At 52.7% G+C, this 140,974-nt stretch overlaps 4 protein-coding genes across 8 annotated transcripts; 1 reads left to right on the top strand and 3 right to left on the bottom strand.

The window, feature by feature from the left end:
• Positions 1–9,574: 9,574 nt before the first annotated feature.
• Positions 9,575–13,168, top strand: mych (myelocytomatosis oncogene homolog). Of its 2 annotated transcripts, XM_088937101.1 has the most exons (3): positions 9,575–9,847; positions 10,715–11,306; positions 11,503–13,168. In XM_088937101.1, exons 2-3 carry the CDS (start codon positions 10,745–10,747, stop codon positions 12,024–12,026), a joined length of 1,086 nt encoding a protein of 361 aa, XP_088793227.1. In that variant the 5' UTR covers positions 9,575–9,847; positions 10,715–10,744; the 3' UTR covers positions 12,027–13,168. The 2 variants fall into 2 exon arrangements, with proteins under 2 accessions (XP_088793227.1, XP_088793226.1); XM_088937100.1 differs by lacking the exon at positions 9,575–9,847 and having other exon boundaries at positions 10,534–11,306.
• Positions 13,169–60,282: 47,114 nt separating this feature from the next.
• On the bottom strand, positions 60,283–107,530 carry mtss1 (MTSS I-BAR domain containing 1). Of its 3 annotated transcripts, XM_088937783.1 has the most exons (15): positions 106,569–107,530; positions 96,373–96,434; positions 95,303–95,376; positions 80,412–80,496; positions 78,610–78,701; positions 78,034–78,108; positions 66,617–66,774; positions 65,990–66,097; positions 65,563–65,660; positions 64,823–64,940; positions 63,935–64,069; positions 63,438–63,575; positions 62,812–62,965; positions 62,178–62,204; positions 60,457–61,472 (listed from the first exon to the last, which is right to left on the bottom strand). In XM_088937783.1, the coding sequence occupies exons 1-15, from the start codon at positions 106,638–106,640 to the stop codon at positions 60,676–60,678; spliced, it is 2,193 nt and encodes a 730-aa protein (XP_088793909.1). In that variant the 5' UTR covers positions 106,641–107,530; the 3' UTR covers positions 60,457–60,675. The 3 variants fall into 3 exon arrangements, with proteins under 3 accessions (XP_088793907.1, XP_088793909.1, XP_088793908.1); XM_088937781.1 differs by lacking the exon at positions 63,935–64,069 and having other exon boundaries at positions 60,283–61,472; XM_088937782.1 differs by lacking the exons at positions 62,178–62,204; positions 63,935–64,069.
• Positions 107,531–110,619: 3,089 nt separating this feature from the next.
• Positions 110,620–119,365, bottom strand: osgn1 (oxidative stress induced growth inhibitor 1). Its single transcript, XM_088937348.1, has 6 exons — positions 119,224–119,365; positions 117,112–117,185; positions 116,301–116,437; positions 115,670–115,861; positions 113,220–113,311; positions 110,620–112,859 (listed from the first exon to the last, which is right to left on the bottom strand). Exons 1-6 carry the CDS (start codon positions 119,229–119,231, stop codon positions 111,818–111,820), a joined length of 1,545 nt encoding a protein of 514 aa, XP_088793474.1. The 5' UTR covers positions 119,232–119,365; the 3' UTR covers positions 110,620–111,817.
• Positions 119,366–126,786: 7,421 nt separating this feature from the next.
• On the bottom strand, positions 126,787–136,452 carry pigu (phosphatidylinositol glycan anchor biosynthesis, class U). 2 transcript variants are annotated; one of them, XM_088937695.1, is made up of 12 exons: positions 136,313–136,452; positions 135,552–135,616; positions 135,125–135,184; positions 134,767–134,829; positions 134,254–134,363; positions 133,840–133,940; positions 133,442–133,539; positions 132,797–132,951; positions 132,375–132,518; positions 131,916–132,040; positions 131,549–131,691; positions 126,787–129,695 (listed from the first exon to the last, which is right to left on the bottom strand). In XM_088937695.1, exons 1-12 carry the CDS (start codon positions 136,440–136,442, stop codon positions 129,582–129,584), a joined length of 1,308 nt encoding a protein of 435 aa, XP_088793821.1. In that variant the 5' UTR covers positions 136,443–136,452; the 3' UTR covers positions 126,787–129,581. The 2 variants fall into 2 exon arrangements, with proteins under 2 accessions (XP_088793821.1, XP_088793822.1); XM_088937696.1 differs by having other exon boundaries at positions 135,391–135,616; positions 136,313–136,449.
• Between the last annotated feature and the right edge of the window lie 4,522 nt (positions 136,453–140,974).

The following is a 140,974-nucleotide window of genomic DNA, read 5'->3' as shown; positions in this document are numbered from 1 at the left end:
CCTGCCCTATATGGACAGGCCTCACCGCGCACGGGGCCCGAGCGGCTGGAAATAACTCTCGCCCGGGCGCGAGGGTCTGGGGGACGCTGCTCTCAGCGCTCCGCTCCGAGTTCCTAGAAACAGTGCTGGCGGACTTCGGGGAACACATGTGCTCCATGTGACTCTGTCTTCCTGCCTCCCTCCTGCCTGGAGCCCCGGACAGCCTCGGCGTGAGGCTCTCTGTGCCTGCCTGCACCGGACTTTTCCAGGCAGATTCTCCCCAACACCACCAGGCTCGGGATGGTCGGGATTTGTCCGTGCGTGAAGCTTCCTTCCCACCTGTCATGCATGCCGACCCATCGCTGCCAGACAGGCTGGCTTAGCACAGGTCCCTCCACCTGCCAGCTGGATACGGCGTCTCGGGCGTCTGCAGGTTCGCAGGGCTGGGAGTCGTTACAGTATTGCTGGAGCGTCGGATGCGACTGGTGCCGCCTGCACATGCTGCTCTGGAAAAGAGAACACGTCTTCCGAGAGTCTGGAGGTTTCCTCCTCAGGCCAGGGCCAGCAGAGGGGGGGGGGGCGGTTTACAATAGCTCCCAGTCAGCTGGAGGAAGGGGCTCCACATTCACCCTGTGCACAGAAACAGATGTTGCTCACAGGGTGAGGAGGCACTGTGCAGCAGCCTGAGGCCCCATCACAGAAGGGTCTGTTTCTCATTTCGGCTCTGAGCTCACACTGTTCCACACCGACACTCTTTGACAGGGAGGCTGTGAAGGGGTAATTAATTGCCCTCTCAATGCACTGTCAGCCCTGCCCCTGCTGCCCCCTCCTCCTTGCAGACAGCCTGCACCCTCCCAGTAGCTCAGCACAGCACCAGCCTCAGGAGGACAGCTGTGTCTCCAGCCTCCCCTCACTGCAGTTACTACTGCTGCTCCCCTGCGTGCTGGGCGTCTCCTGGTGTCTCTGACTGCCTTGGAGTTTTACTGTACACTGTATTTTAATCTCGTTTACTGTCCCTTCAAATGCACGTGCTTTTCTGTGTGTGCAGTGCATTCCAGCGATTTACTATAACAAATCCTTCAAAGCTTCTGCGTTTCCCATAGGAGTCTAGGGAAGGGAATCACAAGTGCAAACAAGGGTTCAGAAAAAGCCCTGGCAGAACTGTGACTGTGTTGTGCTGCTGTAACAAGGGCAGGGGGGAGCTGAGCAAGCAGGACCTTCCCAGCAGGTGCAGCTAGTTTGAAGGCTCCCCAGTTAACCTCCTCTTGTTTTACGAGGTGCCACGCCTGAAAATCTCTCAGCGCTGACAGCAGCAGGGCGCAATTATCCTGTCAGCAGCCCATCCAGCCCTCTGCAATTAAAGTGCAGCATCGCCTGTGTCCACACACTCGCGCTGTACAGCATGATGAGGCAGCACTCTCGCTAATGAGACTCATTAAAGAAACTCTCTCCCCTCTTCCTCCACACGGCACCGGGCCTCTCTGGAACAGCATCAGAAGGCAGCAGAGCCGCTGCTTCTCTTAAAACGGGGGATCTCTCATGTATCTGTGGGAGTTTGTTTTGAAAGACCTCCCAGGTCCCAGACTCCATCGCGCCCACGAGCGAACAGCATGAATGGACAGCAAGAACGGGGAAGTGAAAGTCTCCACTCAGACCTGCCCAGCTCTTCACTCACCACTTCCGAAAAACCAAGCACTTTCCAGCGAGGCGCTCTGTGCCGGGGCTGCGTGGCCAGCGCTGAAGATGGGCGTCACTGAGTTGTGTCTGCCTGGAGGCAAGGGATGATGCCTGCAGTTGTCCAGTTAGCTGGGTGGCACTGGGGCAGAGCCAGAAGAGCTGGAAAGTGCCCTGCAGTGCCAGTACCTTCATGCTGCAAATCTCTGTATGTGCAGCGCGAGTGACTCTTCATCACACGAAGAAGAGGCTGCATCCTGAGCTTCAAACCACCCAGAAAGGAGCCTGAACTGTACAAACTGTTGCAGCAGCAGTGTGTGGTGGGGCACAGTTCACTTCTAGCTAGTGTGTCTAGTTAGTGTGTCTTTTTGCAACAAGGAACCTAAAGCTACTTTATCAGCTCAGCTGCTCTTCTGAGAGCAAGTGGAAAGTGCTGAAGCTGCTTTCTTTGCTCTTCCAGATAATTCTAAACTTTTTTTTTAAAAATGACACAACCTGAAGACAGTTTGGCTATCTGTGACAATAGCTCTTCATGTCTGAGTGATAAACAGAAGCGGTTACCATGACCTCTGACCCCCTGGCAGCAGTGACATCAGTTAAGAGCCAGTGGCCCCCGGGGGCGTTAAGATTCTGTGAGACGTGTTTTTGGCACGGGACTGCTGCTTCCCCAGAATGACTTAGGAGTCAGCTGAAACCTCAGTTTTACCAGAAGACACTCATTAGGAAAATATAATGGGGTTCTGCCAATCAAGCATGCCTGCATCTTTTCTGTTCTGAGGAGTTGGTGGGATTTTTCTACAGCGCTATAAAACACATGAACACAGGCCAGAGCCCAACTGCAGCTCAGAGTTGCACAACCCTAAAGGATCGAGTGTCAGTTACAGGATCCCCTGCGCTGAGGCTGGGGGGGTTCAGGGTCACGGTGGGACAGAGAGGTGTGGGGAGGGGGCACTCCGTGTGACTTTACTCGGGAATCAAACTGAGAGCTTCACACCTCTTTCCAGGGAAAACCACCTCTCTGCTGCTTCGCAGAACCCTTCCCAATCGAGGAAGAACTGGAACGGCCCAGGCCCACGCAGACTCTGGAAGCAGAGATAAGCCCACCGGTCTAGTAATCTCCACAACAAAAGCCGGGATCAGACACGGGCATCTGTGCCGAGAGCCGGGCCGCTATCAGGAGGGCCCTGGCCCGGGGGGCGCGTGCAGCACAGCCGCGGCGAGGGGAACAGAGCGTGCTCCTGCTCCGGGCGCCGCGGCCACGGATCCTGCCCCTTCCTCTTTCGCTCCGGAACGTTATCACAGGGCCGTTGGGTCGCCTGGGCTGTGCAGACCCCTCCCAGGGGTAATCGCTCCGCAGACCCCCATGACGAAGCACAACGCTCCTTCTGCTCAGGAAGCCTGCAGGCTGGCCCAGTGGGCCGCGTTCCTGGAAGCTGCTGTGCCGTCACCCAGCGCAGACCGCAGAGAGCGGCGGTTAGCGGTGCCAGCCCCCCGGGTCTCGCTGAGCCTCTTACATCACAGCCTCTCCTTCCCCACCTTTCTCCTCGGCAGGACGTGACGGCCTCTTTTTTAGAACAATTAGAAAAAAAAAAACTGGATTTCTGGATTTATTGCTTTCAATTTCATTTTTTTACTCGAAATCAGTCCCCGAGCGGGTCCCTGAGCTGTCTGAGCCCATCCAGCCAGTTCTGTTAACACCGCTCACGGGCAGCTCAGTAATGAACTGCACGCACTGGGAGAAGTGTCCTTGTTAAAGTGCGCCGTATTTTTCAAATACAATTGTATTCGCAGGACACTTAAAGTATATAAGTAATAGGTTTATTCCATGCTGAAAAAAAGAAGAAAGAGAACACAACGTTTCGGCCGTGGAGCCTTCTTCAGGTGTGGATGCCTTCCTCCAAATCTTTTTCTAGATCTCTTCGTCATACCTTCTCTTCCTCCCTGGGCCACTTGCCCGCTTCTCTCACTAAACCAGCATTCCGTCTCTTCACAGCGATCTGTTCCAAGACCAGGCTTTCTAACCACCTTCTATTCCTTTACAGATGTCGTCGACATAATATCATCCCTAAAGGATTTCGCCTTAAATTTAATACCTTTTCTTTTGACTCTGATACCACCCAGAGTAACACTCAGACACCTGAAGAACGCTCCACGGCCGAAACGTTGTGTTCTCTTTCTTCTTTTTTTCAGCATGGAATAAACCTATTACTTGTTCCTTTGCAGCCTATGCATGCTGACGCAGCTGCCCACCTGAACTACTTAAAATATATAGCACATATGTATGATAAGAGTATCTCAGCACCCCCTGAAAAGCCTTTTCCTTTGATATTCCCCTCCTAAGCTGGATACGAGCTCCCTGACGTCATGCCTCAGCCAGGAGTCGTCCGGCTGTCCTTTGCCTTACAGTGAAGCTGAGTGTCTCCAGCCCCGACTGAATCCTCTCATCCAGCCCTTACAGCCGGCCGTTATCACCCAGGGCGCCAGCCCCCGCCCTGAACACCCACACTCTCCGCCAGGAGAGCGTTTGGCACATGGAGTCGAGTTTTGTCCAGCTGCCCTGGGCCACCTGTGCTCCTTGTGTAGCTGTAGTTGTGTAACTGGTGTAGCTGTATTTCCAACAGTGGAATCCGGGGCCTTTCTTTCTCCTGCCAAAGCAAATCAAACATTCCCATCAAGCGCTTTATTTTGTGTCCATGTAAAAGAAAAAGTTCTAGCGAAAATCCTAAAACTCTCCCCTGCTCTGCTGGGCAGGGGGCTGCTCTTCAGCAGGGGATGAAAGAATGAATTCATGCCAACACTCCCCACTAGGAGTTTGAGGGCTCGTGCCAGGGACGTGACCTCCAGCTGGTACTGCACCCCAGTTGTTCCAGTCCACCCAGTTGTAAAAACGGGCACTGGCATTCCTGAGGGGTAACTCTCCCCCTCAAGGCGGGCCACGTGCTCTCAGTTCACGTCCCGCTGCAGACGCCCAGAGAGGCTCATCCTGATGGGCCTGGAGGCTTCAGTCTGAACTTCAGGGCTTGTCTTTTGCACTTGGAGGCACAAAGATGTCAATTCTGGCTGCTTCTCCCACCGAGCCCAGCTGTGGGAGAGCTCACGCGCCACATTCAAACTGGCTGCAAAGACCCACAGATGCGCAGGCATGAAGGAATGCAAGCCCACTGCCCAACGTGCGCAGTTCCCTGGACAGGAGAAGGCAGTCAGAGGTCTGTGCTCTCAGCGTGGAAAGGAAGCTACAGATTATTACAGAGCACTGCAGCAAAATGGTGCCTAAAAATAGAGGATTAACACACTTGGCTGGAGAAGAACACCAGTAAGTGTTCCGAGTGCCTTGTGTTTATACCCAGAGTGCCCTCTCCAGCAGCACGTGTCGGGCCCAGCTTCCTCCCAGCCCTCTCCTCAGATTCTTGCATTTTAATTCAACGCCGCGCCGGTCACTGCCACTTCCTGTGCCGGTCTGCAGCGTTCCTGCTCAGGGCATCCAGTCCGTTAGGCAGCAAGGTACCAGCAGAAAGTCCAGGAGCCCACTGGTACCTGCAGTGCTTGTGCTGGCTCAGGCACCACAAGCACCACAAGCACCAAAGGGTGATCAAATTCTCGACTGACTTACACAACATTGTGAACTGTTTAGTAGGCTTTACTACAAGTAGTTCAGGTGGCCCTGTCTCTCTCACACCTAAAGAAGGCTCCACGGCCGAAACGTTGTGTTCTCTTTCTTTTTTTTTCAGCATGGAATAAACCTATTACCTGTTTACTACAAGTAATTGTGATTGTCTGTTACACAAAGCAGTGCAATGAGTCAATGAGTCACTGAAGTGGCCGTCGTGCGGTTCAGGCCTCTCCCTCCAGCGCGGTGGCGTGGAGTGGTCCCAGGGGGTCGCAGTGACCACAGCGCAGCTCTCCCTCCACCTGCACGAGGGGCAGACACTTTCCCAGCGCTGGTACTGTACTGCTGTCTGACACGAGAGATCAGAAGGACGTGCACGAGGGCTCTGTGACATTTGTCGTTTTAAACTTACCGCAGTTCTAAATGTAACTTATTTCGCGACTGTAGTGCAGGAGGGAGGGGGCGGGGACCGCCTGCAGGAGCTAGTAATTCTCAAACTGGGAATCTTGCCGAAGAGGAAGTACAAGAGGAAGAACAGGACTTTCACACACAGCAAGCATATGAATATTGATTCAGAATCTCGAGCTTCCTTATTTGCGGTTCAGTAAGCTTTGGTAAAAAAAAAAAATGTTGTGTTACATCAGTTCAGATCTGCTTCCCCGCAGTCTTAAGATTCCCAAAGATCAACGAGCAGGAAGTCCCTCTCCTTTCCTAAACTCTGGCGCAGCCGAGGTCTTTGTGCAGCTTTCCGACACGCGGAGCCCGGCGCAGCTGAGACAGCTCCCGCAGCCCAGCTGCCTGCCTGCCTGCTCACCTCCACAAAGGCCCATTCAGGAGCTGCGCGCAGGCGGCTGCAGGCAGGCGCGCCCCCGCAGCCCATATATGGAAGCCATTTCCGCGCGGGTGTCCTGTAATGCTACCCGCCCCCCGCGCAGGCATTCCTTTCTATAGACAAAAGGCTTTTACAGCCTTCTGTGCATTTCGCTCCTGGCTGTTTATACCGTGTGCCTCTCGCCACTCTAAGTGGACTTATAAAGCTCTTCCAGTTTAAGACCTCTACCCTGCTTAGTTTTGCTAGCACTGTACGTATATGCACAGAATGTACTGTAGTACATTGCATTTTCTTATTGTAAGAGACATTCACAATGCATTATATTTACTGTGCTGTTGGGGTAATATGTTACTTAACTTTGTTAAGTTATTTAAAGTTTTTGCTGCTTGCCGAGGTTCTAGAATGGTCTCTCTCATACATGCTTCACATGGTACATCCAGTCCCGTCAGGGAAACACGCCTGTCCTGCAGAAATGCAGCCGTGCCTTAAGAACAGGGAAGTGTCAAGTTCATAGCCTAGTATCGGGTTGTGTTATTTCGCGCCCGGCCTGTTGCAACCCGAGCTCTCAATTATTACCTCACTGGTGCGGTTTTATTCTCGTCCAGCGCCTGATCACAGCGCGCTGTGGTAATATGGGGGACCCGGCGCAGGAGAGAGAGGGGTGGCCGAGACGCGTTTCCTGTGGGGCCGCGCTGGTGTGGAACCGAGCTGCGGTCCTGGGCTCTCTCTGCTCGCTGCAGATAAGCTCGTGGCGCGAAACTCGGGCGGAAGTTGGGAAACCTTTGCATGACCTTTGGAGTTTCGCTAAACTTTATGAATGAGACGGGACCATTAACTCACCTCCTGCAAGCCCCAAGCGCCGTGTGTCATTATAAACGCAGCTGGTGGACGGTAGTACAGTAATACTAACATGATATTTCCTTCCTTTCGGATCCAAAACAGTTTGTGCATTCTTATAGCCGTGGGCCGTGCCCTAACTTTGTAAGATTTGCACTTTGATTTAAAAAAAGAGAATAAAAAATCATGTTCCAAAGTTGCAATTAATACCGGTTTTTTTTTTTGCATTGTTCTTCAGCGGTGTTTCTTGGGCAAAAGTCTTCATGCGGCTGACAACGAGGTGGGTGGGGGAGAAGAAATTGGGAATTTGTGGGAATGAAAACGCAGCTCCCTTACAGTAATGGAGCTGGGTCACGGAACAGCGTCCCGACACGGTCACTATCAAAGCCTTTCGCAGCTGTTCCCTTCACGACACAGGTAAGCGCGCAGCAAGCGAGCTCATCGAGTCGGGGAGCTCAGAGACTGGCAGGGCCTGGAAAACAGAGTCCAAACTGAAAACAAAAATGCAGAAAAAAAACCACGCCCTTTGCTTCCCACGCAGTCCAGACAGTTCCCACGGAAGAAAGAACATTTTGTAACTTTGTGAGCCGTTCTGGAGGATACAGGTAGGGAGATAAGGCACGTTGGCAGCGGCTGCGCTGCAGGTCGGGTCAGGTTGAGGCAGGCGGGTGTCGAAAGCTGCCCCCCCCCCTCTCCGGCGTGCTGTGGGATCGCAGCCGCTCTTCCATGAAGCGCAGGGTCTCCTGAGCGGCAGGCTGGGCTCCCCCACCTGCGCGCAGGGCTCACGGCGCTCGGGAAATACCACAGGGGCCAATTTAGAAGCTCTGACAACTCCGGCGCGGAAAACGATTGAGAAGCAAAACCCTATCGCTGGGCCGTCAGCTCATTCATTCATTCATTCATTCATTCGTTCATTCAGGGATTCAGCGAAATTCTCCAGAACCCAGCTGCCGCGAGATCCACCCAAAACAAGTCACCTCACCCCCCCCCCCACCTCCACCCACATCGGTTTACAGTTTCAGCAGCTGCTTCAGATCGCTGTGGTCCTCAAGTCATCCTACACCCCCGGGTCCTACCCTGGCAGCCTGAGGTAGCTGCACCCCTCCAGCCTCGAACGGAGAGTGTGAGGGGACACAGCAGACTTCTTCACGGTGAACAGCGAGACCGTGAGGGCTGCAGTGGAAACGGGTGGAAAGTGCATTCAAACCGAGAAGGGGGGTGGGGGTGGGAGAGACTTCCTTTACACAAAGAGTGGCAGGAGTGTGGAACAAGCTGCCCGCCCATGGTGCCGCAGTATTAGCACAAGGGGCGATCTGGTGTGGTCGTGCTTTGAGATTCACCAGAACAGACCTGTATGATAATCACACACGTGAGCTCAGGGGTTCCCAGACAGCTCTTGGGGACCCCCACCTGCCTGCTGTCATTCCAGCTCAGCTGCCAGTTGCGTAATATAGCCCTTAATTGACCTGCTAATAACATTTAATCGTCCTCTCTGATTGTTATCACAGCTCCTGGGCAGGTTGGGGCTGGCCTGCTGTTGCATAAGAAACTGAAGATCTCCCCCCGACTGGCAGAGGGGTCCTATCAAGAGGTCGGCTAGCTCGAGGGAGTAAAGCGCTGGGCTGGAAGCAACACCAGCAGGGTTGGGGATCCCCCAAAGCAGGGCTGGGAACCCCGGGGTACCGCCTGTCCCCACGAGGTCTGAGCCCCCCCAGTTCCACACTCCTCTCGGTGCATTCACCCCCCTGCAGGGACAGCAGACCAGGGCTCGGGGTCGTTAAAAAGAACAAAACGGAGCCGATCGGAGAAAAGCACTCGCCGGGAGAGAGACCTTTAGACCCCGAGTGGGGTGGCAACAGTGTATCAGTCCCGTGTTCACGTGTCCTGGGAGTTCAGCTCCCCGGGTCACGCGTTCGCGGCGTGACCGTGGAGTGCTCGGTCACGTGAATTGTGCGGGATACCCGTCTTTGAGAGCAGTACTTTCTTTGAGCAAAGCGATTCCCCCACCCCCCACCCATCAGCACACAAAGCGCCCCGGATTCTTTGAATAGCAGGGCAGAACTGAGCTCTTGGCGAGTGTTGTGTGTTTACAGGTACGCGGGACCGGTAAGTTCAGAAAACCACCCCTGGCAGGTAGCCATTAAAAATAAGATGGTCGGAACAAGCACGCCACTGTGCTCGTATATGTGAATGATTTGAGTGAGCAACAGTAATGTCCTAAAATATCAGTATTTGCATTTGCGCTTCACACTAGGACGTTTCTAACAGTTCTAACAGCGCTGACAGTTCCTCACGAACGACAGCATGCACTGCGAAATCGCGCCGCTGCTTGAACCGCGGAGCTTGAAGAACAGCCATTTTATGCTGCCAGTCGTGTGCGTCTCGGTCCGGGACGCCCGCCTGCGCAGATCCCCGCCGGCCTGCGCAGCGCGGCTCGCGGGGCGCAGCTTCCCCGAACGCGCCTCGCAGTTCGCCGGAATGCCACAGCAGGCTCGCGCAGCGGACTCCTCCGCGGACCTAGGCGCGCGGTCCCGCCGGCCCCGCGCCCGGGCCGCCCCGCCGCCCGGCTCGCGGGCGGGCCGCCCCGGCACGAGCAGCCGCCCGGGTTAATTTGGGGGTGCGGCGCACGCGGCCGGGCGCCCGCTTCTGCCCCCCCCAGTTTTGGCGGGTTTTGCGGCGAGGAGGAAGACGGGGTGTGCCGCGGTCTATATAGCGGAGAGGAGACGCTGTCAGCGCTGCCCTTGCTGCGAGTGGGGCTCTGGCGTCGTGCTCCGCGCTGCGCGCACGGCTAGACTCAGCTGCACGGACGCGCTTGGGACCGCTTGCCTTCCTGCCGCTCTTTGGGTTTTTGGTCCGTTTCTGACATCCTGTCTGGGTCTCCCCGGCGCTGCCCCCCCTCCTCCTCCCTCTTTGAGAAGGTAAGGCGTGCTCGGGGGTGTCCACCGCCGGTCAGCGGCGCGCGTGCTTTGTCTCGGCTCGTGGGGTGGTGGGGGGGTCGCGATCCGGCGTGGGTGCAGCGTGCGCGGCGCGTTCCCCTCCCCCCGCCCTCGCCTCTGCACGCCTGAACTTTCTTCCAGCCGGCTGGACACGGCCACGCAGGGGTGGGGTGACAACCCGGTGCTCTTCCTCCGCGGGGCTCCCGAGGGCCGGTGACTCGGGCGTGAGTGTCCGCGGTGACTCACGCTGGCCGGACCGGGGCTGTTCGTCACCGTCCCGGCGTGCGACCGCAGCTGGCGCAGCGGGGCCGGTTCTGCGCTGCGGTCCAGAGCGGTTCTGTTCTCTTCTCTTCTTTTCTCTGCTGTCCAGACTCCCCGGATTCCTGGCCGCGAGCACGGTTCGTGGGCAGCGGTGCCGGGGGGTCCGAGTTACGTGAACGCGGCCCCTCGGGGAAACTCGCGTGCGGTTGTCGCCAGTGGGGGGGGGGGGTGGATGGGTTGGGGTGTTTTGGGGTGAAACTTGAAACGTTCCGAACCGACCCTGGAACTTTCCAGCTGTTCGGATGATATCATAGAGGATGAATTAGCATAGCCCCGCCCCCGCTACTACAGCCCCGCCCGCTGCTCTCCCGGGGGGCGGGGCCGCGATGTAAACATGTATAAAACCGGCTTCTCGGGCCGGTGCGAGTGCAGCCAGGGCGCTCGGCGACCGGGGACGGGGGAGCGTTTTAACAATACAGTGTGTGTGTGTGTGTGTGCTGCTGGACCAACAACTACAACACAAACAAAACCCGGCTGCTAGTCGTGTCTCACTAAAACAAAAACACTACTTTTTGCGTTGTTTGCCAGTTCCGGACGCGACGCGGTGACTGCTGCACCATGCCTCAAAGCTGCTTATCCCCGTGTCGGGATTGGGACTGCAGCTCGGAACCGCTGCTGTTCGACGAGGAGTTCTGCCGGGTGCTGCTCAAGGACTTCCAGATGTTCCCCACGCCGCCCCAGTCGCCCCCGATCAAGCCCGGGTTCGAGGAGCCGCTGTCCACGCTGGATCGGCTGGAGCTGATGTCGGAGCTGCTGATGGAGGACCCGGACTTGATCCAGCACAGCCTCGGCTGGCCCGGCGAGCTCTCGCCGCCCCGCGGGGCCGCCCCGCCGGCCGGCGGCAAGGACCAGCGGCCGGCCGTGTCGGAGGACTGCCTGTGGCGCAGCGCGTCGGAGAAGTGCGCCGAGGAGAAGCTGTCCTCCAGCCCGCTGCTCTCGGATATCGACACCCGCATCTTCGAGGAGATCGCCGCGACCACGCTGGACTGCCACGGGGCGGCGCTGGCGGGCCCGCTGCAGGACAGCCTGGAGCGCAGCGCCTGCTCCTCCGAGGACGGCTCGCTGTCCGCCGGCTCCGAGGCCTCCTCCTCCTCCTCTTCCTCCTCCTCCAGCGACTCCGGTGAGTGTCGTGAGCGTGGGATAGGGCAGCTGGCTGTACTGTACCGGGCGAATCGCGGTCAGGTCTGGGCGCTCGTCTCCAGAGGGTGGGGGGCAGTGTGAGGGGGGGTGTGTCGGGACCGTCTCCCTGGCGGGGGGGGAGGGGCTCCTGCTCGCTGTCCGGGGGGGTCTAACCCGCCTCTCTGTCCGCCCTGCAGAGGAGGAGATCGACGTGGTGACGGTGAGGAGGCGGCGGGCGTGGAGCGCGGGGCGGCGGGCGCGGCACGCGGAGGGCCGGCGGGCCGCCAAGCGCCGCCACCTGGACATCCAGCAGCAGCACAACTACGCGGCGCCCTGCCCCTCCTCCCGGCGCCCCGAGCCCAAGCGGGCCCGGGCCGAGCCCGCGCGGCCGCCCAGCGCCGCGGGCCGGCCCCGGCACCCCGCCGCCGGCCCCGCCAGCGACCCCGAGGAGGAGGAGCGGAGGCGGACGCACAACGTGATGGAGCGGCAGCGGCGCAGCGAGCTGAAGAGCTGCTTCCTGCGGCTGCGCGACCACGTGCCCGAGCTGTCGCGCAACGACAAGGCCTCCAAGGTGCTCATCCTGAAGAAGGCCCGGGAGCACATCCGCGGCCTGGAGGCCCAGGGCCGGGCGCTGGAGGCGGCCCGGGACGCGGCCCGGCTGCGGCAGGAGCAGCTCCAGCACAGCCTGGAGCGCCTGAGGCGCAGGAAGGCCGCCCCCTGAGGGGCGCGCGCGTGCGGAGCGCCGGGGGCCGGACGGGGGACCCTCCCTGTCCTGCTCCCCGCGGGCTCTGCCAGGGACGCGCGTGTGTCGACCGGACGGTCCTGGGACGTCCTGCCCCCGGCGCGGGCCTCGCGCGGGCCGGATGACTCTTCCGTGGAGACGCGGCTCGGCGCGTGGCCTTTCAGGATGGAGCGTTTCAGACCGTTGCTGAAGGTGGCCCTGTTCTTGGAGAGGAGGAGAAGCCGCTGTGACTCCCAGCTCTCCTCCCTCAGACCCTTTGTACATATTGTCTTCTGTACTCGATGGCGTGCCAGTTGCGTGAGAGGTGTGGCTTCTCGACTGTTCTGGAAGTTGCAGGGCTCCACACTCCCGGTTTAAGAAATATAACCTGACTGCTTCCACACTGTTCACAAGTTCTGTGAAACTTTGTACAGCATGTTTTGTATTAAGGTTATACTTTGTTTCTGCTAGTTTGGGCTGGAACCCAGTTTATATTCTAATTAAGGGTTTTTCCCCCCCATCTCTGCCAGTCATTGCACAGTTCTTTTATAAATTTTATTTTGTAAATTATCTTAACTTCACAACGAGGTCTCGTGTTCTTTGTGCATTTGCAGTTAAAGGTTTTTTTTTTTTAACGATGCAATTTCCAAGTCCAAGGATGACTGTTCTTTTCCTGTCAGAATTTAAAGGTGGAGCCCCTCTGTGGGCAGTGTTTTGTAATGAGCTGTTTTCTTTAATTACTGTTAACCTCCTTCCTCCAGTACAGAGCCTCAGTGCTTGCACAGCAGACACTCTGTGAGACCATGGATGGGAGAGGTCTGTAGTTCTGGAGTGGGGCTTGTCGGTCTGCTCGAGATGGTACAGTAGTTTAAGTTTCTGTTAGTCTACCTCAGTTTTGATAAGGAAATTGCCATCATCTTGTTGCCCTATCTGGGCTGTTTTGTTTGTCAACCTGCATTTTGTAAACAATTTAAAATATATAGAATTATTTTCTTATTAAATCAGTTTCCAGACCATTTGTGGCTCATATTCAATAACTTCATATATATTGTATTAAATTATTTTCTCCTAGTTTGTTTTTTCTAATATAAAGTTATTTAGTAGTGGCACTTTGTTATGGAAATTTCTAATAAAAGTGAGCAGGGATTAAAAACTGGTTTTGCACAATTTCTTTCTGATGGGTAATTGACCAGTTTGAAATTGGTCTGTAGGTATGAACCCCCCTCCCTCAATGCACACACACACACACACACACACACACACACTGCTCAGCTGTTGCTGCAGTCCTTAATTAACGAGAGCTCCCAGATGTGATGTTCAGCCATCATGTATCTGTGTGATTCCTTTAGCTTGTGCAGAAGCAAGTGGGATGAAGGAGCAGCAGTCCAGACCACGATCAACACTTCTCTTCCAGAACGAGCAGCACTCTGTCCCCAGTACAGCCTGAGGCACAGCTATCACCTTGACCTTCCTAAAGGCGGGTGATTTTCAAGAGCACCAGATTGCTGTGGTGTAGAATGCATGAGCTCTTGCTGAGCTAACGGGCGGGAGGCTGGTTCGGTGACGTTCTAATTTGGAATTTTATGAAGTTTGCGCCAGGGGCCCCCATGCTCTTCATGGACAGATTGTTGGCCTGTAGCAGGAATAAAATAGTTTGTAACGCAACAGGTGGCGCAGTGGTCAGTGTCACTGGGTTCAGTGCTGGACCTGGGGGCACTGTCTGTGTGGAGTTTGCGTGTTGTAGGTTGTGCCAGTGTTTTTGCGTGGGTTTCCTCCCACGCTCCAAAGACATGCAGTAGGTTAACTGGCATCTAGGAAAGCTGGCTCTGGTTTGGGAATGTACATGTCTGTACATTTGGTGCCCTGCAACGGACTGGTGTCCTGACCAGGGCATAGCCTGCCTTGGGCCCGTTGCTTCAGCTCCTCCGCAACCCTGGATTGGAAGAAACTGAAAGAACTGTTAGGAGATGGACGGTAACGTTACTGAAGGTAGGGGCCTGTCACCTTCACCCCAGTGATGGGCGGGTAACCAGGGGGTGAGAATCATGGCACTTTGAAAGCTGGTGCATGACTGGTTCCAATCCGGGATGTGTGGGGGTCATTCTGAAATGAGACATTAGAAGAACTGTTGACCGTTATGAACAAATTCCTGAGAACTTGTCGGTTTGTTTTTAAAGTTATGCTCTATTACCTCCATTGTTCAACCTGCTCCCTACCCCCTTCTGTGGCTACGGGAATGATGTTAAACTGAGGTACTGATCTCTTAGTCATTCAAGATTATGCTTACAGGACTAGGGCTGTTAAACCCTGTGTCCTCGCTCTGGGCTGTATAGCCTGGCCTCCCTGAGGTTGCCCCTTCAAGCAGCTGGTGCAGAACTTTCTCACTCCTCCCTCGGCTGGGCTGTGCAGGGGCTGCGCCTCGGGCCTCCTCTGGGATGAAAAGCGCTGGACAAGCCCAAGGAATTCATCTAGTGCTCATTTCAAAGTGTGTCTGCAGCAGAGGGTTGCTTGGCGAACATGCCTTCTGTTTCTAATGTGTGTCCCCTTCTCTGAACTCCGTCTTGAGCGTCCTAACAGATCCTCAAGATAATTCCTCAGAGGGAGGAAATGTTAAACCCATTTTTTACTTTACGGTGGTCCAAGGTGCATTTCGAGCGTTGGCGGTAGCGGCCCCTCAAAGCCGGGGCGTGGATATTGCACAAGCTCCAGAGATAACCTGCTGATAAACGGGGCCGGGCAGAGGGGAGGTCAAGGAGAGTGGGCGGGGAAGCGGCTGGGGCTCGTACCCGTGTGCCAGCTTGTTTGGTGTCCATGTGAGCCCACGTCGGTCTCTCTTCAAGCACCTGCAGCCCCTCTCAGGTGGGTGCGTGTGTGCACTGCTTATCAGCTCTCTTCCACGTACTGGATTGCAGTGCCTGATCAAAGAAGCACAGGCTGTCAGGTCCTTGATTTCCCAGCCTGCATTGGCGTAGTGGCATGAGACAGCCTGTGATAGGTCAAGATACACTTTTAAAAAAAAACTTGAACGGTATTGTGTAGCTTGTCTGGAGTTTCCCATGTATTACAGTTAAGTACAGTATTTCAGCCTGCAATTGATACATCGTTTCTAAGAGCTGGCTGGCATGTTATTGCATGCAGCACCACCAATTGCACAGAAGATATTTCTACCTTTTCAGGTTGAATATCAAGCTTAATGAGGATCTCTTTGTTTCCTTTCTGTATTGTTCAATTGCCCATACAAGGTGGGCATACACTAAATTCTTCTGTAGGAGTTGTTTTAAAGGCAACCATTTCAAAAGGTGTCAAGCGCTTCTGTGCTGTAGGCTGTTAAAAGACTGTTGCTTTGTTGTTAATTGCTCGTTACTCAAGACGTTAGGCATTCCTCTCGCTTGACATCTCAATGGGAACGTTAGCCGCCTGCAGGAATGGTCTTGAAAGGAATGCAGAGAGAAAACAGCGCATGCAAAACACAGCCAGCGTACTCTCTGTGCATCCCTGAACATTTGCATGGATTTGACTACAGACAATTCAACTACACCCCGAGGGGGCAGGACGGCATTACTCACTTTACTTGTGGGTCACAATCTGTGACCTCCGTGTCAGTAAGAGGCTCCTCAACATGAAGTGTTTGAGTCTGCCAAATATTTGACTTTCCGAGAGCCATGTTTGCAAGTGCAATACAGAGCTAAAAAGTGGCTTTTCTAAAGCTCTGCTTCAGCTCTCCAGAGAAAGACGGATAGTTCCATGTCAACAATTAAGGCCAGGTAACTGGGAATGCAGGTCACAGATGCTGGTGTCTAACTGATTTAAACATGTCTGCATTCAAAAACAGACAGAAAATAATCTGGGAAATCCGTGTAACTGGCATTGCATCTGTTCTCTCACTCTCGAAACTTCAGCAGAGAGTTCAACTGCTGGTGTGCGCCCGCAGGAGCAGTTTCACAAACAACATTTGTGCAGACCTCCTTAAGGAAACGCATCAAGTACCCAAGGCTTTTAGTATTAACACTTCCACTGATTCAGTCGTGAAACGGAATGAAAGTTACCAGTAGCAGAGCAGTGGTTGGGAGTGAGCAGAGACTCAGAAAGCCGAGAGCGAGAGGATGGCAAAGACTGGCTCAGGGGCGAGACGCGTGGAGGAGGGCTGTACAAGGGCCGTAGCGCCATGGGGTTAGGTTAGAGAGCAGTGGATTAAGATTGCCACTTAGGTGCGGGGGCAGGACTGGCACAGCGGGCACAGAGCCTTCCTGCCTGTCAGTGGAGGGATACCCCGGGCTCTCTGAGATGACCCTGTTGCCCTTTGGCTCGTGAGAAGTTATTCTGGATTGCTTTAGTGGGCATGGGCATACCCTGTTAGCACAAGAACACAGCTGATCTAGCTGGTGAGGTTGCACAAATACAACCATGCATCTTGCCCATTGGTGTCCAGTCTGCCAACACTGAAGGTCCTCTGTCTGGAAATGGCAAGAAACGGCTCTCTCCTCTCCCCTCGCTCTGCACTTTGCATCATGTATTAGTCCGTGCTGATGTGAGCACAAAAAAGCTCTGCCCTAGGGAAGGAGATCAGTGCTACTTAAGGCATTCATCTGTGAACTATTACCTCCCACAAGTTTTTCCGTGTTGGGAGTTCAGCCGTGGTAGTTTCTGTAATCTCACAGAGCGTTCAGATGTCAGCCACATGGCTGACTACCACATGGTTCTGACAGTTTATTCCTAAAACAAACACCGCAGGCAAGGCTACAGAGGAGAGGAGGGCCTTCAACCCATCTGACCCATTGGGTTTGTAGCAGCCAGCTGAACCGAGGAGCTTATCCAGCCGTTTCCAGAAGCCGGGGTATCAGCCTGCAACAATCACCCTCACACCTCAACGCCAGCATCGATCGCAGTTCTGTGTGTCCTTCTGCTGGTGTCTGCACTGTACAGGAAGAGTTAATTTCAAGGGCAGCTCTAGTTCATTTCCGCCTGTGAGGCCAGCTCTCCAGGGACCCCCAGGTCATGACCTCTGGTGGACAGAGCACCATGTGTGTGCAAAGATGTGGAGTCAGCATCCTGGCTCTGTGTCCTGACAGCCGATTTCAATACCAGGCAGGCGCATGGCCCTGTAAGAGGGCCTAACACAGCAGATTGCTTCACTGGCTATACACGGGTATTGGTACTGTGTATCTGAAATAAGGTCATTCACTAATGTCTTGAATGGTTACTGTACACTAAGCAATAGTTACAAATATCCTAGTCTTTTTTTTTGTAATTTAAGACGGGGGGTCAGTACTAACATTTGCAGCTTTCTCTCGAGCAAAGCTGTAACAGATCCCCAAACAAAAGGTTTTGGAATGAGCCCTTGTGTTTTTTGAAGTGTGGTGCAGCCTTCAACAGCCTGATCATTCCCTGCTGCCCGCTGCCTCCAGTCCCCGGCAGGCTGTCTCTATCTGCTTCCAGTGGGCTGCAGAGCACAGCTCTTTCTCGGTATTCACACTGCAGAGCAGCTCCTTCCTACAGACGCAGGCCTGAGCTACAGAAATCACTAAGAGCAGCCCTGAAACTTGTCTGAGTAATGGAAAGAACCCCTTTGACAACACTGAGAACAGAATTTGCTCTGATTAGGCTCTTTATATAGCTTCTGCAACAGCTAGGGAATTTCCCCAAAAAACAGGCCATGCATTCTGCCAAGAACCTCTGATTGACTGTTACATAACGGCCTGTTATCAATGCTGGACTAAAGGTTTTACACCTGTTGTGAGGGAAGATTTGGAAGGGACGAGCGAAGGGGATTGAACAAACAACTTATGTTCTGTAACATTATTTCCAAACCCTGCAACCCTGATGAGGATGAGGAGGATGAAGCAGTTGGAAAAGAGATAAGTGGAGAAAATCATGAAAACTTCTTGGCAGAAAAAGTACTGGCCTAGAAATGTAAATCTGCTGTATACAAATTATGAATAGTTCTATAAACTATTTTTTACAAACTACTATACTTTTTCTGATAGAATATCATTACAATTATCTATATTAAGTTATTGTTAAATCAATGAATAATATCAGACCATAAGTTCAGAAATGAGAAGAGGTTGTGTTACTTCTTCATGCTCATTTGGTTTTGCTGGTAGTTAATTGATCCAAGGACGCTGGACAGTCGTTTCTCAAAGGGTTCCAGGAGATCTGCCTTGGACAAACACAAGGATTCAGTCAGGACACCTGCACTCCTGCAGAGAGCTGCCTCCTGTTTTCATTTCCAAATACACTTTCTCTGCATTTCTCCTTGAGCTCCTGGATCCGTGTCTCATTGTTGAATCTCAATGTCCCCTGCACTGGATGATTCATGGTCTCTGGGATCTTTGCATGTTTTTTGTCAGGAATTTTCAACAGGTCTGTGAGGGTTCGGGCAGCACAAGCCTTTACTTCGCATGTTTAGCAGGTTCTGGTGAGCTCTGATTTGAAATCCGAACGAACATAAGTGGAAACTACAGTGAAGTGTATTTAAAACTGAGGATAAGAGGTATTTCTTTCAACAAAGGGATCTGGGAGTCTGGAACAAGTTGCCTGGCCATATTGTTGAAGCTGCTATCTTTCAGAAAACAGCTGGATAGGATTCTAGTTACTGGAAAACCAAATAAGTTAAATGGGCTGAATGACCTCCCTGCTTAACCTGTCTCATGTTCTAAACGTGTCAGAGTTGGGTTTGCCTGGCTTTACAGTTTTGACCATGTTTGCAGTGAAGGGGGAGTGCAGCACTGCACACTGTGGGTGTCCAAAGGGAAGTTTCGTGTCTCATCTGGGGCAATTACCTCAATTAGAGTGAAGCCCCTCTCCTCTGTTATGGAAACACTTAGGACTGACTCTAACTTCCAAACCCTTCACTTTTCAAGTTTCTGTAATGGCTTTTACCGTCAACATAAGCTGAATGATAATTAGGAAGCTCGTTAGAGTCAATTGCAAGCTTGTTAAACTTCTGTAATTAGAGAGCTGTAGTAGCTGTAAACCATAATTGGCAACTGGAATGCCTAATTTATAAAGGAAAAAAGAATGACAGCCAAAGGGACAGAAAACCTGCGTGCAGTGTGTGTGCTTCCACACCCCAGGAGGACATCTCCCTTCGGGAGGACAGAGGAGTAGCCTGTGAAGGAAAATTAGGGGCTTTGTTAACTCATGGATTGAAAATGAATCTTTCACCCGGTGGGAATATGTGCTCCTTGCTGCGTCCTCTTCACCTGCAGGCCAGCCGACTCCAGCTGAGATCCGGGGAATTGTGCCATCCAGCAGGTTCTCCACCAGGCAGATCTGGGAGTCTTTTTTTAGAAGACTTTTTTTTAGAATGTAGGACGTGAGAATCAGACCAAAACACGGTTATAATAAACACATAAATGCAGAAGGATGTGTCTTAACAAATTCAAGCACGGTTCCAGCAGCGCAGGCAGAAGGCAGTAAAGTGGACGGGCAGTGTGGAAGCACTCCCCATCTCCAGAGAATCAGACAGGTGAGACAAAAGCAGGTGCCAGCAGGTGATCAGGGACCGAGCAGTCCTGGAGGCAGACGGTGCGCAGGACAGCAGTGAGAGCAGTGCACTCACTCACTCACTCAAATGTGTACGAGGAGATAAAGAAGATGAGGTAGCGAGGAAAGAACAACAACTTTAAAATCCGGGGCCTTTGAGCAGCCTGTGAGATCAAAGTGGTGCTTTAATGCACTGAGAACCTCTCACAGGCTGCAGGCTGAGGAGACTACCTCCACGCATAGACTAACAAACGCCAACAAGGAGGAGCTGTTCTTTTCAAGAAAGAGCAAGCATGGATATATATTTACCTCCTTAAAAAACATCTCCTTCTGCTGTCCTGAGGTACAGAGGTGCAGAGAGGAGAAGAGCCGGGAAAGAGCTTCAGGAGCTGGATCTCCAGATTCCCGCAGTCCCGGGCTCTTGGGTCTCACCGTGGGGGTCCTCGGGGTCATTTTCCCCACAGGACAAGGACGCCGCACCCCCACCCCCCGGGCACAGTCATCCCCACCGGTACAGTGGTGACCAGGGCCAGCACGAGCTGCCTGGAATTCCAACAACACAGGCTGGACCGTCCGCCTTCCTTTCCAGAGAGGAAAGTGGGGGAAACGTCTTAGTTTGCATCATTGTGAAGTGCACTTGCAAGGGAACCGTCGCCATATATGACACTAAAGTGGATTACCCAACTGTAAACTCAGAAAGACATGCTGAAAAAAAACCAGCCCGAGTTCCCTCTGTCTCTTTGGCCGCTCTGTGTGCGCAGCGGCCACGGCTGTGTGTGAATGTGCTCTTTACAGCCTCCTCGCCTCGTTAAATCATGAAAGAAGGTTTGGCGCATTTCAAACAGCTGCCCAGGCCCCGAGAAAACACTGCTCTGTAACTTTTCAAAGCGTTTTACCCCCAGTGGAAAAATGAACCCTCCCTTTCTTTTAAGAGGAAATTACAGTAAACACACACACACACACACACACACACACACACACACACACACACACACACACACACACACCCTGTGAGTTCTGCAGGGTCTTGTAGAAAATAGTTCGATCGGAACAAGTCAGAGTGGGGTAACAATGCATTTCGAATGCGTGTGTGTTTGCAGTTGGCTGGTTCTCTTATGGTACTGTTCACATAAACATCTAGCCTGTATTTTTATGTGAATGCATGGGTATTAGTGACTCCTCTTTCCAGCTTCTCCCAGGACTTTAGCCACTGAGGAGCTGGGGTTCCCTGTGAAAGCTGAAAGGCTGTGGCTCTCCAAAGCAGCAGCACAGATTTAGAGAAATCCCTTCTCTCCTGCAGGCTGTTTCTGCGTGTCACAGAATGAGCCTTTTAAAGAATTTATTTTGGGTATCTGACCCCTTCATTCTTGACCTTTGTGCTGTGCAATGCGGAGGCACGGTATTTCTGCTTCTCCTGCCCCCAAGCCCCAGGCTGTTTGGGGGGGTGTTTGCTGGAAGAAGGGGGCTCAGAACAGTGTTAGTGAAGTCTGGGAGACAATGACCCAGCTTGGCGCCTGCAGAACACATCAGTCGCACAGCTGGATCCTAATCAGAGCTCATTTAACAGCAAGATGCGCTGAGACAGTCACACAATGGGCTGAAATAAATTGCGCAGAGCCAAACAGCACAGTAGCTGAGGTGGCGGGGGGCAGGCAGGGTGGGGAAGGTCGTGATCTTTTGATTTTCAAGCTGTTAACGCAAACCGATGAGCCACGGAAGAGGCTGTTTAATATTGCATTATCTTTTAAAAGCCGATGAATGGATATCCAATGTGGTTCTGAAGAAAGAGAGGTTCTCCAGTTCCAGGGCACTAGTAGATTAGGTTTTCTTTAAAGTCCTGAAAAACGGGCTTAGAGCTCCCCTTCATCACACACAAGGAACAAAACATTCCCTGTGGCTCTCGAGCACCACAGGGGGCATCCTATGAAGATTTATGGGTAAACATTTGTTGTCTAAGATTAATTTCCTTTAAATTTTTCTTTTGTGACGGCCGGGGGAAAAAAGGCAAGAAGAAAGAATAGCGAAAATGGCAAGACTCTGGGCTTTCTAGGGAGAAGGCTGTGGGTTCGAATCCAGGGACAGAGCAGCCTGGGGGAGCTGAGCTGTTATAGCCCCCAGCAGTGATGTGGTAAAGCGACCCCCAGGTAAGAAAGGAAGCTGTTTTGAATGAAAGGTTCTGCCTAATAAATTAAGAATAGATGGAAATTCTGTTTCTTACAATGTCTAAGCCTGCGCAGTAGTTCTGCCCAGAGAGATGGTGTGGAGATCTTAATCTGAGCTTCTCTCAGCTGCCCTCTCTTCTGAGGGTGTCGCTGCAGCTCTGCCGCGAGTCCACGCGAGAGGCTCTGGGGAGAAGTGCCTGCTGCCTGACTAATTGCTGAGGATTTTTACTAATTGTCGTAAGATGCAGCTCTGAAGGAATGCGAACGGCGGCGCCGTCAGCTCCAGGTACAGAGCGCAGAGGGGAGGAGATCTGGGCAGCGAGTTCTTCCACACGGATCATTCCCAGGATTCCACTGACACAAACGCATCACAGTGTTTTCTTTTAAAAACACCCAATAAAGAGCTACTTAGGGCCTTTTTGAACTGGCTTTGTTTTGAATGCTGGTTGACTGATCTGACCTGTGGGTCTGAGAAAAATGCCTTCTCTGCAAACCCCCAGCCTTTGATGAGAAGCAAGGTCAGGTCCTGAGCACGACAGGTCAGAGACCAATTATCCAGGACAGATCAGCCGGGAGGGGTGCGGGCTGACCCACTGTGAACCCAGATCCTCCAGAGGTCAGAGGTCATCTGTATCCCCTTTCTCAACACAAAAAAAACGTCTTTCTTGGGTGAACATTAAACCCCTTCCTGGTCAGGAGCTCAGCACATAAAAGACCCTTCTGATCTGGGCTGGCTCGCTGGAGCTGGCAGGGCGTGATAGATGGGGCGCTTGGCACTTCTTGGTCTTCTTTACATAACGGCCGAAAAGTTCTCACCCGCACAATAACAAAATAAGAACTGCGCCGGTCGTGTCTGGACACAGCTTACGTTCCTCTTCCATTCACTGGAAAATAGTGAAAGCTCTTAAAACATGAAGTACACACGTGTGAAGGTGCAGCAGATGGGCAGGTTGCTCTTCTGGGTTCTTGCTAACTGGTTTGCTGTCTCGCGCAGGCAGTGCAGACAGTGGCTCTGCTGGCCCACAGGGTGAGCGATGGCATATCTTTACTATTTGGGAGATATGATTATTTATTTTCATTATGGATTAACCCACTCTGTTTATTTTGTAATCCCTTATTTGAAACATCTGTTGTCTGATATTGTTAACTTAACACCAGATCATTGATTTAGAAATTCCTAGTCCAGCAGGAAGAGCACCGCCATTCCACCAACAGCACCGACAGCAGCAACACGGTTTCCCCCACTAAGTCTCCCGGCCCAGTACTGACTGGACCTGCCCTCACTTAGCTCCTGTGATGACATGCGACGAAGGAAGTACAGCGGCAATCAAGCGCATGTGGCTGGAAATTTCAAAAATCTCCTACAGTAAATTTTTACACATTAAACTTTACGTAGGTTCTGAGACCTGACCAGATCAGACTAGTTGTCTGCACTCCTGCTGATAGGTATGCTACTAGTATTGTTCATAACTCACTGGCCTATTATTAAGTCATAGAAAAGAGACACTTTAAGATTCTAGCAGCAGGATAACAGCACACAGACACACACGCCTGCCGCTGGAGGAGGCCTGTCCGGGCCCCTCTCGGTTCAGAGCACATGTAATACACCTTCAGAGGGCCCTCTGCTTGGGAGCATTCCCGGGAAGTCAAGGAGTCTTCAGAGAATCCGAGAACTTCCTTTGTCAGAGGAGCACATCCCTGGAAACATGAGGCCCATTTGCATTACGAAATGAAGAGGGATTTATCTGGGACTCTCACCAATACCAACTAAAGACACTGAATGGAGTCCTTGCTTTCACACAGTTATCAGAAATGCAGCCTAAATCTCCTTTCATAAATAGTGAAGAAGCACTACTGTTTATAACATTCCATTTAAATCTGTTTTAAAAACAATTCTCATGCATGTCTAGCCCAATGACAGTAGATCCGTCTATTGCTCTTACTGAACACCACCCTTTTTTTCCTTCTTCTGCTCATTCAGATCATAAATGATCTCAAGGTCGCCTGAGACGATGGCTTGCTGGAGATGAGCCCGGCAGTACACAGCGCAAGCACTCTGTGAAGGTGGCTTACTAGCAGGTCTGTAAACAAAAATAGCTGGTTAAAAATACCCAAGAACACAGTGTATTTCCTTTCCAGGCAATTCAAGGGGTTTTCACCCAACTTGCATAAACAGTCTCACACTCATTTCCCCCACTAGAAATATGTGCAGCTCAGCTTCTTCTTAACCTCTTCGGATACTGTACGGTGTTCTTACAATCATGCTTCCTGAAGACTTGTAACAACAACAAAAATAAAGATAGGAAACAATAAACACATACTGAACTGTCTAGCAATTGTATTCTAATGCTGCCTTGAAAAAGAAAGCAAAAACATGAATTAATATTTGCATTTAAATTAAATGAGAATGTAGGGGTTAATGTGGTTGAACATGAAAGAGGAACTAAGAATTGTTAAAAAAACAGCCTGTGCTTGTGGGATCTGTGGGGCGATCACCTGTGTAAGGCGCTTTGACAGCGTGAGCCTGCGTGCTGTCAGTTTACCTGCAGGAACTGAGGCAAGCTCCACTGGGGGACAGAGCTGGGAGCAGATTTCCCTGCTGCCCCTCTCCACTTCTCTCACGGGCCGCGGCCCATGGGGAATTCCTCTGGCCGCTCAGGGCCGACCCCTGAACCCTCCTGCCCGCGTCTCTCTCTCCGGAGACACACCGGGCTGCTGGCCGCTCTGGCGTCTTAAATTCTCCAATTCTCCACAGTTTTACCCCCGGCCCTGTCACCAACACTCCTGAAATCTGGCTTCAGAGGAGTGCGAGGGGTGCCGATTCTCCAGCAGGATGGAATTTGTCCGTTAATAAGCAATTAGCCACGTTAAAATTCTCCAGCCTGACACATCCTGTAACTTTCTGAAGCCTCTTACAAAACGAATCATATTGGAAACCGGAGAGTAAGTTATACAGGATATACAGTATCTGTAAATACAGGATTAATTCATATTAAAAATGATGACAAAAATATTAATAAGGACTGCAAAGACAACAGACACATCTTAAGCTCTGTCATGATGCGTGATGAAAGGACCAAAAGGACTGACTTGTTCTCACAGCTAGTTTTGAGGTGAAAATGTCTATTTCTGGGCTGCTTTCCCTCTACCTGTCCTACGTACTGTCCCTAAAGCCCCTCTGCCCCGCGGCTCTGCTGGCTCTTCTGAGGGGGTCCTGTACATCCAGGGTCGATAACGCGCATATCTTCCTTACTCCTCTGTTTGGGGCCTGTGCCTGAGCTGTCCCCGCACTGAGACACATGAGTCCGCTGTCCCAGGTGGGCCACGAGAGGCACGGGCAGGTCTGGGGACCGCACGCCCTCCACTGAGTGGAGGGGGCTCAAGAGGAGCCGGTGGGACCCCACTGCAGCTGGGGGGAGGGACGTGATCAGGGTGTTTGTGTGAGCGAGGCAAAGACAGCCCGGCCTCTGGAAACGTGGAGCGACAGCTCTGCCTCCTCCCCTTGGGGAGACAACCGCACACCTCATCTACCCCTGCGCACCCCCCTCCATTCAATCATTCTACACTCCCATAAGCGGGGCTCCTGTCGTCCAACTACAGCGGCTTTGTGTCCACGGGGCTCGGTCAAGCTCCAGAACGGAAAACCCGATTTTATTGCTCCAATGTGGAAAGAATCCTTGGAACGCCGCGTTCATCTCGTTTCCAAGTAAGTCCTTGACAGGGAAATATTAGTCAAACAAATCCCCCCAAAACACAGAGCTTGACAGACAGCAGCCTCCCGGGCGATCTCAAGTGAGTGAATTAGAATATAAGAAGGCTTGTAATCCAGGCTCCATGCAGGTGTTGGATTGAAAGGGGACTGGCAGTGGCCAGTTTCTCAGCCTGGGTGAGGGCAGGTGCAGGAGTGCTGAGCTCCAGATAGGGGCTGGATTCAAATAAGCCAAATCTCAAAAAGGTGGATAAGGAAATCAAGATCCTTTTCTCCTTTACTCTGAAAAATAAAACTGCTGATGAGCATGATGTATTAAAATTACACTAGTTGCTTTACAGAATTTCCGCAGTAACTTTGGACCACGCATCTGAAGAAATGGAGAGGAAGAGAGAGCGATTGAGTCAGTGATTAGATTGTGGTAGATTATTCCTGTTTTAAAAGAGATTTTTCTGAAGGGCAGGGGCTGTCCCATCAAAGACAGTCATCTATTACTACCCTACAGTTTACTTTACTAACCCTAGAGCTGCCCGAGCTGAGAGATTACAGAAGTTATTTTGACCTCTCTTTAACACTCAAGAGGCTGGAATTTACCCGCAGATTCGGCAAAACTCACAAAAGAAAAGAAGCCGAGAGTCTCAGGCTGTGAAGCAGGGTGCCGAGGTGACACGGACGGGGGTCAGTGCAGTGCAGCAGCTATTAGAATAAGACTCTCTGCATCTTCGCAGAGGGAGCACCACACTCCCCACCCTGCAGGGGGCGGAGGTGAGGCACTACAGTCCGTCCGCGTTTTCTCGCAGTTCCTGTTCAGCCTGCCCACGCACCCAGGCCAGCCCAATGGCATCATGTTGCCACCAGTGCCAGAGATGTCGAGCAGGACAGCAACCGTCCGGAACCAGAACACCCCGGACCATCGCAACGCGCCGCTGTCCTGCGGCCGTTAGCCAGCGCCTGGGTGTTAAACATGTCTTTACTGCTTAACAACGCAGTTCGGACCCTGAGCAACACAGGGAGCCAAAAATACAACACCTAAAATTAGTAAGGAAAATCTTTTTCAGTTTATCATAAACTCAGAGATAAGACTTACTATGTGCATAAAAGCAGTTCTCTTTCTGTAGCTGTGTTCTTGTGTAAAAAAAGTGTGAACACAACAGGATATCCTTCACGTAGTCAATACAGGGGCCTCTAGCACTTAGAGGGACCCTGTGTGACCTCTGGTACAAATAGTGTCAACCGTCAGTTACATTTTACCAGTAAAACTTACAACTGGTTTCTGTAAATGTATTAATATAAAACGTTCATGCAGTCCTTGTACAGCCTATCTTCTTAAACACTGATACAGAAACTGTGGCATAGACAACACCCCAGCAGCCCCTCAACCCTTTTGAAGCTACAGTCATTGCCAGAGTATTTTTTTAAATATCACACTGTTTCTTCCTAACCTCAGTGTTGCAGGGTCTGCATGCTTTAATTCTCTTTGCATTCACAGAAACTTGCTTAATTTCTCTGTGCACAACCCTACTTGATGTTACAAATTACTAGACAGAGTATCTTTTAAGTTTTTCAACTGAGAAAGAAAGTGAGAGAGAGAGAGAAGTAATTTTTAAAAGAACAAAGACTCGCTGAGCATTATAACCTAACCTCAACCTTTTTATAAACCTATTTCTAGTTTCCTGTGTTCAGCTCATAGAAATGGCTGAGTGACTTTAATTTTAGAAGTCTGCTGTGCTGCACAAACCACAACTCAGAGAGTGAACGCTACTACCTGCAACCTGGAGAAGGTGTTACGAGTTGCGTGGGAGTCTCTGTATTTGATCAGGGCAGCTGTGATGATTCACTCTGCACAGAAAAAGCAGAGAACAAAAGTGGTTTCCACTTTGCGCCCACCCATTCCTGTCATGGTCTCCTCTCTCTCGGTGCTGGAAAGGAGGGCAGGTGTGTGGCAGAAATCCCCAAACTGAACGCACCATCCTCAGAGCCTGTGTCACACCTGGAAACATACCAGCTCGCTGCTGTATTCTGCTTGGGTGGCAGAGTGGGTTACTGGTGTAGTGGCGGGCGCTAGTCCCCAGTGCCACCATTGCATTCGTGCCCTTGAGCAGGGTGTCCACTCTGTCCACCCCTCTCCCCCTGGCCGTGCAAGCCCACCGGCCACAGTACTGCTGCCTGTGTCCGTCTGGGAGCAGGCCTGCATCCCGGAAAGAGCCCTGCATGTTCAGATCCGGAATGGGGAGATCTCACTCAGCAGTGGGAAGAGAGCGGATTCTTCCTTTGTTATCCAAAGATGTGCCGATGTTACTCAACAGAAGTGCGGGCGTCACACATCGACCGTTTTCCACATCGCCTTTTACAGCCATGCTCACACGACACAACTCAGGGGAGAATAAGCGAGACCCTCCGCCAAACCACAGCTGTCCACTGTTTTGGAGATTTCAACGAAAGCTGGGGAGTGATGATGACAGCCTCTACTGCCAGTAATTTGCAGTCATTCCTGACATCTTTTCCTCACATAAAAAATGATCAATTCTGTATGTAATCCCCTTCTCCAACTTGCATATGTCTCCTATTCCTCCTCCTCCCCATCTCCTCCTGTGCAGCTGCCCCTGGGTCACTCCTCTCTCCGCAGGGGGGTCCTGGCCCCCTCGTCCTGCTGCCAGGAGGTTGGCCCTCAGCCAGGCAGCTTAAGCCAAATTCACTGTGACTAAGCCACTCAATAAACCTTTCAATGTGCTTGATTCCAGGGTGGCACTATTCCTCTGAGAGCCGGGTGGGACTCCCCTGTGCAGGCAGGTCCTGCAGGCTCGGGGGGGACGTTCCAGGTGGGCATGTCAGGGGACCTTACGCGTGTGTCACACACTCTCTCAGTCCACTCCGACCCACATAGCGCTCTGCACAGGACTGTTACTGCTCGTTTATATAGATACCGTGTTTCTTCTGCTGTTGAGTCAGGATGCTTACAGAGAGAATTCTTTTATACCTGGACTTTACTGTCAAAATGCAATTCCTTTTCTGTTGCATCAAATGTGCTATTATTACAATTCATATTTAATAGTGTCATCATTGTGCAGTTTCAGCTGAAAAACTTTATTTTGCTTGAGTAATAGCTGTTTAAAGTGCTAAAAACCAGAGAGAACAAGTTGCATTACAACTACAGTGTGTTAAGACCTTAGCACGTACTTAAACTTGCCACAGAAAACACACAAAGACCACTCTGCTTCGCTTTTGGTACACCACAGCGATACTTCAGCTGGATAAATCGATAACTGTGAAACGCAGGGGATTTTTTAAGAACTGAATTTTCTCTTGCTTTCTGTTTTTGGATGATTGGACGGGCAGCGGTGTTTCTTCAGAGGTGAGGAATGAATCAGTTTGAATGCATCTTCGCCTGCCTCTCACCGCGCACACTCAGACTGGTAGCCCCTGGCCCAGACAGACTCATCGCGGTTCTCTCTCTGACTGCCAGCCTGCTCCAGCTGCCATCAGCTCAGCCACACCCCCGCCTGCCCCTCCTCTTCCTGCGCCAGCCTGACTCCTTCCCAGCACCCCAAGCCTTGCCCCCTGCCCCTGCCCGGTGTGACCTGCCAGACTGTGCCCCGACCGAGCCCGGTCAGCCCCAGCACAGCTCTCTCCCCTTCCACACCCGTCTCCCCCCACTCATCTTGCCTTTACAAATATGACTCTCCCACCTGCGGGTGACACGAAACAGACTTGTCGTGCCTTCAGAAACGTATGCGGGTTTCACACACACACATGTCCACATACTGGCGCCGAGAAAAAAAAACCAAAATAGCTCAGTGGTGGTCTGCAGGCTTTTCTTGTGCTGCTTCCACTAAGCCAAGTGCTTTAAGATTTAGAAAACGAACCATTTTTGCTTTTACTCTTTGTAAGGCTTGGGACGCTGGTGCATGTTCGTAATGATTGATTCTAAATGCATTTGCCCATGGCCTTCACCATTTCCACAGCTGTGTTTTTCTACATCTATCCGTGTCAAGTACTTTGTGCAAAGGTACAACAGACACATCCCCACCTAGGATTTAAACCCACACCAACCTAATCTCTCTCACCACTCCTCAAACTGTTGTGCTCCTACCAGCAGCTTGCTGAATCAGCGCCAGCTTTCCTCTTTCAGCAGGGCCGAGCAAGTCCTTCGGTCAGTCTGTGTGGCGGGCATGCTCCGCACCAGGGCTTAGCAACGAGAGCTGTTGTGGAGAGCTTAGCGTTGCCAGGTTGTAAGAACAATGACATCATTCAGAAGCACGCACCCATGTGACAGGAAGATGTGCACAGACAGGAGAGATGGAAAGGGTCATGTGACAGGATGCACAAGTAGAATCTGTACACACAGCAGGTGTCAAACTGTCAGGAAAGCAACCACTTTCTCCGACCCTCAGAAACCTTAACAGACATTCCCTTGTTTTAATTTCCATTTACCCACATCACAACCACTTGCAGTGTGGTTTTGTTATATAATTATGTTGGTCCTAAAAATAGAGAAATCATTAATTCCATCAACAATGCCCTTTTTTTTAAAAAAAAAAAAAAGGCAGAAAGCCCCAACTCTTTTCAGGGAAATGCTTTAATCAGTTCTGAACTTAATCCATTTAAAAAAAAATTAAAAAATAGATATGCAAAGGAAGTCTCAAGTTCTGCCTATGTTTGTTAATCCTTTATTTTACAAAGCTAGGCCATTGAGAACAAGGTCTCTCAGACAGCAGCACCCCACTCGGGGGGAAACAGCAAGCAGAGCCCCATCAGGGATTTGAACCCAGAACCCTCCAGCCTTGCAACTGGAACCCTGCAACAGAACACCAAACAGCTGCCTTGTGACGACAGCTGGCGCACATTCCCATGAGCCCTCACTACCAGTCTTCTTTCTGACTCCTTCTGGGACCCTAGCTCTTTCTGCACTCCTCTCAGGAGAGGACTGCGTGGTCCTCTTCCCCAGTTCTACTCAAGTCACTTGATCTTCTGACGAATGTTTTGCTCACCAGGCACTAGGGTTTTCCCCACTCCCATTAACTCTGCATCACCCAGTTCTTAATCTTCAAGAGTCACTTTATCACAACTAGCCATTAAGGTGTTCAATTACACTCACACCATGTCACACAAAGGCAGTCAATCACTCTTACCCTTCCCTAACAACCAGTAACTTGTCTCCCATCACTTACTTCCCCCACTGATCCTGTTTGGCCAGGGATACCCGCTGCATGATCAACACTTACACCCCTGGCTCAACAGTAGTCAGTTCACAGGTCTCACTCACTTCCCAGAGACTACTCCCTCAGTACAGTTTAAACTGCTTTCTTGAGAACCTTCCCTGTTCCCTGAACCCCACAAACACATCAGCCAGTCCAACCCACTACTAATGGGCACTTCTCTTTGGTACTCTAACACACTCTCTCCTTCCTGACTGGACTCTAAACACAGACAGAAGCCCTTTCCTGCCTGGGTGTTCTTATAAGCCTCTTAATTAGCCCAGAGGCGTGGCTCTTCCCATGCATAGCCTGTCCTGACAGCTCCTGTCCCTCATGTGGAATTTCACTCCCTCTGAGTGCTAATTATTCAATTACACCTGCTGTGCCTCATTCTGCACAGAGTTCCAACTGTGCCTTATTCCAATGGACAGGCTGTCACAAAGCGGCCTCTCTCTGTCTCACAGGACCTGATTTCTCCAGGTCTGAAATCTGAAGAACGCTATGGCAAAATTTTAGATGCAAATTCTAATATTTCCAATAAACAAATCTAGATTTCTGCTAAAGTGCGGGGGATGAGTGGTCTACCAGCCTACCATCAGGTTTTACAGTTATTCGTAATAACTGGGCTCAGGCTGCTGCTAAAACACTGCCAGCTGCTGACTCAATGAAGTCAGGTCTGCAGATGACACTCACTTGTTATCTAAGACATGCAGGAAGGAATACACAAAAAAGGTGCAGTAGTGCAAGTTGTCAGCGTGCCATGATTGGTGCTGTTTCTTTACCTTCCCTCCTCTTTCTATATACTGTTTCTGTCCGCTCTGTGGGAAAAAAAGCTTTTAAGAATTAAAAGCAAGGCTCTTATTAAAGTTCTAAAATTGGTGAGAACTTTATCAATGAGCTGATGGACGAAGATGTGAGCTTATTGACGTCAGAGTGTTTTAGGCAGCGTTCAACACTATTTCACAGAACTGCAGTGGTGCGCTGAAGTCTTACAAGAAAAACAGGGAGAAACTGATTCGCGTAACATGCTTCTCTGACCCAGATGCCATCTTTACTTTCTGCTTAATGGAAACAAGCCCGTGGTAAAATAAAGAGTGTGGGGCTTCATGCAGTTCACAGACGCGCACACTGTGCGACGCCCCCACTTTGAGTCAGCGTGTGCGCCCTGCCGAGACGGGGCTCGTCCTGCCGGCTGCTCTGCACACAGACCTGTCACCATCTTTCCACTGTGGGTCTGCCAGGGTTTCCCCAGGACAGCGGTGACTCACTGCACTTTTGTTTTTCTCATTCGCATGAAAGGGGCTGGAAATACCGTCCCTCCAGCTGGTGACCTCACTCCGCAGGTTGCACCAGCGAAAGAGAGGTTGTTTTTGTGGGGGAACTCGAACCTGCAGTGAGATGACTGTGCTGGGAGGCAGAGCTGGCCCTGGGGCTCATGGTCGTCTTGGCTCAGCGAACTGCAGCCCTGCGCTCAGCTGGGCCCACAGTGGGGGTGACAGGGGAGCGAACAGCCTCGACTGGGGTGATTCCACGGGGTGAACCCAGGGGGCCCGTGTGCAGGGCCACCATGCGCACACGCCCCAGCATTCAGAACCACAACGTCCTGTGAAAACTGCGAGAAGAACGCGCACTTTACTTGGGACACTGGTCAACATGACTGACGGCACCATTAACACGTAGGCACACGAGACCTGAGTCTGCACGCTCCGCTCTCCAGCCCTCTGTACCCTGGCTTCTCTCAAGACACGGCCAGAGGAGCTGCTTGGCTCAATTAACTGCTAACTGCCAAACGCGCCACAGGGAACTGTAACGAGCTCTCGTTTGTTACTGTTCTTATAAACGCAAGATCTAAGGCACTTTCCAAACTGGGGGAGTGGGGTGGCAGTACAAAAGGTCAGTCTTGGTCTTTTTGTGGTCTTATTTAAGCCATAAGAAACTCTGTTTAAAAATACAATTCCTGTAAGGCAGTTTTTTCTGGGGGAGGAGGTGTCACAGGAGGGTCTACCTTGTGACCAGAGCTGGTGAGTTTCTTTTCCTCAGTTGACGGTGAAGAATTCAACTGCCTGTGACTAGAAGAGCACTGGGATGACTAACGGAAAGCATATGAACGGCTCGGTTTCTCCCAGAACAAGTGATCAGATCAGACGTTCTCAGGATGACAGAGGAAGCCGCTCTGAAAGGGAAGGAGTAAATAATAAGTCATAGTTTAATAACCAGAAAAGACTTGAGTAGAACTGGAGAGCACAGTCCTTCTCTGAACCTAAGGCAGTCATAAAAAAAGAGAAAGAAGAACACGACAATAGAATAGCACAGGCAAAGCAGGTGGGAAAATGTGCATATCTGTAATAGATATTTAAATGTTATGGTCAAGAGGAACAGTTAATCCTAGCAGTCTGTTGCCCGTTGATACTCACGAGGGTTTTATTTTTATTCTTAGACACAGATTTAATTGCTTTGACTAAATATTTTAAAAAGCAACATCAGACAAAATAACATAGATTGAAGAACCATGACTGTTTTTCAGTAAAAAATCTGAGTGTTAGTACTGGGTCTGGTCTCCCTGAGCACCTCTGGCAGTGTTGACACACACACCTGGTCAGCCTCTGGACAGACTGCTGTGGGATGTTCTGACATTCTTCCTGCCAGCTGATGAAGGCCGGATGGTTGTCTCCTATTTTGAGTAACTTGGCCTAGGAGAAAGCCCACAACAAGTGAAGTTGTGTCATTACCACTGCATGATCTTGCATTGTCCTGCTGCAAAATCAACCTATGGGCTCAAGACCTTTGTCAATGTCTTGTGTTGTCCATCTTTTTTTACACTTGTCAAGGCTAGGGATTAACTTTATAAACATGGCCTGTGGCATTGTGATTGGGCTACTTAAAATTAAGATTCATTGTGACTGCATGCTCTTAACACACTCCCTATCCTGACATGCTCTCCCCGACGCTGTAGGTGTGTTGTTCTGTGAGAAGGTGCTGGAAGCCCCGCGCTCCGGGGTCTGGCATCCTGTGACACAGCAGCAACAGCTGGAGCAGCGAGCAGCAAGGCCTGTGTAGCGGAGGTCAGAGGTCAGAGGTCAGATGGTGCGGGAAGCGTTACTAAAGCAACACATCATGAAGTGAGCTGAAGAATGGAACAGCAGCTGTGGTAAAAAAAACAAGCGTGTAATCAGGACAAATGGCCACAGCCAGAGGCTCACCAGTGACTGGGAGTGTGTGGTTCTGCACGTCTGACTCTCACCACTCTGCACTGACAGCACCGGTCCGCAGGGCTGTTCGTCTGCCTCGGCTCAGCTCACAGTGCAGCGGGACATCGGATCTTTCACTTCAGAGCTGCATTCACCCCACTCTCCTCTAATGCCCAGTGCATTCCGGGTTACAGTCCAGTCTGAAGCTATACTTTGCCTTTTGCACCTTTAAGCTTTCACACACTTACCTTTGAGACCACAGAACAAGTATCGCCCTGGATGAAGATGTACTGAAAAGAGCACTCTGAATTTCCCAGGATGCGTTTCCTTATGTTGTGTTTTCTCTTGAAAGAAGAGTGCTGGGTTCAGTGCCCACAGTTCAGGAGTGCTCAGTGTGGGCAGAGTCATGACCCTGAGCCAGCTGAAGTTCAGCAGTCCTGCCACCATTCTGTGACACACCTGGCCTGCTTTGAAGAAGAAAAAAAATCCATGGATTTGTCTGCTGCTTTTATGGAAGATGGCCTACATTTGTGCCCATTTCTGCAGCTGGGCATTGACCGAGGCGATCTGAGTCGAGGCCTTGCTCAAGGGCACAGCAGCTGTGCCACACCTGGGATTTGAATCCTCATCTCCCCCGTTATAACTCCAGTGCCCTGACCAATGTTTATAAAACGATCCACAGATAGACTTCTGAATAAGTGCCCTCAGACTTGATGAAATGTTTCTCTAACACATAATTTACATAAATGCAGCCAGTAGTGTAACAGTCAAAGATCCACTAACTGACATGCAAACTTTGCCATTTCCCAGATGCAAGTGACTAATGTGATTCTGTGGTTTGAAGAAGTCAGACGGCTCAGTCAGTGCGAGAGGACAGTACTCACTTCTGACTTGCTTTGTTCAAGGCGAATGATGTGTGCCGGCCTTCCTCAGTGGTGTGTTTGTTTTGTTAACTGGAATGCTCTGCTGTCTCCCACAGCTTCTGTGCACAGCCAGGGTGTTTGTCAATGAGCTATCTGGAGTCTCGCCAATCCCCTCCTTCCCTTTGTCCCAGGAGGTGCTCTGTGATGCGAGATCTGTCTGTCTGTTATATTTTTCTGCATTCTTACAGATGCCTTGTGTCCACTGTGCTCACTGTGAATACGTTTTCACGTGCACCACAGGGCACAAGTGGAGAGGTGCAGAGAGCCCCTTTGGGTCCCAGTGCGAGGATCTGCGTGGGGGGCACCCTGCTGACAGCTCGTTAGGACACCCAGGACGAGACACACAGGCACCTGCCTCTCCCCTGTGAAGACAGCCCTCTCTGTCACTAAACCCGGGGGCTGAGCTGCGACCACACTCGCACTATCAATATAATCTCTGATTATCATGGTTCAATGACGTGTCATTCATTACCGAACATCTCTGTGCTTTACTGTGAAAATTCTTTCCTAAGCAGCAGAGTGAGTGATGTGCACATCTGCACACCCTCTCTAACCTGCAAAACACGCACAATCAGCACCCGGATGAAAGGATAACGGCCTGGGATTCGCTTCCTGTTTCCTTTACTGTGTGTGCAGCAGAGCCAGTCTGAAGCACTGTCCTGATGGGAAACTCTCTGGGCCTCACAGAGCAGCCCATGACAGCAGAGACACACCACAGCTTTAAACAGTGACCTTAATTAACCCAGAAATCTGTGAAAATGAAACAGGAAATCTTTTTCTATGTGAACTTTGTACACAATTCAATAGACCGGTAGTACAGGTTTTTTTCCAGAACCGTTGAAGTTTGCCTTAGGCACCCCAGGCAGGGGAGTGTGTGAACACATATCTGAAAACCGAGAAGAATTTGCAGATCCACGCCAAGTTCTTTCTCCATATAGTGGGCTCTGATTCCAAGGCTTCTCTAGGGATTGAATTCCACCCAGGAAACTGGAGAGCAGCCAAGTAAGACAGAATGAGTTTCTGAGAGCCTGTCCAGCCTGAGAGAATCTTCCACAGTTTTCCAAACCGCTTCCTGTTCTCAGCCTTGATAGCATATTAGTCCATCCAGTCACTATCACAAAGCTATCACAGTCCACTACAGGACACAGGACACACAAACCCTGGACACACACAGCTTGGACAACACACCAGTCCATCACAGGACACACACACCCTGGACAGGACACCAGTCCACCACAGGACACACAGACCCTGGACAGCACACCAGTCCATCAGAGGACACACACCCTGGACAGCACACCAGCCCATCACAGGACACACACACCCTGGACAGCATACCACTCCATCACAGGACACATACACCCCATAGAGGACACTAGTCCATCATAGGACACATGCACCCTGGACAGCACACCTTTCCATCACAGGACACACACCCTGGACAGGACACTAGTCCATCACAGGACACACGCACCCTGGACAGCACACCTGTCCATCACAGGGCAGTTTGGGCAACCCTACAGTTTGGTGCTGCAGGTCTAGTACAGTGTTTCCCAAATAAACTCACAAAATAAAAGAAAATTCTTTCTTGAATTCATTGGTTTTTAACTGCCCAGTCACACATTGCAAAGGCAAACTGATGAGTGTAAGAGCTGGAGATCTAAAACACAATGATCTGCTCTCATTCTGATGCTTGATCCCAACAGGCAACAGCAGCACCACAAGCACTGTGGAGTAACAGCTCAGAGAGCGCAGGCAGCACATGAGAGAGGGAGAGGGGGGGTCGTGAGAGAAAGACGGGACCGCCTCTCACTGTGTGTTATTCATAACTGCGGGAAAAGGCAGAGGAATCCTGCACACGAGGAGGCTTCATGTCTGACTGCATGTCTCTGCTTTTTCCATCCTCATCCATAACACTCAGTCCTGCGGTTTCCCTTTTCCGAAGGGACTCCAGCGCTTTCAGAGTCATTCCTTCCTCCTGTTTTCCCCAAAGCCGAGACTGGGATCACGCTTGAAGGGACACAGGGCTCAGCATCTCCAGCTCTCAGATTGGTTTCTGACCAGTTAAGCTCTTAGTTAAGTCGCTCTTAGTTAAGTTAATTAAGTTTGAAATCAACTAGAACAGTCTTCTGTGATATAGCTGGTTTAACTCAAAGTCAACTAACTGATTTGAAATTTGTCATAGATGAATATGTAGGTGATGAAGACGAGGCATTGGGCTGCAGTGCTCCCAAACTTGCCCAGAGCTGGCCACTCCTGGTCTAATTGAATGACACGGTCCTTGTCTCACACTGCCTTTTAACCAGCCTGCTTTGTCTGTGAACCACATTAGGCTCTGTTGACCTTCCAAAGGTCACAACCTCTGACCTCCCCCCAGCGCCTGCCGCCAGCTCTGTGTGTACAAGAGGAGGAAAGGGGCACACTGGAAGGTGGGAAAACACCAGAGGACTTAAGTGTGACTAAGCTCTAATTTGGCCCAAGAGGTGGTTTAAAAAAATATTTTTACGTGCTGAACATCACAGAAAAACCCCAACAGAGAAAGTGGGAGAGTGGGAAATCTCATCTAGCTCTAGCTCTCTCTCTGCTCACCTTTGACTGGCACTGAGGTACCGGTCAGAGGAATTTATAAGAATCTGTGACTCATTCAGCTCAGCTCAGGGTAGAAACAGGACTCTCTCTTCGTTAAAATTGAAATAAGCTCTAACTTGTTTGCAGCTTCTGTTTCTTGGGTTTCAATCTTGGAATTCGATGCATCAAAAAGAACAAAAGAAAAAATATTATGAAAAAGCCTGGGTGTGGTGAGTGCTCTAACTACAAGCTGGACATCATGTAAGAGCTCCAGAAGTAAAGGTCGATGAGTCAGAGATCATTACTGTGCTGTTTGTCATCACAGGTATGATGACAAGCCCCAACCTTTAAGACCTTTTATTAAAATAAAATAAAACATTTAAAAAAGCTTTAATTCTCCTTATTTTACTTTTTTTTGTTTTGCAAAAAATATCTCAGTCTTTTTGGTAAAGTCCTTTGATCTGGGTCAACACTATCTTTAGCTACAAAACAGACCCCGTTTTTTCATCAGCCCTTAGACACACATGGTGCTCTTATATCTCCAAGCTGCAGCAAAAACAATGACCTTAATCTGAAAAGGTCAGAAATAAAATGTGAAATAAAAACAGCAGCCCCTCCAGGAAAAATAGGAAACGCCCATGTCTTGCTTAGAGGTGGATATAAAAACATGAACATCAAAACACTAATGAGGACAAGGTGGTAGGACAAGGAGTATTTAAAACAGAGAAGAAGAGATGCTTCTTTACACAAAGGGGGGTGGAAGTATGGAACAAGCCATCTGGTTGAAGCCGATACCCTGACTTCTTTTGGGAAACAGCTGGGATAATCTTCTTCGCTGCAAGGCTCGGTTTTCATACATCTCCATTCCATATGGCTCCTGTTTTGGGAGGAGTCCGCTGAGCGTGCGGAGAGCTGGCTAGCACGTTCCATTGATAAAATCTTCACACCAGTGGGTTTATTTCATGATCTGTTTGTTCATCTATGCTTTTGTCAAAACGATTTGACCCTATGTAATGCAACAAGAAACTTACTCTCTTCTTTCACACACAGCTGAGTGTTTTTTTTCCTCGTTCTGACTTCATCAGGGAATTCACCTCTGCTTGCGTATGCGCTGACACAGCCCATCTTCAGGCTCGGTTTCATCTGCTTCTGCAGACGTGGGCACCCTGGCCTATCTCAAGACACAGCTGGATCACATCATCAGGTCAATTAACGACTTGCAAACAAACGAGCTCGTCAGGCCACGCGGCCTCCTGCTGCTTGGTAACCGCTCTGTGAGAGCTGGCGGGAGTGTCATTTCGCTGGCGCTGGGCTGCTCATGCGATGCCAGGACACGCCGGGACTCTGGCAGAGCTGAGCTGATGTCAAAGCGCAGGAGGCTGGCCTCTTTCACTCCAGGCTTTCCTCGAGAAGTCACTGGATACGGGTTTTTTCTTCAGCAAACTACAGACAGGCCAGTCTTGCGCGTCCTGTGGCGGAGTCTGTCACTCATTCCAAAACGGTGTGCCGTCGGAAGTGGCGCCTCCTGTCCCTCCCGCCAGCCTGAGCTGTGCCCCGCGCTGCTCCTGGGAATCCAGCGTGCCGTTGGGAAACGGCCCCAGTGTCCCAGGCGGGACAGAAGACCTGAACGGTGTGGAAAAGCTTCTTCCCACCACAAACTATCCATTGTTTATTCATTACGCCGGCTGTCAGGAGCACAAGGAGCTCCCTCTGTCCTCCGGCACTCCCCTCCTTCGCCTCCTCCTGTCCCTGTGGGCGGCGCTCCGGCCAGGCCTCAGCCTCGCGTGCCGCCCTGCCGACGGACGCAGAAACAGCCCGTTTCCCAAGACTCCCGCCTTGTGGAGCCGCCGTCCAGCCTGGCTCTTCCCACCTCGCTCCCGAGGGGGAGGGGCGGTGGGGGCTCCTGCGACCAGACCGCCAGGACGTGGGAATCTGACATCAATCGCTCGGAGCCCGTAGCCTCCCCACGGCTCCCTGCGGTCAGCGGCTCGACCAGCCCCTGCTGGCGTAACTCCTCCGAGAGCGTATCGATATTGGTTTTCAGGGCGCGGCAGCGCAAGACATGATGTACACAGCCTGCAGCCTGGTGAAGGAGCTGGGGCTTCAGTACAGCGTGCGCAGGCACCGGTATGAGTGAAAGGAGCAGGAAGTGTCTGTCCAAGCGCAGGCTCCAGCCGAGAACCGCAGGGCGATCACGCAGAGGAAACGACTGGTTTATAGGCCAAATGGCGTCGCTTTTAAAATCAAAAGGTGCCCAAACTATTTTTTGTGGCTCTGCTTTCAACTCGTGTGGAGTTTCATGCTACAGAAATAAACAAGGGAAAGTTCTCACAAACAGGAATGCAATGAATGAGAGAGAGTCTCTTACACACTCTCATAAGAGTATTGAAAATGTCAAGAAGCTGATACAGCTTATAGACAAATTCCTACACACAGTATATAAATTCTTATACAGACGCAAACAAGGCAGCTTTCCAAGAGATTTGCTCCAGTGCAAAATGTTCTTCTCTTCCCCTGTCTGGAGCAAATCCCCAAACTGTGCTGAAGTGGAAAAAAACATGTAATTGTTTGGCTTTGAACCCTGGGGTTGTCTGTCACCTGGAACTACACTTCCCCTTACTTTCAGAGCCCAGCCTGCTGATGAAGATGATATAACTGTGGTTGTAATTATTATTAACAATAATATATTTGCTAATATTTTGTTTGCTAATAATTGTTAGCATGAATTCAAAAGATAATTTTGATAATCACGGGATTAATTATCTATCTTATAATAGAGGGACTTAATTAAACTTATCAAATCAAAAATCTAATTGTAATTATTTCTGTATTCATCAGCAGGATTGATACAGCAATTAAGGTTCTGGTGACCACAAAAGTTTTGACAGTGGACATTAGCAAAAATACCCACACCAGCCAAAATACGTTACCCAGCTCTAAGTACTGGAAAAAGCAAATTCACGGCACTTCAATCCTTCAATTAGACATTTTTGTGCAATTAGTCATTGAAACAGCTCTGTGAATCATACCGCTAGTTTCGCTCTGCATTCATAGCGGAGCCCTTCCTTCGCTGACCAAGCGCAGAGGGATCGGAAGGCTTTCATTGTCAGACGAAAGATGAAAGTTGCCTTGAGAGGCGCTCAATGTGAAAGGTATTACTGCAGGAGGATGTGTGTGGGACGAGGCTGGCAGGGAGCCCAGGTAAAGACTCCAGTGCCAAGACAGCGCTGACGTGAAACCAGAGCCTGTTCTCCCATGATGCCTATTGGCCCAGCTCCCTCTGGCCCCCGCTGGCTCGGGTCTCTGGTGTGTCCTACAAGACAAACCTTTCTCTGTTGCAAGCAGCCCGCCTGCCTGTCGTTAGGACTAGTGTCATATGGGCGAGTGTTCGCGAAGGGCAGCAGGCGGAGAGCTGCACAGCTGCTTTTCATACTCGCTTGTATCTGTACTTTGTACTTTGCTCGGCTCATCTATCCCACCCCCGCCCCTCCTCCCCGGCTACAACGGTGAAGGAAAGGAGAACGGTTGCAGCGGAGGGACGCGCAGGATCCGGGAGTCTCCAGCTTTCCAGGAATTACACTTCCCAGTAGTGGAGGGAGCAGGGTGCTAGGGAGGATCAGAGACACAGGAAGATCAGGAATCTGGATGTAGTCCCAGCACTGGCAGGGTGAAACGTATCTGTGGGGTCCTGTGGAAATACATGGGGTTCTCCTGCAGATATTCCCATTAGCTCTGCTCCTCTAGTCCAGTTTCCTACTTGACTTTCTATGAAATGTGGTAGGAATCTTCCCAAAGGGAAAGGAAGGAGCAATAGGACCGTGCATGGTCTGGCTTCTAGCACGTAAGGACAACAATAACACACACCACACGCAGCCTGCAGAGGAGCAGCTTTGCAATATCTCAGGGGTCAGGCTGCAGGGGCACTGTGGCTCTCAGTAATAAAAGAAGTGCAGTTTTAGGAAGGGATGTGTGTGTACTGTACATCCCCAGACTGAGGATGACTGAGTAACACAATGCCAAGCAGGCTGCTCCAAAGCACCAACAGCTCAGATGCATCACACAAGTCACTTTCACCTTTTGTCTTAACACTAAGGCCATTCGCTCAATAGGAATTAGCTGGTCCTGTCTCCTCTTTATCAGCAGCCGCAGGCAGCTGTGGTTTCTCCTGTGTGTCAGTCGTCCAGGGCACCATGCTGTTATGGAAGCTGTGAAGTTCTCTTGTCAGAAACCTGTCTTCAGCCACTGCTGTGCTGCTGATAGGAAGCCCGCCAGCTGTCAGGTCCTAAGGTTACTTTATCTACACAGAAGATGCTCTTCCTTATCACCCCCAAAGCCCCACTGCTACCCTTCAGATCAGCAGCAGAGAAGGGTGTTAGTGCAGACACTGGCCGTGCCTTATCAGCCAGGGCTCATCGTCTGCAGCCTGCCTCTGATTCGCATCTGTCGGGGAACATTCAAACAGCCAGGTAATACTGGCATCTGACAGCCCCAGGATTCAAAGCACGGCAGGCCCTCTCTCATTAAACCTGCTTCTGAAGGCACAGCCAGGCCAAAGTGAAAGAGCTGCATTGCAAACATGAAAAAAAAAACCGTCGGAGCAAAGGAAGGCACAGAGAGTTCAAAGTCCTTCTTTTCCCACCGGCATCAATGGATATTTGAAATAAGCTCCGGGTAGCAAGGAGGTGCAAAGCCCTTAAGAACTACGTTTTCATAACATAACTCTGAATTAGGGGAGCATTTAATAAATCGAATTACATTAATCCCTCCCAAAGAGTAATTGCATTATTTGTTACACTTATTACACTTTTCAGCCCGAAGCATTGCAAAGCACTTTACATGTGCAGGAGACTCACTGCTCTATATACTGTACACAGGAGGGAGAGGCAGTCTGTGACTGAAGTGCAGCCCTGCCTGATGGATTCTGCACAGCCCGGGGCAGGAATGACAAACTGCGGCACCAGGTGTATTAACGGACAGCCCAGAGAGGGTCAGCACCTCTACTCTTGCTGTGCCTACTTCAGACCCTGGTTGAACGGCACATCTGAAGGACAGTCCCACCTACCGCACCTACTGTGTCTCCAGAGCATTAGAGTGGAAATTCTGGTCCAGAGGAAAGAGAGCCACCTACCGGTCCACCAGAACTACATGCAGCAGCAGCCTTGATTTCCACAGAGAACTCCCCTCCCAGCGCTGTCCAGAATGAGCCCTGTGGGGAATACATTAAAATGCTGTTAAACTCAGGAGATACAAACTAAATAGGCAAATTTTTAAAAGATTTTTGAAAAAAAACAGGACTATTTCAGAATACATGAATTTGATCCAAAGCATCATGATGTGAAATCCCTCACTGACAAGTGCCTTCAAAATGTGGGATTACTGGAAAACTGCAACTACCTGGTCTCTTTTCACACAGCCATCACTGGAAGACACCTGAACTAGCATCGCACTTGTGAAGAAACAAGAGAGGAATGTTCCACACAGTAAAACCTCGAGAAGCTGTGGAAGCAGCTCTCTAACACAGGAAAAGGGGGAATACTTCATTCAATTCCTTATTGAGCAGCTGCTGTCGGTCATTGTGGTGTGGGCACATCCAGTACGAACGTCAGAACCAACACCAGAACCGGAGAGGTGATTCACGGCTGCTCTGCCCGCCCTCCTGCTCTCCGCAGGTATGTCATGGCAAGAGCCGTGGGTGTGCGGACCGTCACTGGTGGTCCCGAGCTCAGGGGGAGACGGACTGCACAGCCCACCCGTGCCGGGAAGACCCCGCCCCTTCTGAGAGAGGACGTCAGACCCGAAGAGGTGAGACCTGCGGCCTGCCTGCGGGCCCCCGCCTCCTGTCTGCCGTGCTGGAGAGAGGCCATGCCTGGTTCCCAAGAAGCAGACGAAGCCACAAAGTTTCTTTCAAGTTTCGATCGTCTGGCTTTTCATTATTTTTTTTTGCTCCTGATGTCGAGTTCCCTCTGCATGTGCAAATAAGGGAAGCGAACTCAGGAGGCGTGTGAATGGAGCAGGGGAGCCTCCTGAGCGCTCATCTGTCCCGCACTGTCAAACAGAGCAAAACAGGAAGCTGTGGCATTCACCTGAAGTGTTTGTTTTCTTATTGTGGTTAACTCTCCCCTCCCCTCTGCTGCTTCTGACAATCGACGTGGGGAGGGGGTGAGTCAGCAGCACGCTCCTGGCCTCCCCCCGAACCACCTCCACCCCGGAGAGTCCGCTGCTTGGTGAAGTCCGAGCCCGGGCTCGAACCCGGGCCCGCAGGACACAAGACGCACCTGCGCCTCAGCTTGCGTCAGGCGAGAGAGTGGGCCTCTTCTACAGATCACGCGGCGTTCGTTAAAGACAGGACTAAGGAGGAAAAGGCTGCTTGTGACAGCAGGCTGGGCGCATGGTCAGAGTTTGCAGGGAGGCTTAAATCCATTTCGCTATGCAAACCCCGTGCTGCAGTTGAGCCGCACTGCGCCGGACTGCTCAAATACAGCAGCCTTTCTTTCCAGAGCCTGCTGGGAGAGAAGAAATGCCAGACGCATGAGATAAGAACTTATGAACAGGTGCATGAGCAGATATTATGTACATATACATTACAAAGAAATGCATCAATATTTGTTTTCTGTCTTCCTCAGATACAAATTAAAAGCAGATCAATAGTCCTGAGACAGCTGATCTTACAGTCCATGGATTGCACGGATCTGCTTATTTCACCTGCTAGCCCCCTGTCCCTGTCTTTGTTAGGTTCTGCTCCTCTGTTTTGAAAAGGAGGGTGTAATGTACTCTTTCTCCAGTTTTCCCATGTGAAAAAGGGTGGATTGTGAAACAGCACTCGATATCCGCTCATCCCAAGTGCTCCGCTGGCTGCAGGCTCATCTCCTGAGCAAACTGGATTAGCGCAGGCTGGGCAGGGCTCGTGGAGCCGCCCTGCTTGAAACAACAGGGGCCTTGTACCTGCCTTTTTCCTCCTGGCGGGATTTCTCCAAACTGACGTCCAAGGTATTTGTGAGGGCCACCTGTGCCAAATTCCCTGCTTGCCCCCATGTTTCCCATGGGATTGAGATCTCCCAGCACTGCCTTTGCCAGGGAAGGTCAGTACCCCAGCGCAGGCTGGGCTGCTTGCTCAGGGAGAAACGGCACTGAACACGGCAGCCGGTTTTACACCTTCAGGCTCCCACTGACACAGGCCCCCTCGGCTCCAGCCGCGATGCTCTCGGTGTCAATCCGTGAGCACGTTTCTGTAACCCCAGGCCCTTCCTGCGTCTGGGCTGTCCTGCCGGCGTGTGATGCAAGCCAGTGAAAGTCTGTGCCCTTGAGCAGCCCCAGGGATGAGGGTGGCGGTGCTCAGTGCCAAATGGGAGACCTGCTGCACTCGTGACACACTCACACTCTTACGCACACACACAAAAATGCAGCTCTTCTGCTCTGAGAAGTCTTGCCTCCACTCTTGCTGAACGTTTTCTGAGCAAGATTGATCTGAAACCTCCTGAATGCTAGAATTTACACATACTGTCCTTTGCAAAACGCATGGACCCCCAGCTCAGGGGGAGACTGAGTGCACAGCCCACCTGCACCAGGAAGACCCCGCCCCTCCTGAGAGAGGATATCAGATAAAATGTGCTTTTTATGAGCATCAACAGTTTACTCCAACCCTTCACTATCATTTTTAACTATTACAGCAAGTCTGAGGAGCTTGACTTGGGTGAGAAGCTTGTCATTCAGAATCTTGAATTCAGATTAACCAGTCTCTTCAAGTACTGATTGCAAGAGCTCAAAGTAAACTATACACGAATAGCCAGATCCATCATGTTCATCAATCAAATCTAATTGACTCAATGTCAATGTCCTCATCATTAATATCATTTGAAGTTAAACGTCTACTTTTTGTTATTGCACCTGTCAGGATTGAGTGTTATCGTAACACAATAAATGGCACTATGTCCAGTAGAGCACCACCACAGAATTGTGTTTCTGTACAAATAAACAGAGCAGAACAACGTGGGCTAAGACATCTGCACAGCTGCAAATACCAATATTTAAAGTGAACAACAGCGATTCATTCAATGCAGTGAAACAAATGCTGAACACGGGCCAGAGACTGTCTAATCTCACGCTAACACCCTGGGCACAAGCCCTCCAGCCTGGTCAGGACCGCACCACTCCCCTGTAGCGATGGGACCTCAAGACTCAGCTCCCATTGAGGTTCGACTGGCTGAAGGTCCTCACAAGCTCATGCTAGTGTCGGCGTCCTGAGCCTTAAGCTAGTGCCGTGTTAGAAACAACTGGACTGACTGGAGGGATTAGGCTATAGGACCTTGCACAAGCAGGCAGCAGCAGGCTCCCACCTGTGGCCATGAATCCGAAACACTCTGGACAGGGGTCTGCAGTCCAAAATCCTCCTCCATGCTGCCCCCTTGTGTTCCCCAGTGGAAGCACGTCTATGGAATCTCATCCCAAGCATGGCTATGGAGCGCCTTGCAGCATGAGGCAGGCATACAGCAGAACCTCTCAGCTGCTGGTGGGGAAAGAATCAGATGCCTTTCCCTGCGAACAGAGATTCTGCCCATGTAGGTCTCTGCATGAGCACTGCTTGACTTCATCGGGCAGGAAGACATTCCTAGCACACAGAGACACGATGGGTGTCAGCTCCATTGGCAAACCTGACATTTTTCGCTGACCATTCAACAGATTGGTCACACTGATCTTCACCGGAAAAAAGTACGACTTTAGAAAAGATTCCGGTGACATAAATAAAACCCTGTATACAGACTGCGAGCTCATTCTTTACCCAAATCAGGGATAAAGGGTAACACTTTAATTTTAATCCTTGGCACCTTGGCGAACAAGCTTGCAAACTGGGTTGGACTGGAGTTCAATAAAACACCAGGGATTACAAAAGGCTGCAGAGACGTGTTTCAGTGCAGCATTGCCCTAGTGGTTTTGTGTGGGTTGGGCTTTGTGACCTTTGGCCTCTGACCCCAGCGCAGTGAAGGGTGGTGAGTGAACAACCTCTCCTCTGCTAAGTGGTCGAACCAGCAGGCCAGCTCCAACTAACTGCGTGTCGTCACGTCGCTCAGGGGAGCCGGAACATTCTGTGCTCACGCTTTAAAACACCACAGAGTCGTCAGTTAACCCCAAACATAACCTCAATAACCGCCTCCCCAATTCCTCGAACCCGGTCCTGTTCTGCCGCACTGCCTGCGAACCGATACACCAACTGTGAAAAAAAACTGGCTCTTCACAAACTGAACAGAAAACTCTAGTCTTTTAACTGTCTGTACAGTTATTTCCTCTCCGCAAAATTGCTGCTCCTTCATGAGAAAACTCTCACACATGTGCATGTATGGTTTTCCCTCTTCACGAGATATCCGGATCCCATTTAATTCCACCTCATCTGAGGACAGAGCCCTGTTGCTTTAAAACAAACAGCTGCAAACCTGATGCGGGATCCGGGCCTGCTGTGACTCTGCCTTCCATCCGCCTCCCTCAGGGCCCAGCGATCCTATTACAGTGTGTCCCATCTCGGGGACGCAGCCTCTGAACCAGCGAAAGCCCCAGCTCTCTGTGGGCGCAGATACAGCTGCATGGGTACAGTCCAGCTTGCAGCAGGAGTGAGGAGGAGCCAGGGGTTCGAGCCCCAGTGCCCGGGTGGATACATTTGTTTTCAGTTGATTTATCTGGGTTAATAAATGACCCCCTTTTCAGGCTACACCATCACTAGACTGGGAGTGCGCCCGTTTCTCTGGATGTGTAACTGGCATCCCAGCACGCCCTGCAGACCCTGAAGTAGCAGTCAGGGGTTCCCTAACCCCAGGGCCCCACACACACCGAGGCACTGCTCTCCGAGGACAGCTCTGGAGGAACGTCTAAAAAAAAAAGGACTTTTTCCTCTTACGGAACACGGCTGCTCATAGCTGAGCGAAACCCCTAGAACAAAGCCTATTGAATTGCGAGTCCTGCCCTGGCGGTGTCAGTGAAAAATAAGCGCAGCTCCAGCTGGAGGAAGTGCTTCTTGGAAGGAGTCCAAGACCTGCGTTGACAACGCACGTCTAAAGAAGTCATGCCCTATTTAGAGCAGGTGATTACGCTGCAAAAACACCACAACCTTGATAAGCAAGTATACCTCATTTATTATAGCCACAGTGATCTTAAGGCTCATCACAAGATAAAGAACTCACAGTGCACGCTGTGGAGAGCATATCTTGGGAAATGATTAATGACCAGATAAATTTGCCATATTTGCACACTTACCCTGCTTTGTTCTTGGTTTCTGTGTTAAGGGATGCAATCAAGCATTAACTATAAATCAAGAAGTGTCCGACTTAGCTCCCCTCAAAGGGCTCAGCCATCAAAGGGTGAGACAGTAGCGTTTGCTTCTAACAATATGAAGGAAACCTAACAGCTTTGGAGGATTTCTATCATTCTGGTCTTTTCAAAGTCTTCCATCCTAAAAACTGATTTTCAGCACTGCTGAGCAGTTAGTGCTTCTCCTTAAACACAGGAGAGGAAACTCCTCCCCTGCCTGGGAAGAGCAGGTGGGAAGTGGTGCCTCAGTCCCCCCCTAAAGTCTCCGAGCTCTGGGCCCAGTGTGTGAACTCAACCCTCAGACGCAGGGCCCGGCCTTGGTCTTTAGCCAGAGAGCCCCCCCAGAGCTGCAGGGGGGCCAGGGTCTGGGGTTAATGGACAACTCTGGCAGAGGTGTGTTTTATCAAAGAGCACTTGGGAGCCTCTTTGGCACTGAGGGCCTGTGCTCGAGGTCAGGGGATTGTCAGAAGCCTGCTGCAGCAGCACTCTGCAGACAGCTCTGCTCCTGTCGGCAGCGCTGGCCACGAAGATCGGGCTCAGCAGGGCAGCCGGTGCTGAAGACAGCACACAACACTGAAAACGTCATCGGGTGCGGAAGGCGAGTGTTTAATGCACATCCTCATACCAGCTCATCCGACCCGTGAAGAGGTCAAAGCAATTCAGAGCTGGAGCCAAGTCATTCCTGTAGCTGCCCTGTGACGGGTCTCTTCGGGTCCGGAGGAAGAGAAATCTCTGAATCTGACTCAGCCTCTGGGACGATCATCTTCTAAGGGACTATGCTGAGAGAGAAAGAGAAATGTTGAGAGACACCAGCACAAGGCATGTTTGCCAGCCATCCTCAGCCTCACTGTGACCTGCAGAGGTCAATGATGCTGTTCGTTCTCCCTAAACACGCAGGGCCTGTCCTGGCCTGCAGATGGATCCTGTTTAAAGTTTCACAGGCTATTGATGGGTCGCTCTCTCTGGTGGGTTGTCATGCTTTCAGTGTTTCCCTCTATTTACATTCATGGACCTAATCTGAAAAGCAATTACCATTCCAAATAGTCACACATTAATTATTAAGGAAGCATTTGTGTGTGTAAGACGGGGGGCTGGGGGTGGAGGCTGGAAACCGAGACTATCAAAAAGGTTAGAGTGAGAATAATGCAATAATGTTAAAGCAGAACAGGGGCTGATGATTTCAGTTTAGGGCTTTTTTTCCGTCTTCATGCCTAATGACCTTTGGCATCAGCCGAAGGTCTTCGTCAAGTCTTTGGGGTATAACCAGTCACTGCACCTCCTGCGCTTGTTAAAGGGAGACTTCATACCACATTTAAACAATAACTACAGCTCAGCTAGAGGTCTGACTCATTGGCCGGGACGTCTCTCCAGGCCCTGGGTGGGGTTTCGGCTCTTTGCTGTCCTGTTTGGAAGAATTAATGTTTAACAGGCTTTATCGCAGTTCAAACAGCTCGGAGCCCTGGTGCAGGGGACACTCAGCCCTCTGAAGGCCCAGCAAACCAGCAGCCGGTGTGCAAACATGAGCTGAGCTGGGGCTCTGGCAGCGCCAGTGGGGTGGAGCTGCAGACGCACTACGATTTGTATGTTTCATGACTTGCAGGCAACAGCCAGCAGCTTATTTCCATGCATGTAGAGAGGAACAGCACTCCCCTCTCTTCTTGTCGGCTGGTTACACTGTTACAGGTGTGCTGAACTGACAGACAAGAAGCAGAATAACTGCATATTAATAAAAGATGTGAAGCGTTTGCTGTCGCAGAAGCGAATGCTTTTCTGGGTGTTTTCGACTGGTAGGTCAATAGTGTTTGATGGAGCCCAGGGCCCAGGGGAGAGTGACAGGCTGCTGAGTGCAGGTGGTCAGGTTATCGAGAGGAAGACGACAGCCCTGCACACACAGGAACTGACAGCTGATTCCAGCATCTCCCTGACAGGAACAATTAGTCAACTCAACTAGAGCAAGATAGATTGGAACAGATTAAGAGCAGGGGAGGTGAATCCATTTCCATTGAGTAATTTAGAGCCGCAAAACATCTGATCTCTCTCTGGACCTGCAAACTGTGGAATCAAAGTTTCTTCTGAGATGCATCCGCACACAAACCATTAACGGCGCACTCATGGTGCGACTGGGAGTGTGCGCACTAATTCAACCAGTGAGTGTGAGAGTATGTGCATGCTGGGAGTGTGTGCACTAATACTACCAGTGAGTGTGAGAGTATGTGCATGCTGGGAGTGTGTGCACTAATACTACCAGTGAGTGGGAGAGTATGTGCATGCTGGGAGTGTGTGCACTAATACTACCAGTGAGTGGGAGAGTATGTGCATGCTGGGAGTGAGTGAAAGAGTGAGTGTGAGAGCAAGCAAGTGTGAGAATGAGTGTGTGTGTGCTAGGAGTGTGAAACTCTGACTTTCCAGTGGACCCCAGTCACAGTGCCCAGGTCTGGAGGAAACCAGGAGACATTCCAAGTGAATCGCCCCCAGACATGCAATTCCAGAGGAAGAGTCCTGTGGCTGTGATTGCTCTGGGCAGGCAAAGGCCTGGCTTTCCAAGATATTCATTCCCGGAGACAGTTACTTCCGGATTATTACCATCCACCCAGCCTGGAATTATTAACCCTTTCTCTCCCGGTACTCAGCAGTCCGAGTAGCCTTCATTCCAGCTGAACTCTCACTGACGTTTCAGATTAATCATCTGAAAATTAGAACTCATTAGCTTTCAGTTCTGAAACTACCGAGCATTCCACAATTACTAACGAAGCCTGTAACCTGTACAGACAGCGAGCTGGTAATAACACTTAATGCTAAGAAAATTCCAAGCTTTCCCAGTAAAACAAAAAATAGTTAACATTTAGTATGTTTTGTTGTGTTACAAATATTCCAATTTATTCCAGAACTGAAATAGTGTATTTATGCAAATATACTTTCAAATTTGGCAGATTTATAACTGGACCGTGTTTTTTTTTAAACCAAAAATATTTAAACGAATCAACCCCCCCCACCCCTCCACTGCAGAGTTCTGCCTGTGTAGCCCAGACAGAGGCTGTCTGAGCCGAGCACCTGTCTCGCAGATCACCTCTACGAATGCAATCATGACCTGGGAAATAGGGGGATCGCTGGCTGTCTGCTTCAAGTAAGGTTTCTTTATATCCGAGTATCCAGAACAGGGAGAAAATGGGACACCACACTTGAAGAGATGAGGAGCAGATAGAGCTCGCCCATTCAGCTTGAAGAAGGGCAGCGTGTGCCAGTCATGATCCTGCTTGGCACAGGGGACACACCCCACTGGCACTCATCCAACCTCACCAGAACCCCCCCCCACCTCGGCTGTGTTTACTGCGGTGTTCCAGGGAAAGTCGTTACTTCCTGCCGCTATCGTTAAAACCACAAACTGCTGACCTTTGGACAGAGATTCTTCCTCTCTGGATATCCAGCTGTGTCCGTTTGTTTAGTGACTAACTGCGCTCCCCTCCGTTTGTGTTTCCAGCAGTGGCACCTGTTCATGAAGACGTGGCCCCGCCTGCACTAACCCGACCAAGCACAGCTTTTATTAGAATTTCCCAAAACCACAGACCTCTAGGTTAAATCTCAGCACTGAAGTACAGATCAGACTGTCACAGGCAAAAAGGGGGGGCCTGACAAGTCCATTTGTGCATGTTTGATAGCTGTTAGTCAACTTTCAGGTATCCCAACAATGAAAGCCCCGGGTTCAAATGCAATAGCCCACAGTGCTCTGAAGCCCCAGGCAAGTGAACATCCTCAGGTCTGGGCAGCACGAGCCCCTGCGGCCCCCTGCGGCCCCCTGCGGCCCCAGCTCCCGTCTGCCTCTCCAGGCTGTCCGACAGGGGGATGGGCGCCGGGACTCTCCCCACACCTGAGCCCAGCATGATCTAGCTGAATCCGTTAAGCCATGCCTGATGTGCACGATCACCGTGGGTCTGTGACAGATAGATAAGACTTTACTGATCCCGAAGGGAGATTGAGGAAACTCATGCCGAGAGCTGGGGTCGAACCCCCGACCTCCAGCCTGCGAGCCATTACAGCAAGGTGCCAGTCAGAGGGGCACATGAGCGCTTCGCCCACGGTCCCCAGCCTCGGCCTGCACAGAGAAACACGGAGCGGGCGCCCGCGGCACGGGGCTGGGCTCCGCGCCGGCCTGTCCCTGGCCACACGCACAGCGCGCACGAGCCGCGCGAAGGAGGCTGCAGCCCGCTGGGACAGGCGAAGAGTTAAAGCCGTGGCGCTCTCCCTCCTCCTGCAAGGGAGCTCCACAAGCTGCAGGAATGCGCAGGTGGCAGCGGGCCAGGGATTTGCATACAGCTGTATGGAACAGTCCCTGCCTTTGTCAGAGCGAGCGAGCGAGCGAGCGAGCGAGCGAGCGCGGGAACCCGGCAGCCTCCCCTCGCCAGCTTTTCCCGCCTGCTCCGCGGCACTCGCCTGCAGGAGCACAGGGTCGGAGGTCGGAGGTGGCCGCGGCTGGCGGGGCGGAACCGCGCTGTCTGGGTTTCTGGAAGGTGGGGAAACGGCTCCAGGGCTGACAGGCAGGGGCGGGGGGGGTGCTGATAAGATCGTTGTGTTCACTCGCGCTGGCTTGCAAGAGAGAAAAAAAAGCGCCAAACAGAGAGTACTGCGTAACAAGCTCTCATTTCTGAGAATACCTAGGACTTCTTGTTTCTGGTTTTTGTTTTACTTACTGGTGGGGTTTTTTGAATGCTGATAGCAGTGCGGTCATGTGAGGAGGTTTGATAAAAACAAACACCTGCTGAAAGCTTTGCATTTGTACACGAGCAGGACGTGAAAAACCACAGGAGGCGCCATGTAGGTCACAGCTGATCAGCACCCCAGTATCACCAGCAGCCGTGTGCACCCCCTTTCTCCAGCAAGACCAGAAGAAACAGGACATGACAAATCTTTTTTTGTGCCAACAGAAGTTCTGCCACATAATGAGCTAGTATATATTGGACACCAGATCTAGCATTCAAACAGAGCAGGCACAGAAGGACACTGTGCTCATCAAGCAGGGCCTGAAGCAGCTGCTCACACAGGAGTCCACTACTTAAAATGACTGTAGAGGCATGCACTGGTCAGTCTCAGCACAGTCTCTCCTGCTCAGGTGGAGGAGGGATTTATGACTCTTGTTAATCACTGCCAGAGGTTGCTTCATTAGTGACCAACTAAGCCACTAATGGCCTCAATGAATTAACTGAGAAGTGCCATGGACTGAAGGCCACATGACCTCATCGCTCTCCAGAAGCAGGGTGTGCATCCCCTCTGCTCCTCGCGCTATCAAAGGCTGTTTTGCAGAACCCTAGGAAATTAGCCAACTGAGGGCACCTAGTGCCAGACTGAAGAATGACCCACATCCAACTCTGCTCTTCTGTAGGGCAGGAAAGGGCAAGTCCTTCCCTCAAGGAGTCCTGAAGGCAAAGCGGGTCCTTTTCAATTAGCACCTGTTCACGAGCTAAGAGCTTAACAACTGATTTGGCTTCATATCCATGGGATCAGTGCAACAAGGGGACCACGATGAGAGGTGAGAGACAGGAGTGCTCCATTCCTGACTGACGGCACATTCTCCATCCCGCTCAGTGCTCTCCAGCTCCAGTCCCTGCCTGGAAACAACCACCCAGCTCTTGATCTTGGACCTGTAACTCCAAGCTTATTGTAAAACAAGTCATTTGTTTAGGTGAACTGATAAGTTCATCGCGATCAACCAAGCAATACAGGCTGAAGACAGACAAGGTGGACTCGCCTCTCAGTCTGAACCTGTGCTTATGTAGAACTGAGCCATGTCCACTGCACTGGAGACGTCAGCAGCAGCCCGTTTCTCAGATTATTAACTAACTCTGATCTAGATATCTAGCAATGTCTTTCACATAAATGTGAAAAGATCAGAACACCCGTACTGGACAGTCTTAAATGGAAACCAATCCAGAATTTCAAAACAAAAGGAATTCTAGTTTAAACCAAACCGCAGAGCTGGTCGCAGCCCATGGGAACTAGCAGACAACCACAGGTCCAGCTCTTCGTGTTACAGCTGCTGTCGGTTCTGGTCTTTTTAATGGAGTTTTATGGTAGGAGCTGGCAGCCAGAGTGAGCGAGAGAGAGTGAGGGCCGTTGCTGAGTCATGTAGGAGAGTCTGAATGCCTCAGCAGGGGCAGGTGAAACAGGCCAGTATTAACAGATTACCTTGTAGTGCTCAGCTCTTGCTGGAGATCATTCACGCGTTTTGGAGTCAGCAGAAAGCGGCTTAGTGCTGGGATACAAGCTCTCTCCTCTGAGACACTCCTTTAATCCCACTCAAGCCCCTTTCTTTCCAACCTTCGTATCGGATATCAAGTATTGAAGGCAAGCCAGGGCGAGACAGGCAAGGGGCATGTTACTTTCGAACTTCGGTTTCGCCTAGTCACCACTGTTTGTGGAACTTTCAAAGAAACATCAAAACGGCCGGCTCTATTGTTAATTGTTTTTGTTAAAAATAGCTCTGAACGGCCCCTGAGCTGCTACACAATGCCTCTGTGCCTGGCGCAGGCTCACCTTGCCCTGTGGTTGCAGATTAACCGTGCTGTGATCTGGCTGTCAAGGAGACCTGCTTCACCTGCCACGGCCCACAATGCAGTGCTGGTTGCCATGGAGCCGGGGAGTTCCTCTCTGAGGCAGAGGCCTCAGGCTGGTGGGCAGAACTGGTCACAAAAAAGAAAACGAAACCCAGCCTGACCGCCTGCTGGCTCTGAGCAGGAGCAAAAAGACAAAAGACAATATCAAGGCACCCTCCCCTGTCCTCTGATTCTGTTGAAGATGGTTTTATAATCATGGAGGAATGAACTGAGACCTCTCACTCCATGACAGGCCACCATGGCCGCCAGCTGGAGATGACAAATGTCTTGGTGTCTTGGGGACAGTCTCTTAGAAAACCTTTTATGTGAAATGGTTTAACCAACTGTTGGGGGGAAAAAAACAAAACAAATGAAGTTCCCCCTCCCCACCCCCTACTGAGGCCCCAGAGCCACGCTGGGATTTTATTACAAAATTATTACAGGGAGGTCAGACCAACAGGTCTTCATCTCAAAGTTCAAGTCCAGCTGTGACAAACTTCAGCCTATTTCAGCCTCACCAGGCAGCACGAGGTCCCCTGTGAATCTGGGCTGTCAGAAAGCCCAGTTTACTGTGGCTGGACCTGTACTGAGTCTCCATTAAACCTCTTGCGCCTGCAGATCTGAGGACAGACGTACATTATAGGATACAGGAAGATGAATTAGCTGACCATTTAGCGTTAGAAAGCAGAGCCACCAAGACTTCATTCTATTTGCATACATTTAGTCAGTCAGTGAGACCAGCTTCTCTTTGTGTAGTTCTGCTTATGCAACGTCGAGAGACAATCTGAGGGAATTCATTTTCATATATCCCATAATTCATGGCGAATTCCTCTCTTCCCAGCATGACCCCGAAAGGCTTTTCTTACAAGATCTCAGACAGTTGCTTCCGCCAGCAGAGCTGTGAAAGGATGAAATCAAGCTGGTCTCTCAACCTCCCCCCCCCAGTGGAGGAACAGGGACAACCCCACCACAAAGTCCTTGAACTGGGGTCTTGAGACGCCCAGTTTGAGCTAACGGTAACATTAAAATATAATTCTTATGAACATCCACCGTTGGGATTTAAACCTACTAAAAGCAGAAACGCCCATCAGCTGATAAATGTTAAGAGCTGTCAGAGCACATTTGCGAGAGGGCGTCCGAGTTCCGAGAACCCCCACAGACAGCCTCTCAGGATCCCTAGGGGTCACTCAACACCTGGTTGAGAACCACTGATGCACAAGATACTCTCCAAGCGCTTACTCTCAGTGCCGGTTCTCAAGATTCACACAGATAACCCGCACGCCCCTGTCCGAGCCTGGAAACTTGTATCGGCACCTCCCACACTGGTGCTGTAACCCGAGCACCATCTGTTTTAACATCTAGGAAATTACATAAGTCCTCAGCAGCATGTGGAGGTTTTAAAAGTTTACTTGGCTACTGCGAGAATCTTCTATTTAAGATCCAAATTGATTGCTAAGAAGGCTGAAGATATACACACCTCCCTGTGTGAGCAGTGAAGTGAAGGTGAGGAATACCACCCCCACAGACTCCAGTGCAAGTCTAGAACAGCTCAGCTCCTCCAGCCTGCCCGTGCAGGACAGTATGTGGTCAGGCTTCACTGAACTGACTCCAGAGCAGCAACAGGCTGTGTATTATAAACCAATAATAAAACCACTATTCTATTACGGCTTATGGGGGCATTGCGCAATTTTAACATCCCTTAATTTCAATTTTGCAATTCTGGCTACACATCCTAACACTGTTTGCCCTTTTTATTGCTTCCTCACACCGTCTTGAATATGAAAATGACGTGTCAGGTTTTTAACAGTCCATCTCCCTGTCGGCTGTTCTGATAACGAACTGGGATGGTTTTCCTTGAGCGTGCCAGCACCCTGCGACCAAACATCTCTACAGACCAGAAGTGAATCACAAACTGACAAACAAAACCAGCAGAAGGAGCTGCCCTGTGCTCTTTAATAAGACGCACCTTAACGTGTAGATCAAACAGAGGGTCTTCCACCCGAATCAAGACACCAGTTCTTTTTATTGGTCCTTCAGGATCGTCAGGCTTTGCTGCCTGAATGGCAAATAGAACAAAAGGTTGAAGTTCCTCATGGCCCGATAATAACCACACATACAGCACGAAAGTCTTGAATGATTCTGGCAGAATCGTAATGTTTTCCAAAGCCTTTGGATGACATTTTCACAGGCTTACACAATTAAAACATAAGACATCAGGTCACCTTGGCCTGCAGCTGTTTCAGAGCTCAAATTATCCCGCATCTGAAAGACGGAGGACCTATTTATCTGGAAATCTGGAGCTGGAACTCATCCGTCCCAATGCGACCGCGCCAGAACAGACACCTCGGGCCTGAAGTCTCCCCTCACACTCGGAATACAGTCCCAGGCCTCCTCTCCTCCAGACCCCCAGCATGGAGCTCTCAGCAGTGCTTTACTACACTTGTGCCAGGGGGTACCACAGGCAGCTCTTTATGACAGATGCCTCAGAAGAAGGAAGGCATTCTAGCAGCACTGTAGGCCTAAAGCCGAGACGCTACATGAGCTGGGGGCAGCACATTTCATGGCTGGCTGCTACATTCCACGAGCACCGCTCAGCCCAGATGAAGGAAAGCAAAACTACAAGTGCAGTGTGCCCTGTACTTTAACAAACCACTTAACACCAACAGCAGACAAAAAATCACAGATCCCACACACTCCGAGCTGACTCACTTCCCACAATAAACAAAAGCCTTTGTGGTCCAGCGCAGTGCCATACATGCCTCATTCTGCCTAGAGGGAAATGTTTTTTTTTTTTGGAAAACGCAAGCAGCCGTGCCGGTCTGATTCCAACGGGGAGTAAAGTTCACCGGGGAGGTCCGGAATGCACGGAGAACTCTCTTCCCAATCCAGACTCCAAAAATGGAATATGCTGGTGACTAGAGGCTCCACAGACTCAGAGGAGGGCTGGAGCTCTCAGGATCGACAAGCAGCAAACAGATATCCTCACTGCAAGCCAGAGTTCAGAGGGGGGCCAGTCCTTTGACGCACCCAGCTACAACCCTCTGGACCATGACAGCATCGGGTCTTGAGCAAATATCCCTTTAGTGACAAGGTCTCGTCACGGCGCGGAACTGCACCACAACCATGTGCTCATCTCTCCATGACAGCAGCTGTCATCTGCCAGACCGGCCAAGAAAACACGCTACTGTCTTATTCAGGATAGTTCATTCTGAATTCGTTTTTTTTTAAAAGCACCAATATATTCTGGAGTCTTAGACCATTACATTAACATGGATTGTACATCTTGTTCTGCTTACCACTGTCAGAGCTAAAAAATATATATATATATAATTTTTGCTCCTTCTGGCTCAGCGTTTCCAGGAATGGGTGACTCACTGTGGGATAATTCCATCGGCGCGTGCAAGGTCAGCGGGCGAGGGCGCCCTCCAGTGGTTCAGAGCTAGAATGCCAACTCGCCAGCTGAAGTGATTGCACTCCTGCCTCGCCATCCCTGATGACCTCACCACATCGCTAGAAACAGCTGCGTCATGCTGACCCTTCACAACCACTGGCCCTGCTCCCCAGAGCATTTCACACACCAACAAGCGCACAATCCAGTACAAGCAGAAGCATTCCCAGAAAAAGAAAAAAAACAAGAAATACTTTGTTACATCCTGTGTGAATAATCAAAATCCCTCGTCACTGAGCTCACACGGCTCTCAGCCTCAGGAGAAACATTTCTGGAGGACTTGTCATCATTTTGGTTTTACAAGGGAGGAAAAGGCAGAAATTAGAATTCTTTTTTCAAAAAACAACACGCCAGTCTATTTTTTTAACCCACATTCCTTTTAATTTAAGGCTTCAGCTTCACTACACAAAGACAGAATTTGAACATCCTTTTTGCAATATACAACAACGATTTACAGTGAGAGGTCAACTCTCTAACCAGCAGGGGCCTCGCCGGCCCCGAGGCCCTGGAGACGCCCCGACCCCAGCCGGAGCCACGCCACCCTGCCTCCCTGGGCACAGCGGGGCGTTTCCCGGGGCGCCCCAGCCCAGACCCCCCCCGCGGTCGCCCTGGGGTCGCCCCACGTCAGGTCGGCAACAACTTCCACTGCGTGAAACTCGCGAAGGCCCCCCGCCCGTTCTGCTTTTGTTTTGAAATCCACCTTTCCTTCCTCGAAAGGACACTCGCACGCCGAGCAAAGACACTGACCGCTCCCGGCTCAGCTCGCCGTGGGGGCTCGGGCGCCAAGGGGGCCCCCCAGTCCTGTCCGAGTCCCCCAGAAAGCGCGAGCGACTCTTGTGCCAGAGGGATCCGGAAACGCAGCGCTGGCGGGAAGGGCAGGGGCGCTTCGCAGCGGGACTCCGCGAGGAAGAGGAAGAGGCTCCGCTGAAGGAAGGCAGGGGGTCTGGGGTGTCGTGTGCCCCGACGTCAGGGCCGCGCCCGGAGGGAGCCCCTGCACCCTCCCGCCCCCGGGCGCCTGGCACACAACGGAGAGCAGGGAACAGAGACAAGCCGACAGCATGCACAAGCACAGGAGGAGCGGAGTGGGGGTGGGCGAGGGGCGGGGGGCTTGACTCCAGCGCACAGCCGAGACGCAGTCCAGACCAGCTGGACCAGCTGCCCCTCCTCTGGACCGGTCCAGATCCAAAACAAACCGACAGTACTCCCAACTCAGCAACCCGACATGCAACCAAAACCAGCTCTTCTTCTAGACTGAGAGGGGGCGGGGGAGCGCGCCGGACCAGCGAAACGAAGAGGTGTCAGCCAGGCCACACGCCCGGCGTGTGCCAACACACCCAGCACCGCCCAGCCGCCCGAGTCAGTGCCCAGCACACCTGCACCACTCTCACAGCAACCGGCACTTAAAAAACTGCTCACTTCCCCTGCCACTCTCTCTCTTTGGTAGAAAACAGCTTCAAATTAAATTATTTTTGTTAGATTTTTAAAATAGAATTGATAAACAACCCAACCATAAAATAATAGTAAGTCTTCCGCTCTTGAAACTGAAAACCCCCAGTGAGGGGCTTAGTGATGTCAGAGGTCACAGGTCACGGTTTTACCAGAGGCAGCTGTGGCTGTGCCCCGGCTGTAATGACTTGTTCTTGTCAAAATGGAAAAACCTTCTGTCAAGGGAAGCGGGGGGGGCTGACTGTTAACTTCCCAGGAGCCACTGCCGAGCAGAACCGCAGGGCTGGTCCACACGCTGCCCCCTACAGGCTGGGAATGTGATGCGGAAGGCGAGAGCAGCCCCCCTGCTGCCAACCCGTGCCTGCACAGCCCCTGGGGCACAACCGACTTCAAACAATCAAAACACAAAATCTGCCTCCCCCTCTACTCCAGACATCGGGCTTCAGCGTGCCGGATCAGACCAGGACCCTGAGGTGACAAAGAGCAGGCAGCAGTTCACACAGAGAACCGTGACCACAGCGGGCCCAGGGCACAACAGCGTGAAAAAGGGCTCGTCCTCACAGGAGAGCGGCCGAGCAGCCACCCCTGGTCTGAAGAGGTGGTCCCGGGCCGTCCGGACCCAGGCTGGCAGAGGCACGCGGTGGAGGAACCAGCACAGAGGTGGGCAGAGGGGTCACACAATGCGAAGTCTGGAGGCTAGAAGGTGCTCAGGATCTGCGTGGTGCAGGCGAAAAACCCAGCGAGCCTGGTTCCGAGACCATTCTGACCGGCCCTGCGCGAGAAGCCCCCTCTCGCTCTGCTCATCCCAGCAGACTGCACAGCCGCCTGCAGGGGGAGAGAACCGCACCAGCTCCCAATCCAAAGCCGCCAGATCTACTCCAGGTTTTACCAGCTGCAGGACATCGTACAAATAGGGGACATTTACGCTGTGTCAGCTTTGAGAGTCATAGCCGGAGGCGCCAGTGTGCTGGCTTGAAGAAGAGCCGGCAGCACGCAAAACCCGAAACGGATCTGTCCGCGGTGGCACAGGAGCCTCTCCTGCAGGTTTCAATCCACACGAACTCCCTGCTCATTCGCGCCCCGCCTGCGACAGCACCGGCGATGCCAGCCCGCGCCAGCCCGTGCCCACCGAGACTTGGCCCCTTGGCCCGACAGCACAGGGTTTTTTTGCTTCGTGTTACATTAACCTGTACGTTTGGGGAGGTAAGCATAAAAATGCTGCATCTGTTTTACAAAAATAGACAATCAACTCTTTTAAACAAGACGCCAGTGCTATTCAATTTAATAAAACAGGCACTAGCAAACAAAATACAATAAAGCACGTTTCTGGAGTACTAAACTACTATATACAAATGTCTCTCTCTGTTTTGTTCTGAGAACGAAAATTCATTGGTAATATTAAGACAATGTGCTATGAAGCAAAGGCATTTTTTTTCTTTTTTGCAATAATAATAACAATAATAATAATAATATAAACATATAATCTTACGGTCGGAGATCCCCGGTTCAAGGGCACTGCGCCTCTCCTTGACACTTCGGCAAATTTCAAACAATACTAAAGACGGAACCAAAACAAAAAAAAAAAAACAGAAAGGAAAACTAAAAGGGCAACTAAAACCGGAATCGGCCGGGAGGGGCGCCCCGCTCACTTGACGCGGCTGGCGGGGGGGATGAGGGGCGCAGAGCGGTCGTTGGTCAGCGTTCTCCGCAGCTTCACGCCGCGCCGGATCATGCTCAGCATGTCCCCCCCCGAGGGCGGCGGGCTCTGGGGCGGTGGCGGCGGCGGCTCGGCGCTCTCGGCGCTCTGGGGGCGCAGCGGGGCGTCCCGGCAGGCGGCGGGGCCGTGGGGGCCCGGCTGCTGCGGCTGCAGGCTCTGCTGCTGGTACTGTCTCTGCTGCTGCTGGTGCAGGGCGAACTGCTGCTGCTTGCTCAGCTGGTAGAGCTGCTCCGTGCTGCCGCGGCATGGCGGCCCCAGGGGCCCCGGCACCAGGGAGTAGTAGGGGGAGGGGATGGCGCTCAGGCTCTGGGTGGAGGAGCAGAGGGGGTGCTTGGCGTGCGCCAGCTCGGACCAGCCCCCGGGCCCGCACACCGCCTCCTCGCTGCCGCTGCGCCCCGCGCCCAGGCCGTCCCGCGGGGGGCAGGGGCCCGGCGCCCGCATGGGCACTTGCGGGGTGCTGATGGGGATGGGCACCCCGCCGCTGATGGTGCCGCGGCGGAAGCTGGGCTTGCTGGAGGGCTTGCGGCGGATGGTGGCCACGTGCGGCGGGCGCAGCAGCGGCTCGGGGTCGGCCAGCAGGCTGACGGTGGACGCCGGCCGCTTGGCCTGGAACATCTTGCGGTAGTTCAGGCTGATGTCGCTGTTGCGCGGGATGGTGGAGGACTTGTCGAAGTCGGGCTGGTCGTGCTCCTCCTCCCCGCCGTGCAGGGAGATGTAGTCGTAGTCTGCAACACAGGGACAGGAGACGGGGGCGTCACGGCCTGCGGCTGGCGCGCCTGGCAGTGGGGGCTCAGATCTATCTAGGACTCCCCAGACAAGAGGCAATATTCTTCCAGCAGAACCGCCCTGGGCCGTGCCGCCGTGCTACTGCGACCAGGTGGCACGGCCGCCCTCTGGACCCGCGGAGCCGGAGAGCTCGGCCTGTTTCCAGACACGGCGGGGGGGGGACAACAACTGGCGAGTCCAGAACGAAAATGTTGACACATGAACTGTGCATGAACCTGCATGTCCAGGTGTACACACGCATGCATACGGAATTGTGGCAGAAAGTTGAAGAAAAAAAAACTCAGTAATGGAAATGGCCTGTTTCCCCAGCTCACACCAATCCCAGCCTCTTCAAACATGCACTGGGCCACTGTGCTCGATCACAGAAAACAAACCCAGTTATCAGCGACTGAGCAGCTGACGCTGTGATGGGACCCCCCCCAGCTAAGTAACACCCAGGCACATGCGGCCGTCTTGTTCTGACAGGTAGCTTGCGAAACCCCGGCACTGAGAACTGAGACACAGTGTTCTGGCGGGAGGCCCTCATCTCCTCGTTACAACCACGAAATGGCATCATACAGCAGAAAAAAAATCATACCACAGGTGTGGCACCGTGATTGCGAAAAGAAAACAAAAGTGAAATTCTAGAACAGACAGAAACCTACCATAAAGAGGTGGTTCTTTCTTTACAGCTGAAAAAGAATATAAAATTAAATTCAGCTTGTTGCCGAAATTAAGACGTGCTCATGAAGAGAGCATATTAATAAATAGCTAAATGATAACAGAGTTTATTCTATTGAAAATAACCAAGGACATTAAAATCACAACACTGTCAAGGCTATGATGTTTGCTGCAGCCTGGTTTGTAACATTATTGACATTCAGCAACTTTACTCTAAATTCTGGGAAAGTGTTGGTAACCTGTGTCCTTTCTGCAGAGAGCACTGACACCCTGAAGACAGAGAGACAGGGGAGAATCCAGCAAGGGGCAGGGAGGCAAACAGAGAGAGGGGCAGAGAGAGCGACAGCGAAGAGGGACAGAGAGGAGGACAGCGAGGGGGGCAGAGAGAGCAACAGCGAAGAGGGACAGAGAGGAGGACAGAGAGGAGGACAGGGAGACTGACAGTGAAGAGGGACAGCGAGGGGGGCAGGCAGCAGAGTGACAGACTCAGTGACCTGGCCACAGATTGGCCACATGTACAGACAGGCAGAGGAGCTAACCATGCGGGACACGGACACAGGCAGGCTGTGTAGAGCTGCCCAGACGCTCAGACCGACAGACAGCGCACAGGGCACTGACCGTGCGAAGGGATGGTGTCCTCAGAGCACGAGGGGGTGGTGGTCTGGGTGCTGTATCCGCTGGAGCAGTGCAGCGAGTCTCGGCTGGAACGGGGGGCCTCCGAATTCAGGCCCCCACTCAGGGTCAGGGCCAGCTGCTCCCTGGCTGTCTGGGGCTGTGGAGAGGGCAGCAGCACGGAGTGAACACCTCAGCCTCCTGGTAGTGGAACAGCAGCTGGGAGAGCAGACACTGCCCCCTGGTGCCAGGAGAGGGCAGTGCAGCCTTTGAGCTGGAGTGTTAGAGCTGTGCTCTGAAAAGAAGGCAATGCTTCCATCTAGTGTTCATATCCAGTATCAGACAACCAGAAAAAGAGTCGAACTCCAACCGTGACTTGAAAAGTTTCAAATGAGAAGGTACGTACATTTTGCAGCTTTAACTTCATTTTAAGGTATCAGAATGGAAGACCTATGCATTTGTATATATAAATACGCCCTCGGCGTCCCTGCCAGTAACTAATACTCCGCGGGTCTTCGCTCTCCGTCCGACCCGTCTCTCCGGAGACTCGGGCTCTAAAAGACACTGGACCGCTCTGACAGCTGACACAAGCACATGACTGCACCCCTCTTACTCCCCGGGCGGGTCAGTACCTTGCCGGAGGTGGACAGGGCCCGGGCCCGCTCCCCGGGCTGCGTGCAGGCGAGCGGAGGGGGGGCCGTGGCCGTGCCGTTCGCGCCGCCGGGGGGGGCGTCTCCGGGCCGCGGCTGCAGGCTGTTGGCCACCTGCTCCTGGGGAGAGAGCGGAGCGGAGCGTCAGTCACCCGGAAACACGACCGCAGGAGAGCCCGGCCCCTGCGCCCCGCCCCCTCGCCCTGCCGGGCTCCACGGAGAGGGGTGATGGGGAGGGAGGGTCACAGCACAGAGGACAACACAACACTCCACAGGCCCCTGCCTGCACGCGGCCACACCGCCGGCCAGAGCAGGGGAGCAGGACAGGTGGGGCTCCTGGGCCGCCCTCCGGCCAAGCACAGCTTTGGGGTGAAGGGGGATTCTGGGATGGTGAGTTCCACAGGCACACGGGATGGGAAATGTATCTCGGACATAAACAGGCAGGCAGGCAGGGGGGTGCCATGCAACAGGGGGCTCACAGTGCTCTTGTTGATCCGCAGGCTGAGGTGAGCCGAGCCGAGCCCCGGGACCGAGCGGGCGGAGGTGGGGGAGTTTCCCTCACTCAGGGACCGGCTGCCCTCCCAGGCCTCGGCGCGCAGCGGGCTGGGGGAGCGCTGTTTGGGAGAGGGGGGCCCCAGAGTTTGGGGGGTGAGTTAAAAAAGTGCCGTTAGCTCATCTTAAATGACACCGTACTTCACTTCCTTCTCAGAATCGGACGCGTTTTCAAGTCCTGAAAAAGGAAACACTGAGATCCACCAAGTGACATACCAGTCGCCCTTGACACCTCTTTACCTGGGGCAGACAGGCCAGTGCTCTTCCAATACACTAATTTCACCTGGCAGACACTACTGTCCAAAGCGACTTACATAAGGCTGGACTATCTGCTGGAGCGATTCCTGCGACACGCCTTGCTCCAGGGTACAACAGCAGTGTCATGGCTGGGATTTGAACCCTTAACCTTGCAGTCACACTGCTGCCCAGAGCTTGTGCACCAGATCCTGCATGATGCTCATAGAGATGACAGTTTGCTCTTGCTCTCTTTTGCTGGGCGCTACCATTGGAGTGGCAGGGACCCTGAAAGCATGTCAGCAGCCCAGATGTTGCACTGGGTTTCCGAGGACATGCAGCTAAACCTGGAGTTGGGGTTGGGAATACTGGACTAAGGCATTCGGGCTGCCGTGTGATCCCAAGACTGGAATTTCCAGTGGAAGTGCTCAACCAACCCTCTCTCAGCCTGGTGACGTGGCAACGGTGCTGCTCTGTAACAGACTCAAGTCACCTTCACGCCAACCGCAGTGCACCGAGATCACCTGCTCATGAGGCCGGAGAGCCCACAGGCCCACCCCACTCGTCCCACACGCGCGTACCTGCGTGGTCCCGTCGGGGGTCTGGAGTCCGGAGGGCGGCCGCAGGTGAATCCCATCCACTGCGCTGGAGATGGAGTCCAGGGAGGGGACGTGGCGCACCGAGGCAGGCTGGTAGTTACTGCAAGGGTGGCAGACAGGGCGGGAGAGAGAGGAGTTCAGTTCACAGCACTGAGGAGAGAGACCGCAGCTCCACCTCACAGGGCTGCCCCATCCTGGGTCCTCTAGTTTCTAGCACTGGCTGCAGATCACCTCCCAGTTAGTTAACAGACCCCTTAGTTGTATTTCTAATTAAAGCTGATCTTGTTTTTAAACCGTTTCAGGCAGCTTTCGACAAGTTGCAGATTTCAAATTACTTACAAAACACTTACACCAATAGTACTAATAATGATTCTTTACACTTATAATGCGCTTTTCTGGACACTCCACTCAAAGCGCTTTACATGGAATGGGGAATCCCACCACTGCCACCAATGGTACCACCTGGATAACGCAACGGCAGCCTTAGTGTTCACCACACACCAGCTATATCACTGGGGAGGAGAACAGAGTGATGAAGCCAGTTCTGAACTGGGGATTATTAGGAGGCCGTGGTTGGTATTGGGAGTCTTGAATAAACTTCCCATGTCTTGTGGCAGAAGCTGACACCTTGGCTGCAATCAGGAAATGACTGGATGGATCCAATCTGTTTCGGGGAGCAAGTCCTGTGTCGCACACACACATGTACGCGCTGACGGGTTTACCTGCTGATACTGCTCTTGCGGGACAGCGTGTTGCTGGGGGAGGCTGGGGGCGTCTGGTAGGCGTAGCTGTAGTCTGAGCCCTTCAGGTCCAGGATCACCTGTGAACGAGAGAGAGAGAGAAGGTCAGAGAGGTGCCCAGCGCAGCACATAGCCTCAAGCCACCACCTCCCACATGGGAGCTGCACCAAGGGGAAGGCACTGCCCACCACTGCGGCTGCCAGCCGATCGGGCACCTGGAAGTGGTCAAAAGGCTCTGCAGTTCCTGCAGTTCTGCAACCAGCTCCGCCCAAACCTGCAGGGCCCCCTCCCAAGACCAGGCTTTTGACACGTCTTTATTCTTCTTCCGAATAACCCAACCTTCACGGTTTCCTTCCACAAGCTGCTCTGAAGCTCCTCGCAGGACTGCGGGAAGCCGGGGGCGGCTCACCTGTTCGCTGGCGGGGGGCAGCTTGTTGGGGTCAGCGGTCAGGGTGCTGAGGTCCTCTAGGATGGTCTGCAGGTGGGTTACCTCTCCCAGCATCCCAATCTCTTCATCCTGGCGGGGGGGGGGGGGGAGGTGGTGTCAGAGGCTGAGCTGGGTCACTACAAGCCATATGTAGTGGCCATGCAGTCAGGCCAATCCTGAGCTGAGGGGTGTGTGATGTTCTCTCTGCCTGGGCAGTGCCCCTCCACTGGGTCTCTTGGGCTTCTACAGGATACTGGATCTGACAGGTTCTGATTGCTGGTGCACAACTGCAACACCTTCAGGATTTCATTAGGACCTGAGCTCCTGATCACTCAACTGAACCAACATCTATCCTGGAAGGAACAGTTAATGCTTTTCAAAGCCCTTCAACTGTCAATGACTTAAGCCAGCCCAACCTGGTGGAATGTGTGCCAGTGTGTGGTTGAGATCCATGTTTATTTCAGCCAACATTATTCCTATTCTTCAGCTCTGACCTCTAAACCACCAGCCATTGACTCCAGTGACGGTCAGATCCACGACGGAGAGCAAGGGAGCCTGGCAGGATGCAACACTACGACTGACACCCCCCTGACATGGTACTGGGCTCACCAGGACGGGCTTCAACATGGAGACGAAGGAGCAGAACCGGCCCCTCTCCTCGATCAGGGCCCGGCAGACCGCCCTCTTCTCCGTCTCCTCCAGCACCACGTACTTCTCGTTGACGTCCTGCAGCGCGCTGTCCAGCTGAAGGCGGGCATTGTCCTTCCCTGTGGGCGGACAAACGCAGCCAGTGAGAAGGGCAGGAGGCGCCGTGAAGACTTTCTGCAAGCTTATGCTGCAGAACTGGTACCGATACGCTTTTGAAAGGATTAATAAAAACATGACTGGAAAATACAGAAGGTTTGTGTTCTTTCTGATTTCCAGTAGCACCAGAATAAAAACATTTTCGGAAGAAAAAAGAGTGCACCATAATGTGGCACTACGCAGTCTGGCCACAAGGCGGCAGCGCGGTTGCATCCGACTGCAGCTGCTGAACAGACTGTGGCTCTTGCAGAGAAGACACATCAATGTCTGAGTAGCCCATTTCCGAGGAATTTCAAAGCTGGCTATTTCTACTTACAGGACTGAGAGAGTGTTTTTTTAATCACCGCTCTGTTCCTTTCTACAACAGCACATGCCTGACTACAGGAACTTCTCTGACCAGCTGTGAAGCAGCAGGCAGGCAACACGTCCTGAGCCTCGACACAAGGGCTGGTCCTGTGTCCATCTACAGGACAAGGGGATGGGGGGGACTGTACAGCGGTCAGGGCTGCCCCAGGGGGTTCTAAAAGAGCCCCTGGGTCAGCGCCACAGGACTCCTGTGCGTCTGTACGTACAGGAGACACTGGAGGCACAGGGGCCGCTGCTCCAAGACCAGTCCGCTACAAGTCTCTCATTTTCACCTGCACTGTTATCCCATCCTGAAAGAGTGTGCCCGACGGGCCCGCTGGTCTTCTGGGTCTCTCTACAGCTGGGTGCAGCCAATACCAGCCACTCCTCATGGAGAGACTTGTTCAGGCAAAGGTCGGGTGATCGAGATAACTGAGGTGTCCTGAAATCCTGCAGAGACGCCAGTGGCCCAGGACCAGGGTGGGATGTTTGAGACTGGCACTGGAGCGCAGCAGGAGGGTTTGCGTTATCCCAATGCGGGAATCCGCAGACTATCCCGATCCCATGCGGCAACACACTGACAAACAGCACGAGCACACTCGCCCTGCTCTTCAGAGACCAGGCTCTGCAAGGCCTCGTGCTTATGAAGCCATTCATCACGCTGACATGCGCGCAGAAGTGCTGTGCAGGAGCTGGAGGAAACCTAAGAAACCTTCAGCATCTTTTGTTTCTGTCGGGTCAGCTGCTCTGTGTCGGACACGAAGCCCCACGAGCCGCCCCCTGACCCTGCGCAACAGAAAGAGGCAGGAAAGCCTCTCGGACGACTCTAATCCGATTCCCAGCAAGAACCGCGTCAGTTCCCAGGGCTTCATGGCCCAAGTGTGAGCCGAGGGCACACAATGAGAGACATTACAGTGCCTATTAGGTAAAGCAGGAGAAATGGAGGTCTAATCAGATTTGAGGGGGTTTGTTTACAGGGAAAAAAAGGAATAAGACAGGGAGCCAAGTTAAGCCATGTGAAGAGATTTACACATCACATGATGGTCCTGCTTGGAAAAAACAAGCTGAGATTTTTCCAGGCCAGCTCGCAGTCTCCCGATACCCACACCCCCTACACCCCCCTACCCTGCAGCTCGCCTGCTCCACAGCGCCCCCCACACTCCCCTACACCCCCACAGCACTCCCAACTGCCCCAGACCCCCGCAGCACCCCCCACCCCCGCAGAAAATGCAGAAGGGCGACTGATCAGAGACGCTGGCGGACTGTACTTGAATGACGCATGAGGGAGAAGCAGAAAGGACGCTGATGCTAGAAGAGATGTCTGATTTCCCTCAGCGAGATGCCTTCTCACAGGAGCTGCCTGTTAGCCCTGTGTGTCTCCGGGTCAGAGGTCAGGTCAGAGACTCTGAATGGAGCTCAAGACTTCTGGATGGCAAAGGGAGGCGCCATCACAAGACCAGATCCCTGACCCATCTGGGATCAGCTTTTCCTTTTTTTAAAAAAAGTGTTTTAAATAGAAAAAAAACGCCTCAGTCTACATCTAACAGCATTTCAAATTAGGTCAGATTTCAGGGGTTATTTTTCTCAATTTTTACAGATGGAAGAAGGACTAGAACTCACATAGAACCAAAAATTTTAACTGCCTGGCAGTATTTCCACAACCTCAGACAGATGCAGATTAAAAAAAAACATCGGTAATAATTTCCTTACTTTCTTTCCTGCAGAGTTTTTCCTTCGACTATATCAGTCTCAAAGAATTTAATTTTCTTTTTCTAACACCAGAGGAGGACTGACGTGACGAAACACTATCAGCTGCCCTGGAAAACCAACGGCACTTTCACTGGGACAGCGGGATTAGCGCCGCGGCCGCTCGGAGTCTCTTCCCGCTTGGCTGCGAGACTCCAAGCAGGGCAGTGAGCACGCGATGAGTCACAGCGCCAGCACGCAGGGAAGCCACGGAGACGTTCCCGCACTTAGGGAATGGAAACTGCCAGACGCGTCCCTATTCCCAAATTTCACTGGCGCTGGCTTGCGGGATGAAACGGAAAAACTGGCTGTAAAGTATCTCCCAGGCTTCGGTCCCGACTGCGGTGACAGGCCGCGCCACGCTGCTCTGTCGGCCGAGAGCTGCAGGGACAAGTGAGTACTGGCTGACAAGCGCCTCTCGAATTACTGGGCTGTTACGCGAGAATAACACGAGATCTTTTGAGTCATAAACCTGCCTCATAAGGCCTGCCTGTCTGCTCGGCACACGTGCAGTAACACAGCTGCATCCTGTCATCTGCGGTATTAACCACTATCACACTGGGAGCCCCCTGCAGTCCTGGGACTCGCTCTCCCAGTGTGGCCGAAAGCCCAGTACAGACCAGCGCCACACCAATACAGGACAGTGAGGACAGTGAGGTTTCAAGCTCTCCAACAACAAGTCAACACAGCCTGGGTTTCCAGACAACTGCACCTGCCCTGCTAGGACATGGCCAGCCCCCCCGACAGATGCTGGGGAACTCGATTCCCTATATCGATACACACAAGTGAGCAATAAAATATTGGTCACACATGAAAAACCAGAATTCCTACACCACAGGCCCTGCTTAGCCAAGAACTAAGTCCAGAGGAGAGCCCCCTCAGGTAGCTGCTCCTAAGGCTCAATGACACCAGCCCGTCTTGGGATAGCACAGCTGAAACAACAAGAGTCAAAGTCAGCCAAAACACAGCACAAGCCAAACAACACTGCCCTCAACCACTGAGACATACGCACAACACAAACTTGAACATTAAAGGAGCCTAAGAAGACAATACACACTAGCTTAGTAGGTAACCAGGGTAAAGACAGCGAAGAGAAACAGACCCTAGCAAAGTACAGGCTCAGCGAGCACAGCCTAGCCATAGAGCCTGAGCAACACAGACAGACCTGGCTGTCCAAAGAGGACAAGTTGTGCTCCCACTGCCAGAGGCAGAGATGCACTTTCCACTGCACTGTGGAAAAATAGGGTTAGGTGAAAACTCCGCTCTAAAATAAATTTAATCCCCAAATTCCCACAGCTGTCAGTATCAGAACAACTTCCAAACCTACTGGGGGAGGAAACTCTATAGAGCTGCAGCCCAGTGTGAGATCTCCAGTCACAGCCTGAGGAACAGACAGTGAGCCTGTCTCCCTATAATGTTTTATGTGAAGTATGCAACTGTCCAATAATATGGACTGTAGATGTTGTGTTAATCGTATATGCTTTTGGTTACACTGTAATTCATCGGTCATGCCAATAAAACTCGTTGAAGTTCAAATCAATTCCCATGTAACTCCTGCAGGGATACAGACAGGAGCAAGTAAAAGAATACCGACCACATCCGGTTGTCTTTGCTCTTCACACTGTGTTAAGCCTGTGCAAGATGGTATCATAGAGTCATTTCCATTCATGAAAAATAGCTCATTTGCCTCAGGAGTAGGGCCACAGCTGCCTTTCCAGCTCTCCGAGTTGACGGAAATTGAAAGCCACACCTGCCAGAATCAGAAGAGCTGCAGCTCAGTGCCCGATCACCTTCCACAGCCTGAGGGAGAGAGACTGAGCCGCTCGGATAACAACGATACTGTCGATAAACGTCTTGCATGTCGCCATTGCCTTGGCAACACAGTCATCACCGGCCGTGCCAGCGAAGCAGTCCCCATCCGAACCTGAACGGAGGACAGCCACAGCCTGCGAGTTCCGATGGCTTTCATCCCTTGGCTGCTTTCTGGGGGATTGCAGTACTGAAGGGAGCACCAGTCGGTCTCCCTAAATTGGCAGACAAGGTCGGTCTGCTCCTGGAGACCTGATCACAAAACAGCGCTCAGAGCCAGGAGGGGCAATCGCACATACAGCACATCCTTTTGGAAAACGATCTGTTCCACCCAAAGGAATGCGCTTTGTGTTTAAGCCCAACACTGCTAATCTTCAGACCTGCCAAGACAACGGCAGCCACTGCAGAAATCTCATTCTTGGCTGAGCCCAGGGGAGGAGCCCCAGAGGGGGCGACCCAGTCAGAGCGCTCACTGCTGGATCACGTGGCATTTCTCCTGTTCAAGACAAAAAAAGATTTCAAACAATCCAAAATTTCCTCACCTCCCCCCTCCTTCCCAATCCAACACAGATCTGTCAGAACAAGCCACTCTCTTCCGTACTCTTATCCTGCTTTCTCCTGAAAGTTCCTTGGGGAAGCTGAATCCCCCGAACCCTGATGGGAGGTAGAGGGAAGGGAGGACACTCGGATCTGCAGGCCGTTCACTGGTGCCTGTGGGGACGAGGGGGAGGTGTTGTCTATTTCAGCCTATTTCTAGCAGAAACCACAGCTGGGGGCGTGCTGCCCAGTAAGAAACCGACACAAAACTGCTGGGAGCCCGATCTTGGCCACACTGTAAGACACTGGTCACCTAGAGGGATCGGGGACTCGGCGTGCAGGGTTAAAAGCTGCAAGAGGCTGCTCAGTCAGGACTGGAGACGCCTTCACCACCGTGAACGCTTTCACAGCAGGAGGAAATCCTGCTTCTGCTGCAGATCCCCCGGCGAGTCTCGCCCGTCTCTCTGTCTGGAGAGCACTTGGGCCGCACTAACTTTCCACCGCACCGGCGACGGCCTGCACGTGTCTGAGCAGCGCTCGGGAACCCTCCCGGGGTGGGCAGGGCAGGCGAGGCAGCCCGAACGGCAGCTGACATGCGCGTGAAGCCCGGGGCGTGTGCTGCGTGCCAAATGTCCGAAACACATGTGCGGGGCTCTTCCGGCCTCAGTGCGCCCTGGGTGTGGAGCTCGCCCACTGCCCCCCCCAGCGAAGGCCGGGTCCCTCGCAGCATCTGTCCCCGCAGCAGAGGGAATTTCAAACACATGGCGCTGGGGAATTCCAGGCGCGAAGCAGATCGCCACCCCACACATTCTGAGGGGCTTCTCCGCGTGCCTGGGCTTCCAGTCCCTGCCCTCTCTCGAGGTCAGCATCGCCTGTGCATTCCTTCCTCAGGCACCCAGCAATTTGGCTCAGCTGAAAAAATGCCTCAGCAGACCTTAGTCATCCATTTTTATTTTTAAACAGCTGTCTGTACCATGCTATCTGCAGAGCTTCCCTGCCTTCAATTACAGTCCAATGCTGTACCACAGCTCGTCTTGTACCTGCACCATCCTAATCTCCCAGCAGACATGCCGTCAGTTCTTGGCGGCTGCCACACTGGTTTGCCTCTCTATACATAAGTGGCAATTAAATCAGCTCAGCTGGTATATTTTGCCCCATGGAAACAGGATACAATTTACAGCCTTTTGTGTTTGAACATCTTCATTTGAGATTTCACTGAAACAGAGCCGGAATTTAACTACCAGGTTTCCCTTTTGTGGAAATGTACATTTTGACATCAAGCACACAAAGAATCACTTGCACACTTCCTTTAACCTATTGGAAAAACTCTGCAGATACAGGGCTAAAGGTTATCACAGACCCTGGCTTGTCAGCAGCTGAGAGTTGTAAATGCTTATGTAAGCACCAAACCTGCAAATCCCCCAGATGCCTGACCCCTGACCTTTCTCAGAGCCTCCTGAGGCCAGGAGGTCGCAGCTTCGTGCATTTGGAGGGGAGAGCAGCTCAGATTTCTAACGAGGTGCCGTCAGATTCCCTCCAACAGGAGCTGCTGCGCTGTCCAACCCCAGAAAGAGCAGGGGAGGAAGAAAAACAAACACAGGAAGAGATCACCTGCAAGTTATCCACGCTTTGGACTGAGGCCCAAAAAAAACAGGCCATATGGAAAAACTGTTCCACCTTCCAGACACGGAAAAGTGCGGAAACTGGCTCCGAGGGCAGCGAGGGCTGGTAGGCCCCTGATGGAAACTCCCAGGCCGAGGCAGAAGACCGGGGCTTTTTAATCTGTGCCCGAAAGAAGCCCCGTGCCTTCCAGCCGGTGTGTACGGTCCCAAACCCCTCCTCGCCCTGGCTCTGAGGCCTCGCACACCAGGGCCGCCGCGTCGCTCTGCAGCTTGAAAGCCAGACGGGGCCACCGGCAGCACCCACAACAGGAACAGCCAAACAAACAGCTCCGGCAATTCCTTCCGCCCGACCGTTATTCCAAACGCACGCCTTCTGCAACAGGTCCCACACCGCCGAGGCCGCCAGCCTCTCTCTCTCTGTGTTGTTTTAGTGAGAGAAGGGCGCAGCTTAAATTTGAACAACATCAAACGGCTCCTTTGTACGCCCAGCGGAGGAGAGCGAGCCGCTGACGCACAGGCGCCAAGAAGAATCACAAGACCTGTACACACGGGCTGTCAGGCCGGGGCAGAGCAACACACATATACAACAGGAGGCAATTAGCTTGGAAGATTGTTAATTGAGGGGACGTTTATAAAGCGAGCCAGCCTAACTGAATCACACGCATTCAGTAAAAGCACAGGGAGCCATCACCTCCCCAGTATCACACCCTGCAGACCTTGCGCAGAGAGCTGAGGCCAGGCTTTCCAAATCCGAGGGAAGCGGTTAGGGAGGAGTCCCCTCTGGCACAAACCCCCTGCTCCCCCCCAGCCAGAGCAGACACACAGGCCAGCCTGTTCAGGCACAAACAGTCCTTTCTGAGCAGGTAACAGTACAGCCAGTGTGCCCAGCTTACTGCACACGAGGAGACTCCGACACGCCCAGCGCCAACACCCGCGGACTCCCCCAACACGCTACCCGGGGCAGGTCTGCCTGCACATCGACCTGGGGCTGACTGAGCCAGCGTCGCCACGGGGGAGCACAGCAGCACACACTCAAAACCAGACGATAGCCATGGGTCTCAAGGACTGGAACCGGGGGCTTCAATTCACCTGGTGGGGCACGATGCCTGTATTGGTCACATTCAGTGGAGCCAGACCTGTGGCTGTCCCGGCACCCTGCCTTACTCCCCAACCCCAGCCAGCCCAGCACGAGCCACGCTGACCTACTTTCAACTGCTGAAAGACACAGCTCCCTGGGTTCCTCCTGCGATCAAGAGACACAACTTCATCAGCACAGCACTGCACGCACAGAATTTGAATAATTTAAAGCCCACGATCCGTACAGCAAACACGCTACTCCTTCCACTTTTCCGAGCCTTTTAATTAAAATATTAATGATGACCTCATTACTGCTCTCCTCGCTGGCACTCTGGACAGCCCATGCCATTACAGTGGGTACCACGCTGGCGACCGGGTCTTTGGATGCCATCGGCAGGCTCTCCAACCCCACCTCCAGCACTTTCAGAGACCCCCTCGCCCAGCGCGTCATTCCATTGATCGGTTAGCTCACTGGAACCACACGAGACCGGACATCCCTGATCAAACGAAAAGAAACCGATGCGCTTGGCGAGAAAGAAATGAAGTTAAGGGATTGTTCCATGCTTTCAGATTTGCTATGCTGGACCTCAACTGCGTGCACAACATTTTTTATTCAAATAGCGGTACTCGCTCCACTGCACACTGGAATTCCCTGACGACACAGAAACTCTCCCGCACTCAAATCGTGATTAATCGGTAACCCGGGCCCACACAACCCGACCAGTGGTAGCGGTGGCATCAGGAAGCTCGGTTCAGAATGGCACAGCCCCCACTGGCTCCACCCAGCTCCCCCTGTTCTTACATGGGCACTCCAGGGAGCGAGCCCTGAGCAGTGCACCTCTCGCTTGTCCTGCAGGCTCCGTCAAGCCCGCACTTCTGGACACAGGTGTCCCCTTCACTCTCCTAATGAGCTGTCAAAATACGCCCACCTCCAGCTCAGCCCAGCGCACGCCTTCACAAGCTGCATCAGCCACCGCGCAGATGCACATCCCCATGACTGCATTCTTATGGGCCACATTTAGCACACTGGAAAAAAAACTCCTCCCACTCTGCGGGATACCGCGACTGAGAAGCTTTGTGGCCATTCGGACTTGTGGATATCAAAGTGGTGCATTATTACCGATGACAACCTGGCCTTTCATTCATGACAACACATGTATTATTGTTGGGGAAGGTGAACACAGTGACTGTGCGCAGTGTGCAGAGTCTGGCCACATGCTCAATGGCAGCTCTGTTCAGTGAAACCCAAACCTTACCGCCTTTCTGAGAGCATTAAGAAATAAAGAGGCCCACCCAGGAAAACCCTTCTGAAGTATTTTTTTTTTAATCTCACACATAAAGGGGTAAAAAGTTCCAGGTATTGTTCCAGCTCTTTAAGGTCCATCGATACTTTCAGATGTACGTTCAAGTGCCTTGACAGAAAAGGTGGGTAAATGGTTTTATGATTATAGTCAACCTCTTCATCGAGGTGACCTTTTTAACAATCTAGCAAACTTGCTTGTCGGAGCTCTTCTCGGCCTGTGGAGAGGTTTGTGGAGAAGGCGACCGGAGTAGCCCGGTCCTGCGACACGAGAGCCTGGCAGTCAGTCTGTCAGCAGGTCTCTCCTTGGCGAACGGAGCTGAGCACTGTGCACAAACCCGTGTGTGTTCCTGCGGACCGGGCACTCTCCCTGCAGCACAGCGGGGAGTGGGGGGAGGAGACTCAGTTTAGCTGGCAGCTCAGTGTGCGATGTCCTGTCACACAGCATGAGGAAGACAGAGTGAGCCTGCCCCACATTAATGTTTTACGTGATGCATGTAAACGCCCAGTGATATGTTTGTACTGTACATGCTGTGTTAATTGTATCTGCTTTGGCAACACTAACTCATCAGTCATGCCAATACAGCTCTCTGAATCTGAATGAGGCCAGTACAAGTCCCACTGCTGTACTGGTTCTCCCCCCCAGGGCGGACCCACAGAGGCCTTCCCAGCAGTCACCCCTCACGATCCCCAGGGCTGGCTCAACGGTTTCCATTTCTCAACAGGGAAGGACACCTCCCGGGCCCCTCCTCGTTTTCTCTAGGTTTTCACCAAAGACAAAGACATGCCTGTTCTCAGTCAACAATGGCAGAGGTGAAACTCCGTAGAAATTAAAGTCCTCCCTTCTCCAGCCTGGCCAGACCCTGGAAAAGGCTATGCACAGTTAAACTGCTACTCCAGAATCATCCTACTTCACAGCCCTGATGGCAAATGTTCTTCACAAAACACAGCACAACTGTCTGCAATATGTCCATGTCCAGAGCTGTAACTATCAGCTCTTCCACGCGATCGGCTATGTCAGGCTCTGCGAGCTGCACAAAAATCAAAGTAGAAGACATGGCGCTTTTGTGCCATTTTGCACACACATCCTCTCTCAGTCAGGTGTCCAGTGTCTGCAACAGGCCTGTTTGCTAAACTGGAAGTCTCGGTTTGGAAAGCCGCGCTGAATCAGGCGTCAGTGGCGCCAGCCTGTTGACAAGTCTCTTCCCAGCCTGCACTTCTCTCATCGATCCTCCTGCCTGGGCCTTCATCGCCACAGCCAGGACAATGACTGCCCTCCACCCCCCGGCTCCGTCATATTGATCCAAGCATTCACAGCAACAAGGACAGAGAGACGATCCCTCACAGAAAAGCCAATTGTTTCTTTCTGGATCCAACCTTCCGACAGCAAGAGGCTTCTCAGGAAAAGTTACGCGTCTTATTTTGTCACATGCTCAGACCACCTGAAAATTATTTTCCCACAACGACGAGCTGTAAAGCTCTGCTTACATAATTACATTCGCCAACGCCATGCTCTGCAAATAGTGACATTGTGTTCCAGCGCTTTCTATTCACCAGCGCAATGCAAACACAGGGGAGCAGGAATCGAGTCAATCTACAAAGATCCCAGGCTAAAAATAAGCCTGTGCCCCGCACAGTTCTAGAACAAGCACACTGGAGCTCATTAAACACTGCACACATTACTCCAGCTGTTGCCCCCGGCGAGACTCCACACGGGAACGGGACGAGTGAAGAGGCCTTGTGTTCGCGCGGACGGAAAGCTGGCGCAAAGAAGGATTTTTTTCCTGGCGCTCCCCGGCCCCCTTCTGAAGTGGTTTTAAGAGACGTAATGACAGACCCGCGCAGGACGGAAGAGCTATTCTGCAGTGCGGAGCGAGCCCGGCGCTCAGACCCCGTCCCTCTGCAGGGTGGGACCGAGGCCGGCCCCAGCTCGCTCCCCTCTGTCCTCGGGGCGAGCAGGAAGCTGCGCACACGCGGGCAGCCCTGGGCAAGCGTCTGCGAGAGAGCCCCCCGGCTGCCAACCCCTCACGACGGGAGCGCGGCTGGGCATCAAGCACAGAGGAGCTCACCCTGGAGCGACGCTGCAGGACGAGGACCTCCTGCCAGCAAGCTCATTACCTCAACCGCTGGAGCGCTCACCCTGCGACTGCACGCCAGCCTGCACGCGCTGCCCTCTGACACCAGAGTGTTCGGCAGAGGCACGCAGGAGCCACGCGCAGCTGGGGGGCACCTTCTCACGAGGAAAGGAAACGATCTTTAAATGGGGCAGCAGGCTTGAGAGGAAATGACTGGGCTTCTAATTGTTAATCATTTACTTCTTAAAAACCAGGGGCTGGTTGCGCAAAACATCAACAGCACCCGAGGACGCAGCACTGAAAGGAAAAACAAAGGGGAAACTTAGCTCCAGGGCTTTTGCAAGGAGCTGCAGGTCTTTCGTGAAATGGACACAGCGCAGAGAAAAGAGAACACGATGAGACATAAAGCACCAGGGCTCCACTCGCGATGAGAGCAGTGTTGCAACCGAGAACACGCATTGCAATCCGTCTCCATGGCAGCGCTGGGGCTGAAAGCCAGGACAGTCCTGGTCAATGGTGCCCACACCCTTCAAGAGAACTTTTGTCCCCTTGTTCTTAATGGAAACACCGTAACATGACCATGCATTCAGCTTTTTATCAAGGCCCGTTTCCCAGGGCTCTGTGCGGCTCTGTTTGCCGAGGGCGCGGCGGTGTCTGACAGGAGAGAGGCAGTCAGCAGGGGGCTGGGCGGGGCCGCTGGGACAGTCCTACCTTTCTTGACTTTCTTCTGCAGCTTGATTGTGTCCGAAGACTTCTTTTTGATGTCTGCACGAGCCTTCTTATATTCTAGGGAAGAGCCAAGCAGAACAGGCGTCAGAAGATGAAACGGGGCTCGAACACTGTTCGCTGTACAAAACGAGAGAGCAAGAAGGGGCGCAGCTCTGTAGCTGTGCTCATAGCCGGGAGGAGGTGCGTGGGGCTGTCACACCTCTGCAAACACACCGCAGACACACCTCCTTACTCCTGTATGGCACCTTTCAAAGTCCCCTGGGAAACAAGAAAAGGGTCCTTTGCAGCTGCCGGTTATGGCATGAAATGAATTTGGTTTCTCCCATCCGAAGTAGGCACGAGGTCTGAGGAGAGCTGAAGGATGAAGGGACCTCAGTGTTTGAAACCTACAGTTCAGGGACACCCAGGGCTAGTCCAACACCAGAGCCTACAAACAATACAGACTGCTCTGCCCCAGCGCCCTACAGGCGGGGGTTAAGAGTGCCACAGGGTCTGTCCACAGCCTCAGACACTCTCTTTCTGCACCTGGGGAGGGAGACACGAGCTGGAGACAGTTACCTTTCGCGTGGTCCTTATCCAGCTGACTGGCCACCTTCTTCCACTCCTCGATCTTCAGCTCCAGGGGGTTTATCAGACTCTCCGTCAGGGCTCTGCAACGACAGCGCAGCCTCCGTGAGGGACACAGCAGCCAGCACAGGACTTTGTCATTTCACTTTGTGAACGATCATGTCGAAATACACACCTCTTCACCATAAACATCATAAATAAGATCTCCAACACTGCCAGACGTCAGTGCAATAGTATAATTTATTTATTCTTTTCAATATTTTTTGTTATTTCACATTTTTTGGAAGCTGAAGAAAATCGTGAATTTTATGAAGACTGGACCTGAAATGTATAATTTTTTTTATTTGTGTTCAATCACTCTTAATTTTTTTATTCAAGGTAGACGACACATTAGAAAAGACCTTGGAAGAAAAATGTACATCCTAGGTGTGCAAATTGAGATACTGCCTTTTGAAGAAAGACAATAAAATGCATGTTGTTTTCTCCTGTTTTTGTTCTGGATATTTCTTTCTAATATGTAAACAGGGTAAGACATATAAAACATCTGAAGATTCAGAGGTGCCCTTTAATTCGATACCCTGACCAGGCCTGTGCTGTGTATAGTTTCCAGGATAATTAAAGATTATTAAAGAGTACACTGTCCCAGGACAGTGACCTTGAGTTTCACGTAGGGGCCAGGTTTATTTCAGCCTCTGAGCCACCCCTTAACGGTGGAGGGCCAAAAACTGATGACAGAGACGACAGGGCTCAAGGAAATCAAGACCTACCATTACTTATTTAAAAAGATCAGAGCACGGCGAGTGGACACAATAAAATAAATTGTCCAGAATTCTATCAAGCTATAATTCATTCTAATGACCCCGAAACAGGCTGCAGATTTATGGGACTCAAGAGTCGCCCCCGACTGTGCCAGACCCCTGGCAGCTGTGCCCCGGACTGTCGACTCCACACGGGGCAGCCAGGGACCCCGGCGCTAATCCAGGCACTTCCCGAGCGTGGGGTCGCTGGCCAGCTGGAACACGGGGTGAGGGGTGGGCGCTTGTGTCCCAACAGGGATTGGGGTGCACGGGAGGGTACCCCCCTCTTAACAACTGGCTGCTGGGTTTGTCAAGCCGATACACTCTACAGCAACACTCGAGCTGTTCAGAAAGAATAAAAACTGGGTGAACAAAGGGCCAGCTCTGATCCGGGTCTCTGTGTGGAGGAGCGATGCAGAAAGATGAGCAGTACAGTGCACGCCTGACATCTTCCCATCAGCTCCAATTACTGCATCTGTTCAGAATCTGCTGAACACGCCCCCTTCCCACCCAGCAGGAACGCTAATGGATCGGGAGCCCCTTTGTGTAACCTGAGGAGGGGGGGGGGGATCGGATTGCAGCCCAGCGAACCTCGCCTTACACTGGGAGCTCCCGCAGGCCCAGGAATTCTGCACACGGAGACACGCCCCGGAGAGCATCGCCCCCCTCCCCCCACGAGTGAGCTCATCTCCAGTGCCTCATCGCAGGTTCTTTCAGCTCCCGAGCGCCTCTGCTCCCCACGAAATCGGCTGAACAACTCTGCCATCCCAGAGAGAGGAGCACAGGCCTGAGGACTGGCAGTCTGAACCCTGCAACGCCACTATTCACGCCAGGTCGCACTGGGGCAGGAGGCACGCGGGGAGTGGCCCTGCAGGGCTGCAGTTAAACTGTCCCAATTAAGACAGTGTTACTGGACCCAGCAGTCAGGGGCCGAGCTGAACCGACACAGCGGCTCTCCGGGAGGCGGACACGAACTCCCTCAGGACTGGAACTCACGTCGTGAAGAGCTTGAGCTTGGATTCGATGCTCCGGTGCCTCATGCACATCCTCGTCAGAGCCGAGCCGATCTCTTTGGTTGCCCCTGAAACAAAAAAAAAAGAGCAAAACACATCCGTTCATTTCCCAGCTCCTCCCAGAGCCCGCCACTGTTCCAGCGGGCCTGGAAGACGCAGGTGTCACCAGCAGGACCCCTTCTCGGTCGCGTCCCTCCAGATACACGGGTACCTGAGAAACAGTGTAAAAGGACGAAGGAGCTGGGTCATCAGAGTGCAAGACAGATACACAAGATACGTCCATGATGGAAAAATAAAGTGAAATCTAACAATCAGCTGGTCACATTAAGCAGGTGAGCAGCTGCGAGAATAAAGGCGCGATGCACTCGAAGGACAAAGATGTTAAACCAGAAGACAAAGTGCGGGCTGGATTGAAAAACTCGGACGACTCATGGGTCCCCAGGGCCGGAGCTGTAAGAGTCTCGGCAGGGGAGGGGCGAGGGGCGAGGGGCGAGGGGCGCGCCCGGACTCCTGTGCACCGCGGCAGCAGCTGCCGCATCGGGGGAAACAAAATCATCTCCTAAGAAAAAAAGAGAGCAAACATCTGCTGCTTCTTTTTTTTAAGGCAAGGCCAGGCAGGGAGAGATAACAGATGCAAATACCGACGGCCATAAATACAGGCGCCTGCCTGCGCGCACTCAGGCCAGACAGGGAGAAATCCCTCTCTGAGCAAGCACAGCTCATTCAGGAGACGGCATCTGGTTCCAAACGTCCAGCAAACACAGTCTCTGATCTCTAAGCCTTTAGGAGCTCAATGACCCCGCAGGCTTGCCTGCATCCTGTGCTGAAGAAGTTCAGCGACTCCAGTTGCACTTTGTGCTGTGTGCAACACTCCACTTGCACTGTCTAATCTCCACCAGTGGACCAGGACTGTCGCTGACAGCGCTGTGTATTCAGCCTGATCTGCACAGCAGGGTAGCACTGAATTGACCTGGGCTCACACAGCAACATGACTTCAAGAGCCAACCGCCCTGACATACACCCACAGTTTATATTTACTGTCAGGTTAGTCCAGTACTCAAAAATCCAGCTCCTATTTGCACACTGCAGCTGCCCCCGGGGGCATGTTTAGCAATGAGTACAGAGTGAAAGCAAACCAGATCAGGGTGGCTGAGTCGCAGGTTAAAGGTTAGCTTGGACTGAAGGCAGGAATTCCCCGCCCAGCTCACACACTGGGCTGGACAGTTCGTAACAGAGTAAAGAACAGAACAGCCAGCCAGCCACACAGAGGGGCTCCCCGAGTGTGCTCTGGGGCCCACATGTGGGGACATCTCGGGCTCTGGGGATGCTCCGCTCTTCTGCAGGACGACTGTGCTGCCTCCTCCAGAACTGTGGGCATCCCACCCCCGCACTCGCAGCCGGGCGACAGCAGAGAGCCACTTCACTCCAGCTTATAATAATAATAATAATAATAATAATAATTGCTTACACTGAAATTGCGCTTTTCTGGACACTCCACTCAAAGTGCTTTACAGGTAATGGGGATCCCCTCCAGCACCACCAGTGTGCAGCCCCACCTGGAGATGCACCAGTCCGCTCCCCACACACCAGCTCTCAGTGGGGAGGAGAGCAGAGTGATGAAGCCAGTTCAGAGATGGGGATCATTAGGAGAGCATGACTGGTAAGGACCAATGGGAAATTTGGCCAGGACACCGGGGTTACACCCCTACTCTTTTCGAGAAACACCCTCGGACTTTTAATGACCACAGAGAGTCAAGACCTCGGTTTTAGGTCTCATCTGAAGGACGGGGCCTGTTTACAGTATAGTGTCCCCAACACTATACTGGGGCATTAGGACCCACATGGACCGCAGGGTGAGCGCCCCCTGCTGGCCCCACTAACACCTCTTTAGAGCTTAGTGGGAGCTAACTAAGCTTGGGAGCAAACTTATTTGAACCTGTAGGGGGAGAAGATGAGAAACTCCAGGTGTGACAGACCTCCCTTCCAGTGGGCTAAAAGGACTATATTTAAGAGAAGACTGCTGCCACTTGGGAGAAACCTTTTATTTCAAATTAGTTTTGTAATCAGTGTTTGGGCACTGGGGCCCCAGAGACATCGATTCACCCCCAGGATTAACGCCCACATTCCAGCAAATCAGGTGTCATGTGATTGCTCTGACAGCGCAGTGGGGAAGTCATCCGCCAACCGTGTGAAAAACAGCCTGGAGCAACAGTGACCCCTGACCCCTGACCCCTGACCCCTGACAAAGGCTGTAGAATCCCTGCATCCGCTTGCACAGTGCTCACCAAATTGTATCCCAGGCCAAAGATGTCCTCCTCTCTTGCCAACACGAATTAAGGAAACAGACCTCAAGTTTATAAATGCACCTACCTCTGCACACACAAATCTATATAGACCCACCTTTCACAAACATGCATCTGTAGATACAGTGTGGATCTGTAGATACAGCACACATGCCAACATTGTCAACAGTCGTCCAGAAAGAAGGTGCCTGAGCTCTGAAACGCCTGGAGGCTCTACTGTCTGAGCACATGAGAGCAGACGTCTTCCCACAGCACCTAACGGGCAGCTGCCCCTCCTCCCCAACATCAGAGCTCAGCGGGGGAGGCTGACGGAGCAGCAGCAGCAGGTCTCCGCTTGTCCCACGAAGGAGACTCTGGCCAACAACAAAAGAGAGGAGCCGCCTGAACCTGAACTGGCCAAAGGTCACTCCTTGCCAAGACCAGACAAATGTCACCTCAGGACAGTGCAGAGGAAAAAAAAAACATGACTTTCTTCAGAGCACGACTATCTAGGATGACCACTCTGTTATAAGTTAATTGGACAAATAATGTAAAAGGCCCCTAAACTGATTTACTGTTACCCTGCTAAACTTCGCTTGGAGTGGAACGCGCTACAGCATCCAACAGCTGAAGTAAACAGGCTGTAACCAGGACACCTCTTTCAAAACAGCCATTGGAAAGACCCCTCCCAGCTGCCCCCAGGCGCTATACAACACGCAGCTGCCATTCCTGCAGGGCCTGGCTGCGGCATTCTCGCACATGCCAATCCCTTCTTCAGGCGAAGGGCAGGAAACACGACAGATTTATCCTCCCTCCAAGCAAGAGGGTGGGACAACAGCTCTTGCAGGGAAGTAATAAAAGGTGAACTGCTCGTTTGTGGCCTTTAGAGACCGATTTCAGCTGAGGAAAACCATTTCAGCATGATGGTTTTCTTGACGCTTCTCGATAACAGCTGTGCTCTGCCTGTGCTGAGCACCATTTGTCCGGTCTAAACATGCAGAGCAACAGGTCCGAACTGACTGATAAGTAATGCGAGATGCCCTATTAACAGACAGGCAAGCCTCTGGGGAGACCACCAGTCTCACACATGCTTCTTAAAAATGATTTTATAGCACAACACAGGCCAGAGAGAGGCCGCGTTCTCCACGCCACGCGGTTAGATTAGCGCAGAAGCAGGGTCGGGATGGGATCGAAAGAAATTCTGTCAGTCCATCGCTCTGTGCCTCTTGCCCAGCTGCTCGGCTCTGTCCAGGCAACAGCCACCAGGAGAACAACCCGCACTCAAGGTGAGCCGGTTCTGCCGATCGCTGGCAGCACAGCTGGGGAGCGAGCTCTTCCCGGTGCCAGTGAGGTCATTTCCTTTTCACTGTGTTCCCAGGCTTGTCCCAGAAGCATTTCCGTCCACACGTCCGCTCATTAATAAAGTTTCAGAACGAGCTCACAGGCCCCCCTGCCTCCCCTGTCCCTGAACTACAGGCTGGAGACTGTTTGGAACTGCAGCTCCTCTAAAGGAGGAGCCGGGAGAATCCAGAGCGCTGTGATCCGTTCCACACTTGGCACAGAGAGCAGCACCTCTGGGGTTCCCTCACTTGGCCGCCCTGTTACAGCTCTTCTCTGCAAACCCTCCACAGCGAGAGGTCAAACATCAGGTCTTCTTCACATCCTCCCTAAACACAAGCCTGCTGGTTTCGAATCGAGCTCTAGCAGCTGTGCTGCACGAGGAGTTCTGGTCCAGCCCGGACCAGACTGGACCCTCACTGAAAGGGGGGACTCCGGGAGTGGTGCCCCCGGGCGGAAGGGAAGGGGAGGACCGCTCTGGGGCTGTCCAGCTCTGAACACACACACACCTCCCCGCAGGGTCAGGGGGCGAGACAGCTGGACTGCAGCACAGGGGACACCCCTGAGGATCTCCGGCTGCTAGTCAGGGAGCTACAGGTCCCGGCCTGGAGAACAACAGCTAGAACCCACTGAGGTGCTGGGAGACGAGCGTTTCCCGTTCCAGATATTTTCCTGGATAAATTTAGATCCTGAAACTCCTGGGTGGGGGATGGCAGGAGAAAGTGTACATTAGTTTCACCCCCCATTTCAAACGCTGCTGGGCGAATGACCCCACTGGGCCCATGTGCCTGCGCAGCGGACATGCGGACCGCTCCGCTCCGAGAAGCTGGGCAAGGCACGGCGAGGATCCATCCCCGCTCCGCTCATCCTGTTATCTCGGGATCCCGTCGGCACTCCGGAGACATCAGGGGATTCCTGTGAGCAGCACTGACAACCCACATGGTCTCTAGACCATCCGTCAACAAGTCATCGGCCCGCCTGAGCGAGGCTGCCTGTCTCGAGGCACAAGGCTCGTGTTTTTGGAAAGAACTGAATTTCCATAGATTCCATGATCTCAGTTTCCTACCTCACTGGAATCAGCCTGGAAGCAGCCCCCCCCCCCATCCTGCTGGACACAGGAACGAGAAGGAGTTACAGGGGGAGAGTGGGCTTACATATAGGAGCTGGAAAATTAATTGCAGCTCGTTTAATTAACAAGACATTTCACCGGCGCAACAGAATAACGCACCTAACAGGTCAGGCCGCCGAGTCTGGAAGGGGAGAGAAAGGAAGAAAACATCCTGAATGACGACGGACAGCCGCCCAGACAGCGCTGGCTCCGGTCCTGCCGGGTGTCTGCCTCGCTCTCACACGGGGCAGAACCCTGGGCAGTAAACTCTGGGGACTGTCCGGCCCTGGAAACTCCCCAGCCTCAACCGCAAAGCACGCTCCGCTGCCGTCTTTTACACAAACAAGGACAAGACCCTTTACAGAAGGACGCTTCAAGACGGAGGTCTCATTGCCAAGAACAACAACAACACAGAGGGGAGCTTATTCAGTCTGCCCAGACAGAGAGGATTCTCCGGCTCTGTGGGCGTGCGATGCATTTCGTAAGAAGAGACTCTTGGTACTTCGCAACCTCGGGACACACTTTCCTCACAGGAGCCCAGTTATAATGCAGCCATTGACAGGAACAGGCGCGAGGAGGAAGGGGGGAGACTCTCCTCCCGAGAACAGTTTCTCCTGCTGTTACTGCGGCTCTCCTGGGCCAGGGAGTGAGCCAGTGATCTCCCCCGACAGAAGAGACTGACTCGGTGCTGTAAGGAGGTTTTCATGCTTCATGCTTTTCAGGGGAGCTCGAGTTTTACTCCTGTGGGTTCACAGAAAAGAGAGCTTTTTACTGGCTTTGAGGAAACACTGCCCTGTGTGGGACACACACCGCAGGTCTAGTCTGTGCTGCTCTTGAGAGGAAGCGCGCAGCACATAGCCTACATCAGCTGATAACTCCAGGGACAACACAATTAGTCATTGATTAGCTCCAAGACTGCCCTTGGCATTGACTGCAAACAGCATCATTTTATAATCAAGGCCTCTGAAGGCAGATGAAATCTGGGTCAGACTGATAACACGTGCAGGGTGTTGTGCAGTACAGCGCAGTTTGCGCTCACTGTGAACCGCGAGAGAGAAGGCAGGCTTGTTGCTTCTCCCCCGAGAGGATTCTCTGACCTGGTTTACATCTGAACAGCCAAATCGATTGGCTCTAGTTCAGGTCCCACATCAGCCAAGCAAATCGACACCCTTCTACGGTGACAGTGACACCTTCCGATCCTGCGTCAAGCACGGGGGCTCAAGCAGGAGGGGGGGCAGTCTGCCCTGGCTACACTCATCACAACCTGCAGCCCCCCCAACACCTCCGCTCCCCCTCTAGTGCCAGCCAGCCACGGTCCATCCAGACTGGGCCAGACACCGGCCAAGAGCACCCACAGAACCTTCCAAGAACCAAGTCACTGAGCTGACCCTTGACTGCTAAATTAGCCCTGGAGGATCAGGTCAATACTTAAGGGAGCAAACAGATCAAAGGTCTGCAGTGCAGTGCAATACAATTGCCAAAGCCGACTGCCCCTCCACGCCAACACAGCAGGAAACTGGGACGGGAGAAAGATTCCATACAAGAGGAGGCTTGTCAGCGCATTGAGCTTATTTGGCTGCTAGAAGCTGACTGATTAGCGGTTCTCTGGCGGTGGCGCACGGTCCCAGAGAGCTTGCACAACAAGGATGAGCCATTTCAGGCCTCCATGTTTTATACAACAACATCCAAATGCAGGCATTCAATTGTTCTGAGGAAAAACAGACACAGAAGAGGCACGTCAGGGTAAACCCTGAGATCAGTCTTGTTTCCGTGCCAGTACCGCCTGGCATGTGGTAACGCGACGTTTCTGTGCCTGTAGGCGTGCTGCAGTCACAGGTGTCGCCCTATCGCACACTGATGACAGATCTTGCTGCACAAGTTCTCTAGGGCTCTGCTGCTGCAGACACACCCCCTCCTCCCACTGGCCAGCCCTGTCCCAGCCTCGCCCATTCACCACCTTATCTGCTCCCTCCCAGGTTCAGCCATCAGACCTTGAACTCCGATAGCAGATTATTAAAAGATAAATCATCATCTCGCAAAGTGGCCTTGCAGACGTTTCTAACCAAATTTTAAAAAGGCAGCCGTGTCTCCGTCAGGCTCCAGCACCAAAGCAGAGCTCGCCTGAGGGCTGGTACTGTGTACTGAACCGAGAGAGACCAGCCCACAGCAAAGCCAGCGTAATCCTCCAGTACCAGCACACCTGGGCTTTCTGACCAGCACAAAAATAAATGATTGAATTAAAAACAAGTTAGCATGATCAACCAGCTGATGTGACTTTTTTTACTGGAGCAACCTCCTGCTTCACCCACAAATGAATTTAAAAAAACAGCCCTACACCCACGCACCCTACATCGCACAGAAGAAATACTACCACCTGCGTAGCCCTGAAGCTCTCTGAGCCCATGGAGACATGAAGACATGTTCCCATGGAGACAGGACGGCTAGGTGCAGCAGCAGTGTGCCATGTCCTGCCCATGCACACTCGGGCACTGCCCCTGGGTGGGCAGCCCAGGGAGAAGGGCGCCCACCGCAGAGAGACCCCGGCCTCCCAGCCGTGCACAGCGAAAAGGGATAACCATGCCAGGCAGGGCAGCGTGCTGGCATTTCAGGAGACCAGCTGAGTGGGAGCGCGGCGCATGTGGACTTTAGACCAGGGAACTGCGTGCGTGTGTGCTTTTAACTCGCAATCGGCTGAGCCTGGCTGCCCGCCGAGATCAAACCGAACTTCAGAAGACTGCGCGGCCTTTACTGGAGCCTGCCGTTTCATGTCCACGCCCTTTCACTGACAACCCCCCCCCCAAACAAAGAAGCCTAAAGGACCGGAGAGGATTTCGGTATTTACACAGAGATTTCAGACAACCGACACGAGGAAGCTGACGTGCACTGCTCCGGGTCAGGCACAGGGTTAACGCCTGGCTGTGAAGAGCCCACAGATGTGTAACCCACTGACGAGCCGAGACCGCCAGCTAGGAGACCGGGGGGGGGGGGGGGGGGTAAGAGAGACCCTGCTGCGCTCCCCTGCTCCTCCAGGCCCAGGTCCGCTGTGCAACACGCAGAGCCCAGCTGGCGGGAGTGTCCGGCTCCCTGCACACCGCCGGACTCGATCAGGCCAGCCTCCAGACAGAGCTGCGGAGGTGCGGTTTGCATCCAGCAGGGCAGTGTGCAGCTGGAGCTCCGGCTCGATCCCGGTTCTGTCACGTCTCCACCCTGGGGAACGCGTCACGGCACCATTCTCCGAACCCCGGCTGGGCCCCCCCACTGACTGCCCCGCCCAGACACGTCCCGGCCCCCGTTCCCCAAACTAGCATCTCCACCGGTGTCCCCCGCAGACCTGCCCCTGGCACCCCGCTAACCAGCGCCGCACCGAGAGAAACCGGGGAAACCCGCCTCATCCGCTGGCGAGGGAGCAGGTGCTGGCGCGCTCCTTCCGCCCCGCCACAGAACTGCCCCTTCTCCTTCACGGGCCCAAAAACAACTTCCAACGCCCACCGCCCGAGCCGCGGCAGAGGGAGCCAGTGTTCGAGAGCACAAGAGCCGCTCAGGAACAGCCGCAGCTGCCCAGGGCCTGCAGGAACCGCGGCCGCTCAGCGCTCAGCCAGAGCAACTCATCGATCGGGCTCAGCGCTGTTAAATCATTAAATCCTTAAGTCCTTATATACCGTAGATCTGTAACTGCATTCTGGCTCCATCCAGGCTGATATAACACTGTTCTGTTATCTTCTCTTCACAGTTACCCACGCCCCTGATTCACCGTTATCTCACTAGCTTTGCAATCACCATTTCCAATGATCTGCTTACTCCTGCCTGACTTCCGTTATCACACCGTCGACACACTGGTCTGGGAAGCCCTGGAATGACCCTCCGCTCGGCGGTACAAACGCCGCCTGTTCAAACTGCGGCACAGCCGAAAACCTGGGAAATTCCACAGGGAAGCAAGAGACGACGGGCGCGGCTCCGCCCCGTGAGGGAGGCCGGGTCAGGCAGACGAGACGGGACAGCTCAGCGCTCCCGTGTCGACAGCGTGGTGGTTACCACGCCGACATCTGGCCTGCTGACTGCGTGGAAAACACATGGCACCGGAGCCCGAGCCATCTGTAGGAAAGTTCCTTGAGTAAGACGCACGCCCTGCAAACCGCATACCCTGTAACCATGACAACCACCGACGGCACTCTCTCTTTTACAAATTCCTGAAGACGCAAGTCAGGGGGGGTGAGTACGCAGCCATTACATCACAAGCCACAAACGCCATGGCAACAAACAGTCAGGCAAACAGCCCAGGCACCATAGCGACGCTGTCTCATCGCAGCAGGTCCGACACGACGAGAGACGGAAGAGATCGCACCAGCTCCTCGTCTTCCCGCCTCCGGGAGCGCGGCAGCCTGCCAGCGAACCGCTCCAGGCTGCGCGGGGAAAGCAACGCAAAGTAACAAACATTCAGCTGAGCTGCCATTGTCAACGTGCTCCCTTCCACCACAAAGAAAACACTCGTCTGCCGAGTCCCGGAGCTCACTGCCTTCCCCCGACCTCGGAGGAGCGGAGCTCACTGCGGTCTCCGGCTGCCCCAGCCCAGTCTGAGTGCTCAGTCACACCAGGGGCGGCAGGACCTCTGTTAGTGACCCAGCTTCAGCTGACATGGACGCCCACGGTCCCCACCCTGTCAGGAGCAGGGCTCTTCCCTGACTCCTCCACGCTGATGCTCCTCTTTCTGCCACCTGGCCCCCTCAGGGTACCGAAGGCTGAAAGCAAAACTGCCCCCCCCAGCCCCGGCCCCGGCCCCGCAGCTCGCTCCTGGGCCCGTCGCCCACCTCCGCGCACGAGAGCCCAGCTTTCGTCAGACAGAAAGAAGAGAAAGGGGAGGAGAGGAAGACCGAAAATAACCCAGACGGCGGTGTCGGACTCGGGGGTCCGCGTTCCCAAAACAGGAACTTGTCTCGAGATCTCTTCCGGGCGTGGCAGCGGAGAGGAGGTGCCCAGCAAGAACAATCAGCAGCTCCGACAGCAGCGCGAGACTGATGGAACAGGGAACCCAGGCCTCCTCGCCTGCAAGACAACTGGCCTGCTGCTCATTTCCTCCCCCAGCAGACTCCCGCCTGCCTGCGCTTCCCTATCCGCCAGGCCTCCAGAGCCGGAGCACCGTGCCGATCTCGCCCTGCTGGGGCCACTCCCGGCCCACACGTCTGTCAGCAGCCGGGTCAGAGCCGGAGAGCCGGGTTTGCTTCCGAAAGTAAAACCAGAGCTCGAGGAAAAAAAACAAGAAAACCCTTCCGGGCGCGCCACACCCTCATACCACTCTGCCGCGAGAGAGGGAGGAGGCAAAAGAGAAGGAAAGATAAGGAGCAAACACGAGGGAGGAAAAAAACAAGGGAAACAGAAAATGGAAGGAACAGCTGAAGAAATGCCTCTTGGAAAGAGAGAGAACACTAGAGAACGAGGATGAGCGCGCTCTGAGGATGTGCATGGACACACTGGGCTCAGAGACATCCTGACCCCTGGGCAGCAGGCCTCCCGGCCGGAGACAGCACCATCTGTAGAGCCAGCCCACTCTGCGGGACAGACACGCAGGGCCTCTGCTGCAGCCCGGGGCCACCCAGTGGCACCCAGCCCCGCAATCTGCAATGTTCGGAAAGGAACAATGTACAGAAAGGAACACAGAAAGCAACAGAACCCTTGTAAATGTGTTCACTCCAGCGAAAAAAAAGGTTTTCGGTTTTGTCTGAAAAGAACCCGCATCTGCACAGTTTCCACTGGAACGCAGCGCTGATGGCAGACCAGGCCACTGGCCTTGCCCGCCAAGTGCTGTCAGGATACCTAACAGGTCTATGAGGCCCTACAGGACAGGCTGCTCCCACACCCACAGCACCCACACCGGACAGGTGTGTCCAGCGGTGTCTTCTTCACAGAGATGACTCCTGTCAGACAGGGGGGACGGGGGGACAGGTGGGCACTCAGAGCCATGGTCCTATCCCAGCATGCACAGCAGCAGAGCACGGGAGGAACAAGCAGTCTGCTGCCTGGACAGTAGTCAAGCCCGTCCCACACATGATGGTGCACTGTGTCCCAGAAGTCTTCACACCCCAGCAACGGGAGCTCAAATGCATCCATAACTTTATAACAATAAAATTCTCAAAGCTCCATGATGCTTTGGTGTCATAAACCAAACAAAACAATTTGCAGCCTAATGCACATGATGTGAGGAATGTGTAAAGGAAGACAGGGTGCACATTTAAGCCTGGAACTGAAGAATCTTGGCAACTCAGAAGCCTAAAGGTTCTTCAGGAAGTTGGAACAGCCCCTCCCCAACCAGGGAGAAGCTGAAGAGCTCCTATCTGGCACCCTGTTGACAGGGCCAGTTGGCGAACAGATGAACTGCATAAACACAAGTGGCAGATAGAGATTGTCAATAAAACAGAAAACAAGCAAGAAAATTGCGCAATTTCAAAGGCGTCAAAAAGCACAACAGAGCATTAAAAACAAACAAGAGTCAGAAATGAGCTTCCATTTTCTGTCCAAAATGAACCACCACACTCTGTGCAAGTTCTTTTCCCATTATAACCCTCGCAATGACTGTCAATTACAGCCCTCCTGAACCCCCCGTTGTGTCACTCCCCCACCCCGCAGCGAAACGACACATTAAAGAGAGTATAATTACCTGTCAGAAAAGGTACAAAAAACAAGAACTGTGTATAGTACATTGTTGAAAAGGTAGTAAGAACTCCGAAGATGGACTGTGACCACTCTCCCAAGAGAGCTGCAGAGAGAGAGAGAAATAACCAGAAAACTGGCAATGAGGAGAGAGGACTGAGCAACATCTGTGTGTTTTATGGACATCTGTGGACTGCAGATAAAGAGCCAACTGTGCTCTGCTGGAATAGGACCCTGGAAACTCACACAGCATTGCCCGACCAGCTCAGATATTTGGACTTGCAGGATGGCGGCCCTAATTAAAAGACTTCTGAAACACTTCAGAGTGGAAATGACCACCGGGACAGACAGAGCAACCTCCAGCAGCCCGACCCAGCCTGACCCCCCTCCCCCGCACGCTGTCCGCCTGGGTTTTGCTTTTCAGCAGCTTGTAACTGTTAACGCCAAAGAACAACTAGCAATTCAGAAACGACGAGCAGACAATCACTGGCTCCTCCAGCCGGCGCTAACGCAGGATTTCAACCAGACCAGTGCTTTAGTGTCTTCTCTTAATTGTCTGATTGAAGCTGCTGCTTACGATCGCGTCAGTAATTAAGGATTAACTGGAACAAAGACTCACAGTGGATGGGCCCACTGGGAAAGAAAATGGGGATAATTTCACACGTGTTCACAGAATGAAAAACCCACCATTCCTTAAGAGCACAGAAGCCTAACTGCAGAACACGACGTGCCTCTCCAGAGCACGGCAGGGAAGCGATCCGCCGCTGTCCAACGTGCCCTACAAGCTGACAGGCTGTTAGCGGTCTGTCTGAAGAGCAGCAGACCCAGCAGCTGTCTCGCCTCCAGGCTCTCTATTAGAACACCCGAGACGGTTATTAAAGAATCAATCAGGCAGAGCTTTCAATTAGTCAAACACCGGTGTCCCCGCAAGAGAGGGGTCCGCAACTGATCAGCCCATATCCCCCCGGCAGGGGTCCAATTACCGCTGTCATCACATCCGGAAGCGAGAGGTTCCTCCGAGCGGAACACTCCGCCAGTACACCTCGCTCTTTTCTTCAGCCACCGGTGCCGTTTCTTTAGGTTCTGAGTTACTAACGGGCACAGCCCTGCACACCCAAACGCTCTCTTCAGTCACCCATCCACAGAACAGGCCCCCCCCGAAGCAGTATGGCCTCCTGATCCCCCCCCACTCCGAGCGCCCCGCACAGCCGGACAGCCGCCAGGCTGGACCAAGACCCCCATTCTGGCGGACAGGTGACGGCCTGAGAGCACAGAGGGCTGAGAGGGAGTCTGCTCACTTTCACACCACCACAGCTTTCACAAACAGCTTCAGGGGGAGAAAAAACAAACAGCACAAATTCCTCTGAACTGCTGTCTCCAGGGAGAGAAGAGGAGACTCGGCAGGCCTTCGGTCCCGTCAGACCTACCGGACTGAGGTCCCTGGACAGTGTGGGAGAGCAGGACCGGCGCTGGCCCTGCCCTGCTGCTCTGCTGGCCGGCCCGCTGGAAGAACGCTCCCTCAGCAGAGCCCGAGGGATGGGCACAGCCGCTGGAGTCCCAGGAGTCACCGCAGGTCTGGCACCGCCCTTCACTCCACGGCCTGCAGAGCTGCCCGCTCCCGGGCCTCCACCGGGAACCGGAAGGAAACGTGCCGGCACACACAGGACCAGAACCCCAGGCCGGAGGGACAGCGCTCCCACTCCCCCCTCGGATCCCAAAGTCTAAAAGCCTCCTTCTCCTGCACCCTGCCTTTTCCAGGAAATCCGAAACCTGACAGCCTTCTAGCAACACAAAAGCACTCTGTGAACAGGTCAGGCTGTTCCCAGGTGAGGCCCTGAGCTCGGGGCTCGGCTGTATCCAGCCTGCACCCCACTGACACTCACTGGAGCCCGGGCTCTCCTGCTGGCTTTTAACATAAGGACACCCCAGGCATTTCACAGAGAAAACGCACCAGAGGGACCCATTTCAGGCGTTATACTATCTGTAGGCTCTACAGAACAGAATGTGCTCGGGAAGCAGGAAGGAGAAGCTTGTCAGTATCACCTCTGCAGATATTCACACATCTGCAATCACAGCAAGCTTGTGGACCTGAACTTGCTGAACTTGCACAGGCATGGAATCATATCCTCAGGTTTCGAAAAAATACCTGTACATCAAAAAAAAGAAAACAAGTTTCCTCTCGCCGGCTGACGGATGTGGTTGAGTTTCACTCCCTGACTAAGCCCCCCGGGGCCCAAGAGACTGGCCCTACTCGGCAAAGCAGAGGAGGGGTTCTCTTGCCTGGCTGTGCCTTCGTCTGAACAAGCCTGCGTCACAGAGAGCACTGGAGTCGGCGCGTACCGCAAGCTCCCACGCGCAGAGCTGGACTGGTCTGGCCAGGAGACGTTTTTAACAATTCTGACACACAGCACACAGCTGCTCCAGATGTGGAGGCCTTCTTATCTGCAAATAACTGAAGCAAGACTGGATTCTCTCACACACGGACTGGGAACCGACCTTGATGGGTGGGGGAGGGGATCTCGCACGCCGCAGCCCCTCCACCCCTCCCAGCACCTTTCACACTGAACTGACACACCTGCCCAGCGCACAGAACAGGCCTAAAGCACTGCAGCCCTGCAGCCTGAGAGCCGGTCAGGGAATCACAAGACACTAACACGTCAAGCCACAAGATGAAGTCTTTCACTTCTGAACTCTCTTATCCTGGCCTAGACTCACTACAGTAGGCCATATTTTTAAAAAACTCAACACAAAAAGGCACATGATAGAAAACACCAGGACAATGTCCTCTTTAAAAATCGTTTACGGTTTAGAGTTTAAGGTTATGCCGCAGCGACTCCTTCCAGAGGAAGAGGCCCGGGCCCTCGGTAGGAGCCTGTCCAGGGCCAGGCTGTCTCGCAGGCTGTGGCGCACCCCGCCCCCCCAGGCTTGCATGGAGCTGGGACTCCGCAGGTGTGAGCCGAGCTCTTGGGCGTGAGGAAGTCCTGGTGCAGTGTAGCCTGGTTTAGACTGCTCCTAACTGAAAACACATGGAACTATCTCTGCTCTGAAAAACAAGCAACCCTCCTCCTCCCTCCTCCTGCCCTCTGACCAGGGCTGCGGCATGTCTGCACTCGCTCTCCAATGGTCCTGCTGTATCCTTCCACCTCCTCTCCACGGTCCTGGGCCACAAAACCGCCTTCAGACCTTCAGCAGCCAGAATGGGACTTGAAACACAATGACAATACTGACACCGGATTGGCGCTGTCTGACGTAAGATCAACATGTGCTGTACGACGACCTGGGCAGCTGGCTGCTTCAGCTGCACCCCCAGATCTGCACTGTGCCACTACTCAGGAGAAACCTCAAGGGATTTCCTACACACAGCAACCTGTTGTCTTTAAACGCTCCAGAACCATGTCAGCACAAAGCTCACCAGCTGCTGCTGCGCGGCTGTCAGGGCAAGAACAAGGAGAGGCAGAGAGGCGCAGGACAGAGAGAGCCGAGGTGCCAGTGTGCTGCACTCACCTCTTGTGCTCGTCGCCAAGTCAGCCACCTTCTGAAAGGCATCCAGGAACGAGCTCGTGACGAGGATTGTTGTCCTGAAAAACACAGCACAATGGGACAGGAGATATCAATGGCAACGCCACTGCATTGGTTCCACTCGCACAGTTCAGCAGTCAATAACCTCCGCTTCTATTTCTGTTCTCGGGCGTCCTGGGGTGCCATCTAGCTCCCTTCTCCCAAAACCTGCTGCAGACCAGAAAGCAAAGTTGCTCATTCTCCCTCTTTTTTTTTTTTGCTGAAAAAAAATCTCTTAAGCAGGATCTGGAATGTGGACCCTAACCTTCAGACTGTGCCGCAAGCACCACTTTTCTTCTTAACCTGGTTCTGAATGGGCCTCATTGTTGGCCCGCAATAGCACATCCCCAGCGGCGCTCAGTCCTCTCCGAGACTATGCTGCGAAACCAGGGTCTGGCAGCGCTCTGAGCTTCTGCTACAATCCGCACCCCTGTCCCCTAATGCACGCACGCACACATGATCCGGGGAATTACGAACAGCATTTCGTTTCCTCAAAGGTCCTGGTCTGGTCCCCAGATTCAGAAAATACCTCCTGCAGCCACTGCTGCTGCTGCTGCTCGGTCTACTGGCGGACACGGGTTCCAGGATAAGCTCTGCCCCCCCACAGCAGCAGCAGGGCGAGTTCTTTCAAATGATCTCCTTCACTAGAAGCCCCCGTCGATACTGAAACACGCGTGACGATTATCCACACTGCTTACTGTCATTCTAAAACACTAGAAGTGGAAGTGGACACATCTAAAGGTCTGTGGTGCGAGAGCGCTGGTTTTACACGCTACTGTGCTGTCGGGGTCCCCTCAGACAGTCCAGTGTCTGGGCATCCCTAAGTGTTAGGGAGACAAATCACTCATTGATTTTCACACGTCAGTATTTTAAAAGGAAAAGGCAAAAATAAAAATTTTAGAGCCTTTGGTTTCAATTTAAAGCTAAATTCCCGGCTCAAGGCAGGGTGGCTGGGGGAATCTGGGAAAAGGGGGAGGAGATGCAGTGTTCCTGGGAATCTGTGAGACACAACTCACCTGAGCTGGGACTGCAGCTTCGTGCCTTTGGTGACAAAATCCTCCCAGGCCGGATAACTGGACTGAAAAGTAAAAGAGTCAGAGGAACAGCATTAACATCAGGGGAAACTGAATGCTAAACACAGGGGGTGCCCGAGGTCAGCTCGTGACCCGGAAGTAATCCTGGCTCAGCTCCCGGGAGCGCAGGCCGCTGGAGGAAGGGGAACCCAGCGCGGCTCTTTGCTTCGCTGGAGCGGAGCCAATCCCACAGGGGGGCTTCGCCTTGCTTTCCCACTCCCGGCAGCACCTCTCCGCTCCAGCCCGCTTGCCCCCGCAACGACGATCTCGACACGACTTCCTTCCGAATTAAGAGGGCTTGCCAGGGAGGGACGGCGGAGCAGGACTGAGAGGAAAGCATTTTTAAATGACGTCATCCCCAACTAAAACCAAACGCACATCACGCAAAGGAAAGAAAATGCTCACGCTGCTTCCTAACCATGTTGGTCCAGAAAGTCTGAGCGGTCTGACAGGTAACTCAATCCGGACACCGCAGCCACGGAACAGAAAATCTGCCTCCACCCCCGGAATTTTATTCCAGAGGAAAAGACCCTTCAAATCCCACTTCCTTATCCTCCCTCAGGGACGGAAAAGTTTAGCAGTCGGAAAACAGCTGTTTTCCACCAGCCGACGGCCCAGCAGAGAATTGGCTCCAGAGGATCGAGGTCCCCGCTCTGCTGCTCCTTCGCTTCAGTCAGACTGAATAATCTGGCTGACAGCTACAGAAATCAAAACTATGCAAATATGCAACACATTCCTCCCAAAATCACGTTTCAAAGGCTGTCTGCTGACCTCAACTCACAGCCACACAGCACTGCAGACACACCAGGAGAATCAGAAAACCTTCAAACTACAGACCTAACGTAACATAAGACTTTTCGCCTCTATCAAAACGAATTCCCAACCCAGTGGATGCCACTCTTGTTCTGGCTGTGAAGCGCTGTGGTCTCAGCATGTCTCTGCCCCTGTGCTGCTGTAACAGCCCTGCTCCGATCCCAGTTTTCCTAGTTAGGTTAATCAACACCATCCAACTGATCTGGACAGAGACCAAGGCGTCTGCAGTTGTCTTCTTCAGCGTTTCTCCCCGAGAGAGACCTCCGGCACGGGGAGGGGGGCCTCTTGCACCCCGGCTCGCCCAGGAAGAGGAGCCGCGACCGGACCCCAAGCCACTGAAAGCTGGGCTCCTGTTTCAGGCGGCTCGACCGCGGAGGAGCAGCTGCCCGACAGGTGTCCTGCAGTTAGCAGGCCCTCTCGATCCCCACACAGCGCAGCTGCGGCGCAGGAGCAGCTGGCCCCAGCTGTCTCTTCGCCCCTACCAGAGTGGCTTGCAGCTCTACAAACACTAAGCCGTTCCGTACACAAAGAGTGGTGCATGAGTGGAGCAACCATTCATGCTGCTACAGCAGCACAGTGTTTACTGGACTTTGAAGGAATGGTGGGATGAGGTCTTCAGACCAGTTACGATCCAGTTAGAAGAGCATCGTTCTCTGCAGCCTCTCTTCTGTTACCCTCAATGCACTCAACCAGTACAGCACTACAATCCTCTGCCAGGTTTCATACACCAGCCTGAAGCAACGACTCCAGTCCGCCTTGCAGGGCACTCCACTTCATGTTTTATAAGCTGCAGGCTCTTGTTTAACTTCTGCCTACGAAGCTCAAAAGCTCAATATTTTAATAGGATTTTTACTTATTTCAAATATTTAGCTATCTGCAAATTTACACAAAACATGCTTGCAAAACCTGGAATATCCAGGCGATCCCAGCGATTGTTCTCGAGAGAAAAAACTTTTCCGAGCAACAGAGAGGAGGCTGAGAAGCCCAGTCGAGCTCAACGGGTTCAATTCAGTCCTGTAACCAGCACTGGCTGTACTTGGAACTAACTCCACACACCGAGCAAACTGGAATCGAACCCAGGACCCTGGCACCGAGAAGCGAGTTGTAAACCAGCTTGGCTAACTCCTTCCCCGACAGACAGTTCAATATTTCACACCCACAGAGCACCAGAAAGCCCAGCACAGAGCAGCATGACTGCTGCCTGCAGGCAGAACCAGCAGAGACAGCGCCCCCCATGACAGAGGAGAAGATGCCCTTGGGCAGAAGCCAGGCCGAAATTCTCAGGAACTGTTGCATCCCACATACAGAACTGACAGCGTGGTAGAGTCAACACCGAGAAAAAACACTGATCAGACTTCCAGAAGAACTCCTCTGCTGATGAGTCGCACTGTCTGCTTTTCAAGTACCGTACAATCATTCCTGGGAATTTCCATCCCTGATGTTAAAGATATGGATGGAACCACACAACAGTTTTCACCCTTTATCACCGTCTCGACCAATGTTGCAGTTGAATACTGTTCCGCATCTTACAAGGGGAGAAGCGAACCTCAGTTTTGGGCTTATTATGCATCTACCGAATTCTCCCAGACCCCTCCATGGAAAAGAAACTGTAATATCCCGGCCGAGCGAAGAGCCGCAGGTCACCTGAGCTCACAGCTGCCTCTTCGCTCCCCTGGCAAGTCGAGAAAAACCTGCCAGCAGTCTCACGAGCTGCAGCAGGGGACACTTCACTCAGCAGACTACTACTGTGCCACCAGCCAGCGGGCAAGAAGGCCATCAGCAAGCTGAGCATCTTCCTGGACCAGTGGTGATGAGCTTCCAGCCCATCTGCCCCTACGCCAGATTTTCAGGGAGCAATAGGCACGTGGAGATGGGATACAACCGGGCGGCTCTGCTCACAAGAAAAGGACTAGGGGGACAGTCATAGTCCTGCCCACCTGCAGCTCCTAGAAACGGACTCATGTGCTGCCGTGGGCCCGAGAGCGGATCTCCCCGCGTTCGTCTTCACGGCAGGCTCTGCAAGAAGGCTCCAGGCGTGCGGCACAAACGAGGACGAGGAATCACAGATGTGTGCAAGTCAGCACAGGAGCCGGCACCCCTTAAAGAGCTGGAATGGGTCAGTCTGCTGCGGACCTCAGGAGCCGACACGCTGGTCCCTCCCCAAGCTCCGGGCGGCCGGATTAACACGGGCCGGCCAGGCCCGGCTCCAGGCCCAGACCGGACGGACTCCGGCTCACCTTGTAGCCACTGCACTCAGAGGAGTCAGGAAAGGAGCAATGTTTTAAAACAGGCAGCTGAAGTGATCCACGATGGAGGACGTCCTCTTGCACATTTTGCTGTTTCTTGCTCTCTCTCCCCCCAGCTTCCTGCTGATCCTGACACAAGTCTTCCCGCTGCCTCTCCAAGTGGGGTCTGACCGCCTCACACACACACAGTCGTCATTAATTAGCATCAATAATTAACTCCCTGACTGCCCAGAGGCACAGCCACTGGGATCACACACAAGGTTACGATCGGAGGTGGCTCCGTCAGCCACACAGGCTGATCTGAAACTGCGGCCTCCTTCTCCTCCTCCTCCTCCTCCTCCGATTCCAGGGGAACCAGAAACTGAAGCCTCTGCGGCACATCAATAATTAACAAACGAGGTCAGTTCAGTCTGGGAGCTTTAATTGGAACTAACGAGGAGGGGGTGACACAGAAGACAATGACAAATCGTGGATTGTGTTTTCGCGGGTGGAGGAGCACGTTTAGAGCAGAATGGAGACACGAGAGAGAGAAGGTCACTCGGCCCATCTCTCTCATTCCACAGTCCACATTCCTGCTCATCAAAGCAATGGCTTTCTCACCCAAACCCAAATGGAAAATTACAGAGGAAAGAACGCAAAAAGCTCTACCGTTCACGTGATTTTTCCTACTTTCTGTGCGAGACAGCGGAATAAACCACCCCAAATTTGCAAGGCACTTGAGTGTTTACGAAAGTGCCGCACCCTCGTCCCTTTCCTGTGAAGGACACGCCAGATTGCTTTTGCTTTTGCAATCTTGCTCCATGCAGAGTTGCAGAGTGGAAGAGAAAGAGGAACAGCCACACAGCCAGCCCGGGTCAGACAGGAGAGCTGCAGTCCCAGCTGCCCCAGCCCAGTTCCTCATTCCATCGTATTCCTTTACTACCTGACTGACTGACTTGAAACCATGTCCTCTGTTTTCAGTTTTGGAAATGACAGATTTTACTTGACAAATTCACAAGTAATTTGCAAGCTTCCATCATTTCAGGAGCAGAAAAGAAATGGGAAACGCCCAATTCATTTAATGTTTTGCGCAACCAAGAGCTCAGTCAAGAAACAAGAGGTCCAGCCACACGCAAGACGGGCCGGCTGGGAAACATCACAGCAGCTGGCCCGTTCACTCTCTCTGACCACAGGCCTGGGCAGCTCCATGCTGCTTCCTCCCTCCCAGGGCCGGTCGGCCCACATTCCTCCCCGTCAAAACAACAGAACCAACCCGATCGGTTTACAACCCGGGCTGGGGTCACAGCCACGCCCAGCACAGCACGTCACCGGCATGCACACATCCGAGACAAGAGGGCACCCGCCCCGTCCTGTCCCAGCAGGCCCGGGGCAGGACACCTGCGCAGAGGTGGGAGGAGAGAGAGGTTCTGAGCTGTCAGCACCTGGCACCCTCCCATCATGCCTCAGCGGAGGCCCAGCCCTGACATCTCCGCACACAAGCGTGCTGACTAAGGCAGCAAGCATCGCGCACGGGGGCAGCCGCTCACCCAGGATACCGCAAAACAGCAACCAGTCCCGAAGCGTGACTCAGGCCTTACTCACTGCTGGTGTTGCCATTGCGGGACAGCCCACTTCCTGCTGGGAGCCAGGCCCAGCTTCTCCAGCTCAAACAGAGCCCCAGGCGAGGCCCTGCAGGAAGGCTGGCCCCTTCCCCAGCCCCTCGGCCCCCAGCGAACCAGGAGTCCCCCGGAACTCTGGCCCCTGGTCACACCGACCCCCAGAAACGCAGACCTCTGGCCACACAGACCCCTTCTTAGCTGCCCAGCAGTGGAACAGAAGCTGCAGGCCTTTAATCTTGGAGATAAGTTTAATATTAACTAGAGCTGGAGAGCTAGTTTTCTGCAGGCCTGGCGCTCCTGCAATGTGTAACTGGGCGCACGGTTCTGCTTCACCTCCCACCCCGCCACCCTGGCGAGGGGCGGACCAGCCCAGAGGAGACAGAAGCATGATGGGAGAAACCAACACCTCCTGGGCACTTCACGGCCTCCAGCCCGGCCGCGTCGGCGCAGAGGGAGAGAGGGAGGGACCTGCAGGCCCTGCTGCTCGCACACAGGGGCACTCCTCCAGGCAGTGGGAAAACTGGGCTAATTCCCTAACAAAGCGCAGTCAAACGACCAGCTCGGAGCGACTGCAGCCTGTTCCACTTCCCCTCGCCGCTCTTGCGCAGCTGTGCAAAGGGAGGATCCGAGCAGGCACACTGCAGATACCGGAAAGCAAAATGCATTATCTGTGGGCACCACTATTTGAAGCAACGGACACATGTCAACGCTTGTGTCTGGATCTCCGGGAGCCTTATGGGCAATCACACCAGCTGCCTTTCAAACAATCCTTTCCAAAGGCACAAGGAGGGTCCGGTCCACCCACCTGCTGACCACGTCACACTGGACATCACCGCTGGACACCTGCTGATCCCCCCCGTCCTCCAGAATTTCATACAGCACTGCTGTGCACCGGGAAGCTGGACCTGATCTCGCTTCATCGGAAGGAAGTCTGCAGAAGGACAGCAGGACAGGGCTGGCGTCCCAGGACAGACCCAAACCCCGAGCCCCAATACCCCAAGCACCCCCCTCTACAGACAGCACTGCCCCACTGGTCACTGGAATGGCACGGAGGAGAAACAGGTCGACCGGCGCTGCCCCCGCAGACAGACGATGTGACCTGCCCCAGTTTCACTTCTGAGCACACTCAGCACTGCATTTCTTTCAAATTTGCATCGCTGCACTTTTAAAATAAAACTAAAGCCGTATGCAAAACTAGTGAACTGAAGTGCCGGCTCACTGCCCCCCAGCCACCCCCCACTTCCCTTCCTTTAAATTTAACGTGTGGGAAGTGAGTGGTGAGAACTGGCCACTCCTTCCCCCGCGCGCTCTGTGCAGCAGTCACCCAAGCCAAGCCCCACCCCGGCCAAGGACACACTGCGGCTCCCAGGACACCTGCTGCACACGGGGCTGAGTCAGGACAGGGTTCCCAAGCTGGCAGGACCAGGGAGTGGGTTTTTCCAACCTGAAACGCAGACAGGGAACAGACTTCATCTGAAGAGTCTGTGCAAGAGCGGGTCTCTCACGCACCTTGCAGCCGTGCAGCGGAGGGCCGAACGGCTTCCTCATTAGTACTCGCCCTGCACTACCAGGGCGTCTCACCCCTGTCACCAGCCCAGAGGCCTCCTGTTCCCCGCTGAGCTCTCTGCCAATCACCTCAATCGCTCTCACAGCCAACACCTCCATCTCCAAATCTCAACCTGCCAAGGGCTATCCAGGAACCTAGGACGTGCAATATTCCATTTTTTAGCAGCGGAGGACAACGGAGGACAACACTAAACGTTCTGGCCAGCAAAAATTCTCGGTTAAGGGCTCAGCGAAGCGAAGGCAGACCAGGGCCGATCCGAAGGCCCAGAAGGCCCAGGAGCCAGCGGCGCCCGAGCTGCACGTCAGTCAGACACCCACAGACAGACGACCTGCGGCTGCAGCACCGACAGCCTGCAGGGCAGCAGCAGCCAGCTCAGCCAGCTGGGTCCCTCCGCAGGGAACTGCGGAAAGCAGAGGAGTAAGCAGAGGAGCGTGTGTGTGCACGCGTTGTGTATTGTATGCCATTTGGATTTATTTAGTGCCTCTTCTAGGCAACAGGCTCAATGCGCAGTGCACTCTCCTCTCCTGGAGAACCTTCATAAAAACAAGGCATTATGACAGCCAACGCTGAGCCAACTGGAAAAAAGAGGCTCCCAGATCAGTGTGCGGATCATGCCAGTGTCCAGCTGCCATCAGCTTGATTCAAGACGAGCTCTGGCCAGATGGCAAGGCATGCCCTGTGATAATGCACGGTGCCAACACAGCCTCCGATTCCTCCTCTGAGCACACACGTGGCTCTCTCCCACACAAAAACAAATACTTCTACAAAACACCTAGCATGACAGGGAGTCGACTCAAGACACCTGCACCTGGCAGCTCAGACAAGCTTTACCCAGGGCCTGATGCAGGAGGCTCATTTACATCCCACGCACACAACTATTAACCACTTTTGTATTGCAAGATACAAAATGTATTGGGAGATCAGGGCTGCTTTCCTATGGTTGGGCTTGGCAATGGGCACATATCCAGCCTGATCAATGGCATTCCTTAACAGAATCGCTACCCACAGGGCTGTTACACAGACACAGAGTTGCTAACGCAACACAAAGCCCAGGAGTTGACATCCCACTGATCTCTTCAGAAAGCCAGGAATGCAGACGCCGACCACAAACCCCATTCCGTGAAGTGTGCCTGCACTTTGCACACAGCCTCACTCGCACCCAGACTTGAAACCAAGCAGCCAGGTCACACCATCGCTCCACCAGCACGTGTGCCCCCACTATCAGGCACGGGAACTGCTCGCGAAAAGTGAAAATGGCTCATTTCCAAACTCCATGGCAGCGATGTAATTCTGTCAAGCCGAGAAACGGTCAGGCCCCTCGCGTCTGCAGGTCAGCAGGGAACAAGTCGCTCATGAACGGAGGTGGCGCGCGGCTGGACACCATTGCTCTAGCGATCGAGGGGGGCTTCCTGCTCGCTGAGGCTCATCAGATTACACTGTGCAGAAACAGCTGGGCGCCACCTGACCTGCACACACAGCGACCCAGACTCCCAGGCGGGCGGGCGGATGGACTCGCTGGCCAGCGTCCGCCACGCGTCTTTAAGAGAGGCCCACCTGTGCACACGCCCGGTAACGAGATCGCAAACCACACCACCGCACGGCGTGTCTCCACCTGGCACGAGCTGCGCAACTCCCAGTGAATCATGGGCAAGCGCCACAGCCACATCACGCCTCAAGACGCTCGCCCGCCCACGCTGACAACCTACTGCTGAACACTCTGGAAAAAAACTTCCATCTGACACAGCAGAGCCAGCGGCCTGTAATCTCCCTGGTTCTCCCTGGTTCAGGAGACCAGGCCAGGGTCCCATCTTGAAACACCAGACACCTAAAGCTTTTCCGCTGCCGTGCAGATCACAGACGAGCGCCTCTGTGCTGAAACCCAGGGGTGCCCGGGGGGCTCGAGCCCCACACCTCCGACACAGTCTCCGCTGGGAACCAGAGAGCTGCAGGCGGAAGTTTACTGGGTTCTCAGCCCGGAAAGGGCGGGCTGCACCCCGTTTCAGCACGCAGAGTCCCGCCCAGCGCGGCTGTCCCGGAGCACGACTCTCGGGACCGAAACACACAAGACAGAACCGAAACCCAGCTGAGAAGAGGCGAGATCTGGGATCTGAAAGAACCGTACTCCTCCACCGGGTCTGCCAGGACGGGCCCGTCCTGCTTTAACCCTTGCCTTCCCGGGGAAAAGGCTCGGAAGAGCATCTCCGACGGCAGCGATCCCGAGACTCCGAGAGCACCACGGGAGCATCACCTCCGCGCCAACAGAGCTCGGCTGGGGAAGAGGGGGAGAACAGCCTCTCTCCGTCGTGCTCCTGCTACAGCCGAGGCTTGGACAGCAGCAGCCCTGCCCAGGAGCGACAGATCCCGGTCTGCAGCCACGAGCTCCCGAAGGAAAACGAGAGGAGGCCCACGGGCAGAAGCCCCAGCCCTCGGCCTGCTCGAGGCCGGGACCACCGCGTCAGTCGGGCCAGACTGCAGAGGCCCAGCAGAACCCGCTTGCAAAGATGATGGGAGGGCCGTTTCAGGAACTCCGCAGGCCCAAACTACTCCCCTCTGTCCCGACGGCATTGTCCCGCTGCAAAACAATGCCTTTTACAGAAAAAAAAACCACACGGCCGTTGCATTCTTGCTGTTGTGTATAAACCACAGATTACAAATCCAAAGAAAACACAGCCGTGCTCGGGAAAGGAGTCAGGTCTGCTCACTCCAGCTGCAGCAGGTTCGAGGTCTCACATCACAAGCGCCCCAGAACAGTGACACCACAGAGCGCGGCTTCCTGCGTCGCCCCAGGCGAGCGCACACCCAGCCAGCACCGACCCACCGGAACACGGACCTGGGACCGAGGCGCCCAGTGGGCTGCGACCCTGGGCTTCATTCGGGGGTTCCCTACAGCTGCAGCCAGACAGACGCTGCTTCAGCAGGAGGTGGTCAGGGGAGCTGGAAGATGGGAGATGGCGAGGACGAGGGCAAGACACCCCATTGGGGCTCTGCTGCGGCTCGGGGTGCGAGTACCGCCAGCACAGAGGCAGGGGGGACCACTGAGGGGGACCCAGCCCGCCGCCGGGGAGGAAACGGGGGAATGACGTCACTGAGGATTCCTCTCATTAGTGGGGAGGCCGTCCTGCCGGACGAAGGGTTTCTCTCCCCCTCTTTCTTCTTCTACTTTCCACCCGCCCCAGTTTACTGGTTTTGAAGGGAGGGACTCTCCGTTTTACTGTTACGGCTGGCGTCCGGCGTCTCCGAGGGCCGGGCTGTGCCGCCACCTGCGCGGCTGAGGCCTCACTTCCGGCTCACCTGGGGGCTCCCGTGCGGCAGGTAAGGCGTGTTCGCCTCTCCCTCCTCCTGAACCTGTCAGCCGGACTCGGACCCCCACCCCTCCCTCCCTCCCTCCCACGACGAGCAGCCGACCGGCGCCACAGCAAACGCGACGCGTCAAACTTCGCGGCCCTGTTCGGCTCGGCGCCTTGACCCGGGTCAGCCCAGTCCCGTCCCGTCCACAACCGTCCCCCCCCCCCCCGGACCCGGGCGCAGTGGGGGCACGACACAACAAGACACGCGTGGAGCCACACGCTCCTGGTCCGGGGGACTCGCGGCGCTCCTGAGCGTGGTCCACGCGTGGGTCCTCGCCGCGTTCTTGTTAATCGGAGGGCCTTTTAATTTTTTTAAGGGGTTTCGATAACAAGAAAGTAAGACTGTTGTGCGCGTCTGAAATGTTAAATTCGTTGCGTTAAGCAACCCCACACGCACGTCGTTATGTGCGTGAAACCAAACACGCACGCTCTCTCTCTCACACACACACTCTCACTCACTCACACACACACTCACACACTCACACCCCATCAGAGCCCATTGTTACAGATCACCACCCCGGCGGTCCGGTCCGCAGGGCGAGTCGCTCACGACTCCCACCCGCCTTACCTTCATGTCGTTCATGATGGTCTGGAAGAGCCCTCCCAAAGTGCTGCACTCTCTCTCGATCCCCGCGTCCATCTTTCCTGCCGACTGCGCACCCACGGGCGCGGACTGGGGGGTCTCTCCTAGCAGCGGCTGATGTCCTCCGGAGAGGGAGGCGTTTGCGTGCGTGTGTGTCCGGGAGAGGAGGAGGTGGTGGTGGGGGTAGCGAAAAATTGGGAGAGAATAAAAAATGATAATAAATCCAGCGAGCGAGCGAGCGAGGTGGTGGGGGTGGGGGGGGGCAGAGCTAGATCACCACTTTCAAAACATCGCTCGGGAGGGTCAATCCCAGCCAAAGGCGTCCTCAATCCACCGGCGCGTCCCGATCCCCGCAGCGCGGCGGAGGGCGGCTGTGTCCCGGGCTGGTCAGCGCAGCTGCTTCGCGCTGCCCATGGCGTGTCCCGCTCCCCGCCGCTCGGGATTCCCAGCCTGCTGTGGCCGGCGAGGCAGTGCGAAGTCCGGCCGGGGCTGCGAGGCGCTACTGTGTGGCACTCGGGCTGCGAGCTCCGCGGCTGTCTGCGTGTGCGTGTCTGCGCGGCGCTCCGGACTCCCAGTCTGCCCCCCTCTCTCTCCCCCCACAGGGCGGAGCTCTGCCGGTCGGGATCTTCCGTCCCTTTCCGCCGCCGGAGCTCGGTCTCGCCTCCAGATCGGTGAGCCCCCCGCAAGCGCTCTCTGCGCGCCGCACGGCTCCGCTCGGAGCTGGGAGCTGGGAGATGGGATTCCAGTGAGGATCTCGGACTGTTTGACTTCCCCAAGCTCTCGGGATCTCGGGAGCTCCGACTCGCGCTGTATTCCCGGCTCCCTGCTTCCCTCTTGCACAACCCAAACCGCGGAGATAGGAGGCGAGGCGTGACGTCAGAGGGCTGAGGCACGAGTAGCTGTTTTTTTCCTCTCTGTAGTGACAGGCAAGCCTGCAAGGCGTGATGGGACGTGTGGGAATTAATCACGGAAAATGAGGACGCTTCCCAAACTGTTGCAACAGTTTTCACGGCGCTGCGTAACACAGGAAGTTCCCGTTTTTTAGATCGGTGCGGTTTATCTGAGTTCAGCATTATTTTTGTCTTCGTGTCTGTAACAATGTGCATTGAATAAACATAAAATAAGATCACTTTATTGACCATATACAATTTCTTGAATTAGGAATTTGTCTTTTCGCAGACCCTGTCTTGCTCTCCATGAGACACACAGACAAGGAGCGAAGCTTGGGGTCAGAGCACAGACATTTGTACAGCACCCCTGGAGCAGGTGGGGTTAAGGGCCTTGCTCAGGGGCCCAACAGAGTAGGATTCCTCTGCCGGCCGTGAGATACGAACCAGAATCCTTCCAGCCTTAGGCGCAGATCGTTAGCCACAGAGCCACCACACTGCCCCAAACACAAACACAAACATACATATCCATGCAGCTCTGCAGTGTGTTGGGTTCGACAGTCAGAGTGCAGGGATCTCCCCAGGGCTGGAGCCCTGCAGGACGGGGGTGTCCCTCTGGGCACAGCTGTGCGACCCTGGGCACATCCGGCCCTCAGGCAGGAGCGAGGCCACCGTGACCCTGAGCCGGCTGGGAGGCAGAGGCAGAGTGGGCGGGCAGCTGGGGCTTGTGTGATGAGTCTGACCGTCGATCTCCATCAGCATCAGGACAGCATCTTCTCGTGTGTTCACAGGGGAAAGATGCTCTTGTTGATTCTGCCATGTAGTAATAATTACAACAATTCCTTCCATTTGTACGTCTTGAACTGGAGGGGATCTGTGCCACCCACTGCTCCTGGCTGCAGAGCCCCCTGGAGCTTATTCCACCTCTGATCTGAGCGATCTGAATCAATCAAGCTCATCGCTCTCGGAAACGAAACCACCCGTTTGATAATGAGTTGCTAATTGAAACTGCGGCCCCTCGGGTGTCCCCAAGCTGTGGAAAGAGAGTTCTCTCCGAGCTGAGGCCGAGCTGCGCGGGAGCAGGGTGTGTTGGAGCGAGGGTGTCCATGATGAACACACTCACACTCACCGGCCAGCGCAGGGGGTAGGAGAGGGGTAACAACTTCAGGGAACAGCCTGCGCCGTTGGTCTCTTTCGGCTGTCCGGGCACGTCTCCACTCCCTCTCTCTGATCAGCTGTGACTCACTGCGCAGTCACTGCCAGCCCGTACGCACTGGCAGGGTAACCACAGCAAACACAGCCCTCTCCCCGGCCCAGCCTAGGACAGGAGACCTGGGCTATCTGCTCCTCTCCTCGGAGAGCTGGGACTCAGTCCGCTGCTCCCTCCTCTCCGGATCTGTCGTCTTTGCCCGGCGAGATTGCCAACTAACTTGTTTGAAGAAAAAAAAAAGCACCTCCTACGTCTCTCAGGTCTCGGCCAGCGACTCGCTCGTTGTGTTCATGTCCAGGAGCCTCCCCCCCTCCTCTGTCTCAGCGCTGCCCTAGAGCAGGGAGTTAGGAGCGGGGAGTTACCTAGAGCAGGGAGTTAGTTACAGACGAGAGGAGATTTCCGGCCCATTCAGTTTCTCAGATGCGGGACATCTGAGGATCTTATCCAGCCGTTTCTTGAATAAAGCCACGTTATCGGCTTCAACAAGGTGGCTGTGTCCTGTGATGGACTGGCGTCCTGTCCAGGGTGTACCCTGCCGCGCGCCTGCTGTTTGCTGGGATCGGCTTCGGCTCCTTTGTGTTGGATAAAGTGGTTAGGAACGAGGTGGCAGGGTGGCTCAGAGGTGAAATGAAACCCAGAAGACCCTCAGGCTGTTCAGCCCCGCCTGGGTCTACAGCTCTGGCCAGCAGTCAGCCGGAGGCTTGGTCACGCCCGTGTCAAGCCTGGACCACACTCTGCTGCCCGTCGTTCCCCCGGGCCGCCGCCACGCTGCTGTGTAACCCTCCGGGCTCTCGCTGCTCTGTACCGCGCCGTCCGAGCGCCGGCCCGGTGGGTCTCCTCAGGTCTTGCCCGGAAGACCACGCCATCGCCGCTGGAGGAACAGCTTAGCCCGAGGTGGTAGGTGGCGTTTCCATGGTTACTTCTGTAACCCAAGGCGGTTGTGTGGTTGCAGGGCTGCGGCGGTGCGAGTGAAGGGCACGCCGCGGGTGCCCAGGGCGGGCTGGACAGAGGTATGCACACGCACATACACACGCAGCCGCAAGTCGCCAAGACTGGCACCATGGCTTTCAAAAACACCGCCATTCTTTTTTTGTATAAACTGTACATTTGCGCATTTCACCTCCCTATACAGGGTAGAGTTTATAAAAATCCCCAATTTAAAACAATTAATTTACTCTGCCCCTTTGGTATTATCCATCCTTAAATGCAGAATAACTGTTGCGAATGTACGCGAAATTAACAATGAGGGCGTGAAAAAAACCCGGGGACGTAATAGTATTTGTTGAAAACTACAATAAGGGAGTCTCTCTTCCTTCGCCTACTTTGAATGCGGGGCCCAGGCCCGAGAAACTGGAGAACAGGATAGGTTTCGCTTTGTTGACCGTTGTGACTGTCTGTGCTGCCCTCTGCTGGCGAAGTGGAGGATTGACGCCAACGTCGCACGCCACCTTCAGAAATGTAATTGCTCAAAACAAAACTGCACATCAAGAACTATCGCCTCGATCACCTAGAAGAGAGGAGCTGGATAAAACCATGTCATCTGATGCAATTAATACCGTACCACATCACATTGGACCCTGTGGACCTTCACCTTTACAGAAATGTTACCACAAAAAGAAATTTAAAGGGAAAAGTTATCCAGTAGATGCTGCAGATTGGTGGTGGTGGAGGGGAGTCCCCATTACCTGTAAAGCGCCTTGACACTTTGAGTGAAGTGTTGAGAAGTGTTGAGTGAAGTGTTGAGAAAAGTGCTATATAAGTGTAAGCAATTATTAATTATTATTATTACAAGTATTAAACCAGCAAAGATCAGCTAAACCACCCTCAGTTTAGGGGCACACACTCAGCTCGGGTGCAGGGAATAAGCAAAGTAGTTGATCTCCTTCCTCAACAGCCAGAGGTCATTTACCTTTTTTGAAAGAATGAAACGGAGCACCAGTTAAAAATCTTAAAAAATCAGATTTAATATAGAACATTCATAGAAATGGATGTTAAGAACGTAGATTTTACAAACAGTGATCATCTCTTCTTGTAGTCAGTAAAACGGCAAACGTAAACATAAAAAAAAAACAATGAGAAAATCGTGGTTAAAATCACTCTGGCAGCAGACCCCAGTGTAACCACCTCTGCAGCTGGGCGCTTCCCCATCAACCCCTGCTGCCAGACAGCCTCGGTTTCCCAACATGCAGGGCTCCTGCCCACTCCTGGAACCTGACCAAACCACAGGTGGACACAGCCGGTCATCTGCAGACTACAAACCGCACTTTACCTCCCCTTGGGAAAAACGAAGAAGAACCTTCGACAAACTTAAAGAACATTTGCAATGTGAAGCAACATAGCAGCTTTGCAAATTGCACTTCACAGCCAGCGCAATTAAAGAACGTTTCAAATTAAGAGGTGTTCTAGTAGTGTTGCATTGTATACTGTAAACCTTCATCTACATCTGTAGCATTATCCCCGATACAGGAGCGTATATTTAGTTTAAAACAATTCCACTGTTTTAAATTGAACAGTTAATTTTGAATGCTCAAATACAAAGTAATGATCTGAAGAAAAGTTAAATACACAATAAAAAGGCTAATCATACAGAAGATCAATTGTAAGAACCATAAAAAATATACAAATATTTGACATAACAGAAGGGCATGCTCCCATTAACACAGTCTACCACTGGGGTGGTAGAGTTCTTGGACAGCTCCCTCTACCATCAGTATCAGAGCATGGACAGCCAACAGGTGCCCAGGATATAAAGGTCCTCCTCGCTGTAGGAAACACGCCAGCACCCTCCCTGTTGGTGTGGAACAGTCTCATTTACACCTCAGTGCACGACTGAGGGACACACGCAGCCCGGCCCCTTGAAGGAAACATCACTTTGTTGGCCATATTCAATTTCTTGCATTAGGAATTTGTCTTGGCGCATACCCCAGCTTGCTCTCCATGAGACACACGTACGGGGAGAGAGAAGCTTGGGGTCAGAGCACAGGGTCAGTCATTTATACAGCGCCCCTGGAGCAGTTGGGGTTAAGGGCCTTGCTCAGGGGCCCAATACAGTAGGATTCCTCTGCCGGCTGCGGGATACGAACCGGCAACCTTCCAGCCACAGGCGCAGATCCTGAGCCACAGAGCCACCGCTCCGCCTATGTGTCCAGGGAGCCGGTGGAAGCGTGTTCCCCGTCTGCCGCGCGCCCTGCTCCGGCCCCCCGCGCGGCCAGGTCACTGGCCACAGCCAGGGCGCCCCCCTTGAGGAAGCGCACAAAGTTCTCCCCCACCAGCGGGCCCAGCGCGTACAGCCCGGGCTCCCGCAGGGACTCGTGGGTGAAGGGGTCCACGTCCACAGGGTTGCGGCGGCAGGAGATGGGCTCCTTGGCGTCCACGCCCAGGTAGCGCCCGCTGTGCGGCAGGAAGGAGAGGCTGGGGTGGGACCCGATCAGCACCAGCACCATGGACACCTGCAGCACCGTCTGCCGGCCGTCCTCCCCTTCCAGCACGCACTTCCTGTCCGGCCGGAACGCCACCACACGGTGCCTGGGGAAGCTGAGGTAGCCGGGATAAGAGCCCGTGAAGCCGCAGGAGTCTCCCAGGGTGCCAGCCGGCGTCTCCGGCCCATCCTGTGGCCGGAACTGCTGCTGGGTCATCATCTGGTGCACCTTGTGGTACTCGGGGTACAGCACTTTGGGCAGCTGGTTGAAGATCAGGCCGGGGTCGCTGACCGCACGGCGGAAGGCGTGGTACACAGGGATGTTGAAGTGGTGCGCTACCAGCACCGCGTCCGCCGCGGTCAGCCCCGCCCCCACGACCAGCACGGGCGCAGAGCCCTCGCCCAGCTGCCCGCTGGCCATCGCCGCCTCCAGCTCCAGGAAGCTGTGGGCCACGAAGGGCAGGTCCTCGCCCTCCGCGCCCAGCCGCGCCGGGACGTCCTGCGTGCCCGTGGCCAGCACCACGCTCCGCGCACGCACCGAGAACGGCTCGCCCCCCGCGCCCCGGCCGTCGCTGCCTCGCACCCCCTGCACCTCCCACACAGTCCGGGGGCTCCCGCCGGCCGCGCCCCCACACGGCACCCGCCGCAGGGAGGTCACCAAGGTCTCGGGGGCGAAGCGGCTCTGCAGGCCCATCGCCGTGACGTAGTGCTGGTAGTAGGAGGCGATCTCCGCAGGCGTGGCGCGGTCGTTGCGCAGGTTCCTGCACAGGACAGAGGGAGAGAAGAGCTCATGCACCGGGCAGAGAGGCAGCTCCCCGAGCTCCTTAGTGTTTCAGATTGACACCATCAACCACAGTTAAAAGAAGAAACCAGATGACCAACTTTCTTTGAAATTGTTTTCATACAGCAAATTCAGACGCCCGTTGACGCATCTCCATCTGGAGTTTTTCCACTTTTACAAATACAATTCCACTCACAGAGCTCTTACCCTAGCAGATCAGAGACGCAAATTTTTGTTACAAGAATACAGAAGAAAAAGACCCAGCTACACCTGGTACACATTTTGGCAATGATGCAAGCAGGCCACTAGGCGGGGCTGCTGCACTGTGTGGCACCCTCACCTGCGCTTCTCTCGGATCCAGTCCTTTAGCTTGAGTCCCGGCAGCTCCATCCAGTTGGCCAGGCTGAGGGTGAGCATGGAGTCCTCCATCGCCTGAGGACGACACAGAGGCCAGTCATCACCAGTCAGCAGCACACTGCCTGCAGACTGCTCTTGCTTCCAGGCTTGACTACACGCAGCTCAAAGTACAGCACTCCCAGAAAAACGGCGAGCTTTTATTATTTCCATAAGCAAAAAGAAGGCCCAGAGATGCAAATCACATACACCAGTGGTTCTCAAACTGTGGTACGCTTACCGGCAGCGGTACGTGGAGTGCCGCCAGGCGGTACGCCAAATGACCCTGGAACTGTGTCGTGTGCGCTGAAAAATCGGGACGGGTTTTCATATTTTGTATTTTAATACGTGTCGAATACGCAGCCTACATACTACGATACAGTGCGCGCTAATACTTCAGTGGACACAAGAGATACTCTGTAATTCTATACCACTCTATAGGAATGCGTGCTACGGATGCAAGTGACCAATTGTATTTAAAAAAAGCTACTGTATCTCCAGCAAATAGGGAGGTAAGAGAATGTGCGTGATTTTGGAACTATGCCAACGTTGTAAACACAGGAATGCATGAAAATACGTGCTACGAACGCAGGTAATCTTGTGAGCACACGAAAGCGTGATAACAGAAAAATATTTAAGAAGTGTTCTAATTTGAGAAAAATACACCGAGTGTCTCTGTGTTTCGCTCCCATGCGCATGAAATAAAAACTTTAAATAAATACGAAAATAAAAACGGAAACGCGGAAAAATGCAAGCCTGCGGATTGCTAAAGCAGGTAAGCTACACTATTTTTGAAGAACCTTATTTACCGTTGGCAAAAGAGCTGACACGTATTATGTGTAGAGAAAAAGCTGCTAAACAGCTCGACCTGCTGCCCCCCTCCCCCTGAAAGACAGTCACTCATAGAATTATTGAAATGAAGGATTATATCAAAAGTACACTGATAGAGCGCGTTAAGATGAGCAGATGTTTTTCACTGCAATTAGATGAGCCTGTAGTCGATTTGGCCAATTTGCTCGTTTACGTTAGATACGAGTTTGAGGGCATGTCCCGTGAGGACTTTCTGTTCTGTAAACCGCCACCAACAGGAACTACAGGAGAGCACATATTTCAGCTTCTGAATGAATTTATCGAAGAGAATGGCCTCGACTGGATAAAATGGGTCTGAGTTTGTACAGACGGTGCTAGAGCAATGACAAGCCGACATAACGGTGTAGTTGCACGAATTAGATAGGTTGCTCCAGAAATTAATGTACGCATTACAACATCCACCGCGAGACCTTTGCCGTCAAGAAAATGCCTGACGATTTAATATCTGTTAGACTCTGTTGTGAATTGTATCAAGGCTCGAAAAATTAATTCACATCTGCTTTGCTCAACTAAACAGGCTCACCCCTCTCACTGAAATGGTGCTTTTTTATTAGTTGTTGTTAATGTTTTTTTCTGTAAAACACTTTGAGAAGCCACCTTTAAAGGCGCTATATCAAATAAAGTTTATTACTATAATATTTATTATATGTATGTGTGAGTGAGTGTGCACGCGCGCTCATGTTGGTCATTGAGAATTTCTGGGGTTCCTATGAGATGATGACTTGTAGGTGGTACTTGGATGCTTTGGTTGGATTAGGGGTGGTACTTGGTCCAAAAAGTTTGAGAACCACTGACATACACAATCTTATCCCTGTCCCCTTCTCAGAATGGAGGAGGTTTACGTGTTGCTGCGAGAGCTTGGCGTGACTCTGAATGGTTTAAGATAAAGAAGTGGTAAACACACGCAGCCTCTTTGTGAGCCGTTAACACTAGAGTGACTGTTTACCGTTTGCTGCAGTAAGCCAAAGAATTAAAACTTGCTAAAACAAACATCTTGATGGGGGGAGGGGGGGGAACACGAGGTTCCTGATTCTGAGAGGTGCTGACAGTAGTCCTGCAGTTCCCTGGACAACAAGCTGCTGAGTCATGCTCTGGGTGAAGTGATGAGTCACCGAGGAGGGGGGGAGGGGTTCTCTGGCTGTTCCCACACCAGTTCCCACTCCCTCTACCTCCGCCTTAGTGCAGTGAGGCGGGTCTTTCAGGGGGGCTATACGGACGCAGCACAGGATCGTGCCTTAAACTAGTCGCAGCGACCGGCCCAGGTGCCTCCTGAAACGGCAGCGCTTCGTGCACTGCATCAGACAGGCTGAAATGTGCCCACGCAGTGTGAAGGCTTGGGCAAGGGTACGGCCAGGTAGCGGAGTCTCTTGTCACGGCTACACGCTCAGGACCAGCAGAACAAAGGTAACTGGACATCTTGAGCCCTTTTTTGGAAGCTGGTAATAACAGAAGGCTGCTGCAGCCCCTCCCCCCTCCCCGTCACCAGGTGAACCACAGCGCCCCCTGGGCCCTGCCAGCTGCACTTACATGCCAGGCGCCCCCCGGCGGGCCCTTGCCCAGGACCAGGTGGGGGATGGCACGGCCCGGCTCGTGGCGCCACTGGAGCGGGGAGGGGCAGTCCGAGCCGAAGTCGCCGTCCGGCAAGAGGAGCGAGTCGAACAGCACGGCCACCGGGTTCGAGGAGCGGCCCTCCAGCCCCTCGCACAGGTACCCCAGGTCCTGCAGGGAGAGAGGGGGAGCGGGGCTCTGGTCAGGGGCCGCTTCACAGGGCGACAACAACAATGCACAACAGGAAGAGAAAAATAACACGGGAACAACACTGGAACGGAAATAAAAAAGACTCAGATGGCAATTGAAAAAAAGCAGTGGATAGAGGAGAAAAGGCAGACGTTAATCAAACGGCTCCGTCTCGAGTGCGGAAAGGAGTTTCCTCAGTCTCAGAGCAGCAGGGAGCGAGGCGGCTCCAAGGGAGCACCCCGAGACTCTCGTACCCCGTAAGTGTCACAGGGAGCAATGAGAGGGGCGACAGTGTGTAAGGCTCTGAAACATCCAAGTAACATTTTGAGGTGAAGCATGGGAATAAACCCTGGGGAGGCCCCTCCAGGGCGGGTCCGGGGGGCAGGGGGTGCGAGAGAGATCGGCGACGCCCCGTCCTCACCTGGTCCAGCAACGACAGCTCAGGCCGCTCCTCCAGCTTCCTCAGCAAGAAGGGGTTGGGGTGCATCCCCCCAGGAGCCAAATATGGAGTGTACCCCGACAGCAGGTACGACAGACAGATCCCCGATGGGCCGTTCCCTGTAACGCACATGAAGGAGACACGCAGGGGAGTTACGGCTGCGTACGTGGGACAGTCTCTCGGCCCAGCAGAACTGGGACAGTCTTCTTCCCCGAGACGGGGCCGTGGCACAGAATGCGAATGCAGTGTTTTGCCAAATCTGCATAGCTAATCAGCTTTGTGCAAAACTAAAGCTGTGTGCCAGCTCCTTCCCCAAACAGAGTTTCTCTCAACAAGATACTTATCGCATCTCGGCTAAACAAACTCTTTGGTTCTGCGCCAGTGGAATGTAAACCTGCCTCCAGCAATAAACAAAGCAAAAGAGAGGCACTGTGAAGGAAGCCCAGAACACAGCAGCCACAATGCCAGCGCTAAACAGAGCTCGAAACCTCAAGCTGATCTACTTCACAAAGAAAGCTTTTAATTGCTGAAAAGATTTTATGCATGGCATCAATCTGCGCATAATTTAAACTGATGTACAGCGCGTCAACAGATACCAGGACACTCTATCCCACTTCAGTCCAGAAGTTTCCAAACTGGTTTATTCTAAAGGAGAGGAAACTCCATGTCATCCCACTAAACAACGCAAGGACACCTGGGCGGTGAGGTCTCAGGGGAGAGACAGGTGGGAGCTGGACTGTGTAGCACACATGGGCGCAGGTGAGGCTAGGAAGGTGCGCTGGCCCAGTCTTACCGATGATGACCACAGGGAGCACTTCCGAGGGGACAACGCGGCCGTCCAGGAGGGCCGCCGTCTCTGTCGAGGGTCTGGAACAGAACCGAGACGCAGTGGGTCAGCACGCTGCCCTCACTGACGCAGACACAGAGCTCCGACCTCCGGTAACCCGCTCCGAGACTCCCGCGCAGGAGAGACACCTTCCCAGGCAGCACCCCGCACCAGTGCCAGCACTGTTAACCGGGCACAGGGCTGGAGCCCGTCGAACCGAGGCCCAGGGCTCCTGCCATGCACCAGGCCAGGCGGAGGGGACAAGCCATGACACCATCTGGAGTTTGACACCCCCTCTCCTGCACTGCTCACACCACACACCCCCAGGGTCACCTGGGAAAGAGCCCGGGCCTGTGAGACAGGGGCAGCGGTCGAGGGCATCCCCAGCGACCCCCAGTCTGTGGGCAGGAGTGCCTCCCAGCCTCTGCGGTGACATGACACACACACCCTCTTCCCTGCACGTGTCCACACACATGCCGAGTAACCGTGACTCGGCACAAAATTCAAAGTGCAAGCACGACAGCGCCGCGCCTCCCTCAGCCCCGCTGGCTGCCAGCTGCGCTCGGCCCGTGTGAGAGGGTTCTCCAGAGTTCATCACGGAGCTGCCCGGCAAGCCGAGATCGAGCTGGGCTGTCAGAAGGCTGAAGGCTCAGCTCGAGGGAACGGGGGGGGGGGGGGGGGTGGCAGGAATCTGGGGAACAGCTCGAGGCAACAGAGGGGGGGCAGGGATCTGGGGAACGGCCCGAGGGACGGCCGTCCTGCATCCCGATTCCCGATGCCCTCTCCGACACGCACATCCAGAGCCCGGCTCCTCAGGGAAGCACGCCTGCCCCATCCACAACCTGCTCACCACCCTGCATGCGATCCTTCAGTTCCCGAGACAGGGGAAGCGCAGCAGAGGAGTAGGAGCAGATGAAACTCCTCCAGTGGGTAAGAAGAATAAAACACAGCTCTAAACCTGCCCCCCGGTACCTGGGAGAGACCTGAGACCTCTGCCAGACCCGCCAAGAACAAAAAGCCTCTTCAAAGTCCAAAGCACAAAAAAAAGTAATGCATCAATGACCCAGATCTCTCTTCAGAGCAGCCCTGCGGTCCAGGAGGTGCTTTGAGGTGGGTCTGGACGGGGCAGACTCGCCGGGCTCGGGAGAGATGCACACGCCAGCTGCTCCGGGTCTGAAGCCCGGGCAGAGGCAGGGGAAGACCGTGCACAGGTGACAGCGGCCTACAGCTCTTTCAGCTACCTCCCCCTGCGCACTTCACTGAAGCCCTGTGCCGACTCCGATCCAGCTTTTACTACTGCAAAAAAAAATTATTCAAAAACAAACACGGGGAGTTTCTCCTCGACGCTCACGTTTCATACGGTGGGCTACAGGACGTGACCGGGTCACAGGGCTGATAGACACGACTCGACACTCGGGGTCTTAAAGGGGGCAGCTCCGAGCCGGCCATCGTGGGGCTGTCGGTGCGTGTCGTAACACCACGGGTCAGTGAGGGCGACCGCTCCTACGCGGACACTTCGCCCGGAGCAGCAGTCAGACACAAAGGCCGGCGTCAGCCCTGCGTGTTGACCTGGGACGATGGCAGAGAGTCCTGCCCGCCGTCTCCTGACCAGCTCCGGCCCACGCACCCCAGAGCCGCACGGGCCCCGGCCGGGGGTCTCGTCGCACAAAAACACGCCTCTCCACGCGAGCTGTAACATTCAGGAGACCTTCATGAAGGCGGATGCGATTCCGAGCACGATTTTATCTCGAACACAAACGCTCACGGTTTCACCGCGGGCATGGGGTTTCTTCCTGGCCAGCCGGCGGGCAGAGACGGATAACGGGACTGGATCCGCCGATATAGGTGAAAGTTAATCGCTTCTCGGCGACAGAACGAGAGGGGCAGCGGCAGCGCAAAGCGCACATCTCTCTTCGCTAACCCCAGGGGAACATCGCTCGACTCCAGCCGCCGTCTTTTGGCAGCGAAGGACACACAAAAAAAACCTAGCCATGCGGAGAAGGAAGTTGCACGCAATTAAAAAAAATAAAAGCCTAATAGCGAGGAAAAAAACGGATTGAGTTACACTGTATTACTCACCGCATCATTATTAACCTCGAACACGGGATGAATCCGGTCGGAATTCCGTCTCGGCGCTTTCACAGGTTAAAAGCCAGTGAGCTGACCCCCCACACCCACCCGCGACAGCGGCGTGCCTGCAAAGCTCTGCACTCTCCTCCCCACGCGCAGCACCCGGCTCGGGCTCCAGGTCACGGGGGGTGGGGCCGTCTGCTCCTGACGTCATTCCTCCCCTCCTCTGGCCAATCAGAGCCCTTGCCCCGAAACGCCGCGCCTTCTCATTGGTCCGTGTGAAGGTGACGTAATGGCCCAACGCTTGTATAACATACTGTACCTTTTTTTACATCAAGTTCTAGAAGGTGCAGCTGCGCTTGACGTGTTAATGTCTTTAATTTATTCATTAGACAGACTTTTTTTTATATACGAGGTGTCACTCACTGACTGTTACAGGGTTACATGAGAAGTTTTCATCACGGAGAATTAGGGAATGCAAAACTTTTTAAAAATGAAAAAAATATTACAAATTAAAGCCGTTGCTGAACTAGCCAGCAGCCATATCACCCTGCAACTCACAACTGGCAACCTACTGAAGCTCAGCGGGTGTGAGCCTGGTCAGTACCTGGATGGGAGGCCTCCTGGGGAAAAACTAAGGTTGCTGCTGGAAGAGGTGTTAGTGGGGCCAACAGGGGGCGCTCACCCTGCGGTCCATGTGTGTCCTAATGCCCCAGTATAGTGACGGGGACACTATAAATGTAAACAGGCGCAGTCCTTCGGATGAGACGTAAAACCGAAGTCCTGACTCTCTGTGGTCATTAAAAAAATCCCAGGGCATTCCTCGAAAAGAGTAGGGGTGTAACCCTGGCATCCTGGCCAAATTTCCCATTGGCCCTTACCAGTCATGGCCTCCTAATAATCCCCATCTCTGAACTGGCTTCATTACTCTGCTCTCCTCCCCACTGTGGTGTGTGTTCTGGCACACTATGGCTGCACCAGAACTATGGCTGCCGTCGCATCATCCAGGTGGGGCTGCACACTGGTGGTGGTGAAGGGGATCCCCATTACCTGTAAAGCGCTTTGAGTGGAGTGTCCAGAAAAGCGCTATATAAGTGTAAGCAATTATTATTATTAACTTACCGACTCCAGTCTCTGTAGGAACCAACTGTGACAATTCTTCTCCAGATGAACAGTTTCCTTCAGGCAGTTTTATTTAGCAGGCAGCCGCCTATGGCCCGGCATTGAAGACTAGGTTAACGGTCTAAGTCGTGTTGCTTTGGACCAGAATTTCTAAACCGATGCGCCAGTGTGGAGAACAGAGACACTGTGCTCCCTGGCTGTGCCCTAAATTCAGTCCTCTGCTTTAGTTCTGATCATTATTTTCATATTCTTACATGCAATAAAAAACATTACTTGGTTCAGTTTCCTCACTCGTTAAGGGGTGTGTGTCTGATTAGCAATTTCCCAAGAAGTGGGGTTTTTCCACTGTCTCTGTGAGACTGCTGGGGTACACCTGACACGATTTCTGAGGGTTCGCATGTTCCTTTTACTACACCTCTGTCGGCTTTGGCATTTTCTCTGTGGTGTTGAACACACGTCTGGAGCCTTTAAAGAAATGTGCAGGTTTATGCTTGGTATTTATATCTTTACCCTGATTTTACTGTGACAGCACACACATTACTGTGGTATACCACAGGAAGCTGCAGTGGGGCAGCTGTTACATCACCAGCGGCCGTTATTGTGTCCCAGGCCCCTCTCTCCTCACGGCCTCATGTCCAGGGGTACAGCGCTGCTTCCGCACGGCGACACCCCGTTCCTCCAGCCGGGGTCAGCGGGCCGGGGCACTGCGAGAGCCGGGCCGGCCCGTGACGTCCCCCCTGGCAGTTCTGGAGACCGCGACACGCCAAGCCGTTTCGAGCCCTCAGGCAATTATCCTAGAAGATAATTCTAGGTCCCACACACAGAAAGATGTGTAATTCCATCCACAGGCAGCAAACAGGCCTGCCTGCTTAAAGCCTAATCACCCCCTCCCCTCCCTCATGCCTGGAAGTCACAGGGGACCCAGGCCCTGTCACTTAGTAACAGCCCTTCACCATGGCAACTGCGGAATAGTCTGGTTGCCTTGTCTCCAGGGGGGCGTGGCTACCAGAAGGACACCTGGGCAAGGTGTCGAGGGCTTGAGAAATAAGTACCTTCTAGTTAATGTAGCCACGCTGCACACAACTGATAATCGGAAATAAAATGGGCCCTTAATCACCTAAGACCTTCTTAATTTTTTTCATTTCTATTGATTTTGTGCAAACAGCTTTGGCATGACTGGTGAGATACAGTGTTGCCAAAGCATATACAGTCACCACAACAACTACAGATCACAGATGTGGGTGTCTGGGCAGGTTCCACAGAGCTGCGGTGGAGATCAAGCAGAACCAGCAGATCAAGCCGTGTCTAGGTGCTGAAGACATGGTGTCCCTGAGCACGTATCTACTCTAATGCCCCTCCCAAGGCACTCTGGGGAACAGGTGTGCTCCTTTCCCCTCGGGCGATGAGTGACTGTGCTCCACACAGTCACTGTCTCCCTCTGACCCCTCTCAGCAGAAGAGGCCAGCCCAGCACAGCAGGCATTGCTGTAAGGTGACAGGTGGCCACAGGGCTGGTTCTCTTGCTCCTGTGTTTGATCTCCTGCAGACAAGGACAGAGCTGGACTCCAAGATGCAAGACTCACGGTCACGTTTGTCCAGTGGAGAAGATTTACTGTAAAGGCCTGCAGCAGAACTCAGGTGACCTAGACGAGGTTTGGTGCTCTATAACTACTAGTATTCTTATTCTTATTCTGTCTCTATCCATCAGATTTGCTTTTCTGTTTGGTCACTTTGGTCGTGGAGTTTGTCCCCCCAGTCCTCGAGACTCAGCCCTCGCTGCGCACTTACAAGTCTCATGCTGCCTAGTCAGGAGCCCAGCCATGCAGAGTTCAAAGAGAAAGATAACAAGATGCTTTAACCTAGACATGAACACAAAGGAAGGAAGTCAGCTTGAGGCTCAATGTTTATAGAGTTCATCCGGCCAGATTTGAATCTACATGCAATCCTTCTAAAGCCGGCATTGTGCTAACAGTCACGCAAGTAACTACCGATCCGTAGTCCTGACAGGACTTACAGCACGGCGCTTTGTTCTGGGCAGTAAGTACCAGGAGCTGGTGGATGCGCTGCAGTAAAGCTGCAGGAGAAGCAGTTGTTCCTACGAGTAGGCACTGTGTAAACATTCACCTCAGTGCTTTGAAATATCTAACAAAAGGCCTGGGTGAGAGGAAATCATGTACAAAAAGAACTGGAAGAGAAATATTTTGAAGCTCAACACTTTGATGTTTTAGATCCTGAAAAAGAGGAGAATTACCTACAGCTCTGGGGGGTGTGGGGGAATATCGGCTCACCCAGGGCACCCCCTTCCACAGAGGTGAAATGAAAAGAAACATTATACACAGGTTTATCTAAAATGGCAATTAAGTGTTACACAACACTCGTGCTGACCAGCGCAGGGGGAGATGATCTGCGAGGTGGTTGTGTTTGCTGGTTGGCTCTGGGACAGGTGCCAGAGGGATCAAGGTGCGTCTCACTAGTGTCCGGGGGGAGGAGCACCAACCTGCTTCAGCAGTGAGAGTGAATAGCCAGGCACTGGTTTTGAAGATCACAGCTGTTGATTGATGCATCAGTTTTATTTTCTACAGCCTGTTACAATGACAGGCACAAGGTCAGTTTTTATTTGCACAGTCAGGGCAGAGTTTCTCTGCGTTTACAATCCTCCAGTCTGGCATGAAATCCTAAGTGTCTTCACACCTGGGAACAGGTCCAGTCTGACGAGTCCCAACCCCCCACCCCCCCCCCCCAGACCTAGAGATCTGCTGACTGGGGCACTCGAGCTATGAAGCAGTAGAGCCGAAGGACAGTTCCAGAACAGTGTTAAAACATAGTGGGATCATGCAGGCACTGAATGATCCTGCAAGACAGCACAGCCCGTGTGTGTTACAGCAGCTTCCATTAAGATCAAAATGACTAAAACAGTGGCAATGCAACATTACAGTTTGCAATCCCCCAATAATGCACTGGGGGTCCAGCAGGGGGGGCATCTTTCTCTCTCCTCACTCACCATCAGCTGCTACTCTGTGAACTCCATCGGTTCATGACAGCTCAAATCCCAGCTGCTACGTGCAGATCCTCCAAGCTCCTACACTTTCACACACGCCCATGCTGCAGAGCTCACACACACTTTCACACACTGCTGCACTGGCTGGGGCATCTCCACCCCTCGCTGTTGAGCCCAGAGCAGTAAGAGCTGCCTGCCAGGAATGGACAGGAGATTTCCTGATGCGGCTCAGCTTCACTTCCCTACAGAGGAGTGTTTTAATCCATCCTCCTGTGTTTTTACTTGTTATGTGTATAACGTGTGTGCTACTGTATGGCACATTGAAACTCTAAAAGCTAATGGAAATAAAATTAGAAGGCTGCAGAATCCGGTGGTTAATCTGCAATACGTATGTCCTTGCAGTTTACTCAGTAGAATGTATGGTTTCTAGAGAGGCACACATAGACCCACACCGTTCATTACAGCAGTGCAGTGGATATGTGCCAAGGCATGAGGGGCACAACAGCCAGTAGCACTTCAGGATGCTAATGTGCACCAGCGAGGGTGGTATTGTGCATCAAAGTGAGTGCCAATGTGCACCAGCAAGAGTGCATTGTTTAGCATTCCTCTTGTGTACCAGTTTATTATCCTCTCTAAGACAGAAACAGCAGGCTGCAAGGTCACCCATCCACTAAAAATAACTTTACATGCTATCTAGGACAGTTTGCCTCACATAAAGCAGTTATTATTCTCTCTACACGAGCACAGCCCTACAGAGGCAGCAGCAGGACAGAACTGCCAATGGACTGGGATGATTTCAAGTGAGGGCACTACAAAGTCTTTGCACCACAGTGATATTAACTTGATTCATAGGTTTTCAACCTGTTTATGCGTGTTTTAGTTCTTCCATTCAAAACCTAACCCTGGGGAAATACAGACAAGTCGCTCTTCGGTGCAGAAGGAAGCTTCCCTGCTAGGCTGGAACTACAATATGTCAAGATCTTAAACAGCCTCACCAGTAACCGCGTGTAACTTGTCAGCACCACATGAAGGTTCAGGTTAGGGTTCAGTCAGAAGGATCGCTCTTTAACTGACCACCTTCCTGTGCTGTTTCCACACAATGAGGACTCAAACGCCTGAGCAAGTTGGGAAGGTTTGGCAGCTGTAGGAGGAGTTGGAGACAGCTCTGCCGAGTAATGACTGTAATTCACTGCACTTTATAAGGTGTAATGCGGAGGGACAGGCTGACAGTCTCAGTGTCGTTCGGAGAGGACTGAAGATATGGAGCAGACTTGAACAATGAAAGGCAGGCTCTGGAAATCACTGTCAGGAGTTTTGGCAGAATAAAGAACCGGGATGTGAGCAGAGTCACCAGCCAGTCTCTTTCCTTCCCCCACGGTTTTAAAGGTTTAGACTGCCCTGTTTCATTTTTGTGCACTCTTCAGATCTGGAGCCAGTAACAAGGTCGCAGCCCGGTGTGCCTGCCCTCGTCCAGCGCATCGGCGCCACGCTGTACACTGCACAGGACTGACAGGGGTGACAACACTGTTACATCTCTTGCATCACTCTTTCAGGTCACTCATGCAGTCAGCTTGCTCTTAAAAGTATCCAAAGAAAATTATTTTCAGCAACGTTTGCTCCAGACACGTGAAATTCTGTGTGTGAAGTAGTGACTCTATTGTCTAACTCTTTTAATTGCCACCTACACGCATGGTTCCTTCTTTCCCTGAGGAGCCTGAAAGAGGAATTCAAGATCTACGAGACTTACAAGCAAGGAACAAGTCATCCAACTTCTTTGCTGAAGCAGATTTACCAAGATGCAAGAGGGGCCAAAAGGTGTTTTAAAAACGAGGGCCTAGAGTTGTTGGTTTAAGATGTTCTTGTGACCATTGCAGAACAGCAGGAAGCAGTTCTCTGTAAAGAGTAAGGCCAGCTTCATAGCAGCAGATCAGCCTGCGAGGACACTATAAAGGAAACCACTGTGAAGTGCATTTAAAACTGTGATGAAGAGGCACATTTTTACTCAAAGGGTTGTGGGTGTATGGAACATGCACCCAAGCCATGTTGTTGAACCCGATACACTGGCTTCCTTCAGGCAACAATTGAGGTTGTTGCGTTCTTGAGGTCAATTAGCTACTAACCACCAAATAGGCTAGATGGGCTGAATGGTCTCTGCTTATTTATAACTTTTCTTACACATTCTTTTTCTTAATCCTTTACCTAATCAGGGCTGGCCTACTGAGAGCACAATGAGGAATCGCTCATGCCCTCTGGCCTGGAGTCCAGACCCCTGCCCTCTGCTCCACACTGTCCCCCCACCCAGGGCAGGGTTGCGATCGGGCCCCCCGTCAAGGAGGAAGAGCGCAGGTGCTCCTGAGCGGCAGCAAGCCCAGACCAGCAGGGAGCGAGGGGGGCAGTGGTCACGCTGCAGGAGCAACAGAGCAAAAACGCCAAGTCACTGCCCCGCCCTGCAAACAGCCCTCCGCCGAGCGGAGAGCTCAATATCTGCGAGCCAGAAACGGGAAGCTGCGTTTCGAAACCCGGCTGCTGTGAGCGATGGGGAGCGGGAAGGGGGAGGGTGGCGGCACAGAGAAACAGATGAGAGAAGGAGGGCTGCTGCTCCAGATAAATCCTGCGCACAGCTGCCAGCAGGAGGGGCGCCGGTCGCGGGCAACTTGTGGGGAAGTCTGACGCTCAGCAGGGCTCGACTCTCCTGAGGCAGGGCAACAGTCACCCACAGTCGCTGGCCGTAGACGCCCTGCAGGTCTGAACGCCGCTTCAGGGTGCTGGAGTCTCGCTGATTACGGTAACTATTTATGATGGGTGGTCGGTGAGTAATCAGAAAAAAATATAGAAATGAAATAAAAATGAATAAAACTGTTCCCAGAGAAAGGCAATCTCGAGTCACCCGGTTTGTTATCAGACCACACAGGACACTCTCAGGTCAGCCCGTATCCAGAGGCTATACAGCGCTGCCCTCTGGTGGTAACATCCTTTAACTGCAACTGGCGTCTGGGCTGTCTTCGCAGAGCTCGATCCAGAAGGCCAATGCAGGAACAGCTTTGCCGGGGAATATTGCTCAGCAGAAGCCAGCTTTTATTAAATCATATCTGGAGACGTTACGGAGACCTCCGGCTCACCCTCTACTCAGCAGTCTTCTGGCTTGCATTCCACCTCACGCTTAATGACGTCACCGGACCCATCATGGCTGAAGTGAATTGTGATCAAGTTCTCCCGTCAGCTGCTCTCCAGTCAGAGAGCAGGGGGCCGTGACTCCCCGGCCGCCAGAGCAGGAGCGCAGACGAGTGTGCAGCTGCTGCGCAGATCCCGCAGGCCGAGCAGCCTTCCCATCATCCCTTTCCTTCAGCGACTCATGCCGGTCAGCCCTGCTGAAAGCGGAGCATCTACAGAGCAAGCAGTGACGCCAAACGTCACGTTTCAGAGCACAGAAAACACCAGCAGCGCTACCAGGCGTCTCATCTCAGTAGTTTATTATAGTTCTGTGTTTTGTATATCAAAGTAATGTATAAATTATTTAAAAACCAGTGGGTTTATTTTCTTTGAAATAAAAGAGAAGTGTGAATAACAAAGCCCATGACACTCTCGACAGACAGAATATTGAGTGTAAAACGAGTTTTTCTGTAATGAATACTTTAACACCAGCGCATATTATTTCAAAGGATGCAACAGGCGATTCTCCCAGTCAAGGCAGGACTGGTCCAGTTCAGCACAGCAGTCTCAAAGTCCAACCCCAGTAAGGGGTTTGGGTCCGATGGGTTCTGTCAAGCTCGAGACGGGGTGCTCCAGCCCATTTTGCCTTAAGCCACTCGGCAATCTTAACCCCAGTTAGTACTGCCTGTCACACTATGTTCACCGAAGTCCCAGTAAAACCACATCCCAAAAAGACCATCGTTAGTGTACCTGCCCCCCTCGTGCAGGCGTCACGTCAATAAAATTAGCGACCTTGCATGATCACGCTCACCGCTGCCGACGCCGAGCTCCACTCCTGGAGACGGGGACAGGAGAGGTGGGAAGAGAAGGAGCAGGGAATGGAGAGAGAGGAAGGGGGTGTGCCTTGCAGAGCAGGCTGCCCGGAAACAGCCTAAAAACCTCCTACCACAGACAGGCAGAGAAAGAGCAGGGAATATCCGAAGGGTGGGAGCGGGGGGGCTCCAGGGGGCACGGCCCACTCTGCCAGGCTGCTGTCCGCTCCAGCCCAAGACCACAGAACAGTGCCACCCCCATCAGACTCACAGGGAAGGGTGACTGTTCTCGTACACATGAGCTGGTTACGTCAGGGAGAGAGCAGCCCTGGGAGTTCCACTGCTGCGATCAGCCGGAGGGCTCAAGGACACAGCAGCAGTCTGCCGCACACACCTGGGATTCGAACCCACAACCGGCCGCCGGCTCCACACAGCTGCCCCGCTGCTTCTATCAGCACGGCGCCCCCGGGGGCCCTGGGCTTTCGTCCCCTCCAGGAGCTTGTGCTCCGATCACGGAGGTACGTGCCCGCCTGCCAGTCATCTCCCCGAGAGAGCAACTGCGCAACAGCAAGCAACAGGCTGAGGCCCGCGTGAGGTCAGAGGTCAGGAGAGCCCACCCACCGTGGCTGTGCAGACCTCTGCCGAATCCCCCTGGCTGCTCAGAGAGTGACCTGGGAATGGGCCATCACAGGGTGAGATCACAGGTTAACCATAACAGATCCTGCTCGAGCAGTTTCTGCAATAATCCCCACACCGACAGAGCCCCTAGACTAGTCCAAGAGCCTGTATAATCCTGGCACAGTGTGGAGCAGAGCCACTCAGAATAACCGCAGACTCTCCCTTCTGCTCCAGAATACTTTCTCATGCTGTTGCTGCAAGAACCAATCACACCACTCGAGCTGAATAAACTTCAAAACGATGTGTAAGAAATACCGTTTGTCTGCACTGAAACAGAAGCAGAACAGTGCAATGGAAAGACAAGCCAAGTGAATTTTGGCTCCTTACGCCAGGAGCTCAGCAGGGAGCATGTTAAAGACCCTTCTACCTGACAATCACTAGGATCCTGCGCTCCAGGATCGAGCTCATGGACCCCCCTGGGATACACCCCCGAGAGCAGCAACACCAGGAAACGGAGGGGAACGGAGACACACTTAAGGTTAAAGACAGCTGGCCTGGGCAAACAGCAAGGAGCTACCCTGCTGCTCAAGAGGCTGTCCCTTGGCAAACATGGGACCCATGGTGCCATCTGAAAGTGCACATTCCACTGCTCCACTGCACAGCTTTCAAACTGCAGCTCTTTGCACAGGCAAACTAATAGCAAAGCCCCCTGTACTTCCTGCAGATGGATAAATGCAAGACACTGCAGGCAGCAGGAAGGGCATGCGCACTGCACGCTGGTTTAGGAAAGCTTTCTGGTCTTTCTGGCTGCCCAAGAACAACCTGAAAACCTCCTTCTACCGGCAGGAAACCATTACACACAGCGAGACGGTCCCCGGCTCTCGACTCGCGTACAGCAGCGTGGCCCCGGCCACACTTCGTTTTCCATGTTTATTCTCACCGGTGCGAGACCCCGCCCTGGCTCGTCAGCCCAGCGCGGAGCTGCCTGTGGGGGCCGGTCCCTCAGCCCCCAGAGCCCGGTCAGATGCTCAGTCCTGCACTTGCGCCATTCAACCCCGAAGGCATTTTTTATTTATGGTTGTGGGTTTATTTCCACCAGCAAGTAAATGGAATATTCTCTTTTTTTCCCGACAGAACAGCAATATACGTAGTATATACGTATATACGTAGTGCACAGTTATCACGCCTAAAATGTTTAACTCGGGATCCAACCTAGATGATAAAACAGCGTTCCGGACTCGGAAGCAGGTGGCTGCTGACAGCTGGTTAGAGGGAGGAAGGCCGTTGAAGGATAAACACTGAAAACGAAGAGGCCGGTTGGCTTTGCTGTTTCCTGGTCTCTGTCGCCCCCTGCTGGAGGGGGCTGTGCCCTGAGGTCTCACAGACCGGCCTGTGCGGACAGGGGGCTCAGTAAGAGAGGAGGGAGAGCAGGAACAGCGGGCAAGTGTTAGCACACTGACAGCAGGCGGCCCTCCGTCGGGAGCCTCCTTGGCAGAGAATTCGACGGCAGCAGCCAGTATCTCCGAAGGCGTCGCCCCCCTCCCGGGCAACAGGGACGACACCGGCCAAGGGAGGCCGTGGTCTGCGAGAGCATGCATTTAAAAAAAATCTGTTTGAAGAAGAAGGTAATGTGTCCCCCTGTGTGTTCCCCCTGAGGCGTCCCTGTGCCTATTTCAGCACCAGCGTGGCCTCCGAGCCATCCTTCTTCTTCAGGTACAGTCCGTGCGTGAGGTGATGCTCCCGTCGCAGGTACGCGTAGAAATAGTCCGACACCAGGAGGATCTGGTGGGAACAGGAAAGAAACATCTTTTTGGTTCCATCGATTTCATGAGGCGCAGCATGCCTCATTCGCACACAATCTGCTGTCGGCTTACTGCCCTGGCTGCACTCTCTACTCAGCTGATGCTGTCTGTCGTAATGCCTTGAACTTGAAGCATCAGGATTTTGCCTGCTTTCATGCTTTTCCAGCATGCTCTGCACCTTGGCTTTTCATTCACTGCTTCTTTATATATCGGGTTAGGAAGCCCGTCCTAGAACATACTATCATACTATGGTGGTCTCCAGTAAGTCAATCAAGTAACTTCAGAAAGCCTGAAAACTTATCCTGAACACCACTGTTCTGTAACCCTAAGTGAAGTTGGGAAGGTTCTTTAATCACAACACCAGGTCAGCAAGCTAGCAGATTAAGTTTGGATTTAACATTGTTTTGGCTTTGGAACTCCAGGCTCCACAGACGAAATGTTGTTTCTTCTCTTCTCTTTTCAGCACGGAATAAACCTTTACAGCCGACACATGCAGACACGGCTACCTACTTGGATTCAACAACTACATGCTCCCTGTGTTTAAACTGACGGCTTTGCATAAACTAAAGTGACAAGGAAAGAGACAAGAACACAGGGAAAGCAGTCATCTGCTCGCTCTGAACCCTGGCAAGATATGCTACATTAATAAGGAACATTAATAAGAAGCGTTGTGTCTCTTTTCAGCATGGTATAAACCTTTACCTTTTCCTTTGCAGCCTACGCATGCTGACACAGCTGCTTGAAATGCTGCATTAATGTGCTCTTGGATCTGGCGGAGAACTAAAAACCTACCTTGCGCACGACACCATTAATCATTCATAACCTAGAGGTGAAAGCTACAGGTGCATTTTCCCTTGGATTAATGTGCAATTCCACAATGTGGTCCACGATGCTCTGACAGCTCGACAAGACAACCGGGTCAAAACAAGTGGGAAAGGCGACACCTGATGAAGATGGGAGCTCAGTGTGAACTGCCGGTGTTGCCAACACCTACAGCTGTCCAGGCGGGTGTAGAATGACACCCTGTCACCGAGTGGAGCAATCTGACCTTCGCCCCTGCTGTTTTTCAGGTGCCATGAATTAATGAAGAGCAGGCCTGGGCTGGAGTCGCACCTCTCTCGGCTGGATGCAAGGCACAAGACCGCCCCCCCCCCGTTTGTCTGCCACTCGTCTCTAATTCAATACTCCAGCAGGAAGAGGTCGCCAGATCCGAATACCTCCTTCCCAAAAGCCTGTCAGAACATCCGACCCCAGGAATCATTCTCACACTCATTAATACTGAAGGGAAACGAGCTCAGGGTCAGATATCCGCTCAGCCCTGCACCTCCTCTTCAATAATTCAGTCCTGGAGCCCAGGCAGGCTGCTGAAGTCCCGATCCTGTTTGCCTGTACAGGGACTGGTGAACACGACAGATCCTCCTCAGCAGCCAGTGCTCACGTGCAGTCTAACAGCGCAGTAACGGGACTGCTCGGCTGTTCTCTGTAACTGACCACGAATTCCTGCAAGTTAAACTAAGATGCTGTGGAAATGTGTACTTCACATAGAGCGACATTCCTGTTTGAGCGTTTGGGGTTATGGTTCCATTCTGAACACATTTAGGGATGGAGAGGCCTAACCACATAATATGCTAATCCACTGGGTGTAGAAATAAGAAAACTGCTGGATTCTTATGAGGACAGACCTAAATTCTCCACAGTAGCACTGAGAATTTGCCAGTAAATATGACAAAAGTGCAACATAGCTTTAAATGGAATTCCAAATCCTACCCCTGGACAGCGGGACCTCTTTGGGAAAACGAACAGGGAGCAGTGGTGAGCCCTGGGTGTACACACCTGACCGACGTTGAAGACCAGAGTGATGGCGTAGTAGAAGTTGGAGTTGGCGCTGCCCGCGAAGATCCAGAGGTGCCACAGCACTGGGAACAGCACGGAGCAGACCAGCAGCATGCAGGACACCAGGAAGATGTTCCGCAGGACTGAGGGAGAAACACACGCTGTCAGGGACACACAGCAACACCAGCAGCCCAACTGCCCTCCGACAGCAGACACACATGAGTCACAGCCACTGATGCTTCTCTTCATGAAGAAAAAACGGAAAACCGCTCACACCTAACTCCCCCCTCTCCCCAAGACAGAGAGCCGGACAGCAAGCTGTGCACCGGCTCAGGGCCGGGGTGAGCGCAGCAGGGAGGAGACTCACATCTGTACAGGTGGCTCCAGGCAGGCAGGAAGGCCATGTAGAGGGCGATGTCCCCCACCGTCGGGTAGGACTTGAAGATGGAGATGATGGCAATCTGCATGAACATCAGGAAGACAGGATGCTCCCTGGGACACACAGGACAGCACAGCAGTGTGAGGCAGGAGGAAAACACCTCCAGGTCTGAGCAGCAGAAATTCAACTATCTGCAGCACACAATCATAAATCCTCTCCCTCTTTGGAAACTACTGATTTCCTACCCTTAAATTGTCAAACACCAAGGGATTGACACCCCGAGCTGCTTGCAGGACAGTCTGCTAGGGTTGCTGACTCGTAGGAGTAAAACCAGAACAGGTGAAATCGTTCCCTGCGTCTCAGACACATAAACAAAACAGAGGGAAACAGAGGGCTTTTTCTTTTAGAAAGACAATAACGGGAAAAGGTTTCAGGGCGGCGACTCACTTGAGCTTGATGGAGAGGGGGATGATGTAGAAAAAGACGTTGATCTGGAAGACGCAGAGGAAGAAGAGCCTGAAGTGCTCGAACATCTCGGCAAAGAAGTACCAGAACAGGCCGATGTTGGGGGTCAGGTCAGGCACCGTCAGGCTGGGCGGAGAGGGGGAGATATCAGAAAGAGACGGGATTCTGTTACATACTGCGGTATCACACAAAGTCAGTGATATTACCTTCTCGTGCTTTAGAAACAGGGTCTTACTGCAGCAATTTGCCAATGCAGCTGTTAATCTTTTAAATGACTCGAGACAGGGGTTGGAAACAGAAGGACGCAGCTTTGGCAGCTGTGGGGACAGACAGAATGATGGAGTGGGAAGGGAGGAGCAGAACAGGACGCACAGAGCGGAAGAGGGAGGTGGGATCTTACTCACATGAAGCCGTACACGGAGGGAATGAAGTCCCACGAGCTGAGCAGGAAAAAGGAGAGACAAACGATGATGGCCAGGCTGCCCAGGAACATCACGCCATACTGGACTGCGAGGATCCAGAAACTGGGGCTGCGCAGACTCACGGGGATATACAGCCTCTGGGGGGACAGGAGGGGGAGAGATGTCAGCTAACACTGCAACTGAACCTCAGCCCTTTACAGTCAACAGGGAACATGCCTCCTACAGCCTGGTCAGTAAGCTGGAAGCACAGCAGCTCTGGTATTGGTTCCTCTGAGGGTATGAGGAAGGTCTCTGCATCCTCAGCTCCTAATTCCATTTCCCACGGTATTCCCAGGAATGCTGTCAGGTCTCGGTCAGGTGAAGCGTCACAGCTGTGCCCAGGGCTGTGCCAGACGTGAGTCTAAAACCTCAAAGATGCAGTCAAGGACAGCAAAGTAGGTGCAGTGCCAGACCTCCTGTTCCGTCTTTCCTTTCTGTGGATTCCCTTGACCTGTGGCTGGGTCGGGATTTTAGGTTCTACACGACCGGATGTACATTTTGGAATTGGGAACACCGGACTAGCTCACAATGAGCAATCCTGTCCACTAGGCAACAGATCTGAAACCAGCAAGAAGTTTGGAGGCTTACCTGCACGAGGAAGAGCAGCGCTGGGGCGAACAGCGTTAAAGGGTAGATGGACTGGTATGTTGCTAAGGCCAGAAATACGGCACTGAGGAAGGCACTTCCTGCACAGACACCAAACAACAGTAATATAACAGAGGCTCTCCCATTTTTTTCGTGACAAGTAAACTTGGCAAAGCACTTCTTTTTTTTAATAACAAAATGTTCAGGATCCTAGTGCCGAAAGACCACAACACTCGTGAGCTTGTCCAGTGCTCTGCTTTCAGTCTTCTTTCAAGACAGTGTCTTAAACAAAGCTGTTGCTGCCCTGAAAGGTTCTGAAAGAAGAGTCCGATTCTGCCCCCCTGTGCCCGGAGACCTCATCCCCGCCCCCGGGGCTGCCCAGCTGGCCTGGAGAGCTGTACCTTTTATCGTACACAGGATGAAGAGAGCAATGACAGCATTGTTGAGCCCGCACGTCGACTTGGCCACACAGGACAGGATGGTGAAGGGATTCAGCAAATAACTGGGAGAAGGAGACGGAGAGAAAAAGTGAGAGAGAACGATTGATCAATCCACGTTCAAGTGGCTTACTCCAGTCTGTAAACAGGAATGGCCCCTGGCTGTGCTGCCCGTCGAACTTACTTATTGTGAGGTGGGCAGTCAGCCTTCTGCTGAAGGCCAAGAGGTTACGTGTAGCACGGCTCCACACACTCTTGCCAAGATCTGTATTTAAGGCAGGCAGCTCTGTCACTCTGACAGGACAAGTCAAAGCTACTTAATTTTTCATGAAGCAGGCTTCAGTCACTCACACAGAAGGAAAGCCGTGCAGCACTTACAATAAAGCCACTTTGAGAGGGATATAGTACATCTCTTTCGGTGTTCTGAACAGCTCCACGACATCATGGGGATAACGGTCAGCCTCCAAGGCATATTTCTGTTTCCTGAACTGGCACAGAAAGATAAATTATTACACACACAACAACACCTCTGTACCTAATTTTAATCATTAACATCTAACCGCTATTTATTTTCTGTTGAGATAGTGTTTCTGAAGCTCAATTTACTTGACTCACTTTAAAATCAAAACAGCAAGGAAAGTTAAATGAAAAAAAAAATCTTTAAGGATATTTAGCAAAACAAAGTCTTTATGGCACAATAATTAAACCCACGCTGTAGTTTTAGGCACGCTGTCTGTCTCCAGCAAATCTGTGTGCTCTCTCTGGGCCACAGTTAGTGTATCTCAGGGTGATCTATTCCTGTCACAATGCCTTGTGAAAGCAAACAGCAGTGTTTATCAGGAGATGATACTGGTGTGAGAGGTCTTCTCCGTCCTGGAGAAGCTGTCTTACCATGATCTTATTGTAGTCCCGCACAGCCCAATACAGTGCTACTGCAGTGATCCCATCTGCTATCTGTGAAGAGAAGGCCCAGGACAGTTCTTCCACTCAAAACCTGGGAAGCTGATTTCCCCAGTAAGTGCATGTCATGTTTCAAGAAGCACAACAGGTGATGGCACTAAGAAACCCACGCTGCACTGCTTTGATCTTTCGCTTAACACCTCTGTAACCCAAAAGACAACCTGAGAACCAGGTTTTACATAAGTCGCCTCCGCTGTCCGCTGGGATACGAAACAGCGGAGACGAGACTGTCTGAGTTTGTTTCCTACAGAGGAAATCGCTTCGACAGCACATCACAATGATTACTCACCATGAAGACGAACTCTGAATAATCAATAACGAAATGAAAGAGGTAAATCACGAGAGGTGTCTGGAAAGGACAAGGAGGAGAAAATCAGCTGCTTGTTAGTGCGAGTTCAACAGAGCAAACAGACCTAATTCTTAAACTCATTGTTATTCGACTCGCATCAGCTGGCTTTTGCTCAGGGCTGCGACACTCATTACTCTATTTTTACATCCTTAACTACAGCCGTCAGAAGACGAGAGGCAGGATAAATGAGTAAAATAACACTTAACAGAGAAAATGCAAGGATTAGATTCCCACTGAAAGTAAGCAGTCTTTAAGTAGTAACTGGATTCATTTCAGACTTTATCAAGTGCAACCCCAGTGCTGTGGGAGGGCAGTCTCATCAGCATGATGAATTCCAGCACGTGTCACTCCCCTGGGAGGGACTCACTTCGTGGAACACGTCCCCGGAGTACGGAGACACTCCCAGGTCCAGCAGCGCCAGGCCCTCCACTACTGCAAGGAACCGACAGGAGAGACAGGGGTGAGCAGGGGAGCAGCAGGTCCTGCTCTCTGACAGGATACTGCTGCCTTGGTCACTGTGTGATGAGTGGATCACGAGCTGAATCAGGGCCACACTGTGTCAGAGCCCCGCAATGGCAGGGCTTAGTGTCAGGATTCACAGGACTCAACCCCATCCAGCACACACACGTGTTTCACTACAGACATTAACCCCTCGGCCTTGTCATCTCGCAGGCTAATTCCTTAAAAGCATGAAGAATTCCCTTCTTCACCTGAAGTATCTTCCACCCTGCTTCCTACAAAACGCTTAACAGGCAATTACTACATATTAAAAAATATTTTTTTACAATTTAAGGTTTTCCTTTAGAAATTATTTTAATAAAAAAAAGTCAGTACGTCACTCTCTCTTTGACCATTTCAATGTTCACATTTAAATTGACATTCGTTCACAACTATCGCTAACTCACGACATTTTAATTCAAAGACATTAAAAGCCTGGCAGCAAACAGAAGGGTTTCGAGAGCTCGTCTCAAAGGAACAGTACAATGCAGGTCAGTAATGCTCGGCTCCGGACAGGGGACAGGACTGTTGTAGACCGGCAGTCAGGAATGGGCTGCGAGTTCCGAGTGACTGCTCACATCGATGACAACAAAGAAAACAAGGGTTCGTGTAGTTTGATGCATTATTTACCTCGTTTCCATGCGTTTAAAGGGGACACCACTTCCACTCTCTCCGCTATCAGGTCAGCAAAACTCGACCTGAACAATGCAGCCCTGGTTGTGACAGCCACAATCAAGCCCAGCGCTAAGGGAGCCGCCATCTTTGCCGAGAGGAAGTACCTCTCTCCGCCTGTCTTCGCGGGGGGTCACGGGATTTGTAGTCATGTCCTGCAGGAAGCTGCTTGGGAGCCTACATGAAGGGTACAGATAAAGAACACCAAATCCCATAATCCAACGTAAATCATTACATTTCTCTTTTCTGATTCGGTTGACAAAATATAGAGGCGGGATTGTCGCGAAGAGAAGTACAGGTACCGGTTGTTCAATCAGTGTGCTCAGTGCTTATATTAATCTGAATGAACAGAGGAGTGTGCAGAAATAAGCACCGATTTAATTTTAAGAAAACCACACCAGGAACTGGGAAGTCCAGTTATCAAAAACTATTTTTTTTTAAAGTTTGGGATTTCTGTAAATCCTGAAGAATGTCGTCGTAGAACTCAGGGACCGTGAGGCAGGTATTCGGTTTTGTTTTAAATGTGAAACTTTGCATTCTCAGTGACACGTCCAAGGTGAAACAGAGCGCCTTACACTTACAGACACGAGTAATACAGCTGCGCAAACCTTTCGTTCTTCTTTCGTTCGAGCTACAAGTAGAGAAATATACGTACTTCACATAAAATGTGCGGCGTTCCTCCGAAAACAATATTCGGATGCTATTAAAAGTGGATATATATAAGATAACACAATTATCAGCCGTTTCACTGTGCAAAGGTATATTAAAGCTGTCTCGAACGTCGTGAATTGGTGTTTTCACTTCATGCGTTATGTCGTTAATGTCCGTTTAAAACGCAGACTAATCCGTTAATATAAGGAATTCTGCGCCGGTGCGCCAGTATGGTGGGGAGCTGTAGGGGGCGCTGTCGTGTCAGCCAGGTGAGACGTGACACAGTCGGCATACTCCAACACTGCAACACGAATATAATAATAATCCCTCACACGTCTATAGCGCTCTTCTGGACTCTCCATTCAAAGCGCTTTACAGGCAATGGGGATCCCCTCCACCAGCACCAGTGTGCAGCCCCACCTGGAGATGCACCGGTCCGCTCCCCACACACCAGCTCTCAGTGGGGAGGAGAGCAGAGTGATGAAGCCAGTTCAGAGGTGGGGGGTTATTAGGAGGTCATTAGGGGGGAATTTGGCCAGGATGCCCGGGTGATTGAATATGATTGAACCCCAGGGACCCCATCTGGGGGGGGGTGATGTATCAGTGCACACTGGGGGAGAGGGGAGTAAAAATTAGGAGAAACGCAAAAAAACCCCATCTACTGTCACTCCTGTGGTCGTATTTTTAAAAGCCTCCTTTCCAAAATATTCGCGCTCTGATCAGAAGTAAAGGATGTGCATTACCGCAGTGCGCCAGCAGGTGGTGCTGTGGCCGCAGTACGGAGAGCGCATACGAGGGCTCGGGGTTTCCGCTGAGAACACGTGTCCCAAGCTGGAAGAGCGGAGCCCGAAGTCTCCCTGAGTAATTTTATTGCTTGGCTGCGGTTTCTAATAATCCTGCAGTGGAATTGGCAGCACGTGTCTATTTCAGTCGCTAGTCGCTCTTAATATCTGCAAAGGAACAAGTAACAGGTTTATTCCATGCTGAAAAAAAGAAGAAAGAGAACACAACGTTTCGGCCGTGGAGCCTTCTTCAGGTGTGAGAAGAAGGCGCCACCTGAAGAAGGCTCCACGGCCGAAACGTTGTGTTCTCTTTCTTCTTTTTTTCAGCATGGAATAAACCTGTTACTTGTTCCTTTGCAGCCTACGCATGCTGACGCAGCTACCCACCTGAACTACTACCGCTCTTAATATCTTAATATCTCATTGATGTCTGGGGTTCTGTATGTGACTCTCGAGGGGTGTTTATAGGCCACTAGGAAGAAGAACCCAGCTTTAATTCTAGGTGATTTGTATCACCTCAGGTGGTATAGGAAATATATAGATATAGGAGAGTCACCATGTCGTCCACTGGTGCAGTGCAGCTGTCGCTTGGTTTAGCAGCCCTGCCCCAGAGAGCAGAGCACATCTTACAGGGCCAGCTTACAGACCCTAAAGGTCTCCCGTCCCGGTACTGACCCAGCCCAGCCTTGCTGGGTCCCTGAGCCCTGAGGACGGGCAGCGCTGCAGCCTGTCGCTTAATCTCATCTGCGAAGGTCTGCCTGTGTAAGTGCTGATCTGCCAGCCTAGCCAGCACAGAGCAGGTCAAACTCACTGAAGAGGCCGAAGGAACCTGGAGCAACGATTAATTCATGACTTGCTTCTAGTCGATGGCAACCTGACACACCATTGACACACTATTCACTTGCGAGCAGGGACACAGGAGAATATTTATTTGAACCCTACCCGCGTCTTTAGTTTCACAGACATCCAGGCTGATCGAGTTAAGATTTAACACCTCTATTCCAGCGCCTGCTGGGTATCAGACTTCACGTTTCTAGGTCTTGTGCTGTAGTTCAGGTTTGGGGAATAGACTTATTTCTTTGCGTCTGTTTTTTTAAAAAGGCACAGGTGACTTAAGGAATTACTGTGATCCTTCTCAGCTTTATTCACAGGGCTTCTGCTCGCGCAACCAAATTAAAACTTTAAGTTAATTAACGAGTTGAGTAAGTACAGGAGATCAGCTTCAGCCGAATCAATTATCTGTTGGCAGGAGCGAGGGTCCCTCTGGTTTGTCCAGAGGAGAAACGTGCGCAGCTCCTCCCGGCTTAAATCTGTGGAAACAGGCGGGCCTGAGGTAGCTGCTACAATCGGTCAGCACATGCTGAACCCTTTCCTCTCTGTGAGAGCAGAGTCTCTTGATTTCACCCTACTGTGAGTGTGAGAGTGCTAAGCTCACTGAGGTCCCCAAGCCCGTGGTCGTACCTGGGCTTGCTGCAAAACCGCAGATGGCTTCTGAAGCGGGTGTCAGGAAAGCAGATTCTTGCTCTGTTCAGATTTATACACAGCAGCTGCAGCTGGACGTATCTGCGTCTTGTCTCTTAAATTACGTGCCCAGCTCATTCCAGCAGCTTGCCCGCCGCCAGCGACAGCCAGTGAAATTATTGAGCAGCCTGGTTTCAGTACACAGTCCCAGCCCTTCAGGTTTTCACCCTCAGTTATTTAGACGGTTTTCTGGAGTGTTTCTAGTTTGAAAGCTGAAACGTGTTCAGCAGTTCCCTCTGTTCTCGACAACGAGGGGACCTGATTCAAGTATGCAGAATCCTCGCAGGCGACTTCTTCAGAACGAGCAGTGAGACACCAACCAGGGGGCACCACTGGAAACTACATGGAAATGTATTTAAAACTGAGAACAGGAGGACGCTCTGTACCTCGAGGGTGGTGGGAGTGTGGAACAGGCAGCCCAGCCATGTTGTTGAAGCTGATAACCTGGGTTCCGTTATGAAAACCATACATAAACTGCGGAGTACCGAATGGGCTGAATGAGCTAATTGTCCTCCTCTGCCCTGTAAGCTTTCCGACGTGTGGACCAGCGGGAGGACCGTCAGAGCGACCTGCCACCAGCTGGGAGTTCCAGGATGACGGCGTTTCCTCCGCGGAGACGGCCGGCACCGTGTTTCCAGTTCGCTGTTGGCAGGTGGCTTCACGTTTTGACGTAGTCTGTCCTCCAGCCTGACGGAGACGTGGGTCTCGTCTCGCCCAGTCTGATTAGCACGACCTGATTGGACTACCTAACGCTACTTCAGGAAAGGTGGTCCAGGAGCAGGTCTCATCCGGACCTGTAAAACCAGCCCATGCTGTCAGATGCTGCTCTGCCTGTCATTTATTGCTTCTTCAAAGCTGGGCTTTAGGTTTTCATTTCACTGTGTGGGAAGAAGAGAGATTAAAAGAAGCGTAGTTGAATCATGTGGTCCTGAGAGGGTTCTGGCGCTGGTCGGGCAGTGTTATGTGTTGCTCACGGCGGGGTGTGCTGACCTGTAATCAGCGTGCGGCGGAGCTCGGTCTGTGCAGGGAGAGCGGCAGAGGCGTGCTCCGCCGGGCTGGGCGGCTGATAAGAGTGGAGGGCAGGGAGGAGCCGAGCAGAAGTTAATCTCCCCTTTCGGAAAAGGCAGAGCTGGGCAGCGGGGCTGGGCTGTCAGTGTCGGACTGGGCTCCGGGCCCGGGCGGGGTTCCCTCACTCAGAGGCGCTCCACAGCGGTTTCGGAGAGTGCTAATCGCTGCGCTTCGAGCTCACACACAGGCTTCTGTGCTGCTTGGCCAGCAGGCACCCTGGTAGTTTCATCTTTAAAATTCAGGGGCCGGCCAGGCAGTGGGGAGAAAAAGAAAACTTCCTTTTGATTGGAATGGAAAGAACATAACTTTCCAGAAGTGTAGAAGATTTAATTAACGACCCCTAGGACTGAAAATGAAAAGAAACTTAATAACATTATCTTCATAAAAAATTGGGAGGCTAATTCAGATTTTCTGGGGTTAGATGAAATTCAGAAACAAAAGTGAATAAATGTGAATAAATTATACATTTGGAAGAAGCAATTCTTTTTTCAATTAACATTGCTAAAAATAGATTTAAGAAGAGACCTGACTAATTTGAAAAAACATGTTTCTAAAAATCAGTTCCAAACCACGTGCCTGTATTTTAATTTTCTGCAGT

Source organism: Atractosteus spatula, chromosome 19, assembly GCF_055471065.1.
Source record: "Atractosteus spatula isolate fAtrSpa1 chromosome 19, fAtrSpa1.hap1, whole genome shotgun sequence".
In the NCBI taxonomy this organism is placed as follows: domain Eukaryota; kingdom Metazoa; phylum Chordata; class Actinopteri; order Semionotiformes; family Lepisosteidae; genus Atractosteus; species Atractosteus spatula.
The sequence above is the reverse complement of the archived record's forward strand: the minus strand, read 5'-3'. Positions and strand labels throughout refer to the sequence as shown.

Bases quoted from the DNA above. Each gene is read 5' to 3' on its own strand.
- osgn1 (XM_088937348.1), bottom strand. The intron at 113,312-115,669 runs GTAAGTGCAGCT...TGTCGTCCTCAG, and splicing joins CGCCGGGGGGCGCCTGGCAT to GCGATGGAGGACTCCATGCT. The intron at 112,860-113,219 runs GTGAGGGTGCCA...TGTCCTGTGCAG, and splicing joins TGGATCCGAGAGAAGCGCAG to GAACCTGCGCAACGACCGCG.
- mych (XM_088937101.1), top strand. From the start codon at position 10,745: ATGCCTCAAAGCTGCTTATCCCCGTGTCGGGATTGGGACTGCAGCTCG. The intron at 11,307-11,502 runs GTGAGTGTCGTG...TCCGCCCTGCAG, and splicing joins CTCCTCCTCCAGCGACTCCG to AGGAGGAGATCGACGTGGTG.
- mtss1 (XM_088937783.1), bottom strand. From the start codon at position 106,640: ATGGACGCGGGGATCGAGAGAGAGTGCAGCACTTTGGGAGGGCTCTTC. The intron at 78,109-78,609 runs GTAACTGTCTCC...GCTCTTCCCTAG, and splicing joins GGATAAGGACCACGCGAAAG to AATATAAGAAGGCTCGTGCA. The intron at 64,941-65,562 runs GTAAACCCGTCA...CCACCCTTGCAG, and splicing joins CGCAAGAGCAGTATCAGCAG to TAACTACCAGCCTGCCTCGG.
- pigu (XM_088937695.1), bottom strand. From the start codon at position 136,442: ATGGCGGCTCCCTTAGCGCTGGGCTTGATTGTGGCTGTCACAACCAGG. The intron at 133,540-133,839 runs GTACAGCTCTCC...GTGTCTGTGCAG, and splicing joins CATCCTGTGTACGATAAAAG to GAAGTGCCTTCCTCAGTGCC. The intron at 132,519-132,796 runs GTGAGTAAGATC...CTCTCCGCCCAG, and splicing joins CCCTCCGTGTACGGCTTCAT to CCTGACGGTGCCTGACCTGA.